General features: G+C 38.9%; 2 protein-coding genes and 3 pseudogenes across 3 annotated transcripts in view; 1 reads left to right on the top strand and 4 right to left on the bottom strand.

Moving 5' to 3' along the window:
• Positions 1-1,661, bottom strand: part of IFI44L (interferon induced protein 44 like) — a 20,290-nt gene extending 18,629 nt beyond the window's left edge. Inside the window, exons 1-2 of the mRNA XM_069566599.1 lie at positions 1,534-1,661; positions 483-671 (exon numbers count right to left, since the gene is read on the bottom strand). The gene's annotated coding sequence lies outside the window, so the exon portion shown is untranslated. The remainder of the gene's footprint in view (positions 1-482; positions 672-1,533) is intronic.
• Positions 1,662-43,940: 42,279 nt separating this feature from the next.
• On the bottom strand, positions 43,941-45,400 carry LOC138434093 (poly(A) polymerase alpha pseudogene; annotated as a pseudogene).
• Positions 45,401-45,709: 309 nt separating this feature from the next.
• LOC138429257 (developmental pluripotency-associated protein 4 pseudogene) lies at positions 45,710-46,604 on the bottom strand (annotated as a pseudogene).
• Positions 46,605-62,645: 16,041 nt separating this feature from the next.
• On the top strand, positions 62,646-63,306 carry LOC138434040 (sentrin-specific protease 8-like; annotated as a pseudogene).
• Positions 63,307-65,505: 2,199 nt separating this feature from the next.
• On the bottom strand, positions 65,506-129,588 carry PTGFR (prostaglandin F receptor). Of its 2 annotated transcripts, none has more exons than XM_069566412.1 (3): positions 129,123-129,588; positions 126,828-127,695; positions 65,506-69,599 (listed from the first exon to the last, which is right to left on the bottom strand). In XM_069566412.1, exons 2-3 carry the CDS (start codon positions 127,623-127,625, stop codon positions 69,309-69,311), a joined length of 1,089 nt encoding a protein of 362 aa, XP_069422513.1. In that variant the 5' UTR covers positions 127,626-127,695; positions 129,123-129,588; the 3' UTR covers positions 65,506-69,308. The 2 variants fall into 2 exon arrangements, with proteins under 2 accessions (XP_069422513.1, XP_069422593.1); XM_069566492.1 differs by having other exon boundaries at positions 129,076-129,564.
• Positions 129,589-144,179: the final 14,591 nt, after the last annotated feature.

The raw sequence follows: 144,179 nt of genomic DNA, 5'->3' as shown, positions 1-144,179 counted from the left end.
GTGGAGAATGAGAATCTTAGTATGATACCATAAATAAACTGTTAATTTACAAAGCAATACTGGAGGTCATTTAAATATACTCATATATACAGTAAAAGAGCATAAAAACAAGCATGACAATAATTTATGACAAAGTCTGGGTATTTCTCTCTAGGAAGTAAGGGAAGTGAAGAAAATATAAGAGAGATTCATCAATAATTTCAGTGAGATCTGTAATGCCTTGAAGTTTTCAAGAAAAAAAAAAACTATTCTTATTAATAAAGCAAATCATTTAAAAAACCAGAACTGTATAAGATTACAGTAAAGTTTATGTATTCTCTGTATTCCCTGTATTTGAAATATTCATTAAAAAGCAAAACCAACAAAAGCAAAAAGCATGATCTTAGTAGCGATTTCACTTGAAACTCTTCTTCAAAGAAAGAAAAACAAGCAAATTTCTTTGCCCACAGCTAGGAAACATTGGATGGCAACAAGTCACTTACCAGCTTTTCAGAATGGGACAAGGCTTAATGGAGTGTTAACTGCTCCGTCACACTTATGGGCTAGCCAGAGTTTGGAGACTGAAGGTTCTGTTGAGATCCCTGGCTTCCTGTTTCTGAGAAAGGAAAGTGAAACTCAAGCAGCAAATGAGCAGGAAACAGCAAGCCAACTGCTGTTAAGTTTCTCTTTCCCTAAAGGAAAAAGAGACAGAGAACAAGAAAAAAGAGAGATCTGCTCAGCACAAGAAAAAGGTGCAAAGATGTTTGGTCCCCTCAGTAGCCCACATCTAAGCATGCATGAAATGCAATTATTAATAAGAAATTACAATAAAACTAATAGTTTAAATTTTTTTGTTCATTTAACTTATCTATTTAACTGATCTATGGGACTACATACATTTTCCTAGTTTCTTCAATCTTATACAGTAAACTTTACTAGCATCCATATTTCTCAAAGTATGAAAATGAAACTTAATGACATTCAGAGACTTCGCCCAAAGTAATTGAACTCTTAGAGTGGTGCAGTCAGCCGGTATTCAAAACCCAGACTCTCTGCACTGGAACAAACAGATTATGATTTGGCTTTTCCTGAATGAATATGTAAGGCAGTGAGCAGCCTCTTTTCCCATTTACAAGTTCATTCATTCAACATGGACTTAGACCCTGCAAAGCAAAATGCAGAGTAAGATAAAACCTCCACCCTCAGAGACCATGCCTTGTACTCAGGGAGGCAGGCACGTAAACCGAGTTTTGTCAGTGTGCCAAGGGCTACAGGAGGTGTCAGGCAAGTGTATGTTCCTCGGTTTTTGTCTTGTCCCAACAAAGATTTGGAGTGATGGACATTAAAGCCCCCTCAGCATGTCACAGCTACTGGGGCTTAGCAGATAGTGCCTTTGGGACATGCTGAGGAGTAGCCTCTCCAGAGTCCTTCAGTTGTGCCCACTGCCACCCGCCTGTTCTCAGGAGGCTCAAGGAAACAAGAAACGAGAGATTGTAGAAGAATTAAGATTTTGTTAGGCATGTCCCTCCAGCCATAGGAGCAAGGACCTCCTACCTTAACCGGAGGTCTTCTGGAATCTGAGACTGAGCCGCGTGAGCTTTCTGCTGAGTTCGTTTTTCACTGTCCTTGTTTCCAGCACGATGGGCCTTCCCCTGCACTGGGTTTCTTCACGTTCTGCTTCTGCTTCTACCGCGGGAGCTTCGCTGAGTTGGGCTCCTGCTGTGCTTGGCCTCTGCGTGTAGGTTGTTTCGGCCAGGTTAGACCCAAGTCACAGCACCATAGATGTCACGCTAGTGCATGCTCCTCGGTTCTTTGTCTCTTCACAACAAAGATTTGGAGTGACGGGCATTAAAGCCCCCTTAGTGTGTCATAGCTCTCGGGTCTTGGACAGACCGTGTTATAGCTCTCAGGTCTCGAATGGACTGTGTTATAGCTCTTAGACAAATCAGTGTTACAGCTCAGTGTTACAGCTCTGTTTTATTTAGAAGATAGCAGGAAAATCCATCTTCGAGGCATGAGGGCACATCGGTCCAGAGACGCGAAGAGAAGAGTGCCCCAGCACGTGGGAGAGAGAGAGAGCTAGATTTGGCTCCTCTTTTTATATGTTTTTCTCTCCTTGGGCCTGTCCTATGTAAATTGGGCCAGCCAGGAGTGTTGTTTGTTTTACCTGAGGTCCTCACTCCGGTCCTCGTACCTTCCTTTGTCCTATTTTTGTGGGCTTTTCCCTTCCTGGTCTTTTAGCCACCGCCATTTTGGATTCCTTTCCCCTATTCTACCTACCTAACAGGAGGAATAAGAACAGGATTGTCTGGGGACCAGGATAATGGTGGCCTCACAATACTAGTCTTAAGTGAAGTGAAGAGAAGTCGCTCAGTCACGTCCGACTCTTTGCGACCCTGTGGACTGTAGCCTACCAGGCTCCTCCATCCGTGGGACTCTTCAGGCAAGAATACTGGAGTGGGTAGCCATTTCCTTCTCCAGGGGATCCTCCAGACCCAGGGATTGAACCCTGGTCTCCTGCACTGCAGACAGACGCTTTACCCTCTGAGCCACCAGGAAAGCCCTACTAGTCTTAGGGCACTAGTAAAACACTTGCTAAAAGATCGACGTTTCGATTGAGACAGGAATCACAAGGAAGAAGTGAAGCAGGAGAGAGCGCAGTGTTATGAGACCTCCAATTATTTTAGTCTGACTGGAATGGAGTGACATCAGATTGGCAGGCAACAAGGCTAGAGAGATGATCAGGGTTTTAAAGTGTTAGTCACTCAGTAGGATCTAACTCTTTGCAACCCCATGGACTGTAGCCAACCAGGTTCCTCTGTCCACTGAATTCTCCAGGCAAGAATACTGGAGTGGGTAGCCATTCCCTTCTCCAGGGGATCTTCCCAACCCAGGGACTGAACCCAGGTCTCCTGCATTGTAAGCAAACTGTTTACTATCTGAGCCACCAGGGAAGCATGAGGTTCTAAAAAGTCTTATTTAACTTGAATTTTTATCAGAAAGACAACATTCACACTCTGAAAGCAAGGGGTGGCACAATCAAAACTGAATATCTTAGAAACAAGAGTTCTTCTGTTGTTTCTTGCTTTGTAACAAATAGCATAAACTTAGAGGCTTTGAAAAAACTCGCATTTATTATCATACAGTTTCCATGGATCAGGAAACCAGCATGGCTCAATTGGATTCTCTCCTCAGGGTCTCTGACTAAGGTGTTGGCCAGTGTTGGTCTTCTCTCTCTCTGGGAAAGCTCTTTCAGGTAATGCCAGAATTCAGTTCCGAGAAAGTGTAACACTCAAGTCCCCTCTTCTTTGCCAGTCTGAGGCCACTCTCAGCTCCAAAAGGTTGCTCCCAGTTTCTTGCCAATGGTCTTCTCACCCATCGGGGGCTTACATGACATGGTGGCAACAGAATCCTCCAGGCCAGCAGTAGAATCTCCCTCACGTCAAATCTTCTTCAGAGAGAGCCCCTTTCTTTTAAGGGTTTACCTGATTGTATGGAGCTCACCCAGTGAAGATAATCTCTGTTTTAAAGCCAACAAATTAATCATGGAAGTGACAGTCCATCATTTTCAGATCTCTCTTGCACTCAAAAGGAGTCAGTAACACAATGATATAGGTCAGAGGGGGCCAGCATAGATTTCTATCACAAAGAGGAAAACTGAGATAAAACTGACCACTTTTTTGCCTTTCCTTTTTTTTTATTTAATATTTATTTGGCTATACTAGGGTTTCATTGCACCACACAGGATCTTCTGTCTTTGTTGTGGGATTTAGGATCTGTAGTTACAACACATGATCTCTTCAGTTCAGTTCAGTTCAGTCCCTCAGTCGTGTCCGACTCTGTGTGACCCCATGAATTGCAGCACGCCAGGCCTCCCTGTCCACCACCATCTCCTGGAATTCACTCAGACTCGCGTGCATCGAGTCAGTGATGCCATCCAGCCAACTCATCCTCTGTCATCCCCTTCTCCTCCTACCCCCAATCCCTCCCAGCATCAGAGTCTTTTCCAATGAGTCAACTCTTTTCATGAGGTGGCCAAAGTACTGGAGTTTCAGCTTTAGCATCATTCCCTCCAAAGAAATCCCAGGGTTGATCTCCTTCAGAATGGACTGGTTGGATCTCCTTGCAGTCCAAGGGACTCTCAAGAGTCTTCTCCAGCACCACACTTCAAACGCATCAATTCTTCGGTGCTCAGCCTTCTTCACAGTCCAACTCTCACATCCATACATGATCACAGGAAAAACCATAGCCTTGACTAGATGGACCTTACTCAGCAAAGTAATGTCTCTGCTTTTGAATATGCTGTCTAGGTTGCTCATAACTTTTCTTCCAAGGAGTCAGTGTCTTTTAATTTCATGGCTGCAGTCACCATCTGCAGTGATTTTGGAGCCCCCCAAAATAAAGTCTGACACTGTTTCCACTGTTTCCCCATCTATTTCCCATGAAGTGATGGGACCAGATGCCATGATCTTCGTTTTCTGAATGTTGAGCTTTAAGCCAACTTTTTCACTCTCATCTTTTACTTTCATCAAGAGGCTTTTTAGCTCCTCTTCACTTTCTGCCATAAGGGTGGTGTCATCTGCATATCTGAGGTTATTGATACTTCTCCCGGCAATCTTGATTCCAGCTTGTGTTTCTTCCAGTCCACTGTTTTTCATGATGTACTCTGCATAGAAGTTACAGGATCTAGTTGACTGATCAGGGATCGAACCCAAACATCCTGCATTGAGAGTAGGGAGTCTTAGCCACTGGACCACCAGGGAAGTCCCTCCATTTATTTATTTATTTATTCAATCATCTATCCATTCATTGGTTTTTTTAAGTATAGCTTACTTACAATATTGTGTTAGTTCACACATAGAGATTCATATTTTTGCAGACTATATTTCATTATAGATTATTACAAGATAATGGGTATAATTCCTTGTGCTATACAGTAAATCCTTGTTGTGTATCTATTTTATGTATAGTAGTTTGTATCCATCAATCCTTAACTCTACTTTGTCCACCTTCCCTTTCCTCTCCTCTTTGGTACCACAAGCTTGTTTTCTATGTCTGTGAGTCTGTTTCTCTTTTGTATATAGTTTTATTTTTAGGTTCCACTTATATAAGTGTTGGACTCTCCTGATAGCTCTGTAGGTAAAAAATCTGCCTGCAATGCAGGAAATACAGGAGATATGAGTTTGAGCCCTGGGTTGGGAAGATCCCTTGGAGAAGGAAATGACAAACTACTCCAATATTCTTGCCTGGTAAAACCCATGGACAGAGAAGACTGGCGGGCTACAGTCCATACAGTCACAAAAGGGTCAGACATGACTTAGGTACTAAACAACACCACCTGAAACTATTATAATGTAAGTCAATTACACTTTTTAAAAAATTAATCAAACAGGGATTAAAAACACAATTTCCAGTTCTGCCTAGAGTAAGACTCTAAATTTTAGACTCAGGCCTTAAAGACTTACATGGACAAAGATTTTTGTCAATTGAGTTATTTCTGTAGCTGAATAGTGGACCACCTCTAAAAGCAATGGGCATCCCCAACACTGAGTGTAGTCAGGAAAACCAGAGAGCCACCGCTGTTCTTGAGGAACAGAAAGGTATGGCCATGCCTTCCTTCTCCTTCTTTGTTCTTCGCAGCCTCCTTTTGGTACAGACTCGGGGTAGAGTCAGACATGACTGCAGCAACTGAGCATGCTCACATGCGCATGAGACAGTACTGGGAAGTACTGTCTTGCCTTGAACACTTTGGTTTCCCTCCACTCTACTTAATTTGCTTCCTCATCTAATAGTTTCTTTCTTCTCTATTTTCTGCCTCCTCGGCATTTTTCCTTCCTTGATTTTCTTTCTGCTCCTCTGTGGTTTGTATCCAATTCTGCTTATTTTTCCTTAGCTGCTTAATGTACATTTGAAGAATGAATTAAATGAAATAGATGTGTGACAATTTAGAAACTCCTAAGATTAAAGAACCCAGTCATGATCGCTGTGACCTGTTTTCTAAAAGGAAAATAGAACATATTTAAAGAAAAATATCTTTTTGAGAAAATAAAAATAAATATTTTTCTATGATTTAAGAATTTCCTTTCCTTGTGATTAAATATACAACTACATATTGATTGATTTCTCATTATTCTGCATTGTAGATGAATAGTGAATGGATTTAAACATGACAGTCAAACTCAGGAAGAACTCTGCAAAGTTTATGTAATTTCAGATTTGGGGCTACCACAAATTATGGTACGATAAATGTCAATTTTATAAAATTTACTATAAGTACATTTAACTTTTATTATTAAATGGAAAAGAATGTTCTATAATAAAATTTTCACAATAATCATGAGCATAAAATAGAGATATATTTAAAAGAAGCATAAGTTTTCATTCTTTCAACTCACGTGTAAATCATCATTTTCTTTAAATCAACTTGTTCATTTCTGAATCCCACTGCCAGAGTGTCAGGGATTTATGCTCTGGCATTAGGGGGAATGCTCCATTTTTAGAATTGGACCAAGGACTTCGAATCCAGAAGAAGGACACTGTGTATCCTAAAGCAGTTAGGGCATGTGCCTTAAGCAAACTATTCCAGTAACAGGAGCTTGACTGGGCCCCTTCTCCCTTGACTCCTGGACAAGTTTAATTCCAGTTTCCCTCTTGATATCCATGTAACACATTGCTGTTCTTTAAGTCAATGAGAGCTGACTGCTGTTGCTTATAAAAAAGGAACCGTAACAAATCTGCATTCACTTCTCTATCAACACTCACATCCTGGGTGATTTGATTCATCTCATACTTTATTTTTCTTTTTTAAAAGTATATACTACAATTAGTGTTTTTAATTGCAATATGGTTAATTTACAATGTTATGTTAGTATCAAGTGTACAGAATCAAGTGATTCAACTATACAAATACATATAATATATTCTTTTTCAGATTTTTGTCCATTATAGGTTACTATAAGATACTGAGTATAGTTCCCTATGCTATACAGATCTTTGTTGTTTAGCTATTTTGTATACAGTAGTTTGTATCTGTTAATCCCAAACTTCTCATTTATCCCTCCCCTCCCTCCCCCTTTGGCAACAATAAGATTGTTTTCTATGTCTGTGAGTCTGTGTTTCTGCACAAGATGATCCCATCCTTCAGAGCCTCCTGGAAGTTGGGCGGATGGACAAGCCGATGAGTCCCTCGATCCAGCTTCTGAGCTCCACCTCCTCCTGAGGGTCGTGTTCCTACAGGAGCCAGTTCTTGACCTCTGCCAGAGAGCCTGCAGGAGGGACCCTTGTTGAACAGCATGGAGCTCAGGGCTGGTGGAGGGGCACTGCAAGACAGCGTGGACAGAGACCCACTGCCAGGTTGCCAGAAATGCTGGCTAAAGTGGACCAGGTGCTCCACCCCCACTGCTGATTCGATGGAACCACTTTGAAGAAGAGGGAGGGGAGAAAAGAACTAACCTAAGTAACTGCAAAAAACAGTACTTTGGCTAATACTCTAATACTAAAGATGAAAACAACTGTAATGTTCCATTGTATATATGTACCACAACTTCTTTATGCGTTTATCTGTGGATGAATATCTAGGTTGCTTCCATGTGCTAGCTATGTAAATAATGCTACTATCTGTGAAGACGTGGAGGGGTGGGATGTGGAGAGTGAGGCTCCAGAAGGAGGGTTAAAAAAAGTAAAACTTTCACTGTTTGCAGATGACATGATACTATACATAGAAAACCCTAAAGATGCCAGCAGACGATAAATTACTAGAGCTAACCATTGAATATAGCGAAGTTGCAGGATATCTAATTAATACACAGAAATCCTTTGCATTCTTACACACTAGTAATGAAAAACCAGAAAGAGAAATTGAGGAAATAATCCCATTCACCCCTGAAACAAGAACAAACTATCTAGGAATAAACCTACCTAAAGAGACAAAAGACCTGCATGCCGAAAACTATAAGACACTGATCCATCCATGCTAGTGCTCAGTCATGTCTGACTCCTTGTGACCCCATGGACTCAGCCTGCCAGGCTCCTTTGTCCATGGGATTTCTAAGGCAAGAATATTGGAGTGGGTTGCCATTTCCTCCTCCAGGCCATCTTCCCAACCCAGGGGTCAAACCCACATCTCCTGTGTTTCCTGCATTGCAGGTAGATTCTTTACCTGCTGAGCCATCAGGGAAGCCCCGACTGATGAAAGAAATCAAACATGACACAAACAGATGGAGAGATACACCATGTTCCTGAACTGGAAGACTCAATGTTGTGAAAATGATTATACTACCCTAAGCAGTTCACAGATTCAGTGCAATCCCTATCGAACCACCAATGGTATTTCTCACAGAACTAGAACAAAAAATTTCACAGTTTGTATGGAAACACAAAAGACCCCGAATAACCAAAGCAATCTTGAAAAAGAAGAATGAGCTCGAAGAGTCAACTTGCCTGACTTCAGACTATACTATAAAGCTATGGTCATCAAGACAGTATGTTTACTGGCACAAAAACAGAAATATAGACCAATGAAATAAGATAGAAAGCCCAGAGATAAACCCACACACCTATGGGCACTTTGTCTTTAATAAAGTAGGCAAGAGTATACAATAGAGGAAAAATAGTCTCTTCAATAAGTGGTGATAGGAAAACTGGACAGCTATGTGTAAAATAATGACATTAGAGCAATCCCTAACACCATACACAAAAATAAACTCAAAATGGATTAAAGACATAAATTTAAGACCAGAAACTATAAAACTATTAGAGGAAAACATGGATAGAACACACTTTGACATAAATCACAGCAATATCCTCTGTGACTCACCTCCTAGAGGAACAGAAATTTAAAAAATAAACAAATGGGACCTAATTAAACTTAAAAGCTTTTACACAATGAAGGAGACTATAAACAAGGTAAAACGATAACCCTCAGAATGAGAGAAAATTAATAGCAAATGAAACAACTGACAAAGGCTTAATCTCCAAAACATATAAGCAGCTCATTCAGCTCAGTGTCAGAAAAGCAGCCTAATCAGAAAGTGGGCAGAAGACCTAAACAGACATTTCTCCAAAGAAGACATACAGATGGCTAATGAACTCATGAAAAGATGTTCAACATTGCTCGTTATTAGAGAAATTCAAATCAAAACCATTATGAGGTAACACCTCACACCATTCATAATGGCCACAGAAAAAAGTTCTACAAACAATAACTGCTGGAGAGGGTGTGGAGAAAAGGGAACCCTCCTGTACTGTTGGTGGGAATACAAATTGATACTGCCAGTATGGAGAACAGTATGGAGATTCCTTTAAAACTACCACAGGACCCAACAACCCCACTACTGGGCATGTACCCTGAAGAAACCATATATGAAAAAGACACACATGCACCCTAATGTTCATCACAGCATTATTTACAAGCTAGGACATGGAAGCAACCTAGAAGTCATCAACAGATGAATGGGTAAAGAAATTTGGTTACATATATACAATGGAATATAACTCAGTCATAAAAATGAATGTATTTGAGTTAGTGCTAATGAGGTGGATGAACCTAGACCCTACTCTACAGAGTGAAGTAAGTCAGAAAGAGAAAGACAAATATCATATATTAATGCATATATATGGAATCTAGAAAAACAGTATTGATGAACTTATTTTCAGGACAGAAATGAAGATGCAGACATAGAACAGACTTGTGGACACAGCAGGGGAAGGAGAAGCTGGGGTGAATTGAAAGATTAGCATTGAAACATATGCATTACCACCTGTAATATTAGATAGCCAGTGGGAATTTGCTTTATGACACAGGGAGCTCAAATCTGATGCTCTGTGACATCCTAGAAGGGTGGGATGGGGTGGGAGGTGAGAGGGAGGTTCAAGAGGAAGGGGACGTACTTATACCTTTGGCTGATTCATGTTGCTATATGGCAGAAATGCAGAAACCAACATAATATTGTAAAGTAATTATCCTTCAATTAAAAATAAACATATAAATAGAGTGAGGGGATATACATATACACACACTTATAGCTGATTTGCCTTTTTGCACAGCAGAAACAACAACAAAAAAAAACTTTGTAAACTAATGATCTTCAATTTTAAAAATGTTTAATTAAAAATTATTTTTAAAAATCTGTAAAACATGGTATTCCAGTTACTAAACGTGTTAGCAATAGGGGTTTGGATACTTGAAGATCAATTCTAAATGGATTACAAATCTGAAATGTGAAAGGTAAAGCAATCATACTTTTAGAAAAAAAAATTATATAGAACATTGCCCGACTTTGGAGTAGATGAAGAATTCTTAAATAGAATGCAAGAAGAAAAAAAAAGCTAACTATAAAATCTGATAAAGTGAAAAATATTAAAAACTAAAGGTTTCGTATCAAAAGACACACCAATAAAAATGAAAATACATCCCACAAATTTCGATGGGAGAGTTCCAATTCATATATTTGACAGAGAACTCATATCCAGGATATTTCAAGAACACCCAAAACTCAGGAGAGAAAAACCAATAGAAAAATTAGTGCTTCATAAATGGTGAATAGACATATACAAAATATTCACTGTCATCAATCATCAAGAAAATCAACATTAAAACCACAATGAGATATCACTATTCACCTACCAGATTGACTAAAATGAAAAAGACCAACCAACTGTTGGTTAAAATGTGGCACAATAGCAATTCTGGTTATAAAAGTATAAACTGGTACAACCACTTTGCAAATTAGTGGTCAATAGGCAATGGCACCCCACTCCAGTACTCTTGCCTGGAAAATTTCATGGACGGAGGAGCCTGGTGGGCTGCAGTCCATGGGGTCGCTAAGAGTCGGACACGACTGAGTGGCTTCACTTTCACTTTTCACTTTCATGCATTGGAGAAGGAAATGGCAACCCACTCCAGTGTTCTTGTCTGGAGAATCCCAGGGAAGGGGGAGCCTGGTGGGCTGCTGTCTATGGGGTCGCACAGAGTTGGACATGACTGAAGCGACTTAGAAGCATCAGTGAAAGCAGAACATAGCAGTTCTACCACCTATGCATTCTCCTATGCATTATTCGTCACAGGAAATGCGCAAGAATGTTCACAGCAGCACCGTTTGTAATAATCCCAGGCTGAAAACTCATCAAATGCCCATTGGCTGTAGAACAAATAAATATGCTATGGTATATTCACAAAATGAAATACTGTATAGCAGTGAGAACAAAAGAATGATACCTTCACACGATATACCTGGAAGGGTCCCACAAACATCATGTTAAGAGAAAGAAGCTAGGTGGGGAAAGAATGATCTATCAATGTTCAAGTATAGTCAAAACCTACCTATAGTGTTAAAAATCAGAATAGTGGCCCCCCCGGCAGGAGTAGTGACTAGAAGCAGAAACAAGGGGAATGTTGTAGGTGTTAATATAATAATATTCTTGATCTGGGTGCTGGTTACACAGATATGTTCAATTTATAATAAATTTATCAGCATGTAACTTGTATACTTTTCTATATGTGTTATATTTTTTACCTTGCTTAAATGAGAGAAAAGGAAATAAAAGTAAACATAATGACATGAAATTAATGAATTTGGTACAATTAACACCTAATTCAAATATATTGGGTATGACTGTGCTAAGTTGCTTCAGTCATGTCCAGCTCTCTGCGACCCCATGAACTGTAGTCCACCAGGCTCCTCTGTTGCTGGGATGTTCCAGGCAAGAATACTGGAGCTGGTTGCCATTTCCTTCTCCAGGGGATCTTCCCGACCATGCAGGGATCCAAGCTGGACCTCCTAGGTCTCCTGTATTGGCAGGCAGTTCTTTACCACTAGCGCCACCTGGGTTTAAGATAGGAAAGATTTAAAAATTTTAGTTACAGTCTTCGTTTAGAATACATATTCTCCTGCCACAAGGGGGTACCCTTGCTATAGTCCTTTATTTATGACACTGACTATTTTCTAGATTCTCTTGGTGTTCTGAAGCATTTTATCTATTTATCTTTGAAGGATTCAGCAAGGCACTCTCTTTACAGAATAGAATATAACATGAAGCCTCTCCACAATTACTTTGAAAGTGGTCATCCAGTGGTAGGACATGTTTCTGCAAACTCTTAATCTAATTACTAGAAAATGAATCTTAATCTAGTATTTAAAGCCATCCTTTGCTCTTTCTAGCCTTTATTCTTGCTCTGTCTCTCAGGTCTGAGTTTCTCTGTTTTGGACAGAGTACAAGCTCCTTTTAAGGCAACTGAGGTGTTTTTATCCACTACATTCTGTCTCTAACTTCTTAAACTGACTTTTGGGTAAACACTCACAGATTTTTTTTTTTTTTTTTTGGAGAGCAGGTGTTATCCTGTTTAAATATTTTGTACGAATATTTAAACAATATATGTACAATCCCCATGGAGGGTAGCCCATCCTGCTCCATTGTCCATGAGACTTCCCATACAAGAATACTGGAGTGGGTTGCCATTTCCTCCCCCTAGGATATCTTCCCAGACCAGGGATCGTACCTACATCTCCTGCACTGCAGGAGGACTTCCTTTTATAGTTTTGTCCACTCATGAGTTCAATCATTCATTCACTGAGTATAAATGGAATGCTAGTAAGGTGCTCAGCACTTTCTAGAAGCTGAGATGTGACAAGTTCCTGCCTTCAAGCTTTGTTTTCAGTGGGAGAAAAATGGAAAACAAGTAATTGAACAAATGAATAAGCAAGCTAAAGTCGGAATAGCAAAAATTCTGGCAAGCTGACGAAAGCAAACTTAGGTAGTAGTAAGTTACAGGGAGTTACTTTACATAAGCCTTCCTTTAGACAGGCAAGACCTCTTTAAAGAAGTACCATTTGAGTTAAGACCTGAATTGTGAGGAACCAGCCACAAAAATGACCCAGAAAAGAGTTGCAGGAACAGAAAATAGCAATCAAAAAAAGATCTGAGGCAGTAACAAGCATGATGAGAAAGAGAGGAAGATCAGAGTAATGTACAGAAAGCAACAGCAGAAATGTGAGATGAGGCCAGTAATGTTGGCAAGGATCAGAGCTGGTGTGGATCAATCAACCACATCAGGGAGTTTCTGTTTCATTCCAAGTGTAATACGGAGCCAGTGAAGGTTTTCAGTGGAAGAAAGATATGATGCAAGGATAATCTGAAAGCATCACTATGAATGCTGAGAAGACAGATGGCAAGGGAAGGTAGCAAAAGTAGGTGACGCATCCAAGTGAGTTCTAATGGATGGACCCAGGGTGGTGATGATCAAGATGGCAGTAAATGAAGAGGGAGGAAGAATATTTTGGAGGTAAAGCCAGAAGACCTTGCTGATGGATTCAATATGGGACTGGCAGAAAGAGAGAAACAAAGAACAATTTCTAAATTTTTGGCTTAAGCAATTGACCATATGAAGGTGTCATTTTCTGAGCCAAAGGGAAATAGGAAAAATCAGATTTGGCTCATGAATCCAAAAGTTCCGCTTGGAGTGTACCAATTTAGATGTTAAACAGATATGTGGGTTTTGGGTTTTTTTTTTTTTTTTCAGTTGCCTGTTAGACATACGAGTGTAAAGGAGCTTCTTGGGAATGCCTGTCACTTTGTGGTTTGTTCCTCCCTTTATTCTATCTTCTCTCACTCTGTGAGCTGATTTTTAGAAATCCAGTAGAATGCATTTCCCAGGCTGAATTTAGATAATGTTCAGTGATTCATTCCTCTGCCCCACAATGAACCATGCCCCTAAGGAGCTATTACTGAAAACAGAGAATGTAGTTTAACTTCTGCCTTACATACTGTGGGCTTTCCTGATGGCTCAGCTGGTAAAGTATCTACCCACAGTGCGGGAGATCTGGGTTTGATCCTTGGGTTGGGAAGATCGCCTGGAGAAGGGAACCGCTACCCATTTCAGTATTCTGGCCTGGAGAATTCCATGAACTGTATAGTCAGTCCATGGGGTAGCAAAGTCAGACACGATTGAAAGACTTTCACTTTGACTTGCGTATTGTAGAAAGTTGCTGGGAATCAGGAAACATTTCCCGTTGTCAGGAATCAGAACTGTTTTTTGCCTATTTTTGTATTACCTGAAACAGTGCTAGTATTTATAGAAAATAGATTAATTCAATAGCAGTTATGTAAAACAAATGTTATCACTTAAAGACGCTTTTTAAGCCAGCTCAAAGATCAAAACTTTGACAATTTTTAATAAGGCAAATATCCAACATTTGCCTGACTTAGAAGTTTGTTTTCTCCACTAACCTGATGGGTCAACGCACATCCTAGCAGCCAAACCAGTTTGGCAAAATAGAAGGAGAAGATTTATCTAAAGTGAAATTGGACCCTACCTACATGTCATTCTCACTGGATGACTTCACTTTTTGATGTAAAGAAAACTGCTTCTAAATATCCACATTTTAATTTTAGTCAGAATGTAACATAATGAGAAGACTAGGAGAGAGAGGAAGGGAGGGAGAAAGAAACAGACAGAGTGGCAGAGAGAGAAGAGGAAAGAAACGGATTATAGAGAAATATACTGATTCCTTTTGCAAACATTTAGGACTTTGGGGGATTAAGTTTTATCTTAAAGGTGTTATAAATAAAATCTTTGGGTTTAAAGTTTGTTCAGTGAAACATAGAAACAATATTCAGTCAAAATAACAAAAGTATATTAATAATGACAGTTCTGTATTTTCTATTCATGAAGACTATCTACAAAATAAAAAATGTTAAAAGAATTATAAGTAAAACTCTCTTTTCTTTCTATAAAATAGTCATTAATTCATTTAGTTCTTGAAATAAAATAAAATCATTTTGGATTCCACCAAATCAGCAAACAGCCCTTTGCAACTATTCAAAAATTAAAAGATAAAGAATGATAATAGAAAATATATATATATAAATAAAAGTTTTTCATATTACTTGAAGTCTGATTTTCAATTCAGTGGTAAATATTATGTTATAGAAAACATCAGTGTATTAAAAACAATTCTTTGCAACTAATAGGATTTGCACTGGAATCTTTAGTTCCATTTAGTTTCAATCAACAATTTTTTTCAAATATTAATCCTCTCTCATACTGCTACTTCAGCAAATCATCAAAACTCTACCTACTAAATCTCCTGAACGACTTCCAAGACATTTGAGTGTTGTGAGAATTATATTGATTAAATTGTACATTTCAGTGTTCTAGAAAGCCAAATTGTAAAGTATCTCTTCATCTCTATTATTCACATCATCCTTCCTATCGTGCATCATATTCCAGTAAGTCTAAACCGTGCCATTAAGGGTCAAGAAACAAAGAATGAACAGCTGATTAAAAATGGCAGGGTTGGAGAACTGGGCAGAGAAATTTTAAAACTATTTTCACGTATTATTAATGTACCAAATCTTTATGGACCATCTTTTATGTGCCTGGTTACTGAGCTAAGCACTGAGGGGAGAAATGTGCACAGCAGAGGGTCCTTGTCCTCATAGAGGTTTTCCAAGCAATGCAGACCCAGATTTTGAGAATATATCCACACAAATATATATATATATATATATATATATATATACATATATATTAAAATTACAGATTATAATTATAACTATTTAAATCAACAATCCTTTTCCTCACTCAATAGAAGCATTTTTTAAATGTATCAAGATAGTCCAAGAAAAGTAGAGTTGAATCCAGTTGGATGGGAAATTTGCAAGCTGGGATATGATGGGATTAACTCACAGACTGGAGAACAGAAAGAGGAAGAACTTCAGACTCTTTGAACTGCAGTGACTTCAGACCATATACTAGCCGGCGGTTCTGAGATATAACTCATAAATCTGTTTCCTGGTGTCTTCTCTAATCTTTGGCACTTGAAAGTTATGTGCAGTGATAACACTGCATCTGAGTATCTTTTGCTTTCAATCTCTTTAAATTTCTCAAGTCCTAGTCACTAAGATTATTTCTGACTCAACATACAATTCTGTGTCTATGACTGATGAAGAATAGTCTAACAAAGTTTTTCTGGAAAATTCAGTTTTGTGTATAGGCCATATAGTCAATACTGGGTAAGCATTGTTTATTCTTTTTACCACACAACAGATAACTTATGAAAGCTTAAAGTCTTTATAATTTCATTCTAAAGACAGCTATACTCCCCAGCTTCCTTATATATTTTCTAATATAATATTAAATGTGCTTGATTTTATTTGACATGGCTTCAGTTAAAATTTCAAGATATCTACAAATTAACTTATATATACTCCATAGTTCTATTATTTTTAAAAATATAACTATTATATTTTTCCATTCTATATAAAGTAATTCACATTGATGAGAATTCACTAACTTTCACATGTACACTCAGTCCTGTCCAATTTTTTGTGACCTCATGGATTAGCCAGCCAAGCTCCTCTGTCCATGGGATTTTCTAGGCAAGAATACTGGAGTGGATTACCATTTCCTTCTCCAGAAGATCTTCCCAACCCAGGGATCTAACCTGCATATCCTGAGGCTTCCACTCAGCAAGTGGATTCTTTTCCACTGAGCCACCTGAGAAGCCCTTCCTTACTCGTCTTAATTTAGAGGTATTGCTCTCGTGATTTCATGAGTGCTTGATTTCACTTTACTGGCTATTTCCTTAAAATCTTGATTAGAATATAGCAAAAAATGTTTGAGAATAGTAAATAAAGTACATGTGTGTGTGGTTGTGTGTGTGCATCATTCTCTGTGCAAAATACAGAATGTTTATTTTAATTAATAAGAATCTAATTGATAGTATGTACAGGCAAATTAAGAAAGTAAGAATCTTAGGCCCATGATTAATCGTCAAAGAAATTCACAAAAAGTCAAGTTCCCAGTCCACAGCACTCCTGGTCCTCAAGGCACCAAACCATCTTTCAGCCACCAGGACAGCTCTAAAAATCTGGTCAACTTTTAATCCTCCCCCTATGACAGTCCTCACATCACTCTAGTTTTCTGCTACCAACACAGCTCAGTTACTACGTCTATTTCCCCTCTAGCTATCAATTAATTAATTTTCTCCATATTTCCATATTCAAATTCTTGATAATGAATGAATCTAGTGGGACCTACTAATTACCATTAACCCCTTCCAGGCCATCATAAAAGTGTTAATCCTGATATAGTCATACATGGCTGATAAGGTTATGTGGCATGGAACATGGGCACCCTGATACTGTGCTGTGTTGTGCTTAGTCACTTAGCCACGTCCAACACTTTCTGACCCCATGGACTATAGCCCACCAGGCTCCTCTGTCCATGGGAACTCTCTGGCAAGAATCCTGGAGTGGGTAGCCATGTCCTCCTCCATGGACCCTGATACTACTCAGCTGTAAAAAAAAAAAAGAATGGAATAATATCATTTGCAGCAACTTGAATGGTCCTAGACATTATAATAGTAAATGAAGCAAGTCAGAAAGAGAAAGGCAAATGCCGTATGATTTCACTTATATATGGAATCTAAAATATGATACAAATGAACTTAGCTGTGAAACAGAAACAGACCCACAGACGTACAGAACAGACTTGTGGTTAACAAAGGAGAGGAGAGGTGGGGGAGGGATGGATTGGGACTTTGGGATTAGCACATGTAAACTATTTTATATATATATATATATGTTGCTGCTGTTTAGTCACTCAGTAGTGTCTGATTCTTTGTGACCCCATCCTCTGTCCATAGGATTTCCCAGGCAAGAATACTGGAGTGAGTTGCCATTTCCTTCTCCAGAAGATCTTCTCAACCCAGAGACTGAAGCCAGGTCTCCTGCATTGGCGGGCAGATTCTTTACTGCTGACCTGGGAAGTCCAGTGATTCATTATAACTGAATCACTTTGCTATATACCAGAAACTAACAACCAACTATATTTTGATAAAGTATTTTTTAAAAAGAAACTAAGGACAAATTATTTTATGCTTAAAACTAGCAGGTGTTCTTTTTTTTTTTATTTTTTAAATTTTAAAATCTTTAATTCTTACATGCATTCCCAAACATGAACCCCCCTCCCACCTCCCTCCCCATAACATCTTTCTGGGTCATCCCCATGCACCAGCCCCAAGCATGCTGCATCCTGCGTCAGACATAGACTGGCGATTCAATTCACATGATAGTATACATGTTAGAATGTCATTCTCCCAAATCATCCCACCCTCTCCCTCTCCCTCTGAGTCCAAAAGTCCGTTATACACATCTGTGTCTCTTTCCCTGTCTTGCATACAGGGTCGTCATTGCCATCTTCCTAAATTCCATATATATGTGTTAGTATACTGTATTGGTGTTTTTCTTTCTGGCTTACTTCACTCTGTATAATCGGCTCCAGTTTCATCCATCTCATCAGAACTGATTCAAATGAATTCTTTTTAACGGCTGAGTAATATTCCATTGTGTATATGTACCACAGCTTTCTTATCCATTCATCTGCTGATGGACATCTAGGTTGTTTCCATGTCCTGGCTATTATAAACAGTGCTGCGATGAACATTGGGGTACATGTGTCTCTTTCAATTCTGGTTTCCTCGGTGTGTATGCCCAGCAGTGGGATTGCTGGGTCATAAGGTAGTTCTATTTGCAATTTTTTAAGGAATCTCCACACTGTTCTCCATAGTGGCTGTACTAGTCTACCAGGTGTTCTTATATTGATAAAACCCAATATAGACTTCAAATTCCCATTGTGTTTTCTATTCTTATGAAGTGAACATTGACCACTCAGTTCCCATGAGCTTAATGATTAATACATAGTTTTAAATATTTGTTAAGAGGAAAGGAAGGATTAGTATTTCCCATGAAGATGATATAATGTTACAATTTACACAGTTATTAGCACAGGAAAATTAAGCACCTGTTTTGAAGAGCACAAAGTACAGAGATCAAGATCCAACAGATGTTGCTTCTATTAATGCACAAATTGCTTGATTATTTCCTAATTCCCTGTTCCACTGCCATGCCTTTTGGCCTGATGACTTCATTGGAAATACTAGGAAGGCACAATTTGTCTTTCATTATTTATGACCTTGGGAAAGATGAGCTATAGTGAAGCATGAGCTTCTCACCAAGATTCTTTATTTTGACCCAGATATCCAGCTGAGACCACTAAAACATAACGCATTTGGAGGAAGATGTGAGACCACACAAATTTATGCTGATGCTTTGGTACCCACAGAATAAGATTATATTGTGGTGTTTACAATGAGACTCCAATTTATCTTCACCTTAGGAGCTAGCAACCTGCTTTCAGAAGCTTTGAAAGAGTTTTGCAAATATTGGCAGGCTTATATGTATAACATTGTATGAAAGAAGAGATTAAAGAAAGGGTGGGGTGAATTGAAAGAGCAGCATGGAAACATATAAGTTACCGTATGTAAAACAGTGAGAATTTGCTGTGTGATACAGGGAGCTCAACTAGAATGGTGGGATGGGCTGGGAGGTGGGAGGGAGGTTTCTGAGTGAGGGGACATATGTATACCTGTGGCTGATTCATGTTGATATATGGCAGAAACTGGCACACACAAAGCAATTATCCTCCAATAAAACTTGTTTTAAAAGATGGATAATAAATAAATTATCTAATAGACAGGTGGAGAGATAGAGATGTAGTATACAAAAGTATTATTAGACAAAGGGACCAGAGACAAAACAAATCAAACAATGTTTCAAAAAAAGTAAAACAATGAGTCTATATTCTGAAGTTAATTCAGCCTGTGCCATTATAAGAAATTAGTTGAATACTGTTCATTTTTAGCTTTACTGAGGTATAATTTATGCACAAAAGAACTGTACACACTTCATGTATGCAACTCTTGAGTTTGGATATATGTATATTTTCGGTTTTCCAAGATAAATAAGTTGTAGAGATCTGCTATACAACACAGTATCTATGGTTAATAAACCAGTATTGAACACTGCAAAATACTATTCACTTGTACGTTGTATGTTGAGACAGGAGAAACTAGGATGAATAGAAACAATCAATTTATCCAGATTTTTTTATATCATAAGCCTGGAACTGTGTGCAGCACTTCTTAACTTTTTAAAGTGTGTTACTCTAATTACTTACTACTGGTTTTAGTAGTTTCTTCTTTATTTCAATTTTGCTTGCTAGGCTTTTCAAGAATATTAGATTATTGGGTTCTCGACTCTTAGACAAGTAACAGACTTTTAGATTTTTATCGGTTGCCATTTTCTATTTCCTGCGTCATTAATCTCTTATTTGTTCTGTATTCTTTATCATTTTTGGTGCTGTGCTCATCCTCTGAGTTTGGGGAATGACATTAATTTTTGATTTCCTACACATTTTCCTTTAGTTTATGGTGCTTTCAATACTTTTGTTGCTGTTGTTCATCTTCAAATACATTGGATAAATGTTTAATTCAATTGGTTTAAATTTCATCTGCTTCAATAATAAAATATTTAAAGTTTTGAATTTTCTCTTGAATGGGCTTTTAGATGTATTTCATATTTAGTATGAAAATTACATCTTCACTTTCTCTAAATAGTATGAAATTGAGTTTGAATTTTATTTTACATCCAATAGTAATTCAAATGATTGTGCATAATAATTTATTTTAAATGTGTTATTGAAATATCTAGCTTTTGGGTATAATTTGTTTAGTTCGTTGGGTGCTCCAAAATTATTGAACAAAATAGAAAATTATTGAACAAAATAGAAAGCCCAGAGATTAATCCACACACCTATGGACACCTTATCTTCGACAAAGGAGGCAAGAATATACAAATGGATTAAACACAATCTCTTTAACAAGTGGTGCTGGGAAAACTGGTCTACCACTTGTAAAAGAATGAAACTAGATCACTTTCTAACACCATACACAAAAATGAACTCAAAATGGATTAAAGATCTAAATGTAAGACCAGAAACTATAAAACTCCTAGAGGAGAACATAGGCAAAACACTCTCCGACATAAATCACAGCAGGATCCTCTATGATCCACCTCCCAGAATACTAGAAATAAAAGCAAAAATAAACAAATGGGACCTATTTAAAATTAAAAGCTTCTGAATAACAAAGGAAACTATAAGCAAGGTGAAAGGACAGCCTTAGGAATGGGAGAAAATAATAGCAAATGAAGCAACTGACAAACAGCTAATCTCAAAAATATACAAGCAACTTATGCAGCTCAATTCCAGAAAAATAAATGACTCAATCAAAAAATGGGCCACAGAACTAAATAGACATTTCTCCAAAGAAGACATACAGATGGCTAACAAACACATGAAAAGATGCTCAACATCACTCATTATCAGAGAAATGCAAATCAAAACCACAATGGTAGCAATCGCACTGCTGGGCATACACACCGAGGAAACCAGAACTGAAAGAGACATGTGTACCCCAATGTTCATAGCCAGGACATGGAAGCAACCTAGATGTCCATCAGCAGATGAATGGATAAGAAAGCTGTGGTACATATACACAATGGAGTGTTACTCAGCCATTAAAAAGAATACATTTGAATCAGTTCTAATGAGATGGATGAAACTGGAGCTTATTATACAGAGTGAAGTAAGCCAGAAAAAAAAAAAAAAACCACCAATACAGTATACTAACACATATATATGGAATTTAGAAAGATGGTAATGATAACCCTGTATGCGAGACAGCAAAAGAGACACAGATGTATAGAATGGACTTTTGGACTCTGTGGGAGAGGGAGAGGGTGGGATGATTTGGGAGAGTGGCAGTGAAACATGTATACTATCAGGTAAGAAATGAATCGCCAGTCTATGTTCGATACAGGATACAGGATACTTGGGGCTGGTCCACAGGGATGACCCAGAGAGATGATATGGAGTGGGAGGTGGGAAGGGGGTTCAGAATTGGAAACTCATGTATGCTCGTGGCTGATTCATGTCAATGTATGGCAAAACCAATACAGTATTGTAAAGCAAAATAAAGTAAAAATAAAAATTAAAAAAAAGAAAATTACATCTTCACTTTTTCTAAATAGTATAAAATTGAGTTTGAATTTTATTTTACATCCAATAGTAATTTAAGTGATTGTGCATAATAATTTGTTTTAAATGTGTTATTGAAATATCTAGCTTTTGGGTATAATTTGTTTAGTTAATTGGGTGCTCCAAAATTATTGTTTCTATCAAGTTATCTATGTATTTCTAACACATTTTTACATGAAATACTGTGAGGAAATGGTTTATGACCATGATATTGTTCTTGTAAACCATGCTTATTCATATAAAATTATCTTGTCTTGAATTATTGTTGTTATTTCATAGCTAAGTCATTTCTGACTCTTTTCCACTCTGTGGACTACAGCATGCCAGGTTTCCCTGTCCTTCACCATCTCCTGGAGTTTGCTCAAATTCATTTCCATTGAGTCAGTGATGCTATCTAATCATCTCATCCTCTGCCACCCTCTTCTCCTTTTGCCTTCAATCCTTCCCAGCATCAGGGTCTTTTACAATTAGTCAGCTCTTCGTATGACCAAAGTACTGAGGCTTCAGCATCAGTCCTTCCAATGAATACTCAGAGTTGATTTCCTTTAGGGTTGACTGGTTTGATCTCCTTGCTGTCCAAGGAACTCTCAAGAGTCTTCTCCAGCATCACAGTTCTAAAGCATCAGTTCTTCAGTATGCAGCCTTCTTTATGGTCCAGCTCTCATATCCCTACATAACTCCTGGAAAAATAACTTTGACTAGATGGACCTTTGTCAGTGATGCTTCTTTTTGTTAATACACTGTCTAGGTTGATCATAACTTTTCTTCCAAGGAGGAAACGCATCTTTTACTTTCATGGCTGTAGTCACCATTCACAGTGACTTTGGAGCCCAAGAAAATAAAATCTGCCACTGTTTCCACTTTTTCCCCATCTATTTGCCATGAAATGATGGGACCAAAGGCCATGATCTTAGTTATTTTAATGTTGAGTTTTAAGTCAGCTTTTTTTACTCTCCTTTTTCAACCTCAAGAGGCTCTTTAGTTCTTCACTCCCTGTCATTAGAATGGTATCATCTGTGTATCTGAGGTTGCTGATATTTCTCCCTGCAATCTTGATTCCAGCTTGTAATTCACTTTAGTGAGTGTGAAATGATGTCTTATTGTGGTTTCACAATGTTTTAATTACACTTACATAATAAATTTAATGATTTCTGCTTCAGCAAGTATCTCTTCCTATTTTTTGAAGCAATCAAGCTAATTTATTTATTTTTAAATGATGTTTATATTAATATTTTCAGGTTGAAAACAATTGTAATTTTCACTGGTACTGTGCTATTTTTAGTGATTAATTTAAGGAAGTTTTATATACTTACAGTTTTTGAAGATTCTTTTGTGTATCTTAATAAGATTTTGTATTTTTCATTTAGATTCTGAACATTTTTATTATGCTTATCCCTAGAAATATGACACCCACTGGTTTGGCTACCACATAGGAAAGCTATTACAGACATGTAATTTTATTTTGTTAACTGGTAATCCAAAGGCTGAATCCAGACTAAAAGCAAGATGTTTTATTTTGAATTTTTTGTTTCAGAAACTTTAATTATTCCAGGTCCTTTTGAAAAATTAAAAGATCTAGCCTCTTCCCAGAAGTTACCAGTTGGCTGGAGTTTAGGTGCAACGTTCCCTTTACATGGGAAATGCTCTTTCCAGTTTACTTTCATCCCCACCACTACTTGTTTTATTCCAAATCTAAGGCTGAGTAAGAAGGATAAACATGTGTTCTTAAGCTGTTGGTGATATAATTTTTCCAATAAAGAGCTAGCAAAATAGAACATTTCCTATAAATGTGTCTTGGTTGAGTTTCTCAGAAAGCATAGCCTGTGACAAGGACTTGAAGGTGGAGAGTTTACTCGGGAAGGAATGCAGGAAGCCAGAATGAGGGAGCAGGAAGATTGAGCAAGGGAGAGAGAGAAACAAGGGAATATCCTGTACTGAACTGGTTAGTGCAGTAAACAATGGAGGCACAATCCCCCCAAGGACCTCTGAGAACTGTGTAGATGTCACCTCAGAAAAAGAAAAAAGAAAGTGAAAATGTTAGTCTCTCAGTCGTGTCTGACTCTTTGTGGCCCCATGGACTGTAGCCCAGCAGTCTCCTCTGTCCATGGGACTCTCCAGGCAAGAATACTGGAATGTGTTGCCATTTCCTTCTCCTGGGGATCTTTCTGACTTAGGGATTGAACCCCAGTATCCCACATTGCAGGCAGATTCTTTACCATCTGAATCATTCCTTCAAATAATGAGAGGCTGTTGTACTCATCTGCTGCTTTCCCCATTCTACATTAGTAGAGAGCTACTGCAGGGACACTTCATCCCACCCCCACTAGGGGAAGAATCAGCTCCCTTGGCTTTGGGGAAAGCCCTGAGGCAGAAAAATTGAGCAATACTGCTGGTGCTCAAGGCACAAAGTAAGAGAGTATCTATCACAGTCACATCCAAAATCAAAGCTTGAAGAAGATGTGCCTGGGGAAACCCAGTAGCATCCACAAAATCATTTTCCTGTCAAAAGTAGGAAAACCAAGATAAAACCAAATAAATGTATGTCTGAATAAAGTATCTCAGTGTCAAAAAAGATACAAGACTCCACTGTGAAATAAACCATAGTGACAACTACAGCTGTGGTGCAAAAATATGCACATTACGAAAGTTCGTGTGTGAGAAAAAAGACTGGAATTTGCACTGAGCTTTTTTTAATGCAAATAAAATACATGACATTGCCATATTTTTTTTTTAATGATGAATTAAGTGAAAAGTTGCCCAGGCAACAGAATCTTTACAGAGCGCAAATTTATAAAAGAGTGGCCATGAAGTACAGAAGAAATTGGGTATCCTGAATTAATTCACAAATTTAGTCCCAATGGAAACATGAGATCAGATTGTAGAAAGTAAGGTGGATAAACCACAAAACATCTTTCATTTCATGTTTTTTAAAAGGTAGTAAATCATTTGTTTCTTCCAACACAGTTAATGTGTACCTAGTTACACATCAAAATACCTGAGGATCTGTAGTTATTTGCAGTGTCAATGTGTATTTTGGCGAGACTGAAGGTATTTAGGGCATATTGCTCAAGATAGATATAATACACAAAGAAGGCTTATATCTGTGTTGAGAAAATTCTGAATACCTCAGTACAACCTGCTCAGAAATAGTATAGGCGCTATGTGCTTAGTCGCTCAGCTGTGTTCCACTCTGCAGCCCCATGGACTGTAGCTGCCAGGCTCCTCTGTCCACAGGATTTTTCAGGCAAGAATACTGGAGTGAGTTGCCATTTCCTCCTCCAGGGGATCTTCCCAACCCAGAGATCAAACTCACGTCTCCTGCATTGCAGGCGGATTTTTTACCTGCTGAGCCAAAGTAATATACATAATTAAAAGTGATATCCCTTTAATAATTAAGGTTAACATTAGGCTTCTTAGAATATAAAACAGATAACAGTTATCTACTAGGCAGTGCTAGACACTGTAATGAGTTATGTGTGTGCATACATATACTTTCAGTTCAGTTCAGATCAGTTCAATCGCTCAGTCATGTCCGGCTCTTTTTGACCCCATGAACTGCAGCATGCCAGGCCTCCCTGCCCATCACCAACTCCCAGAGTTCACTCAAACTCACATCCATCGAGTCCATGATGCCATCCAGCCATCTCATTCTCTGTCGTCCCCTTATCCTCCTGCCCCCAATCCCTTCCAGCATCACAGTCTTTTCCAATGAGTCAACTCTTCGCATGAGGTGGCCAAAGTACTGGAGCTTCAGCTTTAGCATCATTCCTTCCAAAGAACACCCAGGGCTGATCTCCTTCAGAATGGACTAGTTGGATCTCCTTGTAGTCCAAGGGAATCTCAAGAGTCTTCAACACCACAGTTCAAAAGCATCAATTCTTCGGCGCTCAGCTTTCTTCACAGTCCAACTCTCACATCCATACATGACCACTGGAAAAACCATAGCCTTGACTAGACGGGCCTTAGTCAGCAAAGTAATGTCTCTGCTTTTAAATATGCTATCTAGATTGGTCATAGGTAACTACCCCCATTGAGTTTTCTACATTAAAAAGTATAAATTAAATAAATATAAATATATACTTTTTAATGTAGAAAACCCAGTGGGGGTAGGTACCATTACTACACCGATTTTATAGATGAGGAAAATGAGGAAAAAGGAAATTAAGTTAGTTGCCCAAAGTTACACAGTATGTCAGTGAGGGTTCTCCAGAAGAACACAACAAATAAGATTTATTTTAGGAAACCATCTCAAACAATTGCAGAGCCTGACAACTCCAAAATATATACAGCAGGCTGGCAGACTGGAACCTCAGGCAAGAGTTGCTTCTGCAGTTTTGAATTTAAAATCTGTAGGGAGGGTCATCAGGCTGGAAACTCAGGCAAGATTTTTATATTACAGTCTTGAGGTAGAACTTTTTCTTTCCCAAGGAAACTTCAGTCTTTTGCTCTTCAATTAGATGTGGTTCAACCACCTTATCAAGAGTAATATCCTTTAACTCAACTGATTTTAGATATTAATCATATTTATAAAATACCTTCATTGTCATTTTAATGTCAGTATTGTATTATGCTAATGGTTGATGACTGGAATCAGAGACAGAAATGAAAAATAACTACCTTTACTTTTTACATCCATGAATTGTTTCCTCAATCAATTGTAATTCTCTCCACAATTCAGGAGAAGGAAATGGCAACCCACTGCAGTATTCTTGCCTGGAATATTCCATGGACAAAGGAGCCTGATGGGCTACAGTCTATGGGGTCGCAAAGAGTCGGACATGACTGAGTGACTAACACACACACTACAATTCAACTGAGAGGTACTTGGAATAATGGGAACAGAGTGGGCAGAGCATCTAAAGGAATATTCTCATTATAGTACATATATATATCATTCAGCTTTTAGTGAAAGACATGCCAGTACATTAGACCTTTAAGAGTTGTTATTGTTCAGTCACTAAGTCATGTCTGGCTATTTGCCATTCCATGGCTTCAGGACACCAGACTTCCCTGTCCTTCACTATCTCCCTGAGTTTGCTCAAATTCATATCCATTGAGTCAGTGATGCTAATCATCTCATCCTCTGCTCCCCTCTTCTCTTGCCCTCAAACTTTCCCAGCATCAGGATCTTTTCCAGTGAGTCAGCTCTTCACATCAGGTGACCAAAGTATTAGAGCTTTAGCTTTAGCATCAGTCTTTAAAATGAATATTCAGGGTTGATTGCCTTTAAGACTGACTGGTTTGATCTCCTTGCAGTCCAAAGAACTATCAAGAGTCTTCTCCAGAACTACAGTTTGAAAAGATCACTCCGCCTTCTTTATGGTCCAACTCTCATATCTATACATGACTACTGGAAAAACCATACCTTTGACTAGATGGACCTTTATCAGCAAAGTGATGTCTCTGCTTTCTAATGCACTGTCTAGTTTTGACACAGCTTTTCTTCCAAGGAGCAAGAACCTTTTAATTCCATGGCTGCAGTCACTGTCTACAGTGATTTTGGAGACCCAAAAAATAACCTGTCACTGTTTCCAATTTTTCCCAGTCTATAGGCCATGAAGTGATGGGACTGGATGCCATGATCTCAGGGTTTTGAATGCTGAGTTTTACGTCAACTTTTTCACTTAAGAGTGCTCACTGCCAAATGCCTTATATGCATTATATTAAAACATTTCAAATATGTCTCCTTCTTCAGATCTATAATTACTTCATTCTCTCTCATGTTTCTGCTGTTGAAGCTCAATGTTCAATGGAATTTAAAACCTGTCATTAGCTGTATCCTAAAGGGTCTAAATAAAATAGAAAGTGAAAGTGAAGTAGCTCAGTCATGTCCGACTCTTTGCGACCCCATGGACTTAAGCCTACCAGGCTTGTCCATCCACGGGATTTTCCAGGCAAGAGTACTGGAGTGGGTTGCCATTTCCTTCTCCAGGGGATCTTCCTGACTCAGGGATCAAACCCTGGTCTCCTGCATTGTAGGCAGACGCTTTACCCTCTGAGCCACCAGGGAAATTAAATAGAGTAATATGCTATTAGATTCATTAAGGGACTGAAAGGGCTTCCCTTGTGGCCTATCTGGTAAAGAATCTGCCTGCAATGGGGGAGACCTGGGTTCCATCCCTGGGTTGGGAAGATCTCCTGGAGAAGGGAAAGGCTACACACTGGAGAATTCCATGGACTAACAGTCCATGGAGTGGCAAAGATTCAGACATGACTGAACAACTTTCACTTCACTTCACTTCTTAGCCAATTGCTTCAAAATTGATGGGCAGTGCTTACTAAAAGAGTATACTGACCCAAATTCCTTCCAGCTGGTGAGAGACCTGTAACTAAGTTCTGGTCCTAAATATCAGCAGAAGTGTTTTGTAGGACTTGAGAACAATTGGTTGAAAGATGTTACTAAAGTTAGTTGGACTTCATTATTTTTCCTTACACTATTCTTCCTTCTGCAACTCAGACAAGATGACTGAAGCTCTTCCTGCCATTTTGGATTGTGTGGTGACCTGAAGAAGGAAACCACACCCTTACGTGGTAGATAATAGAATCAGACTTTGGCTGCCTAATGAGGGTCTGTGACTGGCATACTAACCTCTGGATTTCATAGTTCTTTCTTTCTTTTCATGCCCTCCAGTCTTCTGCTATTGCCACATGATAGGCTACAGTAGTAGAGAAATCCATGAATCCAGTCCATTGATGTCAACCTAGTGAAGCATAGATTAGGGTAGAGAAAGAGAGAAAAGTACCCATCATTCCAAGGTGTAAAATTATGTTACAAATGTGAAACACTGATCTCAGAGAAGTTAAGGAGCCTCCCAAATTACAAAGATTATAAACGGTAAGGTCTTGTCTTAAACTCATACTTTTATCCTTTCTATGCTAGCATTAGGATTAATTAACACAGGATGAGAAAGAATAGGTCTAGACAAGCATGCAGTCAACATGGACAAGAGTGGATAAATTATATAGAGTGACGAAAAGAAAAGGAGGGCTGGAGGTGAGTTCCAGGAGACACAAGGTAAATAAAAGATCGTCTCTTAGACAAATCAAGAGTCATTATATCACATTGAAATAATTCCCCTCTGATTGAAAGAACAGTAAGCAGAATTTACAAGCAACTGTCATCGTGTAATACAGCTAAGGTGGAGTGTACAGAGTCTGAAGATTACCTTTACTTAGAAATTCTTAAGACAGTTTCTCACTAACTGTGGTCAGCATAGTCTTTTAGAATGTCTGTTGCTTCTGTCAGACTTTGGATGACATGAACAACACTATGCCTTCACTTTTGTATCCTCGTTATCCAACGCAGGTCCAGACACATGGTTCAGTTCAGTTCAGTCGCTCAGTCGTGTCCAACTCTTTGCGACCCCATGAATCGCAGCACGCCAGGCCTCCCTGTCCATCACCAACTCCCAGAGTTCACTCAGACTCACATCCATCGAGTTGGTGATGCCATCTAGCCATGTCATCCTCTGTCATCCCCTTCTCCTCCTGCCCCCAGTCCCTCCCAGCATCAGAGTCTTTTCCAATGAGTCAACTCTTCACATGAGGTGGCCAAAGTAATGGAGTTTCAGCTTTAGCATCACTCCTTCCAATGAACCCCCAGGACTGATCTCCTTTAGAAAATGGACTGGTTGGATCTCCTTGCAGTCCAAGGGAATCTCAAGAGTCTTCTCCAACACCACAGTTCAAAAGCATCAATTCTTTGGCACTCAGCTTTCTTCACAGTCCAATTCTCACATCCATACATGACCACTGGAAAAACCATAGCCTTGACTAGATGGACCTCTGTTGGCAAAGTAATGTCTCTGCTTTTCAGTATGCTATCTAGGTTGGTCATAACTTTCCTTCACACGGCAGGTACTCAATAAAGCTTGAAGACTAAATTAACACAGATACATTGGTGGTTAGTGTCATGCCCTCTGTAGGAAAAAAAAAATGGCTAGATTGAACCCAAATTCTACAATTTAAGTTACCTGGAACAACTTTCTTAACTTTTACATTTATTAATCAGTAAATTGAGGAAAATGACATCTTCCTCAGATAGTTGTTTGGAATAACAAATGAACACAAGTAAAACAATGCCTGGAATGTAATAAACATTCAGTGTGTATTAACTTTAATTCTTACATGTTTTAAAATATCTTTTCTTTATTATGTTCCTTCGATTAAAATAATTTTTAGCCTAGTTGAATATGAGTATTTGGGAAAAATAAGAGAATGAGAGAAAACATTTATGTGAGAGAGGAAAATTTGAAAGAGAGTCATTGGAGAGAAGGCGTTAGGACTCAACATCAGAGAAACTGTGAGCTCATGGTGTTGAATACTTGGTTGATGTTGGTGATCAGCAGTCTGTGGCCCCAGTAAGCTGTGCAAATGTGGTGTTCCTCCAGCAACACTCCACTGCTTAAGAACAGATACAAAGGCAGTATGCAATTTGGTTTATTCAATTTTGCCAGTCAGATGAGTTAAATAAAAGAAAGGAGTAAGGGACTGGGAGAACCTGAACAAATGAAAAAGCATGACAACTAGCAAGGTTATGACCAGAATTCCTAAGATTTCAGAGGTGATTCTGTTTTCTCATGATCTATATATCTCAGAGGTATTGGACAGTGAAGTACAATGGTGGAAAAAACATTAAAGAAATGGAGAGCAATATCTGAGAGACCAAGATATTGGTTAAACCATGGAAAATATCATGGTCAAGGTGGTAATGTTTCCACTACGTAATAATAATGTTTCCACCGAAAGATCTACATTGATTGCAAGAGTGGGTGAAGGTGGCATAACAGGATGTTATAGGCCCTAAAAAGCTGTGGACTTTATAAGAGAAAGGGCTAAGAAACACAGACATCCTTACATCAGCTTCTATATCTAACCTTCTGTATTTAAAATAAGAAGCTCACACAGTTACCTCCAATTCAAACCCATTAACTTAGGGATTATTTTACCCTTGTCCCTTTTCACATTTATAAATCCCTTCTCTGACAGTGAAAAACCTGACTCGCGTGATCCATGACCTTCTTACTTATTTACCTAATCCCCATTGTATGTACGAACTCCAAGTCATGCGAGGTGAAGTCTTAGTCCAGGACTCCCAGATGTCCCTCACTTCCTGATGGGGCAGGGGGGTAGCTTCTGATTAAGACAGTTGGAGGGATAGGGAAGAAGGTAGAAGAATAATATCCAGTTACAAAGCATGGCTTCAAGGAGTGCACTACAACTACTGAGCCCATGCTCTAAAGCCCTCGAACCATAACTACTGAAGCCTGCACACTCTGGGGCCACAACCAATGAGCCCCTGTGCCACAACTACTGAAGCCCATGCACGCTAGAACCAGCAGGCTACAACTACTGAACCTGCGTGCTGCAAATACTGAAGCCCCTGTGCCTAAAGCCTGTGCCCCACAGCAAGAGGAGCCACCACAGTGAGAAGCCCTTGTCCCACTACTAGAGAGTAGCTCCCACTCTCCACAGCTAGAGAAAAGCACATGCAGCAACAAATGCCCAGTGCAACCAAAATAAGTAAATTTTTTAAATTAAGTGAATTTAAAACAAAGTGCGGCTTGGCACTCACTGCTCCCCTGCTCTTGTGCAGAAAGTACTATCTGAGAATTTTGTCTAGAACCAAAATCTCTGCCTCCCCTCAACCCCATCCCAACATGAAGGGCTTGATCTCCATGGCAAGGGAAGAAAATATTTTCTGTTAGGTAAAGTTGGCCCCTTGAAGTCCTTCAAGTGTACTGCACTGACCTCTCCATGTCTTAATTATTAATACTACTCAGTTAGAGATCTTCAACTTAGTAATTAGCACCACTGTTGTTGACTGAGACTAAATTAACTTTCAAAACTATAAATGAGGGTTTGCAAAACTAATATATTTCTTCTTCTCTTCCTATTTCTTCCCCATCCTCCCCAGCTGCTCTGCTTTAGTGCTATGAAGTTCAAGCAGTGGCTAAGTGTCTCTGACGAATAGCTCCTGCCAAGTACCCCCTCCTGCATGGCTCCAGGCTCTTGAACTCAGGTGACATTCATTCCCCTTTTTCCTTCAAGCCTCCATGAGTCATAACCTTTTGCCACTGTTGCTGGGCTCCAGGTACTTCAGTATCATGTGCTGGCTCTCTTAACCCTGTCCTCACCTGTGTTAAAGTCTTTTCAGTAGATTCACTAAGTGGAATTCTATTTTCCACCAAGATTCTCACTGATAAAAGATTTAAAAATGAGTGCAAATTTCTTCCTAGAGTACCTTAACACATACCATGTAACTATTAACAGCTCTTATAACTGGGTTATCATATCACTTCTCCAAAGCTTTCAACAGAGCCAAATATGTATCCAGAGACAGGCTTTGAAACATCATTTCCTTCTTATATATTTGAAATACACTTGATATCTTAAAAGTATTTAGGTACAACACTAGTATTTCATGGGCATCAGCAGCTTTTAATGCACACTTTTAAACATACATCTAGGCCATCATAAAAAGACTATTTTTATATATCACTTTAGCATGGGTATACATCTTATTTATAAAAGCTTTTAGGATAAGAATAAGGATTAGATAGCATTTATTCTATTGGAATATAAAAAGTTGAGTGACATTTATTGGAACATTAGTTATGAACCTTACAAAATAAAACACATCCTCCCAAATATTTACAACTTCCCAATAACCAAGTGTCCTAATTTGCGTAAATCCACAAGCCTTAAGAATATGAGTTAGTAGAAAAAGCCACTGCATGACTTCTAGCCAATAATAATCCCACATATCCATCCAGTACTTCTAACATACAAACTGAAAGTCAGTTCCCATGTACTTTAACTGATCATGGTATATTTTATTTTTCTCTCATTCTACTCCATACTCTTAAGAGTCCCTTGGACAGCAAGGAGATCAAACCAGTCAATCCTAAAGAAAATCAACCCTGACAATTCACTGGAAGAACTGATGCTGAAGCTGAAGCTCCAATACTTTGGCCACCTGAGCCGAACAGTTGACTCACTGGAAAAGACCCCGATGCTGGGAAAGATTGAAGGCAGGAGGAGAAGGGGACGACAGATGACATGGTTGAATGGCCTCACTGACTCAATGGACATGAGTTTGAGCACGCTCTGGGAGATAATGAAAGATGTGCAAGCGTGGCATGCTGCAGTCCACGGGGTCGCAAAGAGCTGGGCATGACTGAATGTCTGAACAACAACAACCCTACACCATACTCCTCACTCATCCCTAGCAAATGTGTGTGCACGATCATATGCGCATGCAGACAGTAACTGCTTAGGGGAGGCTACCCAAAGTATTATAGATGAAAACTAAGAATTAATAAATTCGTTAAGTTCCACAGTGGATAAGTAGCTCAGTAGCTTTTGTGAGTTACGCCTTATACACTATCATCCCACCCTTCCCTTTGGAATGGTCTCTGGATTTTCAGACAACCCAAAGGGTGAATATGATCTAAACACAAAGTTCCTCTTGACTTTCCTTCTGTTGTGTTTCATTGTTCAGCTGCTATTTATTCCCATTGCTGCAGTATGCCAGAGAGTTTTCACAGTCACAGGAGTGCAGTGGTTGATTTATCAATAGCTGTAAGATTTTCCCAACTGCTGATCTGTGCCCTCTAGCAAAAAGGAATTGTTCAACATGGGGGACACAGCTACCACCTATACAGCCACCCTATCTCCTTATTAGCCATATAAACTTGTATGAGCCTCTCTGTGCCTCAGTTTCCTCTTCTCTAAAGTTTAAGATTGTCATTATCTTATTGCTGTTGTTCACTCGCTAAGTTATGTCCGACTCTGCCACCCCATGGACTGCAGCACACCAGGTTCCCTGTCCTTCACTCTCTCAATTTACATAATCCTTTCTGTTCTTAAATTTAGATTAAAACAATTCACAAAATCATCTAAACGTTTAGAGACTTGAAGTAATTTCTTCCTTTGCCGATGAAATAAAAATGCTTCGTTTGTTGGCAATTTGTTCATTAAAAGCCTCATTAAATCTGAATTGTTAATTCTGATAAATAACTTCTACCAAAAATTCCTCCCAAATCTCAGTGGTTAATTCAGAGGAAGTTTATTCTTCACTCGTGAAACAGTCCAATACAAGGTGGTAGGGGAGTGGATGGAGGGTGTTCCTCTGTGCACACAGTCAGTCAGGAACCCAAGCTGAGGAAGGCTCCACCATCTTCAACACAAACTTCCTAAGGTTGCTGCAGGCAATGATATCCCCAGCACTGGAAGAAGAAACACAAATAGGATCAGGCAGGAGGCTTTAGGAGCCAGTCCTGGATGCAAGATTGCCGGGAAAAATATCAATAACTTCAGATATGCAGATGACACCACGCTTATGGCAGAAAGCAAAGAAGAACTAAAGAGCCTCTTGATGAAAGTGAAAGAGGAGAGTGAAAAACTTGACTTAAACCACCATTCAGAAAGCTAAGATTATGGCATCTGGTCCCATCACTTCATGGCAAATAGATGGGGAAAAATGGAAAGAGTGAGAGACTATTCTGGGGGGGGTGCTCCAAAATCACTGCAGATGGTGACTACACACATGAAATAAAAAGACGCTTGCTCCTTGGAAGGAAAGCTATGACCAGAGTACACAGCATATTAAAAAGCAGAGACACTACTTTGCCAGTAAAGGTCCATCTAGTCAAAGTTATGGTTTTTCCAGTAGTGTATGGACGTGAGTGTCAGACTATAAAGAAAGCTGAATGCCAAAGAATTGATGCTTTCGAACTGTGGTTTTGGAGAAGACTCTTGAGAGTCCCTTGGACTGCAAGGAGATCCAACCAGTCCATCCTAAAGAAAATCAGTTCTGAATATTCATTGGAAGGACTGATGCTGAAGTAGAAACTCCCACATTTTGGCCACCTGATGCGAAGAACTGACTCATTTGAAAAGACCCTGATGCTGGGAAAGATTGAAGGCAGGAGGAGAAGGGGATGACAGAGGATGAGATGGTTGGATGGCATCACCGACTCAATGGACGTGAGTTTGAGTAAGCTCCAGGAGTTGGTGATGGATAGGGAAGCCTGGCACACTGCAGTCCATGAGATTGCAAAGAATCAGACATGACTGAGCAACTGAAATGAACTGAACTGAACTGAACTAAACTGGTAGGTAGAGTTTGAGTTGGAGACAAATGGTCAGCATATGATTTTTAATAATCATTTTATTTGGAATAATTTTAGATTTTTTAAAATTTCAGCTAGTACAGAGTTCCCATATTTCCTCACCCAGTTTCCCCTAATATCTAATATAACCTTGATAAATTTGTCAAAACTATGAAACCAGCATTGGTACATTACTGTTAACAAATGCCAGACTGTATTAGGGTTTCACTAATTTGTCCACTAGTCTTGTTTTGTTATCATTGTTCCAGAATACAGTCCAGGACTTCACATTTCATGTAGTTTCTTCTGGCCTGTGGCAATTTCTCAGTCTCTCCTTGTTTTTCATAACCTTGATAGTTTTAAGGAGCATTGATCCGTGATTTTATAGAAAGTCCCACAAATTGAATTCATCTGATGGTTTGCTTATGATTATACTGGGGCTATAATGTCAGGAAAAAGTGCCACAGAGGTAAAACTGAAGTGCCCTTCATATCACAACATATTAATGAATGCATGCTATCAACGCTCATCACTGGTAAAGTTTATCAAGATCACTTGGCTAAGGCAGTACTTGCAAAGTCATTATTTTCTCATATTCCATCCTTCAGAAGCAAGCCATTAAGCCCAGATCACATTTGGAGGATATTTTAGGTTAAAACTGAGCAGAGTAAAAAGTCATTGAAAAACACAATTCTTGTTCCATGTTATTCTTATCTCCATTAACAGACAATAGATACTAATGTCTACATTACAGTAAATAATAAAAGGCTATCTGTAGTTACTGTCTAAAAAGCACTTTGAACCAGATGAATTTAGTGTTGCTTATTCATTGTTAAATTTTAAGCTAGCTCATTTAGTAGCAGCTGGGAGGGATTGGGGGCAGGAGGAGAAGGGGACAACAGGGAATGAGATGGCTGGATGGCATCACTGACTCAATGGATGTGAGTCTGAGTGAACTCCGGGAGTTGGTGATGGACAGGGAGGCCTGGTGTGCTGTGATTCATGGGGTCGCAAAGAGTTGGACATGACTGAGCGGCTGAACTGAACTGAACTGAATACAATCTTAATTGATGCAAAAGTCCACTCACAAAGAATTAGTCTAAGTTAGTTTCTCTTATGAATCAGATGGAATCAATAATGCATAAAGTAGAAAGTGTTAGTCGCTCAGTCACATCAGACTTTTTGTGACCCCATGGACTGTAGCCCACATGACTCGTCTGTCCATGGAATTCTCCAGCAAGAATGCTGAGGTAGGTAGCCATTCCCTTCTCCAGGGGATCTTCCCAACCCAGGGACTGAACCTGGGTCTCCCACATTGTGGTCAGATTCTATACCATCTGAGCCACCAGGTCACTCCTAAAATTACATTTTTTAAATCATTCACATTGGCCTTCAAACAATGTTCTTCTAAATTATGTGGAATTATTTCAAAGTACAAACCTTAGTTTAAAATACATTTATATTTATTGCTTAATATTTGCCTTTAAAAGCTTAAGATTTTATTTTGGCAAAATAAACATTTTAAAAGCTGTTTCACATGTGAAATTCTCTTTGATGTATAATTTAATAAAATGATCAACATACATGTGCTTCTACATTTTTTTAAATAACAAGCTCTAAAAACCTGGCAAATTGTATTTAATTTTGTTTGTTTTGTTCTGAAAATTTTTTTATTCTCAAGTAGCCAACAAAGGAATGCAGAAATGTCTCCAATGGATGAAACTCAGGATTCTTTCTATTCTTTACAAAATATATGATATATGTGGTAAATCTATCATTCTTGGTATGACAACCACTATGCTAGGATATCTCAACATTTCACTAGCTGAATGATTTGTTTATTTAACTAATATGTGGGGGTGGGGGGAATACTACAAAAATGTAGTATTGAAATCTCTAAACTCTTCCTCTTCCCCAGATTTGGAATGCTTATTAAGATTCTTCAAAGAAAGTGAATTATTTCATTAAAATATGATGTACAGCAGGCCTTTCCTGAGGTTTACAAAGGTTTGCAAGGCTGTGTATAGCCTATTACTATTTTATAAGTGGCTGGATGTTCTCTAAAATCAAAACAGAGGGAGACAAGACAGTAGTTGGTCTTGTCATCAAACAGTAAAACAAATTAGCTTTTTGTTGGCTTTTTCTCCCCCTTAAAGTTTCCTTAAATTTCAAAGTCAAAGAAAATAAAATCTCTCTGGCCATCAAACAAGCAGCCTGTTAAGAAAAACAACTTCTGATGACAGCAAAATGCCAAATAAAGCTCTTTTGATTTGGAGAAGCCTGTCCTCTGTCTCAGGGTAGGACTTCACCAAAACCATTCCCGATCAGAGGATATCAGTTATGTTTTTAAAGATATTCACAGAAGTAAATTTCATCACTGCTCTTAGGAAAACATCTCTGTTAACAAAATACCAATGCAACAAACACTACTGCCTCCAGCCACTGAGGTATGCTTTGTGATTCTATCTTCAGTTTCTGGAGTTACTGAAATTTTATCCTGGAAAGCCGGCAGTAGGAAAAAAATCAGAGAACAACAATATGCAAGTAGCAAAGGATAAAATTGAAACTTGTTCCAAATCTGGAAAAATCTAACAAATTACAAATATTTTTCAGACAATTTAATTGATAACACAGATACAGCTCTAATAACTACTCGTATAGTATTTATGAAATAAATAAATGCCATAAAATATTTACAGCATCACCATGATATAGATCTCCCCTATCAGCATGATTCTTCCTGTGAGAAATTTATATGTAGCAATAAGTCAGGATAGGAATTTTAAAGAGGAATTTATTTTATTTCACCTTATAAAGATAATGCCACATAATATCTGAAATAACTGACATTTTTCATATTTTAAGCTTTTAGAACAGATGCATTAAAACAGCATAGTTATTTAAAGTGATTTTGCTCTTGCCTTTGAAGTCTTCCTTCCATTTTTATCTCATTAAGTATTTATTCCAAATAACAATGTGGCAGGCAACAAAGATGTTGATAACATGGTGACAGGGGCAGAGGAGCTGATAAATGTTGCTTTCTATTTCTTTACATTTTGTGGCAAAAATTACATAAGAATTAATAATGTGTTATAATCAGTATTTAAGTTCTATTTCTAACTCTCAATAAACTTAGTATCATTTGGCCTCCATTTGCAGAAATCAACAACAGTAATAACCTACCACAGAACTATTATGATGATAAAAGGAGACCATGTATGAAAAATAATTAGTGGCAGTCAGACATGAATTGAGTGTGTTATATATGTTAGGCCCTATGCTGAATTCTTTTCATGTGTTACCTCATTTTCAGTGTTTAAAGAACTCTACAAAAAGAAATTTTTTTCTTTCATGTGTTGCTGTGATTAGTCACTCAGTCGTGTCCAACTCTGCGACCCCATGTTCTATAGCTAGCCAGACTCCTCTGTCCCTGGGGACTCTCCAGGCAAGAATACTGGACTTGGTTGCCATGCCCTCATCCAGGGGATCTTCCCAATCCAATAACCAGGTCTCCCACATTGCAGGCAGATTCTTTACTGTCTGAGCCACCAGGGAAGCCCAAGAATACTGGAATGGGTAACCTATCGCTTCTCCAGGGGAACTTCCCCACCCAGGAATTGAACTGGGGTCCCCTGCACTGCAGTCGGCTTCTTTACCAGCTGAATTACCGGGGAAGCCCCTCTCCTGCGTTAATATGCACATTTTGCATTATAGTAGCTATACAGTAGGAGAAGGCAATGGCAACCCACTCCAGTACTCTTGCCTGGAAAATACCATGGACAGAGGAGCCTCCTAGGCTGCAGTCCATGGGGTTGCGAAGAATCAGACACGACTGAGAGACTTTACTTTCACTTTTCACTTTCGTGCATTGGAGAAGGAAATGGCAACCCACTCCAGTGTTCTTGCCTTGAGAATCCCAGGGACGGGGGAGCCGCGTGGGCTGTGTCTATGGGGTCGCGCAGAGTCGGACACGACTGAAGCGACTTAGCAGCAGCAGCAGCAGCATACAGTATAGATGGGGAAAAAATGGAAACTGAGAGACTTTATTTTCTTGGGCTCCAAAATCACTGCAGATGGTGACTGTTGCTGCCGCTGCTGCTAAGTCGCTTCAGTCATGTCCGACTCTGCGCGACCCCACAGACGGCAGCCCACCAGACTCTGCCATCCATGGGATTCTCCAGACAAGAACACTGGAGTGGGTTGCCATTTTCTACAGACATGAAATTAAAAGACTTGCTCCTTGGAAGAAAAGCTATGACCAACCTAAACAGCGTATTAAAAAGAAGAGACATTACTTTGCCACCAAAGTCCGTCTAATAAAAGCTATGGTTTTTTCAGTAGTTATGTATGAATGTGAAAATTGGACTGTAAAGAAACCTGAGTGCAGAAGATTTGATGCTTTTGAACTACGGTGCTGGAGAAGATTCTTGAGAGTCCCTTGGACTGTAAGAGATCAAACCAGTCAATCCTAAAGTAAATCAGTCCTGAATATTCACTGGAAAGACATACTGAAGCTGGCCACCTGATCAGGTGGCCACCTGATCCAAAGAACTGACTCATTAGAAAAGACTCTGATGCTGGGAAAGATGGAAGGCAGGAGAAGAAGGGGACAACCCAGGATGAGATGGTTGGATGGCATCACTGACTCGATGGACATGAGTTTGAGCAAGCTGCAGGAGTTGGTGATGGACAGGGAAGCCTGGCATGCTGCAGTACATGGGGTCACAGAGTTTGACATGACTTAGTGACTGAACTGAACTGAACTGAGTTTAAGTCCTTCAACTAAATTTTTCTTTTTCAAGATTATGTTGCCAATTCTATAGATCTTTTACATTTCCATATAAATTTTAGAATTCATTCAGCAGTTTTTTAAAAATCTGCCTTCTTATAGCTTATTCTAACATAATGTTTATCACAATATATCATCATGATTTGTTTAAATACCTGTTTCTCTTCTACTGTGAGATCTCTCAAAGAAGTGAATGTTGTCTTATTTATTGTATTCTTAGAATCTAGCCTCTTATTATAGAGAGTGCACTTTTGAGATTTCTAGTTATTTGTTAACTCACTAATACAATTAAGTCAGCCTTGAGTTGGTTCTCATGGTTTCTATGAAACAGAGTACAATCTTTCTCATAGGTTTTCCCCTAGGAAGCAATAATTTAAAAAAAAAAAATTGTCCTTTGTATTTTAGCTATTTGAGACTATTGAGCTTGTCTCCCTACTTCTTACCTATGATAGAATTCATTTTCCTAAATTGATCCATTTTCTCTAAAGATTCAAATTACTGATTGATCTACTAAGGTTAGAACATATTGCCATTTACCCAATAGGTCAAAAATGGCCAAGATACACAACACTGTTGAGAAAAATTAAAGAAGACATATTATAAACATGCTGTGTTCATCGGTTAAAAGACTCACTGTTATTAAAAATGTCTATTCTTCCAAATTGATCACAGAGTCAACATAATCATTACCAAATTTGATTTGGCAGTGAGAAATTGATGAACTAATTCTAAAATTTATTTGGAAGCATAAAGGATCCAGAATTACCAACATAATCTTGAAAAAGGGAACGTTGAAGTACTAATCTCAGATTTACTGTGAGATTCATTGTGAAGTTACTTTGATACCAAAAAAAAATGCTATTGATATGGGGATCTGTTCTGTTCATTCGCTCACTTGTGTCCAACTCTTTGTGACTTCATGGACTGCAGCACGCCAGGCTTCCCTGTCTATCACCAAATCCCAAGGCTTACTCAAACTCATGTCCATCGAGTCAGTGATGCCATCCAACCATCTCATCCTCTGTCCTCCTCTTCTCCTCCTGCCTTCAATCTTTCCCAGCATCAAAGTCTTTCCCTATAAGTCAGTTCTTTGTATCAGATGGCCAAAGTATTGGAGTTTCAGCTTCAGCATCAGCCCTTCATTGAATATTCAGGACTGATTTCATTTAGGATGGACTGGTTGGATCTCCTTGCAATCCAAGGGACTCTCAAGAGTCTTCTCCAATACCACAGTTCAAAAATATGAGGATAAACCAATGGAAAAAATAATAGAATCTAGGGATAGACCCACATATACACATTCAAATGATTTTCAACTAAGGTGCTAAGACAATTCAATAGCATCAGTGTTTCTAATAAATGACATTGGAACAACTGAATATTCATATGGAAATAAACCTAAGGTATCCCATATACAAAAATTAATTTAATAAAATCCATGTACCTCACATAAAACCCACAACCAAAAGTTCTTAGAATAAAATGTAAAGAAATATCTTCTTTTTCTTTTATTAGGCAAGAATTTTTTGGATAACACACAAAAAAGAAAAAAAATAATAAATTGGACTTCATCAAAATTTTAAAGTTTTTTTCCATCCAAAGACACTACTAAAGTGACAATAAAAAGATGAATGACGCAATTAGAAAACAGTCAAAACGCTTGAACAGACACTTTACAGAACAAGATATATAATTGGTCAACAAACTCATAAAGATGCTTAATGTTTTACTTCAACTCCTTTTTACCTAAGAGAAATTAAAACATAGATGTCTATCAACAGAAAAGCTTAGCTTTGAATACTCACAGCAGCTTTATTTTAATAAGCCCCTAACATGGAACAGACCAAATATCCACCAATAGGAAAATAGATGAGCAAATTGTGGTAAGTTCAATCAAAGAAATACTACTCAGTTAAAAGATAGAAGGTGAGGCGAACAAATTACTAATCCATGAGTTAATCTCAAAAACGTTTTGCTGAGTGAAAGAAGGCAGACACGAGAATATACATATATAATTCCCTTCGTGTTCCTTGTGAGACTAGGCAAATTGATATCCAGTGATACAAGTACACGGAGGATTCCACAAATGAGACAGCCTTCTTGGGGCTCCATTAGCAGAAATGTGATAATAGCAATACTTGCCTCAGAACAGTCATGATGATAAAATAGGACCTTGCATGAAAAAATAATTAGTAGCTGTCAGTAACATGACTCGAGTGTGTAATACATGCCAGGCACTATGCTCTCCCATTTGTGGATTCTTCCTTATACTTGAATTTGATTGGTTTCCACGCTGATTTCTTCAGATCAAACATGGCTTCACTCCTAACTTCATGAACTCAGGATTCTAAGCCAACACTTAGGATTTAATAAGCATTTATGCTCATCAAAACACCTTGAGTTATCCCAAGTACAATAGCACCCCTGACCTAATCTGTTAAATAATTATTACTCCTAAGTTCTCACTCATTTTATCCTGCACAAGATTCCAGATGTATTAAAACACACACACACACACACACACACACACACACACACACACTTCAAGTAGATTTGCTGCCTTCATTTCTACTTTTAAGGTTTCCAGACTGATTTCTAAAGTGCTCGGTACAATATTCTTCACCAGTGAGTTCTGTAATGCATAGTGATGATTAACTGACATTGAAAAGGTACATACCAACAAGATTAGGTTGATTCTATTAATGATTAATGTATTCTATTACCCTATAAAGGATAGGCCTTTTGGGACTCTGGTATTTTTAAAACATCTTTAAAACATCATATGCCTATTCAATATCTTGAAAATATCAAACACTTAGATTCCAGAAATACATTACTGAAGCATTCAAGAGATGAACGCCCAATGATTAAAAATCTTTAGCAAAAGAGTTCCTATCATGGATTTTATTTTGCTAGTTCCAGGATGGGATGGGCAAGGGCTGGAGGAGGGGGCTTGGTAATCCTTTATTTGCCAAAAGCATTTAATAAAACCAATTGCTTTACAAACTAATGAGAAAAACTGTAAGAACAAAGCAGATATTCTTGGAATATTACTTGTAGGATAAATAAGCCTTAGAGTAGGAGAAAATAACATATTCAGACACACAATTCACTTTTTTTGTTTCCAGCAACATACATTATCTGAAAATTGAACTAGTATCGAAGAAAGGCATTCTAGGAAAATGAAGCAGAGAAAGGAGGAAAGACATGGAGAAAGAATAGCAAAGCATTTCTGGTTTTCTTCTTAAAAGAAAGGAGGAGGTGGATGCCAAAGTTTGAAACCTGCAAATCAGTAAAGGACAGACAGACAAATTCTCTTTCTGCTTCAGCCTCATGGAGGGGAATCAAAAGATGTCAGAAAGAGAGGCAGCTGTTTCTGAAAAACAGAGCAGAATGTTGTTTCTTCAAACACCTCCAGCACGATAGTCTGAAGTCATTCTATTTCTCCAAGTGATTGGCAATAATAGCAAGGTACCAAAACTATGATATTACAACCAAGATGAAGGTTTTATTTTAGATGGCCTAGATTATTTTCTTGTGTGTCTGACTTTCTGTAAAATTTAATCTTCAAAATTTCCAGAGATTCATATCCTGAAAGAAATCAAATAGGCAATTATAAGAAATAAACTAGGGAACAATATTGGATATCTTGTAATAACCTATAAGAGAAAAGAATCTGGAAAAGAGTATATACATATATATATATATGAATCATTTTGCTGCATACCTGAAACTAACACAACATTGTAAATTAACTAGACTTCAGTAATAAAAAACATTAAAATTAAAAAAAGAGAAACCACTTCATTAGCTTGAAAGAAACATACTACACCTAAATTACTTTCTTCGCTTCTTTTGCTCTATTTTATATCTTATTAGTAGAAGATACAGTCAACACATTGTGCATTTCAACTGAGGTATGGTTGAATAGAGCTAATCCTGGGAACCTGGTTTCATGGACTAGTCATATATGTTTTCACTGTTAACTAAGTCTTGTATTTACTTAATTTGCTGTAGAAAAAAGCAGTTGGAAGAACTGGGACTAGCTGAGAGAGAAGCAAGGACAGTACAAACTTTGTGTTTTGTTTTTTTTTTTTCAGTGTCTATAATCAACTTTATTTTAATATAATCTAAACACATATCATTTAGAAAGTACCAAGAAAAATTTATGTACAAGAGTTGATGCTATTGCATTTGAAAAGAGCTGGCAAGTTCCTGCTACAAGCATATCCCAGGAGATACCACTGAGGAAACCTGATATATTGGAGCAGATGTTGTGGCATTTGGCCCAGTTTGATAGCCCTCAGGGTTAACCTGAAGTTGTCAATGTTTGATACTAGATGTAGAACATCTCGTAAAACCACTTCATTGATTTGCAACAAAATCAAAACCCTGCAATCATTAAGACTTCTTATACATATCTAAATTTTTAAGCAGACTGTCATATTTTAAGTCCAAGTTTCCTGGAATAGTCTGCAGTGCTAATCTTGCAAACAAAATATCAATCTCTATCCCATCAAACAGTTTGATAACAGGTACAAATAAATGCCTCTTCAACAGTTCTTAAATCTTTTACTTCTCCCTGTAATTTCAACTTATCATAGAATGAGGTGAAAAAGTCACTTCAATCAACATGTCTTGCTACAACACACAATGCATCAATATTGGCAGTTTTTTGTATATGCTCCTAATCTGTAAGATCCAGGTATAAACATTTTCCCATCAGCATGTTCAATTACAGCTTGTGGAAGATTCTTGCTTTCACTGATTTCTCATATCCAGTCTTTCACCAGGTTAATTTTCCCAAAATTAAAATCTTGCACTGAAGTTCCTCTTTCTCTTCAAAAACCCCAAAGGGCTTCAGAGTCTCCACTAGTTTCTATGTAAGCAGGCAGTTAGTCTCCTTGGGGGCTGCTAAGCGGAAGGGAGAGGTAATGCCATACTGCTTCTGCGGCGGGTGTGTTTGCTGTGATCCCTGCTTTGTACTGGAAAGAGCTTTGTCTCGGGCCAGTCATACTCCGCCCCCCTCGCCTGCAACAGCAGCCAGCCATACTCTGGGCAGGATCCGCTGATATGGGAACGAGGGGCCTTGGCTGCCTCAGCCCTGGTCCAACCTCACTCCTGCTCTGGCCTAGAGAATTTTATTTTAAAATAAAAGTTTTAAGTTTAAAATTTTCTAGCTGCCTTTTTACTAGAGGCACTATAATGTATCATTTAATTCGGAACACTTAAAAAATTACACATAAAATACACATAAAATAGAGACATCTTAAGTGCATAGGTTGTGAATATTTACATATGGATGGGTGCATCTAAGTAACTGACACCCAGATGAAGGTAAGCTCACCTAATTACGCTGAGACAAGAGGCATAATCAGGACTGATTGCTTCCCTGTGAATAGATTCTTTGGGGCAAGAATATTGTCAGTGATACATTGTATCACTTCAGGAAACACATGTCTGTTTGTACCATGCCTGGTGATGATAAGGTTGAATATCTGGCTAAGGTGTACATGACCAAATTTCAACTGTTGCCTATTAAGATCCATCTTCTCCAATGTAGAGATTTACTTGAGGCATTTTCAAAGCAAATTAATTCCATTCAGTGACTTAGGATTTTTAAAATGTCCCAATCTCATTTGTCTTCTGCTCCCTTAGGGCTGGGCATCTTTGGACAGACAGTCACTTCTGCTTCTGTTTCCCATCAGTTCACAGGCTTTCTATTTTCATGTAACCTTGTAAGCAGGCTGTGCACCCTGGAAGCAGGAAGCATGGAGAGAGTCGAGCGGCCCAGAGTTCAGCTGTCTAAATTCACCGTGGAGTTGACTGTAGTCACTTCTCTATCATTAATTATAATCAGAGCTGTACCCTTTTACTGGTATTATGATCTCACTGCAGGCTTTTTGTTAATACTTTATTCCTGTGTACAGACTCAGGGCACAGCATATTGTCCTCCAGGTGTGGGGGAGGAAAATCACCAGAAGGTATCAGGAAGAATGCGGACACCTTCCTTCGTTTTCCAGGCACCCATGCCTGCCCAGCATGAAACTGTAAACGAACCCAGCCTTCTGTGTTAGCTGGGAGACTTCTCCCGTGGACCACGCACCAGCGGACCTCATAGGTCTCTTGTGATCCTACTGACTCCGTCTTCACGGCCCTGGCTGTCATCTGCACCAGGAGGCAAACACAGCTTCTGAGTCGGGGGCAGAAGTGGATACAACTGCCTCAAGAGGCGGAGGAGCTCCCTCAAGGGCAGGTGGCCCCCGTGCAAGAGGAGCAGCCCCATCAGAAGATGTTTTCTCAACAGAGCATTCCAGCGGTAGTTCCCCCTTTTCTATCTTTATCCTTTTCGATAGTGACAGGATCCTGGCCTCCTGTGCTGTGGTAGGAATGTTTTTTTGATGAGGGTAAGCATATTCACAGAGTCGTTTATATCCATCTAGTTTCGGGCCTTTGGTGCTCAGTTTTAACTGCTGGCACCAAGCACGAATGACATCCCTGTGGACCAGGTTGACAGGCGGCAGGACTTCAGGTAGAGGGGGGATGGGGATGCGCGTCGGTGTCTTCGGAGGTTTCACACCGGCACAGACAGATGTGTCTCCTGGACCGCAAGCTGTGCTATTTTTTGTATCTCTTTTTCTTTTGGTCCCTGTGCTGAGTTTTTTGCTTTCTCTGTTTCACCAGAAGTTCCCTGTCCCTCTTCAGCTTCTACTGATGTGAGTTTGCAACTCATATGTTCTTCAGATTTCTCTTTGGAGTTGTTCTCCTTGTTTGTGCTCTCCATGCTCAGAAAGGTCAAGGTTGATAAAATGAAGACTCCCCTTCCAAACTTTGTATTAATAATTTTCTATAGGCCAGAAGAAATTTCTTAAATCCGTGTCAAGAATGGTAGTTTTACTTCTCAACAAGTTTCAACTTAACACCTTTTCACTGAATTAACAGCTGTCTCAGACATTCAAGGATGAAACCACATCCAAGCACTTCTTTGGAATGTGAGAGTAACAAATATATTTCTCTTAAGGAACAAACAAGTAAACACTGGAAAATAGAGCACCAGATTTATGTGTTACTTCATCTAGTCCCCTAGACAATTTTATTTGATCCTTCCTGGTTATCCTCCTTTTTGATGAATATGAATTTAAGAAGTCAGTAAGCCACTTTGATTTATTCTCTCAAAGACCGAAGGATACAAAATAGCATTGATGATTGTTAGAATTTGCATTGTTTTATGGCTTACATATCTAGAATTTTCCTTATGTAAATAGTATCTAAAATAGTAACGCTCAGAAAAGTGTCACAAATTATAAGAACAACGAGAAACTATGTTCTGCTTATCAACATCCTAGCTTCCTAAAAAGATATTAAATGATTTCAGTAAGTACAATATGCAAGAAGTTTTGTCTCTAGCTAAGACAATTTGCAAACCATTAAATAGGTTTTTATCCCACTGTAGATCTAAACATGCTGTGGAAACAATTCAGAATGAGTTTCTCAAATGTATTTGACCAAGGACCTTTGTTTATATATGAATTAACAATCTTTGATGTGTTAACTTTTGAAGAAGTTCGTATATTCACCTAGAAATCCTAAAGGCACAGAATGTCAAAGTCAGAAAGAAAACATGGATATTGTACCACAGATTTTCCCACAGCTTTTCCCAGTGTACAAGACAGTTTCCAGATCTCTAGGACTGATTCCTCTAACAGCATCTTGCTCTCCTGCCCCAAGTGCTGACATGGTCAATTCTTTGTGATTTTTCTTTAGATAACCATCATCTGCCCCAGTGAAAGAAAGTGGTAAAAAAATTTTTTAACACTGGTGATTTATAAGCTTCTAGCATCTTGTTGTTTGCCACAGTTTGGTAATTCTCAGAATAAAGTCTTTTAACGTTCCCATTGCTTTGCCAACAGAGGTCTGTAGAGTCAAATTTATGGTTTTTCCAGTAGTCTTGTACAGATGTGAGAGTTGGACTATAAAGAAGGTTGAGTGCTGAAAAAGTGATGCTTTTGAACTGTGGTGTTGGAGAAGACTCTTGAAAGTCCCTTGGACTCCAAAGAGAGCAAACCAATCAATCCTAAAGGAAATCAACCCTGAATATTCATTGGAAGGACTGATGATAAGCTGAAGCTCCAATACTCTGGCTACCTGATGTGAAGAGCCAGCTCAGTAGAAAAGACCCTGATGCTGGGAAACAATGAGATCAGGAGGAAAAGGGAACAACAGAGGATGAGATGGTTGACTGGCATCACTGACTCAATGGACATGAGTTTGAGCAAGCTCCAGGAGATGGTGAAGGACAGGGAACTATGGCGTGCTGCAGTCCATGGGGTTGCAGAGTCAGACACAACGGAGCAACTGAACAAAGTTCCCATGACAAAAATTAACTTAGATCTCATGGGGAGACTGACTATCTTTAGATTTCTCTTACCTGCCAAATATGACTTTGTTAGTGCAGTTATCCTAATAGTTTTGGGAGGTTTTGGAGGGAGGGGTACTAACATAATTCCCCACTATATTAATATTTAATAGTAATGTTATGGTATGATAAATACATAAAGCCCCTTGGAGATTTACAAAGCACTTTTTGTTTACTTCAGTTTCATTGTAAAATAGTGACAGTAATATATGTCTCATGGGGTTTTCTTATTTATTTTCGTTTGCACTGGTGCACACTAACTTTCTCTAGTTGCGAGTGGGGGTACTCTTTGTTATAGAGCATGGGCTCTAGATTGCCGGCTCAGCGGTTGTGGAGCAGGGCTTAGTTGCTCCACGGTAGGTGGGATCTTCCTGGACCAGGGATTGAACCTGTGTCCCCTGCACTGGCAGGCAAATTCTTAACCACTCTACAACCAGGGAAGTCCTCAAGGGGTTTCTTTTGAGGGCTAAAAACTGTCCATCAAGTTCAACTATTGGAGTGAAGAACACTCCAAAAGTGTGTTTCCCACCCCTCTGTACACACACACATCTATCCCCCTTTATCCAACTGCCCACTTGCAATTAGTGTAGAAGTATATCAACATCAGTAATGTCAAAGGATGTTATTAACCCTAAATTTCTAAGAGCCAATTATCAACTGGAAATGAATATTTCTTTTTTAAAAGGTACATTCATCCTGTACATAAATAGAAAGTATTTATTGTTTTTTTCTAGAAACCATAAATAAAATTTGTTTATTAAATGTAGTTACAATGCAGAGTTTCAGTTTAGGAAGGTGAAGAATTTGGGAGATGGATGCTGGTGAGAGTACAACAATGTGAATGTACTTAGTGCCACTGGACTGTATGGTTAAATATGATTAAAATGTTAATATTATGCTTCATATTATGTGACTACTGTAATTAAGAAAAACATTTAAAACATAGGCATAGCAGAAAAAAATGATGGTTGAATATATTTCTAGAAGAAAACAAAGAAAGTGGCAAAATAATGAACTGAATGGATCAAATTCAGATAACTGATAAGCTTATAAATCTAAAATTTCAGGCAAGAGAATTTGATTTTCAGAACTTGATACAGAGGCCTCAGTTCAGTTCAGTTCAGTCTCTCAGTCGTGTCCAACTCTTTGCGACCTCATGAACCACAGCACACCAGGCCTCCCTATCCATCACCAACTCCCAGAGTTCACTCAGACTCAAGTCCATCAAGTCGGTGATGCCATCCAGCCATCTCATCCTCTGTCATCCCCTTCTCCTCCTGCCCCCAATCCCTCCCAGCATCAAAGTCTTTTCCAATGAGTCAGCTCTTCGCATGCGGGGGCCAAAGTACTGGAGTTTCAGCTTTAGCATCACTCCTTCCAAAGAAATCCCAGGGCTGATCTCCTTCAGAATGGACTGGTTGGATCTCCAAGGGCCTCTCAAGAGTCTTCTCCAACACCACAGTTCAAAAGCATCAATTCTTCGGTGCTCAGCCTTCTTCACAGTCCAACTGTCACGTCCATACATGACCACTGGAAAAACCATAGCCTTGACTAGACGGACCTTTGTTGGCAAAGTCATGTCTCTGCTTTTCAATATGCTATCTAGGTTGGTCATAACTTTTCTTCCAAAGAGTAAGCGTCTTTTAATTTCATGGCTGCAATCACCATCTGCAGTGATTTTGGAGTCCCAAAAAATAAAGTCTGACACTGCTTCCACTGTTTCCCCATCTTTTTCCCATGAAGTGATGAGACCAGATGCCACGATCTTTGTTTTCTGTATGTTGAGCTTTAAGCCAACTTTTTCACTCTCCATTTTCACTTTCATCAAGAGGCTTTTTAGTTCCTCTTCACTTTCTACCATAAGGGTGGTGTTATCTGCATATCTGAGGTGATTGATATTTCTCCCGGCAATCTTGATTCCAGCTTGTGCTTCTTCCAGCCCAGCGTTTCTCATGATAAAGAGGCCTGCTGCTGCTACTGCTAAGTTGCTTCAGTCGTGTCTGACTCTGTGCAACCCCATAAGACGGCAGCCCACCAGGCAAGAACACTGGAATGGGTTGCCATTTCCTTCTCCAATGCATGAAAGTGAAAAGTGAAAGTGAAGTCACTCAGTTGTGTCCGACTCTTAGCAACCCCATGGACTGCAGCCTACCATGCTCCTCCGCCCATGGGGTTTTCCAGGCAAGAGTACTGGAGTGGGGTGCCATCGCTGCGGTCAAATTCAATTAGTCTCAGAGTACAAGCATAATTAGGGGCTTCCCTGGTGGCTCAGAGGTAAAGAATATGCCTGCAGGAGATGTGGGTTCAATCCCTGGGTTGGGAAGATCCCCTGGAGAAGGAACTGGCAATACATTCCAGTAGTCTTGCCTGAAAAATCCTATGAACAGAGGAGCCTGTAGGGCTATAATCCATGGGGTCACAAAGAGTTGGACACGACTGAGTATGCAGGTATTCACAAGCGTAGTTATTGGTAAATACATCTGAAAAATAGAAGGGGACTCAGAAATCTCAGAGAAGGTTAAATGGTTTATTGGATTACCCAGACTCTCCAGAAAGGACCCACTAAAGACAAGATAATGAAGAACTTTGTTTGTCATGTTAAGTAATTTGGACAAATTTTATAGTAATGAAGACTGGAAATAATTTAAAATCAGTTTGTAACTGTTGTTCAGTCACTCAGTTGTATACAACTCTTTGCAACCCCATGGCCTGCAGCATGCCAGGTTTCCCTGTCTTTCACTATCTCCTGGAATTGGCTCAAACTCATGTCCATTGAGTTAGTGATGTCATCCATCCTGTTGTCCCCTTTTCCTCCTGCTCAAAGTGTTTCCCAGCATTAGGGTCTAGTCTAATGAGTCAGCCCTTCACATCACGCGGCCAAAGTATTAGAGCTTCAGTTTTGGCATCAGTCCTTCCAGTGTATATTCAGGGTTGGTTTCCTCTAGGATTAGCTGGCTTGATCCCCTTGCTGTCCAACGGACTCTCAAGTCTTCTCTACCACCACAGTTTAAAAGCATCAATTCTTTGGTGCTCAGCCTTCTTCGTGGTCCAACTCTCACATCATACATGACTACTGGAAAAACCGTAGCTTTGTCTAGACAGACCTTTGTTGGCAAGGCGATATCTCTGTTTTTAATACACTGCCTAGGTTTCTCATGGCTTTTCTTCCAAGGTGCAAGCGTCTGTAAATTTCATGGCTATAGTCACCATTTGCAGTGATTTTGGAGCCCCAGAAAATAAAGTCTGTCACTGTTTCCATTTTTTCCCATCTATTTGCCATGAAGTGATGGGACCAGATGCCATGATCTTCGTTTTTTGAATGTTGAGTTTCAACCCAGCTTTTTCACTCTCCTCTTTATCAAGAGGCTCTTTAGTTCCTCTTCACTTTCTGCCATAAGGGTGGTGTCATCTGTATATCTGAGGTTACTGATATTTCTCCCACCAATCTTGATTCCAGCTTGCGCTTCATCCAGTCTGGCATTTTGCATGATGTACTCTGCATATAAGTTAAATAAGCAAGGTGACAATATACAGCCTTGACGTACTTCTTTCCCAATTTTTAACCAGTCTGTTTTTCCATGTCCAGTTCTAACTGTTGCCTCTTGACCTACATACAGGTTTCTCAGGACGCAAGTAAGGTGGCCTGGTATTCCCATCTTTTTCAGAATTTTCCAGGTTTTTTTTGTGTGTGATCCATACAGTCAAATGCTTTAGCATTGTTAATGAAGCAGAAGTATATGTTTTTCTGAAATTCTCTTGCTTTTTGCATGATTCAGTGGATACTGGCAACTTGGTCTCTGGTTCCTCTGCCTTTTCTAAATCGTTTGTACATCTGGATGTTCTTGGTTCACGTACAGTTGAATCCTATAGCTTGAAGGATTTTGAGCTTTACCTGGTAGAGATTTTCCCTAGTAGTCCAGTAGTTAAGATTTTGCCTTCCAACACAGGGAGTATAGGTTCCATCACTGGTCAGGAGATAAGATCCCACATGCCTAGCAGCCAAAAGAAACAAAACATAAAACAGAAACAATGTCATAAAAACTTCAACAAATAAAGACCTTAAATATGGCCCACATCAAAAAAAAACAAAGGTAACTAAAATAGAAATATTTTTAGGAGGAAAATTCCACATTCAATGTAAATGGTCAAAGTGGTTATTCTTTGTGAACAAAGTGGTTATAAAAAAAAGTTAGGCAGACACAGATCAGGTGAAACGTGATACTTGATTGCAGTGGGAATTATAATGAAGAGCAAAATTTTAAAACTTACATGTTGGGACTCAACAGCCAACTACGCTCTCTTAATCATCAGAGCAAAGAATGACTTGTATTCATAAAGAAATGTGTCAATGCACAAGTGAAGGTCAAACCACACAGGCTCAGATGGTATTAATAGTTACAAATTTAATAATGAGACTCTCACTGACTTGCAAAACTTTTCAGAATTACAACTGAAATGCTGAATTTCAGGGGGTCATCATCTTATAAAGAATTACTGGCATTGCTTATGAGAGTTGAATTATTTCCAAGGGCAGTGTTGTAATATGATGGTGTATCATCATCCATTTCTCTTTTTTAAATTAATTTTTTGGATTATAGTTGCTGTACAATGTTTCTACTATACAGTCTCTACTATATATAGTATATATTCTACTATAGTCTCTACTATATATATATAGATATATATATCCTCCCTTTTGGACGTCTTCCCATTCAGTTCACCACAGTGCATTAAAAGTAGAATTCCCAGTAACCCACCAGGCTCCTCTGTCCATGGAAGTTTCTAGGCAATGATACTGGAGTGGGTTGCCATTCCCTTAGGGGATCTTCCTAACTCAAGGATTTGACCCGTGTCTCTTATGTCTCCTGCACTGGCAGGCAGTTTCTTTACCATTAGCGCCTTCTGGAAAGCCCAGTAGTATATATATATATGTCAATCCCAATCTCCCTATTCCTCCCACCACTCCACTTTCCTTCTTGGTATCCATACATTTGTTCTCTATGTCTGTGTCTCTGTTTCTGCTTTGTTATTCTTCAGAAAACAGAAGTTTTCTTCTGAGGCTAGAGACAATAAGATAATTCTTTTCCCCTGATGCTTACTTCTCACAAATTAAAATTCCAAAAACATTCTAAATACCTACAAGTGAATGACCGCGATGCCAGAGTATAAACTAAGAGATTGATGCAGCTTCATTAGGTCAGAATGAATTGCTGTCTCACTTCTGAACTGAATCACAACCCATGATAGGGTCTCTTGACAGGTAAAGGCAAGCTGGTCCATAATGTATTTCTATTTTAGTCAGACATAAACTGTAATGGGTTTAAATCAATAGAGGGCCAACAATTTATCATCAAAGGCAAGGAGGATGGACTAGCATGTTTAGGAAAAAAAAGCCAATTGATACCTGTTAGCAATAGCACAAAACCACAACCACCACACAGATCCAAGCTGCTCTTCACCTCGAGGCCTTGGCACGCAGAGTTCTTGGAACACCCTTCCCGATCACAAGTTTTTGATTAATGCAATTAATACAGGCTGGGAGATGAGTGCCGCACACCAGAAAGAGGGTAAGACCCACAGGAGCCACAGTGAGATCATCTGGAGCATGCTCCTTCATGGGAAATGCCACTGTTTCTTAAGCATCACTGAAAGCATCACCCAATGACAATTTTAACATCTGCTTAACCACAACTTGGAAAGCAAATAGCTATGTAGTGCTTCTAATTTTAGCTTCTTTAATTCTCAGGACCTGTTTTACTCTGTGTAGCATTTTCTTTTGAGCGTTGCTGTGAGGAAATCACTAATCTTATAAAATAAAATCATAGAGTGATGACAAATGTCACAATCTTCAGGAAACTGAACCCAGTTGCTGTTTTCGCTCTGTAAATAGTGCCATGTTTTACAGATTAGTCTATTTGGCACTGAGATTTCAGAATGATATATTTATTTAAAGAAGTGGCTACTTAAAACATGTTTATCTGTGTTTATGTTACTTTGTAAGTCTCCCAGTAACCAATGATATATTGTTCTTCAGAGGAAGGGGATCTTCCCTGGTAGAGCCTTGCCTGAAAAGGCACAGCCTAGGCCTTTGCTTCTGCAGTTTTTTCCCTTTACCTTAGAAATACCATTTATTTGGTCTTGCATAAAAGACCTTGTATTTTAATGCCTTTAGAATGAGATTTTGTGTTCAAGTATTTTTATTTAGTTTTGGTCTGTTTATTGTCTACGGTTAATCTAATTTAATTAACTTGACCCCAAAGCATTAGGATTATATTTTATTTGGAAACTGAAACATTTCAGTACCCGCTGGGAAGCCAAAAACTGACTAAAGATTTATTTTACCAAAGCAGCAAATTATTTTAAGATCAACGGATCTCAAGCAAGAGTGGAAAATGTGAGGATCAAAGAAGACTGTAAACATTGAAAGTGTAGGCAGGAAAATACAAAATTTATCCAAATAGCCTTGTACAAGGTTTCTGGTTAGGGTTATAAAGGGTAAGCCATATTTTTGGACTACTATGGGAATTTTGCCAGTGTATAACACAAAACTTCCTCTGACACCGGTAAGAAATTTATAACCAGCTAACTGTGGCCTCTCTTATGTCTGCTTTGTCTTTTTGAATATGATTTTTACTGTCAATCTATATCATCCCATATTCTCTTAGCCTCTTTCTGCTAAGTCTGCTAAGTCACTTCAGTTGTGTCTGACTCTGTGCGACCCCATAGACGGCAGCCCACCAGGCTCCCCCGTCCCTGGGATTCTCCAGGCAAGAACACTGGAGTGGGTTGCCATTTCCTTCTCCAATGCATGAAAGTGAAAAGTGAAAGTGAAGTCGCTCAGTTGTGTCCGACTCTTGGTGACCCCATGGACTGCAGCCCACCAGGCTCCTCCGTCCATGGGATTTTCCAGGCAAGAGTACTGGAGTGGGGTGCCATTGCCTTTTCCAGCCTTTTTCTAGATAGCTCTTAAATTTTTCAAGGCAAATTTTCTGGGATTGGGGCAAAAACACTGTTTATGAAAGGAATTAAACTATCTGTACTAAAACAGTGATACCATTTTGCCCTGTCAAAAAGTTGTTTCTTGGTTTATTGTGAGTAGTTGATAGACCAGTGTGGTTCTCAAAGTGTGGTCCCCAGACCAGCGTTGCCTAGGGACCTTCCCCTGGATCTTGTTGCTACTGCTGCTAAGTGACTTCAGTCATGTCTGACTCTTTGTGACCCATGGACTATAGGCCAACAGTCTCCTCTGTCCATGAGTCTCTCCACGCAAAAATACTGGAGTGAGTAGGCATTCACTTTTCCAGAGGACCTTCCCAATGCAGGGATCAAACCCTTGTCTCTTACATCTCCTGCATTGGTAGGCAGGTTCTTGTTCAGTTCAGCTTAGTTGCTCAGTCATGTTCGACTCTGTGACTCCATGCACTGCAGCACACCAGGCTTCCCTGTCCATCGTCAACTCCTGGAGCTTACTCGGACTCATGTCCATCAAGTCTGTGATGCCATCCAACCATCTCATCCTCAGTCATCCCCTTCTCCTCCTGCCTTCAATATTTCCCAGCATCAGGGTCTTTTCCAAATGAGTCAGTTCTTCACATCAGGTGGCCAACTTATTGGAGTTTCAGCTTTAGCATCAGTCCTTCCAATGAATATTCAGGACTGATTTCCTTTAGAAGGACTGGTTGGATCTCCTTGCAGTCTAAGGGACTCTCAAGAGTCTTCTCCAACATCACAGTTCAAAAGCATCAATTCTTTGGCACTCAGCTTTCTTTATAGTCTAACACTCACATCCATACATGACTACTGGAAAAACCATAACTTTGACTAGATGGACCTTTGCTGGCAAAGTAATGCCTCTGCTTTTTAATATGCTGTCTAGTCTGGTCATAGTTTTTCTTCCAAGGAGCAAGCATCTTTTTATTTAATGGCTGCAATCACCATTTGCAGTGATTTTGGAGCCCCCAAAAATAGTCTTTCACTGTTTGCATTGTTTCCCCATCTATTTGCCGTGGAGTGATGGAACCAGATGCCATGATCTTCATTTTCTGAATGTTGAGCTTTAAGCTAACTTTTTCACTCTCCTCTTTCACTTTCATCAAGAGGCTCTTTAGTTCTTCTTTACTTTCTCCATAAAGGTGGTGTCGTCTGTATATTTGAGGTTATTGATATTTCTCCCTGCAATCTTGATTCCAGCTGTGCTTCTTCCAGCCCAGCATTTCTCATGATGTACTCAGCATAGAAGTTAAATAAGCAGGGTGACGATATAAAGTCTTGACTTATTCCTTTGCTGATTTGGAACCAGTCTGTTGTTCCAGTTCTAACTGTTGCTTCTTGACCTGCATACAGATTTTTCAGGAGGCAGGTCAGGTGGTCTGGTACTCCCATCTCTTTAAGAATTTTTCACATTTTGGTGTGATCCACACAGTAAAAGGCTTTGGCGCAGTCAATAAAGCAGATTTTTTTTTTTTTATTCTCTTGCTTTTTTGATGATCAAACAGATGTTGACAATTTGATCTCTGTTCCTCTGGCTTTTCTAAATCCAGCTTGAACATCTTGAAGTTCACAGTTCACATACTGATGAAGCCTGACTTGGAGAATTTTGAGTATTACTTTGCTAACATGTGAGATGAGTACAATTGTGCGTAGTTTGAGCATTCTTTGGCATTGCCTTTCTTTGGGATTGGAATGAAAACTACCTTTTCCAGTCTGTGGCCACTGCTGAGTTTTCCAAAGTTGCTGGCATATTGAGTGCAGCACTTTCACACCATCATCTTTTAGGATTTGAAATAGCTCAACTGGAATTCCATCACCTCCACTAGCTTTGTTCGTAGTAATGCTTCCTAAGGTCCACTTGACTGCATTCTAGGATGTCTGGCTCTAGACCAGTGTTCACACCATTGTGGTTATCTGGGTCATGAAGATTTTTTTGTATACTTCTTCTGTGTATTCTTGCCACCTCTTTTAATATCTTCTGCTTCTGTTAGGTCCATACCATTTCTGTCCTTTTTTGTGCCCATCTTTGCATGAAATGTTCACTTGGTATCTCTAATTTTCTTGAAAAGATCTCTAACCATTCCCATTCTATTGTTTTCCTCTATTTCATTGTATTGATTTCATTGCATTGATCACTGAAGAAGGCTTTCTTATCTCTTCTTGCTATTCTTTGGAACTCTGCATTCACATGGGTATATCTTTCCTTTTCTCCTTTGCCTTTTGCTTCTCTTCTTTTCTCAGCTCTTTGTAAGGCCTCCTCAGACAACCCTTTTGCCTTTTTGCATTTCTTTTTCTTGGGGACAGTCTTGATCCCTGCCTCCTGTACAATATCATTAACCTCTATCCATAGTTCTCCAGGCACTCTATCAGATCTAATCTCTTGAATCTATGTGTCACTTCCACTGTATAATCATAAGGGATCTGATTTAGGTCATACCAGAATGGTCTAGTGGTTTTCCCTACTTTCTTCCATTTAAGTCTGTATTTGGCAATAAGAAGTTCATGATCTGAGCCACTGTCAGCTCCTGGTCTTGTTTTTGCTGACTGTATAGAGGTCCTCCATCTTTGGCTGCAAAGAATAGAATCAATCTGATTTTGATATTGACCATCTGGTGTCCTTGTGTATATGTTGTGGAAGATGGTGTTTGCTATGACCAGTGCATTCTCTTGGCAAAACTCTGTTAGCCTTTGACCTGTTTAATTTTATACTCCAAGGCCAAATTTGCCTGTTACTCCAGGTATCTCTTGACTTTCTACTTTTGCAATCCAGTCCCCTATAATGAAAAGGACATCTTTTGGGGGTGATAGTTCTAGAAGGTCTTATAGGTTTTCATAAAACCATTCAAGTTCAGCTTCTTCAGCATTACTGGTTGGGGCATAGACTTGATTACTGTGATATTGAATGGTTTGCCTTGGAAATGAACAGAGATCATTCTGTCGTTTTTGAGATTGCATCCAAGTACTGCATTTTGGACTCTTCTGTTGACTATAAGGACTACTCCATTTCTTCTAAGTGATTCTTGCCTGCATTAGTAGATATAATGGTCATCTGAGTTAAATTCACCCATTCCAGTCTATTTTAGTTCACTGATTCCTAAAATGTCATGTTCACTCTTGCCATATCCTGTTTGACCACTTTCAATTTGCCTTGATTCATGGACCTAACATTCCAGGTTCCTATGCAATATTGCTCTTTACAGCGTTGGACTTTACTTCCATCACCAGTCACATCCACAGCTATGTGTTGGTTTTGCTTTGGATCCATCTCTTCATTCTTTCTGGAGTTATTTTTCCACTGATCTCCAGTAACATATTGGGCACCTCCTGACTTGGGGAATTTATCTTTCAGTGTCCTATCCTTTTGTCTTTTCATACTGTTCATGGGGTTCTCAAGGCAAGAATACTGAAGTGGTTTGTCATTCCCTTCTCCAGTGGACCACATTTTGTCAGAACTCTCCACTATGACCTGTCTGTCTTGAGTGGCCCTACACGGCATGGCTCATAGTTTCATTAAGTTAGAACAGGCTGTGTTCCATGTGATCAGATTGGTTAGTTTTCTGTAATTGTGGTTTTCATTCTGTCTGCCCTCTGATGGAGAAGGATAAGAAGCTTATGGAAGCTTCCTGATGGAAGAGACTGACTGAGGGGGAAACTGGGTCTTGTTCTGATGGGCAAGGCCATGCCCAGTAAATCTTTAATCCAATTTTCTGTTGATGGTTGGGGCTGTGTTCCCTCCCTGTTGTTTGACCTGAGGCCAAACTGTGGTGGAAGTAATGAAGATAATGGTGACCTCCTTCAAAAGGTCCCATGCAGCACTACTGCACTCAGTGCCCCCAGCCTGCAGCAGGCCACCACCAACGCACGCCTCCACTGGACACTGCTGGACACCCACTGGCAAGTCTGGGTCAGTCTCTTCTGGGGTCACTGCTCCTTTCTCCTGGGTCCTGGTACACACAAGCTTTTGTTTGTGCCCCCCAAGAATCTGTTTCCCCAGTCCTGTGTAAGTTCTGGCAGCTCTCTGGTGGGGTTAATGGTGTCCTCCTCCAAGAGGGCTTATGCCACACCCAGGTCTACTGCACCCAGAGCCCCTCCCCTGAAGCAGTCCACTGCTGACCCGAGCCTCCACAGGAGACACTCAAACACCGTGCTGGCTCAGTCTCTGTGGGGCCTCTGGGTCCTGGTGTGCACAACGTTTTCTCTGAGCATCTCTGGCAGGTATGGGGTTTGATTCTAAATGTGATTTTGCCCCTCCTACCATCTTGCTGGGACTTCTCCTTTGCGCTTGGATGTGGGATATCGTTCCTTGGTGGGATCCAACATCTCCTAGCTATGGCTGTTCAGCAGCCAGTTGTAGTTTTGGAATTCTCACAGGAGAAGATGAGTGCTCATCCTTCTACTCCACCATCTTGTCACATCTTGTTAGAAATGTAAATTTGGTGGTTCCTCCCAAGACCTACTGAATCAGTCAGTGGAAGAGAGTCCAGCAATCTGATTCAGCAAGATGTTCAGGTACAAAGGGCTTTCCAGGTGGCATAGTGGTAAAGAATCCACCTGCAGTGCAGGAGGCCTGAATGCAGCCTCCATCCCTGGGTTAGAAAGATCCCTTGGAAAAGGAAATGGCAGCCCACACTAGTATTCTTGCCAGCCCACACTAGTATTCTTGCCCGGGAAATCCCACGGGCAGAGGAGCCTGGAGGTCATGGGGTCTCAAAAAAGTCAGACATAACATATCAATTAAACAACAGCAAGGTCAGTGAGATCCCCAGGATGGGCCCTAATCCAATATTACAATATTATCTTCATCAGAAGAATATATTAGACACGGACAAAAGACCATGTGAAGATAAAGGAAAGAGGGAGACAGGCTTCATTAGAAATCAACTCTACTGACACCTTGGTCTCAAACATCTAGCCTCCAGAAATGTGAGGAAATACATTTCTGTTGTTTAAGCCACCTAGTCTGTGGTGCTTTATTACAGCCCCAGCAAAATAATATACCTCCTAATTAACCCACTTAACCACCTGGAAACTATTGATGGTCATGGAAGACATATGGCAAATAGGAAAAATGGCATTACATAAATATCTTTACTCAAAAAACAACTCAAAGGCTGAGTCCCACTAGTGGTAGTGACATTGTTGAATACTAAGGGTAATATTACTTTTATTATTGTGTGGTCTAGACCACTGTTTCCCATTCTGAGTTAATAATAGAGGCCAGGTGAGGTAAGTGCAATATTTCAAAAAGCCTAGTGGAAATCTAAGATAAGAGGTCAAAAATATAACTTAGAAACAAAATTCTGAAATTACTCTCATGATGTGGGATCTATTAGTTATATATCTGGGATTTAAAAAGAAAAGTTAGAGGCCCATTTCACATGACACACAAACATACATTCCATGAAAACTACACAGTTTAAAGATTAAAAACAAAACTCAAATTGTAGACAATGACATAAGGGGATATATTTACAATCTTTGAGGACAGAAAGTCTTTCTAAACAAGAAACAAAAAAGGAATCCATTAAAGGTTAGTTCTAAGTGAAAATGTAAAATTCTTATTTGCTGAAAGACACCTTCAATGCAGAAGAAAGTAGCAGCCTGGTAGAAAAGCATTTGTAGCAAACATAGAAAAGTATCAATACCTTTTATGGACACAGTTGTGTCTCCCTCCCACCAAATTCCTATGTTTAAGTCCTATCTCCCAATGTAACGGTATTTAGAGATGGGGCATTTGGGAGGTAATTCAGTTTCTATTTTTTAATTAATTTTTATTGGAGTATAGTTGCTTTAAAATGTTGTGTTAGTTTCTACTGTACAGCAAAGTGAATCACCTATAATATACATATATCCCCTCTTTTCTGGATTTCCTTCCCATTTAGGTCACACAGACCACTGAGTTTCCTGTGCTATAACAATAGGTTCTCATTTGATGAGGTCCTGAGGGCAAGGTCTTCATAAGGGAATTAGTGCCCTTAGAAAAAGAGCCTGGACAATTAGCTTCCTCTCTCTGCCATGTGAGGACATAACATATAGGGTATAGCAAGAAGATACCTAGAAGGAGAGCCCTTGCCAGTTAATTGTCTAACACCTTAATCTTGGGCTTTCCTGCCTCCAGAACAGGGAGAAATAAATTTCAATTGTTTAAGCCATCTAGGCTATGGTACTTTGTTAGAGAAGCCCAAGCTGACAAAGATAATATCCTTAATATACACAATCTTCCTGCAAGTCAAGAAGAAAAAATGAGCATATTAAAAATGGATAAAGGTCAGGAACAGGAAATTTACAGAGGAAGCGCAAATGACTCATAAACGTATAAAAAGTTGCTCGTCTTCATTAGCAACGGAAAATGCAAGTAACCTCAAGGATGACTTAAATATAATTTATTTTTTGCCAATCAGATTGGTGCCAATAAAAAGATTACTGGAATACAAAGTAGCTAATGTCACGGATAGGGCATCTTCTCTTAAAAGAGGATGGGGGTACACATTGCACAATTTAGCAATGCATATGAACATTGAAAATGAGCAGGCCCTAAGCTAGCAATTCCACAAAACACACATACACAAAAATATAAAGTTGTGCATATCAAAATAACATCATTTTAAAAAGGGAAATAACTGAAAACAAAACCAACTTTCCCTCAATGGGAAAATTGTTAATTTAAATTATAGCATATTTATATTAAGTAATACTATTTAGCTGTTAACAGTATTCTGAATATATTGACATGGACTACAGGAGATCAAACCAGTGAAGGAAAATCAATCCTGAATATTCACTGGATGGACTGACCCTGAAGCTGAAGCTCCAATACTTTGGCCACTTAATGTGAAGAGCTGACTCATTCAAAAAGAACCTGATGCTGGCAAAGATTAAGGCAGGAGAAAAGGATGACAGAGAATGAGATGGTTGGATGGCATCACTGACTCAAAGGACATGAGTTTGAGCAAGCTCCAGAAGATAGTGAAGGACAGGGAAGCCTAGCATCCTGCAGTCCATGGGGTTGCAAAGAGTTGGACACGACTGAGCAACTAAACGACAAATTGAAATTAAAAAGTGCAGAACACAACAGCATGTCTTGTATGATCTCATTTGTTAAAACTAAAATGATGTAGGTGTGTATTAGTGTAAAATTGTCTCCTTTAACATGGGAAAGGTAGCAACATAACAACAGGTGCAGTTTGCTAATTTGGAGTTTTACCAATCAGACATTAAAAATAATTCAGATGAAATTAAATATGAAACTCTAAGATTGAGTTTACATTCAAATCCAAAGTACAGTTCCTTCAGATTTCATTAACTCTACGTCTCTTTATGACTAAGATGCATATAAAACCAATGCGTAGTTTTCCTTTTCCAGCCAGGACAGAGCTGCTTGGAGGCTGGTAGGGGTGGTGAGGCCTGAAGCAGCTTCTGGAATTTCTGAGCAGCCCTGGTCAGTACAAAATGGACCCAGTAGTTTTGAGTTACATGAACAGTCTCCTGCGGCAGTCATCTCACTACTGGATCCTCCAAAGTGGCTCAATGACCATTTTATTGGGTTTTCCTTGGAATACTTTGCCAACAGTCAATTTCATGACTGCTCTGACGACATATGCTTCATCAGCCCCAAAGTTACTCAGGTCATCAAGTGGCTGTCAACCCAGCAGAGATCACCATGTTCCTTGAACCCTCGGATCTCCCCAACAAGAGAGTTGTATTTTTCAGCCATCAATGATAATTCCAACCTTACAGTTGGGGGAACCCACTGGAGGTTGTTGGTTTATCTGCAAGGTAAAAATGGCTTTTTTCAAAATTATGATTCTTATGGTAGCAACTCATTCCATGCAGAGCAGGTAGCAGGAAAAACTAGAGGCTTTCTCAGGTAGAAAAGGAAACAAACTGGCCTTTGTGGAAGAGAAACCCCCTGCTCAACAAAAACAGCTGGGACTGTATGTGATAAGTAACACTGAGGCCTTATGTCAGAGCTCCTTTAGACAACAACCAGAATCACTACTGCAGCTAAATCTCTCCTACATATATCACAAAGAAGAGAGAAGAATGGAAAGATCTCATTGCCAGACTTGCTAAAAATTAGCTGTTGAAAATATATTTGACTTTTGAAGTCTCTTTTGCCTGTCCCCATGTATTGGATGGCTGCAGTCTCAGTGCCTGAGAGAAGATGCCCAGGAAAGGAAAGCTTAGAATGTTTACTTTCCCCTGAGAGAATGTTGTCCTCTGCACTATCCTAATGGAAAGTTTCACTTTAACCCTAACTTCAGAGCAATATGTTCTGTGAAGGTGTCTTCAAAATATTCACCAAAACTGATTAATTCCCTTTTGGGCTCCCTCATCCACACTGGTTTATTCCAAAGAAAAAAGATTGATCTGTAAAACAAATGAAGAATACGTTACATCTAGAAGCAAGAAGAAAATCATAGAGCAACCAAAAACCAAAAAGCACAGCCCACATATTTTGAGATCAACTGGCTAGAAGCAGATTAAGACCTAAACTAATCCAAGATCAAAGTATTATCAGTTACTCAGTTCTATGATAACTCTTCCATTCAACAAGCAAAGGCTTTCCCAGCTATAACCTTTGCCAACACTTGATAAAGATGATGTTAGCCCACAGTTGCCCATCTGATTCCTGAAGCACTTTAAGTGTATTGAAATAAATGTCTGTGGTGGACCTCTAGTTTTACTTCTGAAACTTTGTTGATTTAATTTTGAGATATAAAAGAGAAAAAGTGACCTTTCTCAACTCTTTCACTTAATTCAAAATGCAGACAATGCAATTTTTGAAATGTGGAACCAAGAATAAAGAAGAAATGCTATTCCTTCTAAATTAAAAAAAATAAAAAAGATGTTTAATTTCACTATTCTTTCATAATCTAGATGAGTAACTAAAAAGTATACTTTAGCAAACATGAGATTTTTGATAATGTAAAAACCTTCCAACTATTAATAGTTTTTCATAATTGCATATCATATCTTTATTATATTTTCAGTTGATATTTTTGCAGGGCAAAAAGACAGCTCTGCCAGAAATTCTTTACAATAACTTCCTACAGAATCTTTGAACAAAACATTCGGTATACATCAAGATTCCTAAGATTTCAATTTTGCCAAGTTTCTGATTCATTTCATATACTGTCATGTTTCAGTTCAAAATGAAGCGACTTGGTGAAAAAGAAAAGAAACATAGTTTAATCTTGTTCTAGTGCTATTATCCTACTTTGGATTTTCTAATAGTTCGATAACATTCGACAGCAAAGAGTATATTAAGGTATCAAGATATTTTAAAGAGACTGAAAATGCAAAGGTAAAAGTAAATTTCAAACATCTTCATTTATTAGAAAAACAACTATTTCAGACAATGCTGCAACTAGGCTATTCTTGGCATTGTACAGAATGTTTTACTCCCTGCATTTTTAAAAACCAATCTTTTCACTTTTTATTCTGTGGTGTCATCTAAAATTTATATTAATTGCGAAAAGCTTGTGGAATATATACGGCATTCATTCTGCTTTATCTTTGTAGATTACAAGGTTCTTAAATAAATGAGACCTAAATATTTGTATCCCATGATGTTTCTAAATATATATATATTTTAAAACATTTAAACCTGGTTCCAGTTTGAATGCTCCTAGGAAGTCAATAACGGAAAAAAAAAAAAAAAAACAATTACCTAATATGGAAATCACTACTGCTATCTACCAATTTTTTTCAGCCCTCCTTTGTGATATTTCATAGTATTGCACTTACCTGCCCTGCCTGAAGTTAGTGCAGCTGTTTTACGTGCTTTGGCCAGAGACGTGTGAGCAAAATTAACATGTGTCACCTCTAGGTGGAAGCTCTTAGAGCCAGTGTGTGATTCATCAGGTTGTTTTTCCCTTTAGCACCACAAAAAGCAACATCTAAGATTACTGCTGCTTTGTCCCAAGGTCTCTGAGTGCTCACAGTGAGCAGAGCTCCCCTTCTGAGTGGACAGTATCCATGGCTGAGATACAAACCTTTCCAGATTTATGGCACTGAGATTTGGGGGTTGTTATTACAGGTATACTTGTGCCCCTGTGTTTTGAATGATCAAATTCTGATCAGAATTATACCCTACCTATGTAAGATGAGGCACAGGAAAAAAAAAACAAGGCAGATGTCACAGAAAAGTAGATAGGAAAGGGATAGCAAAAGGAAAATAAGCTGAAATCCTTCATTTAGGTTTCAGGAACCTAAACCTGAAAGTTTAGGTTCCAGAGTTCCAAATTTTATATGATCTTCTTAAAAATAACCAGTCTTGATAAACACCAAAAGTTTATTTTTTAGAAATCATTTGTTTGAAGTTTTAAACTAGTCAAAGCACTAAAATGACATGAGTTGCATACTGATAGAAGACAAAAAAATATACATATCACTATTTACTCTCTTATACAACTCAACAAGTATGAAGAGCATAAAATACATTTATTCACATAACACATTTCATCAACTGTTAAAATATGTCAATGACAAGTTGAAGTCCAACAATATTATTTACCAGGCAGTAGAATAGTCTGACCCCCAGTGAAGCAGGAAAATGTACACTCCCATCCTTTATAGTCTCACTTTAGACAATTAGTTTTGAACAATAATGATAATATATATGTGAAGCCTGCACTAAGTTTCACAAAAAGTTCACTTCATTTACTAAATGACCTTACTTGGACTCTGAACTCAGGTTAGGCACAAAACTAAAGCAGGTTTATCGTTTTCATACTGAAAATAATCAAACAAGATCATTTGTTTTACAAGACAGATATTTCTATGTATATGTGTGTATGTATTAACAGTATTTTTCACTTCAGCAACAACAGATAATTAGAAGCAACTTTCTGCTTTTATTTAAAAAAATGTTTAAAGAACATATTTCTATCACCTAGTTAAACCCATCAGTAAAAAGTCCGATATTTTTGGATATACTTAAAGCTAATTATTAAACAGCGCTATCTCTCTGTACCCCTAAACACATCTGCTGGGGTTTTTTAGTCTAGTTTTTTTAAAGTTCACTAACATTAGAAAAATCCTGCTATTTTCAAGTAATCTGCCTTGAAACATATAATCCCCCAGAAATAATGTAATCAAATTGTATATGAAGTTGCTTGAAAGTGAAAGTGAAGTCGCTCAGTCGTGTCTGACTCTACCGTGGACGGTAGCCCACCAGGCTCTTCCATCCATGGGATTCTCCAGGCAAGAATACTGGAGTGTGTTGCCATTTCCTTCTCCAGGGGATCTTCCCGACCCAGGGATCGAATCGGGGTCTCCCACATTGCAGGCAGACGCTTTAACCTCTGAGCCAGGGAGTTGCTTAGATACTATTTTATCCAATGAGAAGGGAAATTCAGTTACTCTGATGGTCTAATGATAAATTTTAAAGTAGACTGTAAAACTTCAAAAGTGGTAAGCTTGCCGAACACTATTTCCAGTCATTTGAACAAATATCCTTCCCCTTTGAACAAATATATGAAAGTTATTGGCAGATGCTCTACTTTATTACTCATTATATAATAAATTGTCAAACCACAAGGAAATACATATAATAACAGAAATAAAATTCTGAAGTCAGATATGCATATTGTTATGCTCATTTCATTTCATTTTCTGTGGACAAAAAAGCCTAACACAATGTAAGCACACATATTCTTTGACTATTTTTTTTTCCCCAATTTTTGGTGTTTATTTCTTGAGTTTAACAGCATCATGAAACCGATTTAGTTGCCCTAAACCTAAGCTCAGATAATAGAGATAACCCTTCCAGGATATGCAGAGAATGACTGCCCTGCCACTCCCCAAAATTTTGCATGCTAAGCTCATGCCCTCCCATCCACGGCCATGCCACAATATCTCCTCAACACAGACACACATGGCCAGAGTGACATCATAGCAAGAGAGAAACATTTATCATTTGTCTTCTCAAGGAGAAAAGGCCTAAAACTGAGGTTTTTCTCCTCTACAGATCTCCTAGATCAGGCTCTATGGGACTGTTCACTGCAGCATCCCAACCAGCCTGAGGAGAAAGGATGGAACTTTGATGCCTTCTACCTCAGCTCACAGAACACCAACACTCTCTCAAGGAACTGTAGGAAATATATATCTCCTCTAAACCATCTATAAATTCTTTTAGTCTTTAAGTGCTCCTAAAACATGTGAGAACATTTATGTAATATAACAGCAATCACAAATTGCAATGGCTTTTTAAAAAGTATATACACTGGAGATAGATAGATAGATAGATCTTAAAATAACCAACATGTAGTTGTCAGCTTAAACTAAAAGTACACGAAACCTTTGCACTTCCATGCTCCTTTGCACCAAGGTATCCTTTCCAGTAGTTCAATTTGGCAAGTATCAAGCATCTACTATGTGCTCTATATATGTGAATGACCTAACTTGGTGTGATTCATCATTTACTGGTCATAAACTAAGAATATCATATACCAGTGTGTATATGCATGTTGCCCTACTTCAAATTCATCGGGGAAAAAAACAGTTGTCTTTAAATCTTCACTGAGGCTGTTTGCTTGAGCAAACATTCTTCCAGTGTATTCATTACATTAAGCATACATTCTTTTAATGTATTCATTAGAATTTACCAACATTCACCAAAGTAAACAAGAACAAGAACTTTTAAAGTACCAGTCAAAAGCAAAAATTTGTAAAAATAGTAATTTAAGTCTAATTGATCTGTACAGATTTCCTAGAGAATCTGGTCAGTTTCACAAGGAAGATTAATATGAAAACAGACCCCAACCAATAAAAAAATGAGTTTTTGTTTTTTTTTTTATAGAAATGCATTTCCTGACTATAAAGCAGAACTAGCTACCCTCTGCTCTGACAAACTCAGGACATTTTGAATGATTACTAAAATTCTTCGAGTTCAATTACACAAACAAGCAAAGAAAAAATTTAAAGTATTATTAGGAAATTTGGAGACAGATTTTTATCTTTTGGTTAATCATTATGAGGGTCTCAAAATGCTTGGCTAATTGCCAAACTTCCCCTTGACACTGGTAGTACAGGCTTTGGAAGATGCCATCTTACAGATTTAAGGAATTCTTTTCAACTGAAATTTCTGATGTCTTTGGTGTGTGTGACAGTATGTGTGTGTGTATAAGTGAAAAGAAACACACTAGCTGCAGATGGTCTTTGAATATTTTTCTCTAGAGGCTGTGTTTCTTTTGTTCCCTGACACTGTGTCAATGATGCTCAGGTAGAGCACCTTTACCAATGTTCTTTGCACCCATCACTTGGGATTGAACTTCTGCTTGTTTGCATTATCCATGGCTGAGTTCCTTAGGAACTGCTACAGTGCAAGTCACCTCTACACCTGCTCACACAGACTTTGTTTCTCTACAAACTATTGACTATACATGAGAATTTTCAGAGGAAATGGTGATTACTTGAAAACCGTGCAAATCTATGATGTAACAAGAATATCTTCAAATAAAAACTGACCTTCGTATCAATAAATGCAAGCGGTCGTATCTGTCAAATATGACAAAGAAAGGTTCATTCTAAACAAGCTCACAAGATCAGGCAACCTGACAGCCAACCACGTATGTGGAAGTCATTATAAGAAGCCACAATCCACCCCTGTGACATGATAACGCATGTATTAACTGAGGCTATGTAATAAGGAGTAAAACAGACCAGATCAAAAGAGGGTCCCCCATTTCACTGTGCCTGGTCTACATAGAGCAGTGACCCCCTAAATAGCCATTTCACTGTGCAGGTAGTAGACCAAATACACGCTTCAGGCTTCAAGAGAGTCACTCATTTCAAAAGCATCAATAGCACAGATAAGGCCCATATTGCTTTCAGTTTGACTCCTATAGCATTATTTTATCACATTTACCTCCAGTTGACAAAAGCATGTTAAAATATGTAATTATACAGCTAATTTAACAAATTTAAAAGCCAAGTCTGACAAAAGTGCCCCCATACTATCTGAGTGAGGGCTGATTTTTCCAGTTACACTTTCTCTATTTATACAATTAACTGAAGTATTGCCAATATTTTTTTAAATTTTTTCCTAGACCTACACTGATTTACCATCCTATTCACTTAGGTGCTTGTTTGCTGAGTTACTTTCTCTGTAACTGGTAAATCAGAAATAGCAGCAACCTTTAAAGAATTTTTAATGGAGCTAAGCTCCCAAACATGTAAGCTGATGACATGTACTCCACAACAGCGTCTGGTACACACATAGAGATTCCTAAGGACAGCCTTCCGTAGAAGAATATACACCCAAGGATCTAAGATTTGATTCCATGTTGCCATTCGAAGAGTAAAAAGGGTTCTTTCACAGGAATCCTTAAAATCTTGTATATTCATTCCAATGCTGGCCATTGTCACCTGCAAAATAAACAAAATAGAGAAATCACTTGGTAGACATTTCCTCGGTCCTACAGTTTTTTAACTTAACAAACTGCTATATGGTATTTATTTCACTTTCCACAAAGTGATGTTATTTTGCAAATCACCAAGAAAAAGAAATGATAGCAAAATAGCAGAAATAGCAGAAACATTGACATAGACATCTGAATCCTTTGAATTCAAACTGACACCAGACCTATGAAAATGACAACTTATACGGCAAGTCAAATGTGCACAAACAGAATGATCGAAGAGCAGACAAACACTGATCCTAGTAACAGACCTTTTCTTACTTCTGGGAATAGAAAATTCAAAGCCAACATATTTGTAAAGTTCAATGAAAAAACTAAAGTTTATGCAAATAGATTAAAGTATAGATAAGCTAAAGTTTATATAAACTATAGATAAGAGTTTTTAAATTTTTATTTAGAACAGCTATACACTGTCACTAAGTCATGTCTGACTCTTTGTGACCCCGTGAACTGTAGCCCTCAAGGCTTCTCTATCCATGGGATTTCCCAGGCAAGAAAACCAAAGTGAGTTGCCATTTCCTTCTCCAGGGGAATCTTCCCAACCCAGGGATGCTATCCATGTCTGTTGCATTGGCAGGCGAAATCTTTACCACTGAGGCACCAGGGAAGCCCAAGCAATAGATTAGAACTGGTCTAAGCACTGAGCCTAGCTTTAACTTCTCAATGAACATTTGCAGAACAAACAAAATGTCTTTGAAAACACCTTGGATATAAAAACAAGTAACAAATAAATGAACAAAAGGTAAAACTGAAAATTTAAGGGGGATTACACTATTATGTCAGCAGGATTAAGAGAGAGTGTAATTTTCCCAAAGGAAAATTAAAAAAAAAAATCAAGTCTTGGTCTTCTTGATGGGTCATTATCAAGAATAAAATGTTTCAATTTGGCTGGTGATACTTATGGTTGAAGGAGAAATGTTCCTTACCAAAAGCCTCATTGTCTACACAACAAAATACAAACTCCTTGTCTTCTTGATGACGCATCTGAAATCCATCTCTATAACCTCATCTCTCCTGCCAACACCCTACGCTCCAACTACAGCAAAGGCCTCAACTGTCCCACATCCACCATGCCCTTCTGAGCTTTGGCTTGTATGGCTCTCATTTGAACCTCTACTCGCCATTTCTCTGCCTGACAAACCCCTATGCATCCTTCAAGCCCCAAGTCATAATGGGCTCTTCTCCATGAAACTTTTCCCAACTTCACTGACATGAATTAGTAAGTTGTGCTGCCCCAGCACCCTGTCCCTACTCAGCTGTGTCATGTGCCACACTGCATGATAATGATGTATTATTTACTTACAAATCTATGATCATCTCTTCTTCTTATTTTTATTTCTAATGTCTGGTACAAAGTTGGTACCTAAGATGTTCTCAGTAAATGGTAAAATGAGCAAAATTATATTACTTTTTATTCATTGAGGCTGCTTCTAGAAGAACAGCATCTAATCATCAGAGAAACATCTGCTCATCCATCACAGTGGTCTGATATTTTGAGGCCTAGAATGTTTCTAAAAGTAAAGGATTCCAAGGCGGTGTGTTGCCACTAAAAGGAACAAGATCTTGCAGTCCATGCAGATCTTTTGGGAAATGATTCTTTCCTTTATCGTTCCTCTTGTAGGGGAAAAAATGATCAAAGTGCAGGTCTAAAGATTCTCGAATAAAATTGACCAAGTTTCACTGCACAGATAAATTAGTCCTCAGACAACAGTATCTGGGTTAAGTCCAGATTATTCTATCACTTCTCCCCAAGTTAGCTAACAGGATTGAAGAAATAAGCCTATATGAGCCCTGTTTCTCTTAAAAGAAAGAAGGGCCAAGGCCCAATTGGCAATTGACTTGAGATACTTTCATTTTATATTTTTTCTTTACTTATCAAGTATTTGTTGACTTGCTATGTGCCAGGCAATGTGCTAGGCTCTGAGGACACAGTGGCAAACTAAGCAGGTATTGCCTGTCCTTATGAAACTTACAATCTATTTGCTTCACCTTCTTTTTTGACATGGGGTGAGGAGGAGTGGGTTCAAGAATGAAAGAAGCAATAGTTCTCTTGCCTGATAAATATTAAGTGAATGCATTTCCTGTTAACGACCACATGTGTTCCTAGAGATCTCAGAGCCCAGCCAAGACATTGCTCTCTGTAGCTGGGAACAAAGATGCTTGGTGCACTTGGATGGAACAGCTGGGCCTAGTTTAGAAACATGCAAGCTTGAAATGCTTGAGTTACATGACATTTACTTCTCTGACTTTTCTCCCTCCCTTGCAAACACCAATGTGGTCACCAGCCATGAAAAAACATTGAGTCCTCTGCTGAAGGCAGCCAGTACCCAGGGTTTTTCCAGAATACCAGGGTAGTGGCCAGACACTCCTCACTCTCCCCTTCCTATGATCCCAGCCCCAGCCTGGAAGCGAGGTTGCTCTAGAACCTAGCTTGGGAGAAGCACCAAACAGTTACCCACCAAGTGGGTGGAATATTTATGTAAAAGAAAGATCATTAGTATATTTTTGACAATAGTATATTATTGAAAATTTAGGATAACCCAAGTATGCAACAAATCATAAATTATGGTAATTTTATGTAGTGAAAGATATGCAAGCATTTATGTTTGTGATTCAGTCTTATTTTAATATTTATTTTTATTTATTTATTTGGCTGCACTGGGTCTTAGTTGCAGCATACAGGACCTTTTCTTTTTAGTTGTGGCATGAAGGATCCTCTTTAGTTGCTAACCCATGGACTGTAGCTGTGGCATGTAGGATCTAGTTTTCCAATCAAGGATCTAACCCAGGACCCCTGTATTAGGAACTCAGAGTCCTAGTCACTGAGCCCCCAGGTAAGATCTCAGTTTTAATTTTTTAAGGCAAGTTACCAAATATATTGACTGTATGATCCCAATTTTGAAAAACTTTATGTAATTTTGTGCACACATAGAAAAAAAACTAGTGTATCTCAATGATTTTCTTGGTTAACTCTAGATAGTAAAATTGCAGAGGACTTAGATTTTCTCCTGTGCTTTGTATCTAATTTAATACTTTGTTAGATTATGAATTGCTTTATAATCTGTACTTTTTTCCTCAAGTAATTTGTTGAAATACACAGGCATACCTTGTTGTATTGTGCATAGCTTTATTGTGCTTTGCAGATACTGTATTTTCTTTTTTTTCTACAAATTGAAGGTTTATGGAACCTTGTGTTGTCAGATGATGGTCAACATATTTTAGTAATAAAGTATTTTTAATTAAGGTATATATATACCTTTTTTTTTTAACATAATGCTATTGCAAAGTTAAGAGCTTACAGTATAGTGTAAAACATAACTGTGTTTGCCCTGGGAACCTAAAATTTCATGATTTGCTCTATTGTGATATTTACTTTACTGTGGTGGTCTAAAACCAAACTCATGATATCTCCAAGGTTGTTGTTGTTATGGTTTTAGTTGCTAAGTCATGTCCAACTCTTGGCAACCCATGGACTGTAGACCACCAAGGTAGGAGTCCGTGAGATTTCAGGCAAGAATACTAGAGTGGGTTGCCATTTCCTTCTCCAGGGGATCTTCCCAACCCAAGGACTGAATCTGTGTCTTTTGCACTGGCAGGTGGATTCTATACCACTGAGCCATCAGGCGAGCCCTTGATCCCCAAAGTAGGCCTGTACTATTCCACTAAAGACTCAGAACTAATGTTGATTGTTTATGAATGTCTATGTTTAAGTGAGTGGGGTTCTACAGAATTGCTGGGGAATTTCAGCCCTGATAAGCCTGATAGAAGGCTGGGAGTTGGGGTAAGAGCAGGAATGTCTACCATTTTCCCCAGGCTCCATCAACAGTCACCTCACAAACCTTGAAAGCATTCTTCTCTGGCTGGCTCATTGGAACTTGGATTCCAGAGAGTTGTGCATAGATTCTCATCACTCATGCAGTCTTTCATCTAGTTTCCAAGAGCTACTTGACACATAACGATGCTGTGTTATTTTCTAAAACATCTTCCTTTAGAGCTTGGTAGGTTATAGTCAGTCATCTTTGTTAATGATTAGAATTCTAACTGAGAGGTGGAAAGGCCAAGTGTTTGGATATTCTATGGAAAAACAAATTAATTAACTTGATACTTCTCAAGACATTCAACATTAAGACAATAGAGAAATAAAGAAATCAAATAAGTATGTGGGCCAGAATGTTTGTGTTCATTGCTAATTGCAAAGAGCAAAATAGACAGATGATACAATAAGATCTCCACTTATTTGGGCCACATAGTACAATTAACTGTTAAGGTAATGGCATATTTCCTAGAACTAACACCAAAAAAGATGACTTTTTCATCTTAGGGGGTGGGAATACAAAGATAGGACATCAAGAGACACCTGGAGTAACAGGCAAGTTCGGACTTCAAATACAAAATGAAGCAGGGCAAAGGTTAACAGAGCTTTGCCAAGAAAACACACTAGTCATAGCAAACACCTTCTTCCAAAAACACAAGAGACAAATTTAGATATAGACATCACCAAATGATCAATACCAAAATCAGACTGATTATATTCTTTACAGTCAAAGATGGAAAAGATCTATACAGTCAGCAAAAACAAGACCAGGGTCTAACTGTGGCTTAGATCATCAGCTCTTTATTGCAAAATTCAGACTCATATTGAAAAAAGTAGGGAAAACCCTAGACCATTCAGGTATGACCTAAATCAAATCTCTTATGATTATACAGAAGTGACAAATAGATTCAAGGGATTAGATCTGATAGAAAGCCTGAAGAACTATGAATAACTATTCATAACATTGTACAGGAGGTGGTGACCAAAACCATTCCCAAGAAAAAGAAATGCAAAAAGGCAAAATGGTTGTCTGAGGAGGCCTTACAAATAGCTAAGAAAAGAATAGCAGCAAAAGGCAATGGAGAAATGGAAAGATACACCCATCTGAATGCAGAGTTCTAAAGAATAGCAAGGAGAGATAAGAAAGCCATCTTAAGAGCACAATGCAAAGAAACAGAGGAAAACAATACAATGGGAAAAACTAGAGATATCTTCAAGAAAAACAGAGATAACAAGGGAACATTTCATGCAAAGATGGGCTCGATAAAGGACAGAAATGGTATGGACCTAACAGAAGCAGAAGATATTAAGAAGAGGTAGCAGGAATACACAGAAGAACTGTACAAAAAAGATCTTCACGAACCGGATACTCATGATGGTGTGATCACTCATCTAGAGCCAGACATCCTAGAGTGTGAAGTCAAGTGGACCTTAGGAAGCATCACTACAAACAAAGCTAGTGGAGGTGATGGAATTCCAGCTGAGCTATTTCAAATCTTAAAAGACCATGCTGTTAAAGTATTGCACTCAATATGCCAACAAATTTGGAAAACTTAGCAGCGGCCACAGGACTGGAAAAGGTCAATTTTCATTTTAATCCCAAAGAAAGGCAATGCCATAGAAAATTCAAACTACTGTACAATTGCATGCATTTCACATGCTAGCAAGATGATGCTCAATATCCTTCAAGTTAGGCTTGAAGTACATGAACCAAGAACTTTCAAATATTCAAGCTGGATTTAGAAAAGGCAGAGGAACCAGAGATCAAATTGCCAACATCTATTGGATCATAGAAAAAGAAATAGATTTTCAGAAAAACATCTACTTCTGCTTCATTGACTACACTAAAGCCTTTGACTGTGTGGATCACAACAAACTGTGGAAAATTCTTAACGAGATGAGAATACCAGATCACCTTACCTGCCTCCTGAGAAACCTGTACACAGGTCAAGAAGCAACAATTAAAATCAGACAGGAACAATGGACTGGTTAAAAATTGGGAAAGGAGTATGTCAAGGCTGTATATTATCATCATGCCTATTTAACTTATAAGCACAGTACATCATGCAAAATGCCAGACTGGATGAATCACAAGCTGGAATCAAGATTTCTGGGAGAAATTTCATCAACATCAGATATGCAGATGATACTACCCTAATTACAGGGTACAAAGAGGAAATAAAGAGTCTTTTGATGAAGATGAAAGAGAGTAAAAAAGCTTGCTTGAAACTCAACATTCAAAAAATTAAGATCACGGCATCCAGTCCCATCACTTCATGGCAAATAGATAGGGAAAAAAATGAAAACAGTGTCAGATCTTATTTTCTTGGCCCCCAAAATCACTGTGGACAGTGACAGCAGTCATGAAATTAAAAGACACTTGCTCCTTAGAAGAAAAGCTATGACAAATCTAGACAGCATATTAAAAAGCAGAGACATGACTTCGCAGACAAAGCTATGATTTTTCCAGTTTTCATGTACAGATGTGAGAGTTGGACCATAAAGAAGGCTGAACACTGAAGAATTGATGCTTTTGAACTGTGGTGCTGGAGAAGACTCTTGAGAGCCCCTTGGACTGCAAAGAGATCAAACCAGTCAATCCTAAAGAAAATCAACCCTGACTACCCATTTCAAGGACTAATGCTAAAGGTGACGCTCCAATACTTTGGTCTCCTGTTGTGAAGAGACAACTTACTTGGAAAAGACCCTGATGCTGGGCAAGATTGAAGGCAGGAGGAGTAAGGGGCAATGGAGGCTAAGATGGTTGGATGGCATCACCAACTCGGTGGTGTTCTGTAGTCCCTGGAATCACAAAGAGTCAGACACGACTTAGTGGCTGAACGACGACAACAACTGCCTATCCCGGCTTCCCTGGTGGCTCAGTGCTAAAGAATCCACCTGCCAATGCTGGAGATGTAGGTTCAATCCCTAGCTTGGGAAGATCCCTTGGAGATGGAAATGACAACCCACTCCAGCATTCTTGCCTGGAAAATCCCATGGACAAAGGAGCCTGGCAGGCTACAGTCCATGGGATTGCAAATGAGTTGGACATGACAGAGACTAAACAACAATTCTGTATCAAACATTAAGGTCACCAAATTAATCAATCTTCCAGGCCACTCTACTCATACTCATAGAGTTCACATTCATTAAAGTTTTATTCTGGAAGTTACTCCATCATCCCCTACCCTGTCTGTTTTTCTGTTGACTGATATCAGCACTCCAGTGGCTGCTGCTGCCGCTGCTAAGTTGTTTCAGTCGTGTCCGACTCTGTGCAACCCCATAGACAGCAGCCCACCAGGCTCCCCCGTCCCTGGGATTCTCCAGGCAAGAATACTGGAGTGGGTTGCCATTTCCTTCTCCAATGCATGAAAGTGAAAAGTGAAAGTGAAGTCGCTCAGTCGTGTCCGACTCTTAGCAACCCCATGGACTGTAGCCTACCAGGCTCCTCTGTCCATGGGACTTTCCAGGCAAAAGTACTGGAGTGGGTTGCCATTGCCTTCTCCGACTCCAGTGGCTATTAACAATTATAAGCAACGTTAAATAAAGAATTATGCTTTTGTTCCTCTGAGTAATCATGAAAGTAATCAATCCATTAGTGAACAGTTTCTTAGTATATACTCTGTCCAGTCCTTACAGCAGATGCTAGTGATGCAAAGAACAATAGTTAGAGAAATCTCAATATAAGATATATTTTGCTTCTTTATTTGGATTTTCTGTCTCTGCAACTAAAATATCATCTTCAAGGCACATATTTTTATCTGGTTGTCTGTTGTATACCCAGCACCTGGCATACATAGGACAGGTCAATATTAGTTGAATGAATTAAATGAATGAAATTCCTATAAGTAAAGACTGATAAGAAAGCAAACAGTTATATTATTGTAAGTAATATAATAGAGACATATAAAAGGTGCCACAGGCCGAGTTATTTGCTAGTACATGATCACAGATGCAGTCATTAAAATGGTGTGTTTTGTAATTTTTCTAGTACATAAAAACCTCATTTATGGGAGGGGGGTTCAGGATTGGGAACTCATGTACACCTGTGGTGGATTCATGTCAATGTATGGCAAAACCAATACAGTATTGTAAAGTAAAATAAAGTAAAAATAAAAATTAAAATAAATAAACAAATAAATCATTGGTAATGGAGAAGAGAAAAAAAAAACCTCATTTAGTCAGACTTGAATAATTTTGCATTTATTTGTATTTCTCCTTGGCACCATTTTTTAAGGAAATTTAAATGAATATGTAATTAAGAACCCATTTCTGATGGAATGTTCAGCTTCTTTAGATACCAAGCCATTTTTTAGAATTTTATCAACATCTATCTTCAAATGAACAATGTCTATGATGACTATAGACAGTCTCATATAGTCACCACAGCAGGTAGTTTGATACATAGTTACCTCATTCCAAGAAGCACACCATCCCTTCCTCCTTGCCATCATCAGAAAAGACTCAGTTCAGGGACACTTTTTTAGGGAATAAAAGCATATAGAGAGGTACAGTCCACTGATTTTCAAGTTATTGTCCCTCATAACATTGTTATCCAAAGACTGATCTTTAGGTTTGGCACTTAAATAATCACAGAGATGAGGGCTAATTCTGATTATGCAACTACAATCCAGTCTTACCAGATGATGATAAAGGTCCATTTGGAAGTTTTTACCAAAGAACCACTTCCTTATACTTCCATGTTTAAGAAGTTCAATCAATGTGTTAATTTGGACAACTAATGATAAAGAATGATGTATAGATGAGTGATTTTTAAATGTCATAGTACCTACAAAATTTCAAAAATTAAAAACTTAATTTTCATTTTATTTCATTTATATTACCATATGGCAATTTTTATTTTTTTATTTTTTTTAGCTGATGTAATTTTTTTTCTTTTTTAATATAAATTTATTTATTTTAACTGGAGGTTAATTACTTTACAATATTGTATTGGTTTTGCCATACATCAACATGAATCCGCCACAGCTATACACACGTGTTCCCCATCCTGAACCTCCTCCCCCTCCCTCCCCGTACCATCCCTCTGGGTCATCCCAGTGTACCAGCCCCAAGCATCCAGTATCATGCATCGAACCTGGACTGGCGATTTTTAAAAGGTATATAATCACTGAGTATAATCACTGAATCTATCTCACTAGAACAGGTAACTTTTAAAGTTAAATATACTTATCGTGATTTAACTATAGCATTTATGCTTAAAAGAGAACATTTTATCTCTGCAACAGTGACTACAAGAACCTTGAGAAAAAAAACAACCCTAGTTAGAAAAAACTTAACTCCTACATAATATTTCTTAAAAGTAACAAATTGAAATGTAGAAGATCTAGCAGGATATATCTTTAAATTATGAACTTTTTCCATATCTAAATTTTATAAATTTCTACATTGTTGAATATAGAAGGTAATATTTCAATAATTTCCTATTTATTGAATACTCATTAAAATTAAGACAATATTTGTACTTGGTGAATGATGCAGAGATAAGTAAAACAGAAATATTACAGTGTTGGGTACAAAAACATATATTATTTCTTACAACAAAACTCTAGAACAGCTGTGAAATGTTGCCTACCTCCTAAGTAAACATTATGCTGCATAATACAAACACTTCTACAAATAATTTTTTTTTCTGTTTGACTTGTTGATAGATTAATCAATGGTCCAATCAACAGTGCATTTTTGTCTCTGTCTACAGACTCTGACAGTTTCAAAGAAATGAGAAAATAGGGCATACTGCATTAAGACAGCTCCCCTCTGGAATGGGACTGTCCTAAATTATATTTTAAATGCATCTTTGCTCCTTCCTGACAGCTGAGGAAATGAGGTACAAAGCAAAGAGCAGGAAAAAGTTTCAACTGAGCAGTACACAGAGTAGAAAAAAAGTATAATACTTGAAAACCAAAACTATTAATCTTTCCAGACAAGGGTAATTTGTAGAATACATGTATTATCATTTTGTATTCCAGTACTTTCTGCCAGACCTGTACTTTTTTTGAGTCTATTTAGAAGGAAAATTTATGCCAGAATTTCTAGGAATAATTGTCCACATAGGCCCCTGCTGCTAGTCTTTACCCCTGCAAACATTGTAATTTTCTGACACTTTTCGAAGGAATAAAATATAGTCATCCTAGAATACCAAACATAAAAAAATTATTCAATAAAATGTTTATATATATATACACACACATACATATACATGCATGCTAAGTTGTTTTCAGTTCAGTTCAGTTCAGTCCCTCAGTCGTGTCCGACTCTTTGCGACCCCATGAATTGCAGCACGCCAGGCCTCCCTGTCCATTACCAACTCCCGGAGTTCACTCAGACTCACGTCCATCGAGTCAGTGATGCCATCCAGCCATCTCATCCTCTGTCGTCCCCTTCTCCTCCTGCCCCCAATCCCTCCCAGCATCAGAGTCTTTTCCAATGAGTCAACTCTTCGCATGAGGTGGCCAAAGTACTGGAGCTTCAGCTTTAGCATCATTCCTTCCAAAGAAATCCCAGGGCTGATCTCCTTCAGAATGGACTGGTTGGATATCCTTGTCATGTCCAATTCTTTGCAACCCCATGGACCCACAGCTTGCTAGGCTCCTCTTCCATTGGATTTTCCAGGCAAGACTACTGGAGTGGGTTGCCATGCCCTCCTCCAGGGGATCTTCCTGACCCAGGGATCAAACCTGTGTCTCCGGCACCTCCTGCATTAGCAGGTGGGTTCTTTACCACTAGTGCCACTTGGGAAGCCCATATATATATATATATGTACACATATATACATAGATATATATCACATGTGATCATTTCTCTAAGGAAGGCTATTGTTGTTCAGTTGCTCAGTCATGTCTGACTCTGTGACCCATGGACTGCAGCACACTAGGCTTTCCTGTCCTTCACCATCTCCTGGAGCTTGCTCAAACTCACGTCCATTGAGTCAGTGATGCCATCCAACTATCTCATCCTCTGTCATCCCCCTCTCTTCCTGCCTTCATTCTTTCCTAGCATCAGGGTCTTTTCTAATGAATTGGCTCTTCACATCAGGTGCCCAAAGTAATGATGCTTCAGCTTCAGCATCAGTCCTTTCAATGAATATTCAGGGCTGATCTCCTTTAGGATGAACTGGTTGGATCTCCTTGCAGTCCAAGGGACTCTCAAGAGTCTCCTCCAGCACCACAGTTCAAAAGCATCAATTCATCCACACATGACTACTAGAAAAACCACAGCTTTGACTACATGGACATTTTTCACAAAGTAATGTCTCTGCTTTTTAATACACTGTCTAGGCTTGTTATAGTTTTTCTTCCAAAGAGTGAGCATCTTTTAATTTCATGGCTGCAGCCACCATCTGTAGTGATTTTGGAGCCCCAAAAAACTAGAGTCTGTCACTGTTTCCATTGTTTCCCCATCTTTATGCCATGAAGTGATGAGCTTCCCTGGTAGTTCAGCTGGTAAAGAATCCGCCTGCAATGCAGCAGACCCCAGTTCAATTCCTGGGTCAGAAAGATCCCTTGGAGGAGGGCATGGCAACCCACTCCAGTATTCTTGCCTGGAGAATCCCCATGGACAGAGAAGCCTGGCACACTACAGTCTGTGGGGTCCCAAAAGAGTCTGACACGACTAAGCAACTAAGCACAGTACATCTTAGGAGAAGCAAGGCTATGGATATGTGCTATGCTTAGTTGCTGATTTATGTCTGACTCTGTGACCCCATAGACTGTAGCCTGCCAGGTTCCTCTGTCCATCAGATTTTTCAGGCAAGAATACTGGAGTGGGCTGCCCTTTCCTTTTCCGGGGGATCTTCCCAACCCAGGAATCAAACCAGTGTCTTCTGTGTCTCCTGCATTGCAAGCAGATTCTTCACTTACTGAGCCATCCAGGAAAAAAAAAAAAAAACATAAGAAGTGTGAAATAAAATAAATCAAAAGATATGTTCCATGAATTAAATTGAGATTGTACTGAATTACAATGAAAGCAACTTACTCATAACTGAATGAGAACAAACTCTACAGTTAAAAGAAAATTTATTACCAACTGCAGACTCTACCACAGAACTGGACCAGCATCAAAACACATGCCAAGATTCAGTCATAGGAACTGGTCATACTGGTAGTTACAGGATCCTAATTCTCAGGAAAGACAGAAAGCCTGCTGTAAACTAGCGCAACATGCTATAGAACCTAAAGCAAGAGAAACGGCCATGAATAATAACAACTAGGAAAGCTCTTTTATATAGTTGATCAAATAATCTTCATAATGACCCTATGACTACGTACTGTTGGCATCTACGCTTTACAGGTAAGAGAACTGAGGTTCAATGAGATACGGGATCAGTCCATGTGAAGTGTTGGGCTTGAATGAAAGCATACTCAGGGCCTGTCCTTCTAATGACTACACTAGACTGCCTAGGGGGCCTGCAATTGACTTGCTCAATACTCTTGCCAAACTTCAGGAGAGTAAAGAAAGCTTCTTGGGGAGAGGGAGACACTGAGAGAGACTCTTACCTGAGGGAACAGAGCTCGCACCACAACCAGGCCTAGGGAAGGAGGCCCCTGAAATCTATTGCTCCAGCCAATGTTTCCATCCACCTTGAGGAAGTGGTGGGGATGGAAGGAGAAAGAGGTTCAACATTGAAGTCCTGCTCGAGTTGTAAACATGCCTGAAGAAGCCCTTCTCTTTTTCCCTTCAGATTAACACAAATATATCCAACTTGCCACTGAAAGAGGTCAAGAATAAGGCAGAAGCTACAAAATAAGGTTTAGGATTGATCTCTCTGAGTCAGAGGGGTCTGAAGAACTATGTTAATGTTTTTGTGACCCAAATCCACTCATGCGTAAATGATTATGTGTTTCTGTGATCCATGTTAGCTTAGCCACTACAGCTAAGATCCATGTTCATGTTTCAAAGATAGAATTTAATTGATCCCGAGAGTAGAAAAAACAAAATGTGCTCTATTTATTATATACACGTGGAACTGTCTCCATCACTTCACCTGAAAAGAAAAAAATCACAAAATCTTAGACAACACAGGAAAGTCTTTATCTAGTCCAGTCTTCTCCACAAAGCAGAAATTCCTTAATTAATTGTGAGAAGACTCAGCGTATTACTCATGAAAGAACCTTCTCCACTTCAACTGTGTGGATTGTTGAACATTCCCTATTATCCAAGTTAAAATTTACTCTACGTATCTTATTTTTTTGCCCTCCAAAGCATCATGGATTAAGTCCACTTACTAAATGTCAGCCTCTCACATACTTTAAAAACAACACTGGTCTACCCTAATATAAAAAAGAAATACAAAATACGAAATCTGAAAAAAAAGAAAAATAACACTGGTCTTACATTTTCATCAGTTCTTCAACTACTCCTCATACAACATGGTTTGCAAACTCCTGGCTGTCTTCCTCTTATACCCTAGTCTGAATCTTCCTTTTAAAAAACTCACTAGTCAGAAATAATAGTAATGCTCTATGTATGATCTAATAAGTACAAAATTCAGTGGAACAATTATTTCCTGGGATCTGAATAAACTGCCCACCTGTGCCTCCAGTATTATGTCAGCTAGTTTCTCCTTTGCATGCATGAATTGACTTTAACTCCTAGTATATCACAGGAAATTTAATTCCTCCCTGGGAATGACCTATCCTGCCACACTTCCTACTCCATCCTCACTAAGAAGCCTTACCTAAGCTGTCTATAGCTTGGTAATCTCTCATTCTAGAGTCCCATCTTGCTTGGCACCACTTCATAAGCACTGACAGACATAATATCAGTATAATATGAAAAGATATATTACAAAGAGATAATGACTATATGTATACTAGTCCTTCCCTATATTGTAAAAGCTTTCAGTAGGAATTATCCTTTCTCAAATCCTTCTCTCTAGGATACACAGGAGAACAGGGGAAAGACTCTCATAGCTTAGGTAAGAAAGATAAGAGGAAACAGGCAATTTCGAGAACAGAAATTCAGAGATTCAAGCAGAAAGCAGGCCTGGCAACCCCAGATCCAAGTCAGGGACACAAGGTGAAAAACAACAGATATAAAAGAAAGCTTATGTGGACTTGTGTTTCAAGGATTACCTCAGATCTTTGAGACCATTAATTTCTAGTCTGCCCAAAAGTGTCTATTTACTTAAAGAGACTTGGTTAAAGTGAATTCTAAATACTTAAACTTTTTCAGGTTAGAAACCAAACATCTTCTCAGACACGTTTCCTGTCCTTAGGGAAGGGTCATAATCTCAGGTCAAAACTGAGAATGATTTGGGAGGGTGAAGAGGAGAGAAATGGATCAGAGATTTCCAACTGGCCAGATTCCAGAAGGACTAAGGAGCTTGGAAATGGGAGGAGGGGACCTTGATGTGTTAACACAGACCTTGATGTGTTAACACGTTGATGCTATAACACAGACCTCTCTGTCTTACAGGTTAAAAAGCTTATGCTGATTATCATAGTAAGTGAAATAAGTCAGACAGAGAAAGAAATATCTCATATGATATCACATGTGGAATCTAAAATAATGATACAAATGAACTTATTTACAAAACAGAAATAGAATCAGACCTAGAAAACAAACTTAGTTATTAAAGGGGAAAGGGGGAGAGTTAAATTGAGAATTTGGGATTAACAGATACATAACACTATACATAAAATAGATAAACAGGGACCTACTGAATAGCACAGAGAACTAAATTCAAAACCTCACAATAAACTTATACACACATATATAATGAATATCTGAATCACTTTTCTGCACCCTTAAAATACTGTAAATCACTATATGTCAATTTAAATAAATAAAAGCCAAAAAACAAATAACAAGCAACAAAAAAGAAACACTGCATATCTATACAAGTACTATTAAAAAAAAAAAAAGATGTAGGACCCTTGACATATCCTAATGGGGCAGTCTTCATGGTACAGTGTTAAGGATAAAAGCAAGGTGCAGGACAGGGCGTTCAGCTTGGTGCTCTGTGATGACCTAGAGGGGTGGGATGGGGGTGGTGGGAGGGAGGCTCAAGAGGAAACAGATATATGTATACATATAGCTGTTTCACACTGTGTACAGCAGAAACTAACACAACATTGTACAGCAATTACATTCCAGTTAAAAAAAAATTAAGAATCAAGGTTGCAGAAAAGCATTACATTTTGTATGAAGGAGAAAAAAGTTTATACATATAAATTTACTTTTGCATGCATATTCATAAAATGTCTTTGGAAAAACAAATAAGAAACCAATATCAGTGGTTGCCTGTCAGGGATAGGACAAGAGTGAAACAGACTTACCTTTTTAAAGCTTTTGAACTTTGAACCAAATCAAAACATAATGCAAACAGTAATTCCAAAGAGGCAAATAAAACTGAACCCCCCCCCAAAAAAAAACTTTTTAAAAACCCTCATAAAATCATTCTTACTTCATTAAGATTAAAAAAAATTGCATAATCTTTAAAAATTGGGAATCACTATACTGTATACCTGTAATATATAATATTGAACATCAACAACTTTGAAAAGATTTTTTTTTTAATTTTTATTTTTACTTTATTTTACTTTACAATACTGTATTGGTTTTGCCATACATTGACCTGACTCCACCACATGCATTCCCAAACATGAACCCCCCTCCCACCTCCCTCCCCATAACATCTCTCTGGGTCATCCCCATGCACCAGCCCCAAGCATGCTGTATCCTGCATCGGACATAGACTGGCAATTCGATTCTTACATGATAGTATACATGTTACAATGTCATTCTCCCAAATCATCCCACCCTCTGCCTCTCCCTCTGAGTCCAAAAGTCTGTTATACACATCTGTGTGTTTTTCACTGTCTTGCATACAGGGTCGTCATTGCCATCTTTCTAAATTCCGTATATATGTGTTAGTATACTGTATTGGTGTTTTTCTTTCTGGCTTACTTTACTCTGTATAATCGGCTCCAGTTTCATCCATCTCATCAGAACTGATTCAAATGTATTCTTTTTAACGGCTGAGTACTACTCCATTGTGTATATGTACCACAGCTTTCTTATCCATTCATCTGCTGATGGACATCTAGGTTGTTTCCATGTCCTGGCTATTATAAACAGTGCTGCGATGAACATTGGGGTACATGTGTCTCTTTCAATTCTGGTTTCCTCAGTGTGTATGCCTAGCAGTGGGATTGCTGGGTCATAAGGTAGTTCTATTTGCAATTTTTTAAGGAATCTCCACACTGTTCTCCATAGTGGCTGTACTAGTTTGCATTCCCACCAACAGTGTAGGAGGGTTCCCTTTTCTCCACACCCTCTCCAGCATTTATTGCTTACAGATTAATAGATGGAGAAATATACCATGTTCATCGAAAAGACTTTTAATGTCTAAAAATTATATCATTCCTTGAACAAGACTGTAGTGTTTACTACCATTAAAAAAAAAGAGCTTGTACTATGCACCTTCTACATAATATATTGTTAGATTCAACCACTGTTAAATCAAATTCATGAGAATCACTTAGCTTGATTTAATTTTAGAGAAGCCACCTAGCACCGCTGGATTGGTACTAAGCCATGGGATATTCCTTTCTTCCACTGTCTGACACTTCCAGTCACAGGAGTGGAACAGGAAGATGAGATCTGCTGGGGTGGCTTGGGCATAGTAGGAATAATGGAATCCTTTTACTCCACTCTGTCTTCAATGAAGGCCAGAAAGAGAAAGGAAAAATCATATTGGCACTTGATATATATTGACAAAACTCCCAAGGAGTTTTGAAACTATTTTTATAGTCTCAAATAGTCAATAGTCTCAAAGAGTCAATAGGGACTATTTTTCTGATACTACAGATAAGAAAACCAAATCACAAAGACATTAATTTGCCTAAGTTTACTCTGCTGGTAAACAGCAGAGGCAGGATTTAAATCCAAGTCTACCTGGCTTCAAAGCCCATGACCTTTCACTATACCATTTCCGTTAATGAGAGCAGTAGTGATATATTATGTTCACAAACAAGATGATAAATAGAAAATAAATAACAGTGAGTGAATATTTATTATGTTCCAGGCATTGTTTTAATAATTTATATCTATTATCATCTATAAGCCTGCTAACAATCCTTTGAGGAAAGCAGTATTATTCTTATATCAAGATAAAGAAACTGAGGCACTGAGAAGTTAGGTAACTTGCCTCAAGTAATGCAACTAAAGCATGGTTGAGTCAGATTTGAGAAACTAGAGATGATGAGGAAGGATTTATCTACTATTCTCCCTGGCATTGGTATGTCTCATTTTTAAATCTCTAGGTTTCTATTTCTATCTGCCTATGTCTAGTTGTCTTTCTAGCTGATTCTAGCACTCTCTCATCCAGTATTTCTATTAATATACTTTTACTAGTATCATTTATTTAAATCAGGAACATATGCTAATAAATGCATTGCTCCAAATCTCTTGTGCCTGAAATAACACATGGAACTGACAGGTAAGTCATATGAGTTGAGTACCACACAACTGAGGTGTTCTTCAGCAGGACGGTTGTCAAAAAGATGCAAGAGCAGAGGAGAGCTATCTATTCAGAAAAGAAAGGTATATTTTTAGTATTAACTAAGCGAAGAAAGCTGAGTGCCGAAGAATTGATGCTTTTGAACTGTGGTGTTGAAGAAGACTCTTGAGAGTCCCTTGGACTGCAAGGAGATCCAACCAGTCCATTCTGAAGGAGATCAGCCCTGGGTGTTCTTTGGAAGGAATGATGCTGAAGCTGAAACTCTAGTACTTTGGCCACCTCATGCAAAGAGCTGACTCATTGGAAAAGACTCTGATGCTGGGAGGGATTGTGGGCAGGAGGAGAAGGGGACGACAGAGAATGAGATGGCTGGATGGCATCACTGACTCGATGGACGTTGAGTCTGAGTGAACTCTGGGAGTTGGTGATGGACAGGGAGGCCTGGCATGCTGCGATTCATGGGGTTGCAAAGAATTGGACATGACTGGGTAACTGAACTGAACTGAACTAAAGAGGTGTAAAGTGACAGAATAGACAAAGCTCTGCTGTGTGCTGTGCTTAGTTGCTCATTCACGTCTGACTCTTTGCAACCCTATGGACTGTAGCCCACCAGGTTCCTCTGTCCATGGGGATTCTCCAGGCAATAATACTGGTGTAGGTTGCCATGGCCTTCTCCAGGGGATCTTTCCAACTCAGGAATCAAAGCTCAGAATCTTTTTTTTTCCTTTTTCATATCTACTCCATGATGAATGGCATGATTATTATTTTATTAGTCTCTTTCCTCTCATCCTTTGGATCTTTTTTCTTTCAATTTACTTTCTTAAAATCCACACTCCTAAATTGTTACCCTTAGTTGATTAGTTTTGTTCTTTGGCAATGATGAAAATTAAAAATTAGTAGGCAAAAATTTCAGGCCTTAGAAAAAGAAAACATCTGTATGAAAATACATATGTTTCTTTATATGTCCTACCAGTTATAAAAGTGATATAATGCATTTTACTTTGAACTATGCTATAGCAGTACTGTAAACTCTGGCTTTTTCTAGCAATGATCATCTATCTCAAACCCATAATTAGACTTAAAAAAAAGGTTATGTTCTAAACATTAGCAGTGATAGATACATAAGGTATTTTCATCCTAAGAAATGTTTATCTTAAATGTCATGACTAAAGTAATTATTAGCAAGTCACCTATGACTTAAAGGGAAAACAACTAGTCACAAATCAATTGCAGTATTGGAGGAACAAAGACTACTTTGTTTGACTGCTGGCAATGTTTTAATAGCAAAAGCAGACTGTAGCAGTAAGGTGTTTCAGAGTGGGTTAGGGTGTTTCAGTACTCTTGCCTGGAAAATCCCATGGACGGAGGAACCTGGTAGGCTGCAGCCCATCAGGTCCCTAGGAATCAGACAGGACTGAGCGACTTCACTTTCACTTTCATGCATTGGAGAAGGAAATGGCAACCCACTCTAGTATTCTTGCCTGGAGAATCCCAGGGACGGAGGAGCCTGGTGGGCTGCCGTCTATGGGGTCGCACAGAGTCGGACACGACTGAAGCGACTTAGCAGCAGCAGGAGCAGGGTGTTTCAGTAAAACATCCACCCTGAAACACAATGTTTTTCCAAAAGGAAATTTACAACAGGCAAAGTTGGTTTATTAAGGCAGAAGTTTGGAAAGATTTTCTAAAGCCTCTTTTAGGCTCTAGCATAATAATTCATTATGAAGCAGGAATTTTTAATTTAATGAATGTACCTTTAAAGAGAAAAGATATCCACCATTTTTAAGAGAAAATTGGTCATTGAAAAAGCCAATCTAAACCCACAAACCAACTGCAAAGGCTCTTAACAACTTTATGGGTATGTTTGTCACATACTCTTTACAGATGAACAAATTGAGACACATAACACATAACTAGGTAGTCTGGGGCAGGATTATAACCAATGTCTATTTAACTAGAAAGCATAATATAAGTACAGTTCAAAATGAAATCAACATATGCATCTGCTCAGGAGAAAGAAAACAGACCTTGCAGATTATCCAGTCAATTTAGTGAAAAAATAATTCTGTTTCATGACAGCACTTGAGTCATGTGTCTGTCTTGGGTCTGGTTGTTTAGTCACAAAGATAAGATAAAAATGAATTATCAGTCATTTACTGATAAATATTAACAATAATGTTAATCATTGAGATTTTTTTTACTTTCTGACCTTAATTTTCTGGAGTTATATAATTACACTTTTAATTTTTCTTCAGGATATCTAAGGAGCAAACTGAAATTCATCTTCCTTAGCTGTAAGTCAGTGTATACGATAGCATTCTTTTGACAACAGGCTACTGGCCTAAATCCAATAAAATTCACTCTCTTCTATGTGATTTTCCACACTTAGCCACAAAGCTCTGTTCCAAATCCATTTCCTCTACGAAACAATCTAGTGTAATCATTATACCCCACGTGGTTCTTTCCCTTGATACTTTATTTTGTATTACCCAATCATCAACCATTTCAGAAGCATATACCATGGCTCCACTAAGCCATAAACTCTGCAGAGAAAAAGACTGTCTGTCTTGTAAATCTTTATCCTTATTGTCCTGCTCAGTGTGAAATACATAATAGTGAAAGTCACTCAGTTGTATCCGACTCTTTGCGACCTCATGGACTACACAGTCCATGGAATTCTCCAGGCTAGAATACTGGAGTAGGTAGCCTTTCCCTTCTCCAGGGGATCTTCCCAACCCAGGAATCAAACCCAGGTCTCCTGCATTGCAGGCAGATGCTTTACCAGCTGAGCCACAAGGGAAGCCCAGTAAATACCAAATGGAAGAATGAATGAGAAGAAATTTCATGATCCATGGAAGCCACACAAACCATGACTCTTACTTTACACTGCACTGGGCACGTAGTACTCACTAATTGTTAACTGGCACACAAACTTCTCATTAATGCTGAGAACTATCCCAGTTGGCTTCAGTAGTTGCATCAGCATCATAAATAAATGAGTAGCCAGCATTCATCAACTTTATGACACTGTTATGTTCAACATCCAATAGAAGGCAGAGTTAATGAGTTATAGTGCTTGGGAAGAAGGGATCTTTTAAAATTTATTTTCTTTTATTGATTTTGGGCAAGAGACTAAGTTACTTGAAGTGGTAAACTTGGACCTTGAAAGTCTAGCATAAGTATGTCACTGATGTGTCTCTTTGGCATGATTTTAGGGAATGCAATTACAATGACATTTTGCATTGCATTAATCATTATTTCCCTAAGACTTCAGAAAGGCTGTCATTTACTGGTGTATTAGCATCACCATCATCAAAAATTAAAATAAAATATTTTGTTAGTTTAAAATACAGTTAAGATTCAGAGGCCAGCAACCATTGTCTAAAAATTAAACCGTTTTACAACAATATGAAAAATTATTGCTTTATGCCAGTAAAAAGGTTTAACCTTTTATCCCATGGCTTTCTCAAAAGTCATAAAAAAATCTAACTTTAAATAAAAATAAAAACTTTACAATGCAGTAAATACAGTTTTTAGGTTCAGTTGATACTCTTTCTGAAAATAAAGTAAATAAAGTACTGACTGCAAGAGCTCTGTCTTTTATACAGCATTTTATCTTACCTAAAAATTCATAGCTGATATGAATTGTATGGCTTGTGGGAAAGTATAAGAAGACTTTGAGAATTTGCCAAAGCGGTCTACTAGAAAGGAAACATCAATCATGCTATTTGCTATTTGATGAACTCTTGTTCATCCTTAACAAGAGTTTCACAGCCTTGTGAGATTTACCTTTTATGAAGCAGATTGAATCCTCTACCTATTTTATGGATAAGTTATGGTTGTCTCTACAAATCACACAAATGCATTCTATTCCTTTTAATGAGTGACTGAAACCCATCCATTAAAAACCTCCTTGACTCACTACTGACCCCATACTTTTGCTCTTCCAGACACTTCACGCCTACTACTATCACAAATCACAGTGTCTGTCGTGACTATTTCTTGCTACACAGTGACACAGGTGGTGATCTCATTCTTTTCATTTGTCCCAAATGAGAATCCATGTTTTAAAGAGTATGCAGAAATGCCGGTGTCCCAACTTCATTCTGATAAAATTACTGGTGTTCTTGTCCTGCCCCTCTATTAAAACTGTTGGTAAAACTGCTTGGGACCTTGGATGTCTATGGCAAACTGGATATTAGCGCTACTCACTCACACCACACATTTTGATCATTCCTCACTGACAAATGATGCCAAACAAAGCAAAAGGCAAGAGCACTAGGACACATCCAGCAGGATTCAGTCCTCTCACTTAAGATGTGTGGAAATGTATCATGCCTACAGTGGAGGTGCAGGAATGTTCCTGCCTTATCTACTCTCAGTGTGGTGTTACACTTGATGCTACACCAACGCTGCACTTCAGCAGCCTCTCAGAGAAATGTATTGGTTGTCTTCAATTTTTTATCACCACATAGGACACCACTTTGAAATAAAGATCTAGCAATAAATTTTTAGTTTTGGTGAATAACATATTGTGTATAGTTCTTGCAGTACTGGGCAGGACCTGGAATTTTTGTTTGTGTTTTGCTCTTAAAGGCATATTGCCAATCTAATATAAATAAATCTCAGTAATAGATTAAAATCAACTAGAGTACTCCTTGGTGCAAGCATTATGTAAACATTTATTGATATTATACAAGCCTGTCACTAATTTTAGAAGATTGCTTATAATTTATAACTAGTGAATTAAAACAGTTTCAAAGATTTCTAAGCAGCAAACAAAATACTGTGATACCAACCTTGGTCCTATACTATAATAAAGAATTTGGGTGGCCATTGTCCTCTGGTTCCTGGGCAGGAGCCTCTAAGCCCTTGAAATTTCCCCAATGATAGATGTGTCTATTATTCATGGTGGGCCCCTGGAATCAGGCCTGAGTTTATGCTAATGAGGTGACCCATGGTGGTCCCTTAAATAATTTCATGATGGGGATAGGCCAGGCTGGAAAGACCATTCATGTAATTAGTGGGCTGGAGCTTTGAACCACGTGAGATCAGCCTGACCTCCTAGGTCAGTAATTCAATCAATCATGACTAGGTAATGAAATCTAAAAACTCTGAACACTGAAAGCTGAGGTGAGCTTTCCTGGTTGATGCTGCCCATTGATGTTTTGGGAGGGTGAAACATCTTGGAGACATGTAAACTTGATATTGTGGGACCCTCCCAGATCTTGCCCAATGGGTCTCTTCCTTTGGCTAGGCTGATATGTATACCCACCCTACAGCAAACTAAAGAAAATGCTTTCCTGAGTTCTATGAGTCACTCTAGAGAATTATCAAACCTGAGAAGGTAGGAGGAATGTCTGAATTTATTTCCAGTTGGTCAGAAATGCAGGTGGCCTAAGAATCTCCAAACTTGCAGTTAGTGTTTAAAGTGAGGGCAGTCTTACAGGAGACTGTGCCCTTAATCTGTAAAATCTGAAATAACTGTGACCAGTTAGCATCAGAATTGTATTACAGGTCCCTTGTTACATCTTTGCACACGTACGTGTGATAAAGGTTAAGTAAGACTGGAAATATTATAATAGTCCTGAACTGCTTCAGTTTAGGCATCCTGATATCGACCTTACACACTTTGGAACTGGTGATCAAGATACCATTTTCATACCTTTAAAAGGCAGTCGGAGGATATATGTGAACTAAGTCATGGTGGATACCATAGGCATCGTGCTCGTTCAGGTTCAGTCACTCAGTCATGTCCAACTCTGTGGCCCCATGGACTGTAGCCTGCCAGACTCCTCTATCCATGGGATTTTTCAGGCAAGAATACTGGAGCAGGTTGCCATTTCCTACTCCAGGGGATCTTCTTGTCCTGGGATTGAACCAGCGTCTCCTGCATCAGCTGGTAGAGTCTTTACCACTGACCACCTGGGAAGCCCACCCTAGGCATAATCACTAGCAAAAAAAATTCTTGCATTTGTTCAAAGCATACAGTTTTAGATAAAGTTATTATGATTCCCTTCTGATTGACATAAGATAAATACTTTATTAGAAAAGTATAAAGGATGGAATCAGAAAGAACCTTAAAATCATATACCTTAGCTGTTTGTTTCACAGGGAATAAAATAACTAAGGAAAAGGACATTACGTGATTTGCCCAATAGCTATTTAACATCAGAGCTGGGACTAGATCTGTAATATCTCAAATCACACTGTGATATTCAAACTCCTTGTGGTGAAACATGTTCAGTTACCAAGGCAGATAAATTGTATTCTAGTTGTTTGCCAGTGAGAGAGCAAAAAATAGCTATGTGGGATACAATCACATGCTTTGTCTTTCTTCTGTTGATCATTAAAGTATCACTTTTCATAGCTTCTTTACATTTCTGCTGACTTACCTAACAAAAGAGGTAGCCAATGCAGAAACCCACTCATTCCATAAGCATTTATAAAGCATCTATTATAAATTATATATTATAAATCTGTACTAGGAACTTAGAGATGTCAAGATTAATTATTAAGCCCCTCTTTTCTAGTGAGGAGAACTTGATCCTTCATTAAAAAATAAACACAGCTGTGTAAGTCCTGTGGTGAAGGCCATGAGGAAGCACAGAGAAGAAAGTTGGGGATATCATGGGTGGGTCTTCTCTGGCCAAGTAAGGAATTTGGCCATTATTCTGTAAGCCTGACAAGCCATTAAAGGGTTTTAAGCAAAACAAAACAAACAAACAAATTTTAAGAAAAAAAAGGAGGAAAAAGAAAAAACCTTCCCTATCGCACACTCCCCTATTTCATACACGGGATATGACTGCCAACTTGCTTGAAGCTCTCATTAGAAATGTTTTCTTATCTTGTTGCTTTTCTTTCCACATAGCTCAACAACACAGTGGTTTTGCTAAAACGATGAAGAAAGTCAGGTATACTCTAACTTAGTATTGTTCAATCTCTATCATAGAAGTCTTATAATTAAGAAGGTAGAACCAATTCCTTGTCTGAACAGTTAAAACTCAGTTCTGTAATTCCTGGCTCAAGTGAGAATCATGATGGAATCTAAACCAGGCAGACAGTAAGGGAATCAGGTACCCCCCTGAGTATGTAAGCACATTCTAGAGCCCCTACACACCTGTGGCCCACAGAGCCTCCAAGGCACTGTCCGGGGGGAAACCAAGTAAGAGATTTTCTGGTTGCAGAAGACCTTCCAACACATAGCTCTCCAGTTCCATACGGAAAAGTGGGAGGCATGCTGCTGTTTGCAGAAACCTTGGGTAGCTCCTCAGGGTTCCAGGGACGAAGAATGATACAGTCCATCAAAACAAACACACAAGTATAAATTATTTACATGAAAAATTAATTAATTGGTTTAGAGGCCTAGCAGTTAAGACTATCAGTTTATGATCCAGAGCTAAAGCCAAACTGAGAGACATCCTACAAACTAATGACAAGAACTCTTCAAAAGTGTCAAAGCCATAAAAGACAAGGAAAGACTACGAAATTGTCATAAAGACCAAGGAGACATGACTAAGGAGTCACATCAGTGTAATACTGGATCTCAGATTGGACCTGGAACAGAAAACGGTCTCAAGTAGACTCCAAATAGAGTCTATACTTAAATTAATTATATCATACCAATGTGATTTTCTTAGTTTTGATAGTTGTTCTATGGTAAAGCAAGAGGTTAACATTAGGGGAAGCAAGGTGAAGGATATCTTTGCAACTATTAGTAAATCTATATTTTTTCAAAAAAAAGAAAAGCTTGTATGGTTTTTTGGGTTTCTTTGTGGTTGTTCTGTTTGGGGAGGTTTTAGCTTGTTGTTGTTGTTGTTGTTGTGTTTTGTTTTTAAAGGAATATAGGTTTTAGAGTCAAAGTCTTGGGTTTAAAACTTAGTTCTATTTCTTACTAGCAATGTAGCCTTGGGCAACTTCCTTAATCTCCTTTAATCTCTGCCCATGGGAATGGGCTTCCCCAATGGTTCAGAAGGTAAAGAATCTGCCTGTAATGCAGGAGACCAAGAGAGGTGAGTTTCATCTTTGGGTTGGGAAGATCTGCTGGGGAAGAAAATGGCAACCCATTCCAGTATTCTTGCCAAGGAAATCCCATGGACAGAGGAACCTGATGGGCTACAATACATAGGGTTGCAAAGGGTTGGACATAACCAAGAACACAATCTGACATTTGAAAATGGGAATAATAAAAGCATATTTGTAAGTGAATAAGGTTAAATAAAATAAACACAGTATTGTGTTAGGTACATAAATTCCTACAAAGTTATATCTAGTATTTGCTAATGAACATTACCATAATTATTAAATTTACCATTATTATTGTTGTTATTATTAGGATTTTCTGGTTTTGGAGTCACTTCAAGAACTGATAAAAGGGCAGTGGTACTATAGATAGCATATATTTACTCTCTTGCTCATTCTGTAGGAGTCTGAAGGAGTAAACGGGCTCCAGTATCTTCTGGGGTAAATTAATTAATCAAGCCTAGGGTATGTACCTGGAGAAGGCAATGGCAACCCACTCCAGGACTCCTGCCTGGAAAATCCCATGGAAGAAGGAGCCTGGTAGGCTGCAGTCCATGGGGTCTCGAAGAGTCGGACACGACTGAGGGACTTCACTTTCACTTTTCACTTTCATGCATTGGAGAAGGAAATGGCAACCCACTCCAGTATTCTTGCCTGGAGAATCCCCGGGACGGGGGAGCCTGGTGGGCTGCCGTCTCTGGGGTCACACAGAGTCAGACATGACTGAAGCGACTTAGCAGCAGCAGCAGCAGGGTATATACTGTTGCTGAGTGTGGTGTGAAAGGGGTGGAGGTTGAAGTGGACAAGTACATGGACAGAGGTGGCTTCACCAGCCTATAACAAATGCCCTCATCAATTTATATAATTCTCTTTTAATGAACAGATTATTAACCTCAATAAGCTACTACACCAGCTGCCTGAAAGGTACCATCAAGATTAAGAAATCCATGAATTGTTGTAAACTGTCAGTTACAACCAGATCTTTGTGTTCCAAAGAGCTGATGAGATTTTGTCTTCAGAAATCTGGTATTGATATTTTTGCTGAATTGGAGGCCACTTTTAGACATACTAGGAGTACAGTTCCCAAGAGTTAAGAGTGTATCAGGACAGCATTTGAACATATGAGTGACTGAGTACTTTAAAAACCTTCTGGACCCATTCTTTAAATAACGAAACATAGATAGTCCCTGATTAACAAACTTTTGAAATATCACTCATTTATCAGTTACTTTTTAGAGCACAGAATACAGCTCACATAACAATGCAGAACCGAATTTAAAATATTTTGCACTGACACAAAATATTAACTAAAATAAAATTCAGTTGCAATGTTAGTAATCCATACACACACACAAAATTATTTTATAAATTGAACTTTATATCATATCTGAGGGCTTCCCTGATTGCTCAGTTGGTAAAGAATCCACCTGCAATGCAGGAGGCCCCGGTTCAACTCCTGGGTCGGGAGGATCCACTGGAGAAGGGACAGACTACCCACTCCTGTATTCTTGGGCTTCCCCTGTGGCTCAGCTGGTAAAGATTCCACCCGCAATGTGGGAGACCTGGGTTCCATCCCTGGGTTCTGACCCTTAGAGTCCTGATATTCTAGTTAATCCAAAGACACTTATACTTGTCCTTCACATTCTCCTTTTCCCCAGATGCCATTCTCCAAAGCAGAATTTTTATTCCTGACCACCTCCCCATGAGCTCTGAATTGAACTATTTCTCCTCCTTCGACTGCCTCAAGGTACTGGCCACCTTGGACTCAGTCTCTAAAGATATTAATCCCTAATTTTACAACTTTTTAAAGATGTAAGTGAGACTTCTTAGAGAAAGAGGGAAGTCTACAAACTAGTTTAATCTGTCTGTAGGACAATTTGGCAAAATACATCATATGTCTTTATAAGATATTTTCCCTTGAAATTATCAATTTTATGTCTATGAATTTATTCTAAGGGAGTAAATAGGAAGAGTGTGCAAAAATTCACAGGATTCTCACCTCAGTGGTGTTTGTAAACAGAAAGCAGCCTCTAGAAAAACAGAAGCAACCTCTAATAAGCAGTAATTTGTAAAATAGGTTATAGGATAGCTACAAAATGGGACAGTGTGCAGCCATTAAAATGATGTTGCCTAAGAATGCTTACAGAAAAGACAAAATATTTACATTGTAGTTAAGAAAATAAAGAAGATTACAAAATAGTAGCATTTTAGTTTGATTACGATAGTAATGACAATAGCTAAAATTTACAGCATAATTACTACATGCCTTCTGAAACAGGTACTACTAATAATCCCATTTTAATTACAAGGAAAAAGAGACAAATAAAATTAACTAACTTGCCAAGGTCAAACGGTTAGTAAAGACAATCTGGCTCCCAAAATCACACCCATAATACAGCCTCTCTAATACCGGGAGAAATATCAATAACCTCAGATATGCAGATGATACCACCCTTATGGCAGAAAGTGAAGAGGAGCTAAAAAGCCTCTTGATGAAAGTGAAAGAGGAGAGTGAAAAAGTTGGCTTAAAGCTCAACATTCAGAAAACGAAGATCATGGCATCCAATCCCATCACTTCATGGGAAATAGACGGGGAAACAGTGGAAACAGTGTCAGACTTTATTTTTTGGGGCTCCAAAATCACCGCAGATGGTGACTGCAGCCATGAAATTAAAAGACGCTTACTCCTTGGAAGAAAAGTTATGACCAACCTAGATAGCATATTCAAAAGCAGGGACATTACTTTGCCAACTAAGGTCTGTCTAGTCAAAGCTATGGTTTTTCCTGTGGTCATGTATGGATGTGAGAGTTGGACTGTGAAGAAGGCTGAGTGCTGAAGAATTGATGCTTTTGAACTGTGGTATTGAAGAAGACTCTTGAGAATCCCTTGGACTGCAAGGAGATCCAACCAGTCCATTCTGAAGGAGATCAGCCCTGGGATTTCTTTGGAGGGAATGATGCTGAAGCTGAAACTCCAGTACTTTGGCCACCTCATGCGAAGAGTTGACTCATTGGAAAAGACTCTGACGCTGGGAAGGATTGGGGGCAGTAGGAGAAGGGGACGACCGAGGATGGGATGGCTGGATGGCATTATGGACTCGATGGACGTGAGTCTGAGTGAACTCCAGGAGTTGGTGATGGACAGGGAGGCCTGGCGTGCTGCGATTCATGGGGTCGCAAAGAGTCGGACACGACTGAGCGACTGAACTGAACTGAACTGAATACATGTTTATATGCTTTGAGAAAAGCATGGAAGAATTTAACAGAAAGATAACAGTACTTAACAGAGGTTGGGTATGTACCTGCCATAAGCAGAATTTCTAGACTGACACCTAAAGATATCCCAACCCAATCCAATGTAATGAGATGTACCTCCCATGATTATGCTATATTATAAGGTAGATGGACCATATTAACACAGTGAGATTGTCCAGGTGGACCTAATAAAGCCACAAGAGGTCCAATAAAAGTGTAGAACTTTCTTCAGCAGGTAGGAAAGAGTAAGCGAGACCCCAAGGATTCAGTGCACAATTTCTACTTTATTGTCAGAGGGGACCACATGAGAAGGGAGGTCAGCCGCCTCTAAGACCAGAGAGCAGCCCCCAGCTGACAGCCAGGAAATAGGAACCTCAAATCTATGGCTGTAAGGAACTGGGCTCACAACAACCGGAACCACCTTGGCAGAGGATTCTTTCCCCAGGCCTCTAGGCTGGAGCCCAACCTCACTCTTACTTTGATGTCATTCTCAGGGTAGAGAACCCAGGTGAACCCAGACTTCTGATCTCCAGAATTGCAAGGTAATAATGTTGGCAATTTCACACTGCTAGGAAGGACTGATGTTGAAGCTGAAACTCCAATACTTTGGCCACCTGATGTGAAGACCTGACATATCTGAAAAGACCCTGATGCTGGGAAAGATTGAAGGCAGGAGGAGAAGGGGACGACAGAGGATGAGATGGTTGGAAGGCATCACCAACTCGATGGACATGAGTTTGGGTAAACTCCGGGAGCTGGTGACGGACAGGGAGGCCTGGCGTGCTATTGTCCATGGGGTCACAAAGAGTCAGACACGACTGAGTGACTGAACTGAAACTGAGTTCATTTCAGTTCAGTCACTCAGTCCTGTCTGATTCAGTCCATGGACTGCAGCAAATGAGTCAGTTCTTCACATCAGGTGGCCAAAGTATTGGCGCTTCAGATTCAGCATCAGTCCTTCCAATGAATATTCAGGACTGATCTCCTTCAGAATGGACTGGTTGGATATCCTTGCAGTCCAAGGGACTCTCAAGAGTCTTCTCCAACACCACAGTTCAAAAGCATCAGTTCTTTGGCGCTCAGCTTTCTTTATAGTCCAACTCTCACATCCACACATGACTACTGGAAAAACCATAGCTTTGACTAGATGGACATTTGTTGGCAAAGTAATGTCTCTGCTTTTTAGGTCACTCAGCTAAGTTTGTGTAAACTTGTTATCTAGCAATAGAAAACTAAGAGTACTCACAAGGGACTTAGATTAGGAAACAATAAAATTTATATATTAAAAACCTACAACAGCATTATACTTGAAGGAGAAAATCAAGTACAGACACTTTTTAAGATCTGGAACAAGATAAAGACATCTGTTATCACTACCATTGCCTAACTAAGTATTGTAATTCCTGGCCAATGCTATTTTTTAAATGAGGTATATAAGAATTAGAAAAAAAGAGATCAAACTTTGTCATCTTGAAATGATTAGAATCAATAAGTGACTGGAAGCAATAAGTTTATCAAAGTTGCTGAATACACAACCAAGTCAGAAAGACAGAAAACATTTCTCTACACTGACATTACCAACCACAAAATATAAAAGAAAACTCATTCAAAACAGCATAGAAATTATAAACTATCTAGGAATTTATTTAAACAAGAAATAAACAGACCAAATAAGGGCCCTTACATTTTTCACCTCTCCTTTTCTGTATTTTCCAAAATTTATTTAATGAACACACATGGCTTTGCTAATAAAAATACACCATGCCAATGGTGATACTCAAAATATTTAGAACATTGGTACCAATCAGAATTGCATGGGCAATAAAGAAGTCGCTCAGTCATTCAGGTATATGCCAGGTGAAGAAGAGCCTCACAACCTCTAATTGTTAATTATTATATTTCTCTCCCTGAATTGGTTGGGAAGAACAAACTTCAGCCTTACACTTTATTTGAAACTTTTCTCTCAATTAATTTTTTTTTCCTGTACTCACAAAGAAAGAGAGGACAATTAAATCAATAAGGCAAGCTGGCTTACTTTAAAAACACACGAAACAAAAAAACACAGCTGGCAAAGAAGGGAAAAGGATATGTTTACATGGTTTTACATGGGATGGACCATGAAAGAGTAAGAAAGCAAAACCAGGGAATTCCCTGGCGGTCCAGTGATCAGAACTCGGTGCTTTCACTGTAGTGGCCTGGGTTCAAGCCCTGGTCAGGGAATTAAGATCCCACAGGCTTCACGGCTCAACCAAAAAAATTAAAAAAGTAAATCAGCCCATGTGGCCTGCAAGTGATCAGCAAGCTGAGCATCTTATCCTGCCTGAGGGAACAGAGTCAAAACATATGGCTCAGATTACATGTCCCCACATGAATTCAGTCATTCAGAAATGCAAACAAGAGAACCTTGCCATTACTTGCCTTCAAATTATGAAATGACCAGGTTAAAAATCCTTGGAGCTTGATTTTCAGACCCCGGAGAAAGCAAAAGAGAGTAATTAAAGCATGTGAGCATATTAAGTAAGTATTTTTATCAAATCCACCAGAGTGATAAGTGTAATAAAAAGTAGCTTAAGAGGTCAAATTTTTTTTTTTTAATCACAATGCTGGTATCCCCAACAGATAGCTTGTTTGTCCTAATTCAGAATTATTTTAGAATGCCAACACATGACTTCTAAAAACATGCCATTTTAGAATTTTGCACTTACTCCTTTCCATCTTTGGATAGTTTTCAAAAATGGATATTATTCATGGATATTATTCATGCAACTAGTTCACAATCAAACATCAATGGTGCCTAACAATAGTTGGCCTTGCACAAAGCCATAAAATATTTAAAACTGAGAAAATGCACATATCTACTTTACAAAACAGAAACAGACTCACAAACTTAGAGAATGAATTTACAGTTACCAGAGGGGAAGGGATAGATTGGGAGTCTGGGGTTGACATGTACACACTGCTATATTTAAAACAGATAAGCAATGAGGTCAAATTGTTTTCATTTTACAAAAACATTCAAAGAGCAAAGAAACACCGTCTGTATACTTTAACAATTAATCACAAAGTGAAGGCAGTTTGTTGCCAAACTGCACTAATTCATATCACTCAGAAAGGTCTGGCAAGTCTGAAAATGACCACCAAACCTATCAAGACCGTTCTTCCTGTAGGAGACTATCAGCAAATGCTCCAGAAATTTCGTCCTTGCACTACTATAAAATGGTGGTTCCATGCCACTCCCTTCTTTCCAGTATATAAATTCCCTGTTATTTTTTCCATCAAGCTACCAAGTTTTCTGGTATTATTTGTGAAACCAGAAAGCCAAGACCTTCCTCTGTGGCTATATAGTAGATATCTTATTCCTAAGAGGTTTTGCAAATAGTACCACAAAAATGGTCTTGCTCAAAAGAAAATATTTCCGAGAAATAAACAAGAGGAGATAAACATATGTAATCAACAAGAAATAAGGCTTTGCATTCAGGTAAGTGTTTAGATAAAGGACTGAACTAGCCTTCAGATTCCTCTGCTTGGGTTAACCAGTGAAAGATTCAAGATCCAAAATCCTGACTTGCAAAGGTCCAAAATCCCAAAAGGTAAAATGGTGTCAGGTTGGCATCTTCGAGAAGAACTGACCTTATTAAATGCATTCATATTAAGAAACACATCATGAAAAGAAAGGAGGCAGTACAAACTGAAAATGACATTTACAACATTTACAACAAGTTTATGGAAAAGAAATCAGTGTGGGGAAAAGATGAGATCATTTAACCCAAGGAAGAAAAGAAAACAAAAAGTTTATAAATCAGTGATTGAATCAAAAAACAAGAATTGCAATTCTAGACGGGAACTCAGTCTCATGATTGGTAGTTAAGAGCCTACTTCACTAAACCTATAGACCACCAGAGACCACATAAGCCTGAACTCAAGGGAGCTTTAGTCAAGAACTCTCTACCCTCCACTGCTAAGTGTAGATTAAATACAGATGAAGGTTCCAGCAAAGCTGCTCCTTGGAAGGTCATGGGCACTTGTTCACAGGGTGCTTCTGAAATACAGTCAGTTCTGCTCATGCCTCCCCAAATAAACCACAAATTCCTTTGAAGTTAGGATCCCATTTTATTCATGTTTATATACCCATGAAGCACACATGCAAATGCCCATAGCAGACACTTAGTGACTGTTCTTCAAATCACTACTTTACTAGAGCATCATATGGAATAATGGTTATCATAATAATCAAAACAATCACACGGCACCTCTCACTGGATGCTTACCAGGTGTCATGTGAAGATTTACAGGTTACTTAATCAGTGATATAGTCAGTACCATTATCCATATTTTACAGAAACTAAAATTGAAGCCCACAAAGATCCTCAATAATTTGCCAAAGGAGATGTGGCTAGTCATAGGTTGGGAATGAATGCTGATCCTTTCTTCCCAGCGACTGAAGCTGAAGAATAGTTAAGCACTTTGACTTAGAAGGCATAGTCTCTACACAAGTCAGAATTTGCTGAGGCTTTTTATGGAGGGCTTGTTCTTCTCCTCTGTCTTTAAATACTTTAAGCCCCTGTAGAAAAAGTCTATAAAATAAAATGATATGCCCCGTTGATGTTTCACACAATTTAAATAGTGGGAACTATAGTAATAAAATAGATAGTAAAATAAAAAAATGTTTCTCATTCCAGAATCAAAGGCTGAAAACACCAAACAAGGGATCTGTTAATGCCTGTGGCTCATGGTTCATCTGACATGGAATATACACTCTCCTAGAAATACATGTACATACTCATTCTTCACACTGTAGTCACAGACACAGTAATGGTTGAATGTTTCTCTTTTGTAGTCAAATAATTAGTAGGGTGTTACAAAACTGATGTCTCTAGAGTCAAGAAACAGAAAATCACTTGTAACTAAAGCATGGGGTTATGTAATTTGTGTGTATGTGTGTAGCTCTGTAAAACTAAAACCAAAAAAATAAACCATAATAAAGGGAATCAAAAAAAGAGTCAAACAACCTCATCTCAAAAGCAAAACAAGATGGATAATTGCATATTTTCAGCCAAACAAATGATCATCAAAATGCCTTTTTGTAGGTCAGTAGAGAAGACATACTGAGATCACTGACCAAGTGGAACAGATAAGATACAACTAACTTTTTTCTTTAAAATTTTTGCCACACAATATAACTGCACATTAAGCCTTAGAGAGAATTGTTTTCAAAATATTTCCTTTGTTACTCACAAGCTAAATAGTGATTTCTTATTTGCCTTATCTCCCAACATAAGTTCTAGAAAAGTATTCATTACACATATTTCAAATGAAATTTTTCAGACAATTTTCTGCTATATTCCTGCTCTGTTGTAATCTATCTTCTACGTTGCAGCCAAAGTTATCTTTTAAAATCATACATCAGATCATATCTTTATCTTGTTAAGAAAGCATTTCAACCAAATTTAATCCAAACTCACAGTGACCGAAAACATCCTCGACAATCAAAGGTCCCCGACAATCTGACCCTTGCCTTCCTCTCCATCCTCAAATCCTGCCACCCTCATCTGTGCACCCCTTGTTTCAGTTAACGGCCTTTGCTCTGTTTCTCATTACAAGAAGCTCATCCTCACTGTTAACTTTTTTGTGCTGGTTGTTCCCACTACCCGACCACCCTGCCAGTATATCTTCTTGTGGTGGGCTCCTTTTTGTCATCCAGGGTTAACCTCATCATGAGGCCTTCCCTGACCACCCAACACAAAAGAGCCCCAGACCCACTCTGAGCAACAGCTATAACTTCTATACGAAGTTATTCTGTTAATTTCCTTGGTTACTTTTCTCTTTCTCTCTGTTTCTCTCTCTCTATCTCTCTGTCTCTGTATCTCTCTGTCCAAACAGTCCCTACCCCTGGCAACCACCACCGTTAGAAAAATGGAACCTCCGTGAAAAAGGGAATATTGCCTGTCTTGTCCAGCACCATGGGCTTCCCTGGTAGCTCAGCTGGTAAAGAATCCTCCTTCAATGTGGGAGATCTGGGTTCAATCCCTGGGTTGAGAAGATCCCTGGAAAAGAGAAAGTCTATCCACTCCATTATCCTAGCCTGGAGAATCCCATGGACCGTATAGTTCATGGAGTCGTAAAGAGCAGGACATGACTGAGCGACTTTCACTTCACTGTCCAGCACCATAGTCCTAGAAGACAAAACAATGCCTGACACATGGAAAGCTCTAAGAAAAATATTTACTGAATAAATGAACATTTCTAAACATATTATATTTATTGATGCACTTTAATTGTTTTTAATAGTGAATTTTCACTAAGGCCCTATCTTCAACTGTCTAAAAATCAAGGACGATGGCTTCCTCCAACTGCAAATATGCCTGGCTATGACTGACTGCAAAACATTTGGAATAAACAGGCTGTTCAGTGAGAGATGAACACATTTTCAAGATAAAAGTTTGTTTTGTAGTAATCGAAATTCTGAAACTGGCTCCTCATGGAACCCTCTGGTTTTAATCAAGCCTCACTGGTCCCTCCAAACATTCAGCAAGGACAGTCTCCTCTGGTTTCCACTTTCAATAGTGGAAGAGGAAAGAAAAACACTTCTCAATAGGAAAAAAAAAAACTGTACATTATCCAGGGTACTTTGATATTTAATACCAACTAACAGAGCTGCCATTATTTTTTAAAATTTATCCAGATAAATTAGGACCATTTAGGTTGAGGACAGCAGAGAAAGCTAAGGACATCATCAGTGCTCTGGAAGGGAGAAGAGAAGCAATTGTTTTTCCAATTATTGAAGGCAGACTTGTTAGCATATTTGTTCAAAGATTTACTCCCAGTCAGGCCTATGTCAGGACAACAGTGGAGTACCAAAATAATCCTCCTTTTTGTCCTGTTCACCTTTTTCTACAAATCACAACCGGATCAGTGTCTTTCAGCTGTCTTCATATCAGAGCTCTTATCTGTGAATCTTGACTTAATCTGAAGATATTTTAACTAAACTTTGCATTGTAACATATGTCCAATGATGTTACAACTGCTCATGATGCTAAATGCAAGTAACATCCAGTCTTATGATTGGATTCTTTGGGGAAACCTTCTGAACATAGAGAATTATATTTTCCTTGTATGAGGAAATATTTAACTGAAAAGGCAATAGGGATTCAGTGCACTAACATCTGTAATGGCTGCCACCATGAAATTAAAAGACAATCTTGCTCCTTGGAAGGAAAGTGATGACAAACCTAGATAGCATATTAAAAAATAGAGACACCACTTTGCCGACAAAGGTCCATATAGTCAAAGCTATGGTTTTTTTCTCAGTGGTCATGTATGGATGTGAGAGTTGGACCATAAAAAAGGTTGAGCGCTGAAGAATTGATGCTTTCGAATTGTGATGCTGAAGAAAACTCTTGAGAGTCCTTTGGACTACAAGGAGATCAAACCAGTCAATCCTAAAAGAAATTAACCCTGAATATTCATTGGAAGGACTGAAGCTGAAGCCCCAATACTTTGGCCACCTGATGCAAAGAATCAACTGCTGGAAAAGACCCTGATTCTGGGAAACACTGAAAGCAAAAGGAGAAGGGGGCAGCAAAGGATGAAATGGTTAGATAGCTTCACCAACTGAATGATCACAAATCTGAGCAAACTCTAGGAGATAGTGGAGGACAGAGGAGCCTGGCCTGCTGCAGTCCACGGGGTTGCAAAGAGTCAGGCAGGACTTACTGACTGCACAACAGCAACAATAAACATTTGTAAAGTGCTAAGAGTGTAGTCTGGCATATGTCAGGAGCTAGAGATGAGGAGTTTTAATTAATTAATTTTTACACTACAAAACAAAATCTCTAGGCAAAAACTTTACATTTAAAATGATCACAGCAATTACTGTTTCCAGTTATATTTCATGGAGAAGGAAATGGCAACCTACTCCAGTATTCTTGCCTAGAAAATCACACAGAGGAGCCTGGCTGTCGAAAGTCCATGGGGTCACAAAGAGTCAGACACGACTGAGCGACTAACACTTTCACTTCAAAACTAACATTTAAAAATAAAATCCTTAGGTGACATCATATGAATTTAACAACCATCATTACAAGGATGCTGTTTCATTCACTAATTTCATTTGTGATGAAAAGATTCTAAGAGATGAGCTGCATTTTCCTTGAACCTCTGCAAGTAGTGTACCAGGCACTGCAGGATAAATAGAGTAGAAAAATACGGCCTTGACTGTGTCATCAGGGGCTCCTTGTTTGTTTGCGAGATTAGACAGTCACAAGACAAGTAGTACAAATTTACAACTATATAGAAATTTGATGCTATACTTTCCCCATGGAAAGAGAGATAAATATGGGCTATAATAATCAGAATAGGTCATGAATAAAATTATTACAGATATAAAAAACAAATCAAGACTTCCAGAACTGTAATTCTCTAATAAAAAGAAAATCAGATTTGCATCAGTGTAACATGTTATAACAACATATTCTCCTAGAAAGATGATCTTTAGCCAACAGCCACATATACATTTGATTATACTTCATGCTAAACCATGCAATTTGGACATTTTAGTTATGAAATTTAGATTTTCTTTAATAAATTTTGGAAGGAAAATTACATTACTTAATCAACATTTGTATATGAGCATTCTGATTTGGGGCTTCCCTGCCAAAGCCTTTGACTGTGTGGATCACAATAAACTGTGGAAAATTCTGAGAGAGATGGGAATACCAGAGCACCTTACCTGCCTCTTGAGAAATCTGTATGCTGGTCAGGAAGCAACAGTTAGAACTGGACATGGAACAACAGACTGGTTCCAAATAGGAAAAGGAGTGCGTCAAGGTTGTATATTGTCACCCTGCGTATTTAACTTATATGCAAAGTACATCATAAGAAATGCTGGACTGGAAGAAACACAAGCTGGAATCAAGATTGACAGGAGAAATATCAATAACCTCAGACATGCAGATAACACCACCCTTATGGCAGAAAGTGAAGAGGAACTAAAAAGCCTTTTGATGAAAGTGAAAGAGGAGAGTGAAAAAGTTGGCTTAAAGCTCAACATTCAGAAAACGAAGATCATGGCATCCGGTCTCATCACTTCATGGGAAATCGATGGGAAAACAGTGGAAACAGTGTCAGACTTTATTTTCTTGGGCTCCAGAATCACTGCATATGGTGACTGCAGCCATGAAATTAAAAGACGCTTACTCCTTGGAAGGAAAGTTATGACCTACCTAGATAGCATATTCAAAAGCAGAGACATTACTTTGCCAACAAAGGTCCATCTAGTCAAGGCTATGGTTTTTCCTGTGGTCATGTATGGATGTGAGAGTTGGACTGTGAAGAAAGCTGAGCGCCAAAGAATTGATGCTTTTGAACTGTGGTGTTGGGGAAGACTCTTGAGAGTCCCTTGGACTGCAAGGAGATCCAACCAGTCCATTCTGAAGGAGATCAGCCCTGGGATTTCTTTGGAGAGAATGATGCTAAAGCTGAAACTCCAGTACTTTGGCCACCTGATGCGAAGAGCTGACTCATTAGAAAAGACTTTGATGCTGGGAGGGATTGGGGGCAGGAGGAGAAGGGGATGACAGAGGATGAGATGGCTGGATGGCATCACTGACTCAATGGACGTGAGTCTGAGTGAACTACAGGAGTTGGTGATGGACAGGGAGGCCTGGCGTGCTGCGATTCATGGGGTCGCAAAGAGTCAGACACGACTGAGCAACTGAACTGAACTGAACTGATAGCTCAGTTGGTATACAACCTGCTTGCAATGCAGGAGACCTGGTTCGATTCCTCAGTCAGGAAGATCTGCTGAAGAAGGGATAGGCTACCCACTCCAGTATTGTTGGGCTTCCCTTGTGGCTCAGCTATTAAAGAACCCATCTATAATGTGGGAGACCTGGGTTTGATCCCTGGGTAGGGAAGATCCCCTGGAAAAAGGTCCTGATTTTAATTATAGAAGCATTATTTAATGATACATATTCACCTGTTCTTAAAGTCATGCTAGCACATTAATTTCTCCCTCCCCTCCTCAAGCTGGGGGTAGGTCTGTCTCTGAACAAGGAGGCCTAAGACCAAACTTCTCCCTCTACCCACTGCAAAGAAGGCTCTTGTTTCCCACAGATCCCAGTGGCCTTCATGGACAGGAAAAATGAGGCTAATTCCAAAATACAGACCTTTATCCTTCAAACTGAAATATTTTTGTTTTGGCTGTGGGGGAGGGGTGAGGGGCATTGGACCAAGAAACCCCTCTGGACTCATTAGGTTCTATTACCTTGCTTAAGACATGAATATACAGGGCATCCTTCAGAAATCACTTTGATGCATGAATTTTAATTGCTTGTTTGCTTGTCTCATTATCCTGTTTAGCATATAAATAATCTCTGGACGATTTGAACTGATGTGTATTTGAGTTTTCAGCAGCTATGTAAAACAAAGCAAGAAGTCCAAGAGAAAGGTGACACCAATACCATGGTTAAGCTTACATCATTTCATACTCAAAGCAGATATTCAAGACAAGGGCACTGACACAGGTAAACCAGGTTATTCATTCATCTTAACAGCCAAATATAAAATGGCTTGCTAAATCAACCATGAAATCCACATCAATATAAAACCATAGAAAAAAGCAGAGTAGCTTTTGCATTCCTACCATTTATCTTAGACAGACCTAAAGCAGGCAATCAGAAGGTCAACAGCACACAATGGAAATTACACCTAGACAGACTGCTGTCTTCTCTACCATTCAGGAGAGCTTTTAGTTCTGGCATCCATAATCACAGGTCAGCCTGCTATGAGCCAAGAGAGATGTACTAAAAAGGCGAAGATCTCCTCCAAATGCCATGCATTTTAAACTGCCTAGTTTTTTGTTTGTTTTTGACTGAAAATAGCAATTTTTTTTTTAATTGGAGGCTAATTACTTTACAGTATTGTATTGGTTTTGCCATACATTGACATGAATCTGCCATGGGTGTACATGTGTTTCCCATCCTGAACCCCCCTCCCAACTCCCTCCCCATCCCATCCCTCTGGGTCATCCCAGTGCACCAGCCCTGAGCACTCTGTCTCATGCATCGAACCTGGACTGGCAATTCATTACACATATGATAATACACACGTTTTAATGCCATTCTCCCAAATCAGCCCACCCTCACCCTCTCCCACATAGTCCAAAAGACTGTTCTATACATCTGTGTCTCTTTTGCTGTCTCACATACAGGGTTATCGCTCAGTTCAGTTCAGTTCAGTTCAGTTGAGTCACTCAGTCGTGTCTGACTCTTTGCGACCCCATGAATTGCAGCACACCAGGCCTCCCTGTTCATCACCAACTCCCAGAGTTCACTCAAACTCATGTCTGTCGAGTCGGTGATGCCAGCCATCTCATCCTCTGTCATCCCCTTCTCCTCCTGCCCCCAATCCCTCCCAGCATCAGAGTCTTTTCCAATGAGTCAACTCTTCGCATCAGGTAGCCAAAGTATTGGAGTTTCAGATTTAGCATCAGTTCTTCCAATGAACACCCAGGACTGATCTCCTTTAGAATGGACTGGTTGGATCTCCTTGCAGTCCAAGGGACTCTCAAGAGTCTTCCCCAACACCACAGTTCAAAAGCATCAATTCTTTGGCGCTCAGCTTTCTTCACAGTCCAACTCTCACATCCATACATGACCACAGGAAAAACCATAGCCTTGACTAGACAGACCTTTGTTGGCAAAGTGCTTTTGCATATGCTATCTAGGTTGGTCATAACTTTCCTTCCAAGGAATAAGCGTCCTTTAATTTCATGGCTGCAATCACCATCTGATTTTGGAGCCCCCCAAAATAAAGTCTGACACTGTTTCCACTGTTTCCCCACCTATTTCCCATGAAGTGATGGGACCAGATGCCATGATCTTAGTTTTCTGAATGTTGAGATCATTACCATCTTTCTAAATTCCATATATATGCGTTAGTATACTGTATTGGTATTTTTCTTTCTGGCTTACTTCACTCTATATAAACAGCTCCAGTTTCATCCACCTCATTAGAACTGATTCAAATGTATTCTTTTTAATGGCTGAGTAATAATCCATTGTGTATATGTACCACCGCTTTCTTATCTATTCATCTGCTGATGGACATCTAGGTTGTTTCCATGTCCTGGCTATTATAAACAGTGCTGCGATGAACACTGGGGTACACGTGTCTCTTTCAATTCTGGTTTCCTCTGTGTGTATGCCCAGCAGTGCGATTGCTGGGTCATAAGGCAGTTCTATTTCCAGATTTTTAAGGAATCTCCACACTGTTCTCCATAGTGGCTGTACTAGTTTGCATTCCCACCAACAGTGTTAACAGGGTTCCCTTTTCTCCACACCCTCTCCAGCATTTATTGCTTATAGACTTTTGGATCGCAGCCATTCTGACTGGTATGAAATGGTACCTCATCATGGTTTTGATTTGCATTTCTCTGATGAGTGCTGCTGAGCATCTTTTCATGTGTTTGTTAGCCTTCTTTGGAGAAATGTCTGTTTAGTTCTTTGGCCCACTGTTTGATTGGTCATTTATTTTTCTGGAATTGAGCTGCATAAGTTTCATGTGTTTGTTAGTCTTCTTTGGAGAAATGTCTTTAGTTCTTTGGCCCACTGTTTGATTGGTCATTTATTTTTCTGGAATTGAGCTGCATAAGTTGCTTGTATATTTTTGAGATTAGTTGTTTGTCAGTTGCTTCATTTGCTATTACTTTCTCCCATTCTGAATGCTGTCTTTTCACTTTGCTTATAGTTTCCTTTGTTGTGCAGAAGTTTTTAATTTTAATTAGGTCCCATTTGTTTATTTTTGCTTTTATTTCCAATATTATGGGAGGTGGGTCATAGAGGATCCTGCTGTGATTTATGTTGGAGAGTGTTTTGCCTATGTTTTCCTCTAGGAGTTTTATAGTTTCTGGTCTTACATTTAGATCTTTAATCCATTTTGAGTTTGTTTTTGTGTATGGTATTAGCAAGTGTTCTAGTTTCATTGTTTTACAAGTGGTTGACTAGTTTTCCCAGCACCACTTGTTAAAGAGACGGTCTTTTCTCCATTGTATACTCTTGCCTCCTTTGTCAAAGATAAGTTGTCCATAGGTGCATGGATTTATCTCTGGGCTTTCTACTTTGTTCCATTGATCTATATTTATGTCTTTGTGTCAGTACCATACTGTCTTGTCATTGTTGAGTGTTAAGTCATGTCCAACTCTTTGCAACTCCATGGACTGTAGCTCGCTAGGTTCCTCTGTACATGGAATTCTCCAGGCAAGAATACCAGAGTAGGTAGCTATTCCATTCTCCAGCGGACCGTCCCAACCTAGGGATCAAATCTGGGTGTCCCACGTTGACAGGTTGACTCTATACCATCTGAGCCTCCAAGAAAGACCCAAGGTCCACTGTAGTCTGCAGCAAATTTGTGGGATGAGGCAAAACTGACCTACTTTCTACACTGGAAATTAGCCATGCTCTTCCCTTCACTGCCCTGCTCCCCTTCTGATTTAACTTCATACTCCTCAAATTATCAGAACTAAAGCATCCACCAGAATACGGACCACAGAAAACACAAAAATTTACTCCCCATGTTGTATTTTTTTTCAATATCAGAATTCTAGCACCCAACCAAGAGTTATTGGAGGCATGACAGGAAGAGAAAGAAAACTTCTTATTCTGTTTGAATGTTATGATGATGCTATATTCCATTATTAAGAATGGCATGAAAAGATTCTTAGACTATTCCAATAGCAAATGCACAAACGAAATCCAAAACAGTCAAAAAGTCTATTGCTATCATTGCACTAATAAAGCTCATCTTCAGTATAAGATAAGTAATTTAAAGCAGAATGTTTTTAAAGGGAGAGGGAAGATTGCTTTATATTTATAAAAGGAATAATTTAAACAAAGATATAAAGACATGAATTAACCCCTGATGACATTACACTGAAATATAAATCTTTGAAATCCAGTGAAAACCATTAGAAATACAAACTAACAAAACATAAATATAATGAAATTCTAAGTTCTCATACATATTATTTGACAGAGCAACTAGAAAGAGAAATAAGAAAATGAGATTCTACAATAATTTGATATAATAGCTGTATATTGAAATTTGTAACTTAAAAAATAGTATAAATTCTTTTCAAATGCCCATGGATATTTATAAAATCTGATAATAAAAGCTTAAGTAACTTGAAAACAGTAAGCTTTATAAATTGATATAAGACACTTTTAAACTATTCAACAATCCTTTGGGAAGACTAACTTAAAAAGAAAAATTTCAAATTTCAAAAAAAATTCATAAAATAAACACATATATAAATGCATATATCCAATCCATATTTTTATGTATATAATATATATATTAGTAGGGAAGAATCTTAATAAGCAAATTCTCAGTATAAAAATTTGCTACTAAATTTATACTCTCAAAAATTGATTAAATTATACTAAAATGTACCAATATTGGATCAAAAAAAGTATGAACCTCAAACCAATAGACAGAAAAAACTAAAACTTTATGAAAATAATACTGAAATGATTCCATATCATCACAAAACAGCTAACATCCAAGTTATTTCAATTATTCCAGAACACAGAAAAAATTTTTCCTACTCTTGTTGAAAACTAACATAATTCTAGTATTAAAAGCAAAAGAATAAAACAAATGAAAATTATGGACCAATAAAACTTTTATAAACACAAAAACATGCATGAAAGACCTCTCCAAAAATATATACAAATACCACTATGCACATGAATAAAGTGTTCAACATTATTAGTCTTTGTGTGTGTTAGTCGCTTAGTTGTGTCCAACTCTTTGTGACCCCATGGACTGCAGCCCGCCAGACTCCTCTGTCCATGGAATTCTCCAGCAAGAATGCTGAGGCGGGTAGCCATTCCCTTCTCCAGGGGATCTTCCCATGAGACTGAACCCATGTCTCCTGCATAGCGCTACCCAGGAAGCCCTTCATTAGCCTTTAAGGAAACGCAAATCAAAACTAGAAATGACTTACCATATCAACTAGACAGCCATAATACAAAATGTTTTAATAACATAAGTGTTGGCAAAAATGTGGAGGTACTGGAACCCTCATACGTTGTTGACAGGAAAGTAAAATGGTGCACCATGTGGAAACGAGTTTACTGTTTCCTCAAAAACTTAAACATAGAATTACCATATGACCTAGCAATTCCACTCCTAAGTATAAACTCTAAAGAACTGAAAATAAATGTTCAAACAAAAATTTGTTCACAAATGTTCATAGCAGCTCTATTCCCAACAACCGTAAAATGGAAACAATCCAAACGTCCATCAACTAATGAACGGATAAACAAAATGTGATCCATTTATCTGAATGAAAATTATTCAGCCAAAAATGGAATAATGTATTGATACATACCATTATATGGAAGAACTGTGAAAAAGTTATGGTAAGTGAAATAAGCCAGATACTAAAGGTATAAGCTTCCATTTACATAAACTATCAAGAATAGGCAAATTCATAAAGACAGAAGAGAGAGTAGTGGTTGCCAGGGATCACAAAGAATGGGAAACGGGAAAATGATTGCTTAATGGGTATTGGGTCTTTTTTAAGGGGGAAATTAAAATTTTCTGGACAAGACAGGGATAATGGTTGCAGAGTACTGTGAATGTACTAAATGTCACTGAATTGCATCTTTTAAAGTCAAAATAGTGAATTTTATACTATATGAATACTGTCACAGTAAAAATGAAAAATAAATGTATCAAGATCGGTGCTTTCTTATATAATGATATGAAAAATAAAATAAAATAATAAAACAAAAAATTGTATTATTATGATAGGAAAACATTTTAAAATCTTAGGGTAAAAATGATGTGAAGCACTGTTACGAAGAAACTACAGAATTATTATTCAAAACATGACTATGATCATGAAAGAAAATACTCTTATACTGTAATTGATAAACTGAACAGAAGTGTAAATAAAATGTGAAGAAAAGTAAAAGTTAGGTCAGTAAGATGAAATAAGGGTATAGAATGATTCAAACACATTTAAGAATTGCATATATAATAAAGGTAAAAATTTAAAACAGTTGCAGAAAAATGATTTAATAAATGATTTGGGATAACAAGCTAACCATTCAAAATGAAAAAAAAAATGTCATGCTATTAACTTGCAAATTAAACCAACATAAATTTTAAATGTATTAAAAAAAGAAAAAAAAATGAAAATGCGAAAGTGCTAGGAGAAATGAATACCAATATCATCTTAGCCCGAGAAAGTACTTCTTAACATGAAACAGAAAGCAGTAACTATAAAAAACTTATTGACTCATTCACTACTTATAATGAAAATACTAAATTTAAAAGCTAGCAATGAACATGGAAAAACAACTGCTTTTGTAACAACTGATTTTATAAATATTTTTACATATCAGCATTATCTAATCTTTGTCATCCAAAGACTTCTTGAAAATCATTTACAGATAACCATACCTTCACAAAAGAAAGGAGATAATGCCCAATAACCTAAGAAAAAAGCTCACTCTGTTAATCAAGGAACTTAACTAGTATGTATTCTGTTTCTGATGAGTAAAAGGATGCATCCAGTATGCTAACGGTGTTTATCTCTGGGTAATGAGATTTGAACGATGTTTTTAAATTTTAATTTGTACTTTACTTTCTTACAATCAAATTTTATGGTTGAGGAAAACCTTGCCTTTTTTAGAATAGCTTGAGGGAATATAACACATATAAGTCAATATTCCTCAATAAGGAGAAGATGCCCATGGAAATAAAGGGAGGTCTTTTCTTTCCCGCAGAGTTCCTAGGACAGGAGAGCATCTCTCCACCCTCACACCCATATAAGCCAGTTTTCTGCTGCCTTCACTGCCTCTTCCCTGCTCCTCTCCCCATCCCGTATTCTGTCTCTCTGTCATTCATGTGGTTTTTATTTTCCTTGTTTTCTGGTCCTCCGTCATGAACATAAATGCAGGAAGCAAAATAAGGAAAGACGCAACCAGAGTAATAACAATAACAATTACTGTTGCTGCTGCTTGAAGTGAAAGTCACTCAGTCATGTCCGACTCTTGTGACCCCATGGACTCTACAGTCCATGGAAGTCTCCAGGCCAGAATACTCGAGTGGGTAACCTTTCCCTTCTCCAGGGGATTTTCCCAACCCAGGGGTCAAACCCAGGTCTCCCTCATTGCAGGAGGATTCTTTACCAGCTGCTGCTTTTAATACTAATGCACCTTTGGGCCCAGAGGCTCCTCCACTATTGCTAAAGCAATTAACCCTCTGCCGTGCTCCCAGGCAGGGCCAGAAAAATACAAATAGTTATTTTTATGTCTATTAAACAAAGAAAAAGAAGGAAAAGGAGGATGTACATAAGAGAGATTGGAGGAGCAAGTACAAAGCTCATAGATAAACTGAAGAAGCTAGAAAGTATGATTTCTAGAATTTGGCTCAGGAATATTTTCCCAGGTCATGTCTTTATCTCCATGCTTTACTCTTCACCTACAGAGATACCCAGCCTTTTGCTTAACAAAAAGCTGCTGAAAGAATAAATCAGTGAATAAGTTAACAAGTAGATTGAAGCATAAATGATTTAATTTCCTTCATTTATATTTATTAATGTTCACAGCAATTTGTTTTTCTTTAAGTCCCTGCTAACACTTTCTTAACCTAACTTCTTAGAAAGAGTTAATTGCTTTTGTAATGCTTTCACCAACATTTATTTCTCTTCTATAACCTGAGTCACTTTCCTTATCAAAAGATAATCTAAAAATACTAATTTGAATTATTAAATTTTTATTATCTGATTCAATTTTTCTGCTAGACATATTTTACTTGAAAAATCATCTAGCTTTTAATATTAATTTATTACTGCTGTACTCTAATCTGTACTCTAATCTTGTTCAGTACAGTAAACTGCTGTACTCTAATCTTGTTTAAGCCTGTTCCAAATACTAAAGAGTTTCTTATTTGTACACTTTTATATCTCTAGTAATTATATACATTATTATCTCTTTCCTGTTGTACATTACAATTTACATCACTTGACTTTGGATCACATTTTTTCCAGTAATTTTCTTTGTAAATGATATGCTATAGGTATAAGTTACCAAAACAGTCTCATCCACTACATTCATAACAGAATACCTGCTATTCTTTTCACCATAGTCTTTTTTTTTTTTCCAAGCAAAAGCATTTATTTGGTTATCCATTTTAAATACAGCAGAGGGATACTTAGGGGGTCCAAACTTGACTGCACCTGCTATTGTATCTGCTATTTTATTCTAACATAAAGTATAATCAAATATCTCCATATCTCAATTTCTATATATGTCCTCCATTTTCCTTTTCCATAAATACTATTAATTACGGCCATAGATATCATTACCAATTAGATCACAGAGATTGTTATTCTGCATTTAGAATACTGCCTGGCACCTGGTAGTGCTCAATAAACATTTGTCAAATAAGTAAACAAATAATTCCTTGTGGACCACCAATTTGAGGGTAACAGTTTCCTGCTATAGCACCCTTATTCATTTAACAACTAATTAAAAAGTGCCTTTGATCATCTTGTTGACAAATGATCTTTTGTTGGCTTTTACTGGTCGGCAGCATTAATATTTCACAGTAACAGCAACAATAACGATAACAGCATAGTAACTGAAGCAAATGGTATTTACTCTGCCAGGCACTATATTAACTTGGGGGTGGTTTAGTCGATAAGCCGTGTCCAACTCTTGTGACCCCATGGACTGTAACCCAACAGGCTCTTCTATCCATGGTATTTACCAGGGAAGCACAGTGGAGTGGGTTGCCATTTCCTTCTCCAGAGGATCTTCCCGACCCAGGTTCTGAACCCACGGACCCATGTCACTTGCTTTGCAGGAGGATTATTTTACCGTGGAGTCCCCAGGAAAGCCCAATTATTTTAATTCACATATATTAATTTATTTAGTCCTCAAAAACAACTCAATGAAGTGATACTATTACTGTACCTATTTTACATATGAAGAAACTGAGGCACAGAGTGGTTAAGGACACATAGAAAGTGGAAGAAATAGGACCTGAACCCAGACTCTTAACCATTACATGATAATGACTCTCCAAGACCTAGTATTTTAATTTTTAGGGTGTATCTTTTACTCCAACTAAGTTATAAGTTCTTCAAGTAAAGAGCTTAATCTTTTACCTCCTGGAATCAGTCACAGCCCCAAGAGTAGTGCCTTGTATGTAACAGGCTCAATTTTTTTCCTAATTTTAGCACTGATCAATAATGTATAAGTTAATATCTAATAAGTTATACTATAATAATAAAAATTTGAATTCAAATAAGATGGGAAAGATTAGCACAAAACATCTTTACTTCTGGTACGGCAGTGAAATGAGGCAGAATAATCTGGCTAAATCATCCAGGAACATTCTCTGTAACTATGAACTCCCTCTGTTCCTTTCTAATGTAACCAAATCTCAACAGAGGAAAAACGTAAAACATCTGAACTAAACACAGATGATTATTTCTAATTGAGATGGGGGGTGGTAATGACAAAAAGATTTTTGAGGATTTGGGGATTGTGTTGAGCATACTATGCGCCAATCACCATGTTATGAGATTGTAAATAGGGCAGATCAAACCTACTGACAGTACTTGTCAATAAGTACTATTATCATAATCAGTTCACAAATGTACAAAATTGTCTTAGAGTAACTACAGGTCACAGCTAAGAGGTGGTAGGGTTGGGACCTGGCCTATGCTTAAGTAACTAGAGTATTCTAAAAGGAAGGTTCGACTGGGGATTATGCATCAAAATCTAAAATCATGGAACAACAGACTGTTTCCAAATTGGGAAAGGAGTACATCAAGGCTGTATATCATCACCTTGCTCATTTAACTTATATTCAGAGTACATCATGTGAAATGCCAGGCTGGACAAAGCACAAGCTGGAATCAAGGTTGCCGAGAGACATATCAATAACCTCAGATATGCAGATGACACCACCCTTATGGCAGAAAGTGAAGAACAACTAAAAAGCCTCCTGATGAAAGTGAAAGAGGAGAGTGAAAAAGCTAGCTTAAAACTCCACATTCAGAAAACTAAGATCATGGCATCTGGTCCCATCACTTCATGGCAAATAGATGGGAAAACAATGGAAACAATGAGAGACTTTATTTTGGGGGCTCCAAAATCACTGCAGATGGTGACTGCAGCCATGAACTTAAAAGATGCTAGTTACTTAGAAGAAAAGCTATAACCACTTAGATAGCATATTGAAAAGCAGAGACATCACTTTGCCAACAAAGGTCTGTCTTGTCAAAGCTATGGTTTTTCCAGTAGTCAGGCATGCACGGATGTGAGAGTTGGACTATAAAGAAAGCTGAGCACTGAAGAATTGATGCTTTTGAACTGTGGTGTAGGAGAAGACTCTTGAGAGTCCCTTGGACTGCAAGGAGATCCAACCATTCAATCCTAAAGGAAATCAGTCCTGAATAATCATTGGAAGGACTGATGCTGAAGCTGAATTTCCAATACTTCGGCCACCTGATGGGAAGAACTGACTCATTGGAAAAGACCCTGATACTGGGAAAGATTGAGGGCAGGAGGAGAAAGGGATGACAGAAGATGAGATGGTTGGATGGCATCACCAACTTGATGGTTTGTGCAAGTTCTGGGAGATGGGAATGGACAGGGAAGCCTGGCGTGCTGCAGTCCATGGGGTCACAAAGAGTCAGATACAACTGAGCAACCGAACTGAACTGACTAACTAAAATCTAAAATCATTCCTTTTACATAATCCAATTGTCTCTGTCTCCCCTGCCATCACACCAAGCCACATTTCACTTTGGCATTTCACTGTCTGAATTTAATTTGGGGATTCAATAGCTTAGCAGGAGTGAGAAAAACCACCTCCCTGTCTGGATAAAGCCACAACTGTACCAACTCCTCTGTGGCATCACCATCCTGACACCTAGCACTAACAAATTTACCTAAACTTTGAAAGGTAATATTTGCAAATATCAAAAGGCAAATTTCTCCTATTGAATGAAATTCTCTCTGAATACAGTTAAATGGCATTGATAGACCAGGTAAAGTCTGATGTGGCTATGAATGCCTTCCAAAGCAAATATAAATGGAATGCATTTTATACACCTCCTGTGAGGATAAGACTAAGCAAATAAAGTTAGAACTGGCAACCCAAAGAGATTCAGGGCACATCAACATCTTGAACAGTGCTTCAAATGTTTTTGGGCTTAACTTAAAACTCCAAAGCACATTAAGGCAGAAGACTTTCAGATCCATGATGGTATAAATTTAATCCACATGTGTCTGATTCATTTACACTTGAAGCATTCAAGTAATGTTTTGTAAGTGCTGTCTCAACATCTATGAGATCTCTGGGCACTGTGTCTTTCTCCTTAAAAAACAGGAAATCATACTTTGGCAAAAGTAAATAAACTTAAAATACCAAAGTATTACAGACCACCATGCACAACTAAATCAACAGGCTTTTGTGTAAATTCTCAATCCAGCAGTGTCTTTTTTAAATTAGATTGACTTTTGCTGGTCCAATTTTATACCATTCATTTCCATGAAGGGAGATGTTATACTCAAATATGAGTTCAATTCCGAAGGCCTATAGACAGCTCAATAGATTTACCAAATCATACTATAAACCTATGTGTAATATACTTTATATTGAGATAACATGTAAATAAACAGACTTCTAGAAGAAGGTCCTAAGCCAGATTCTGTGGGAAACAGACTTTGAGACAGTGATCTGCATGCAGAAATTCTTCTGAAGGGTGTGAGGCAATGAGGAAAGTAGGATTTGGCAAAAGGAGGCGCAGAGCTGGGACGCAATTACAAGCTCTAAAGTGCATAGGACCCTTCAGAAATGTCCCTCAGGAGGCAAGGGTGTGCTTTAGGTCCCCACACCCACCTGTCACTGTACACAGAATGACCAAAGAGAGGGGGGCACAACCACGGGGCAAGGCAGCTCGCTTTGCCTGAGGGTAATTTCCCTGAGGGGAAAACTCACCCCATAGGGGATCCAAGTGGGACACCAGTGTCTACTGAACAAGGCTGTTGGAGTTTTCTGAGAATTAATCCTCTGTGAATATAAGACCTACTCAGTGTTTCATTCTGATTAGCAATACAAATTGAGCCATATATTCACTCAATCGGCTAGCAAAGGCTTGAGGTAAGCAAACTCATTTTACAGAGAAATTTCAACATTTACTATGGAGCTTTTATTTACAACAATGTACAACCAGTGTCTGTAGGTCTTACTCAAAGACATTTTCTCCTCCTGTGTCCTGAAATAATCCCCTCAAAGATAAAACACCAATAAAAAATACATTTTGGAGGAAAAAAAATTGTGCACATAGAGAAAAAGGCAGTGTTAAAGATAATAACGGGGCAAAAATAACTTTGAAGACGTTGTATCACCCAGCTTTTTCCCTTTGCCTTTGATAATTCACATTTGATACCTGGTTCCTTTTCATTCATTCACTCAATAAACATTGGTTATGACCTACTTCTTGTAGAAACTAAAATATAAACCAGCAAATAGCTCTTAAACACCAAGAACCATTGAGACTAACAGAGGAAACTAACATGTAAACAATGTAATAAGATAATATCAATCCCAGTTTATCTATGAACTTCTTCCAGATTGCTGATGAAATTCCTAAATCCTAGCATCAGACTCAAATTGTAGAATGTTCAGGATTCTCCAGGATGCCAATTCTAATACTCCTGGGAAACCTCTGAACACACTTTCATCGCTCGGACCTCTCCAATCCAAATCTTAATCCACAGTTTTGAAGTATTCTCAAGGCCGACCAATCAAGTCCTGACCCCATCAGCAGACTGAGTCCAAAGTGGAAATGAGAACCACTATCCACTGAGCCCTCGTTTACATTAAATTCATTTAGAAAATACTTATTGGGCCCAACTCTGTGCCAGCCATTGGTTTTAGAATTGAGGACACAGCGATAAACAAGGTTCCTTCCTTCAGGGAGCTTACATGCTATAGGGAGAAGCCAAACAACAACCAAATAAGCAGATAAGTGTATCCCATGTTATCTGATACTGCTAAATGCTATGAAAGAAAATAAAGCGGAGGAATGGAATAGAGAAGAGAAGGGTTACTTTCTAAGACAGCCAGGTTAGACAACATGATATTTAAGAGAGAAGTCAGGGAAAGAGCCACATGGATGTCAGGAGGAGAGTACTCCAGGCAAGAGAACACCAAGGCTTCAGGCTCAGGATGTGTTCCCAAATCTCTTGGAACTGCTCCTCTGCCAGCTCCTATCACTGACCTCACACCACATACCTCATGTCCACCCAAACACAAGAGCAGCCTGAATACCAGTCATAGAAACTATATTTAACTAACTCTAAAATGTGCCTTATCTTCTGGATATGAATTTTGAGCTGCATGTGTCTGAGTTGTTAAAGAATTTCATAAAAGTGGGGTTTCCTTGGTGGTCCAGTGGTTAAGAATCCACCTGCCAGTGCAAGGGATGTGGGTTAGATCCCTGGTCCTGGAAGATTCCACATGCTGAGAGGCAGCTAAGCCTGTGAATGACAAGAACTGAGCCTGCACTCTGGAGCCCATGCTCTGCAACAAGAGAAGCACCATGAGAAGTCCACACACTGCAACTACAGAGTAGCTCCTGTCCACCACCTCTAGAGAAAGCTTGCGTGTGGCAACAAAGATCAATGCAGTCAAAAATAATAAATGAATAATTTTAAAAGAATTTCATAAAAGTAGAACCCAAGTATTATCAGTCCTTTCTCCAAACATCATCATTGCAGCTTCCACCTTCCAAACCAGGGAGCACTCCCACTTCACAAGGGAAACCAGCTAAAACAATTATCAACAATATCACCTCTAAATTAGTAGCAATGCAAGAATAGCCAAAAAGATCTGACCTAAAGCTATAAAACAATCCAGTTTGTTTTTAATTTTAAAATGAAACTCATTCAAAGTCCTTTATTTGGTACAGTGAGATCCAATGATGGATTGGTTAATTATTTTTTTTAGTTTGGGAAATAATTCAAACAGGTACATATTATATATACATATATTTATACATTTCCACATTTCATTTGAAATATGTAAATGTACATCCATTCACCATCCTTTTGGTGTAGAGCCAGGTGGACAGGACACATACACAGATTGTCATTATACAGTTTTTACACATGATAATGAGGACCAGCCTCTCTAAGAAAGCAATCTTTACTAATAGTCAAAATGTTCTATTCTGTTGTGTTGTTCCACCATTTGCCACTGGCCCTGTAAGAGTTGGTCTTTATGACGCCAATACCTTTAGCAATTCAGTAGAATTCAATTAACCATTCAGTTATTTGATTTCTATCTGACAAACATCTTAGTGACCAAATGTTTAACTACATGACTAGAAATACTAGCACAAGAGTAAAAACCTTAGAAAAATTAAAATCAAACTCTATGTATGAAGGAAAACACACTTCTTGGGTAAACTCACCTATATAAGTTATCATTTTGCTCTTCATATACTTCCCAATTCAAAATGATCCTTCCAGTAAAAGACCACTAAAGTTGAACTATGTCATAACTCGACAGTTGCTGACTTACGGAACAGATTAAAAATTCCATTTGGTTTCAATATCTGCTAATTAACTTACCTACAGAACTCAGAACCCACATTCTGGTAAATCATTTCCCATCTCTTGACTTCATACTACTTAAGTTACAGTCAACCAGTCAACAAGTATTTATTGCTCTGCCAAACTAGTGAAATAAGTATAGGAATAATAATAAATTCTTTTTAGGATTACATAGTCTAGAAATGGAATGTTAAAAAGACTCACTATGTGAAGAAAGACAAAAGTAAAGAATATTAAGGAAATGTTACTTAGAAGTGCTGGTGAGTGTCTTCTTTTTCCATATCACTCTAGAAACATCAGAAAAATATCTTCAAGGTTTATTTATTAGGAAAAAGTGGTTCACCTAAGATGCATGCAAGACAATTTTATAATGGCCATTTGACTCTCAAAGATTTTTGTATTAACTTGTTGCTAAATGGAATTGTAAGTCAGTCAGTACCTATTGCATTTCCCTGCATTTTTCAGTTGGGATCGTAATTAAATGAATTTATATGAATTAACAATGTTTAAAACTATAAAATTCAGATATTGAAAATTTTTACAGACATTAACAAGTTATACTTGAAGTTAACATTATGATTATGTTTCTAAGTAACAATTTCTGAAAATAAACATATACAGACACACACATACACATATATCCCTCCTTTTGTGGGGGAAAAAATAGGGGAATTTTAGGGCAGTGAAACTATTCTGTATGATACTATGATGGTGGATACATATCAATATACATTTGTTAAAACCCACACACTGTACAGCACGCGGAGAACCCTGATATAAACTACAGACTTTAGTCAATCATAATGTACCCATATTGGCTCATCAATTGTAACAAATGAACTACATCAACGCAAGATGTTTATAATAAGGATTACTGGGTGTGAATGGATGGAGACATGAGGAGGTATGCAAATTCTGTGCTTTCTACTCATTTTTCTGTAAACCTACAACTACTCAAGAAAAAGAAAATCTATTAAAAGAGATTTCTAACAAACATCATGATCATCTTACCTTTGTATTAAACTCAATCATCAAAATTAATAAAGTATCCCCTTTTTCATCAGCCACAAGTTTTAAAAGTTTTAGAAATTATGCCAAAACTATTGATAAGTTTTGATGCAGTAAATCCTGCCAATCCCAGACATCAACACCTGCATTACTCACTTCCTCCTTTCAGTTTATGCATGCACCTGTACCCTTATTCCAGTTTGAGGCTTGAAAAATGACAGTGAACACAGGTCAAAGATTGTCTGCAGATGTTCATTCAAATGACAAATTCAACATTTCATCCTTATCAGGATGAGAGAAGACAGTGTAGAGTAGGGCATTGACCTGGAAGATGTCACAATTATAGTGCATCTGTGATAATTCAGAAGCTCAGTTTCAGAGATATGTTTTAAACATTCAGAAGCTTCTAACATGTAGGATGCAGAATGATGGCTCGGTCATTAACACCTATGCTGTTTCTCCTGGGCATTCAGAGGATAAAGGGAAAATGGTTCAATAGGGAAATCAGTGTTGGGTATTACTTTGGCATTCCCAAGCCTGGATTTTTCACTCAGGTTCCATTTAGAACTGTCTGAGGGCCTTAACAAAACACGTAAGGCACTTGTTGTAAGTCACAAGTTATAAATCCTTTAGCCAAAACTTGCCATGAAGACCCAAGACTTCACAAGAGAAAGAAACTAGGAATGCAAAGAATGCTTGAAACAACTTAAAACATCAATTCAGCCTGGGGTATCTGTGATAGCCCTACCACCCATCTAATGCAGAAACAATTTTCCACACTAAAAAGCATTTTAGAAGTATTGATGCATTGGGGTCATAAGTGTAGCAATAATTCACAGTTAAATAAAACACAGACCTCAGAAAATGTTTCATAAAAATAAAATTATATTTCCACTAGAATATATATGCAAGATATTAACTAAATTGTAATATCTATTTTAGCAGTAAAAAAACCAAAACTTCAGGAAAAGAAATTAGAGAAAAACATAAATTCAAAATATTCCTGGTGAGGATGAAACTTTGTTACCTTCTACTGCCTGACAGTAGTTAACCTAAAACTCCTATTTTTCAAAGTCAAAAGCCAAAACTAAGTAGAATTTTAAAGGTGACTTGAAAAAAAAAGCAAGAACCAAAACACCAGTGATTAGCCCAGTTGTCCAGGGTTACCTGTGTCTCCTTAAGTTCACTACTTCATGGTTTTCAGTCTTTCTCCAGAGCTTCACTTTTATATTTTCTTTAAATATTTTCAGCTACCTCTTTTCTCCTTTTCTTAGCATTCCCTTTCCAACTCTCAAATTAGTCATTTTTACTCAGACTCACTTTTTATTTTAAAAAGCTACTCTATTTCAAAGTTTAAAAGAAAAGGAGAATTATTCTAAGGGAATTCCCTTTGTCAAGTAGCATAAATTAAACTCTCCAAGAATGAACACTGAAGTGATTCCAAATGTTGACAGACTTTTCTCAGCTATTCACGTTCAAACAACTAAACTATGAGCTCAGATGAGACCCTAAGTTGGGTTCACCTAAGGCCTCCTAAGTTGACAATAAGCAAGCTTCAACATGTTGACTTGCCATTGACAGATGTAGTCTATCCTCCACTAGACTGGGCACCTCAGATCAACTCTGGAATACTGTGTAAAAAATACTTAAATGATACAATTCCAGTAGCTAAATTCAAATTGTAAGGAAATAAGAGGTATAGAAATAAAGAAATATTTTAAAAGCAAGAAATCCTTTTGCAGAATACAATTGACTACCATAGGATCTATCTGCAGCAGCAACTCTCAAGACTTCTGTTCACCAGAACCATCAGGATTGTTTATTAAAGCTCTACTGGCCACAATTCTTAGACAATGAACCCACAGGGGCGTAAGAAGAACTGCATTAAAACAAACAAGAACAAGCACTTGCATATCACTATGCAAGGTTTGACTATGACCTTTGTGTTATGGCTGCCTTTGTCTTAACTCTTTTGCCTTACCTCTACCTGAGTATCACCTGTATTACTACCTTTGAATACTAATCTGTTTCCCACTTGGTAAACAGAAAAAGGAATGGAAATAATCTTCACTGCCATCAGTAGCTACATACACAAGGATGTTTTCTCTTTCATTGTATGTTATCACCTTTTCTATCACAAACTGCTGGACAAAGTTATGGCCATACTTATCAATCACAAGTATTTTTTGTCTTCTATTTAGAAAGTCATATAAATGATTTATGTTTGTTGCTAATTCTTTACCCTTAGCCTTCATTTCCAAATAAAAATACCAAGATGTTAAATATAGACGCTGGAAAAAGAGGAAATGAAATGATGAGAGAAGATTCCTTGGCTCTCATATCCCTCCCAGCATTACTAACATCCTGGGTTAATGAACTAGAGATTTCTTTACCTGATCTACCCTTCCTTGCCTGATCTACCCATTGAGGTCACCTGCACTGTCCAACTATCTCAACTCATCACTTCCCTTTGCAAACTGAAACCTGGTCATTGTGTGTTGAGAAGAAGCCAGTCTATAAATTACAAGCCCACGTGGTTTTCTATCAAGACTTACTGGAGTTCATTCCAATATTGCTTATAGTCATTTTTTCACATTTTAGAAACTAATCATATTCAGTATATGAAGACTGTCATTTCTGTGAAAATTACTTTATACCACACTGCAATATTTAACACTATGGTTAGAATTGTTTAGTGAGATATTTCTTTTCTTTCCAGGCTTCTGGGAAAATAACCATCTGTGTCATAGTTAGCTTAATCCTAAACCAGAGCTGAGAACTAAAGCAAATTCTGAATAGGAGTAAATTCCAGCACTCAAAAGATGAAACAGCATTGCCCATCAAGACTAACATCTTTGAAAAAGACAACAAACCTTGTATTGAATATGGATTAACTGAAAAAAGCAACAACAACAAAAAATTGTCAAAACCATAGATCCTTACCAGAAATGGACTCCAACAAATGCAGGAAACACACATTATACCCAGAAGCTGGATGACCATTTCAAAGTGATGAGACCTGCCTTGTCTGTGCTGCTGACTTCTAAATTTAACTTTCAAAAGTGAAATTCCTGTGATGGCATTGCAAACAAATGAAACACCCAGGGCTAGGAGCCCCAGAAAAGCAAAAAGTAAAAGATAAAACCTATCTTCCCAGTCTTTGATTTGATCTGTTTTGTAGAAACACCAGGTCCTTGAAGCTTGAATTTTATAGTCACGATGCCCAAGGATGGGCAGCAAAGCTACAAAAACAGCAAAGAAGCACACCCCACTCAACATCATTTTAACATGCTTGGTTGTAATTTTTGTAGAGTGAAATATTGGTTTGGTGACTCCAATGCATCGCTCAATGGCCATCAAACTGCCTAGAAAAAGTGGGCACAGACCAGAGAACACCATGCAGATACCAAAAATACTGCAAAGGATATTTGACTTGTCAAAGTAGATCCAGTCTTTATCAGAAGCATACACAAAGACCGCTATAGTTCCATTGATGAGGTGCCCAAAGAAATCTGTGATTACTAGAGCACTAGCCAAAAGCAAAAACGATGACTTGTACTTCTGTCTAAATCTCTGGTATGCCTTCATGAGAATAGCAATGGCAAGGCTGTTCGATAAGATTCCCACTGTCATGAAGATTATTGAAAAAGATATTGAAAGGTCTTCTTCCAGTTGGCAAGTTGTATTTGAAAGGAGCTCAGATGCAGGAGACACTGGCTGTACAGAATTGTTCGTGGACATTGTTGTGGAGATAAGAGCCGGCCACTCAAGTCATCTCCGTCTCAAGAGTTTAGGCTTGCAGTCCAGAGATCTGTAGCATAAAGACAGAGAAATCATGAGCCTTGGAAAACTGCTCATCTGGCATCCCAGCACCCTATGGTGGGAATCAGATTTATCCAACCTATCAGGAGCCAGGTTGCATCATGCTGAAAACAGCACACATCTGCCTTGGGTTCCATATCTCATTTTCAAGGTAAAGAAGCTACCAGAACTGAGACCTCTTGGTTAACTTCTGCGTCTACTCTGCCAATGAGCATCTCCTAAATCTCCTCCTGACACTTCACTGACACCCTTAAACTTCAGATTTACCAAGTCACTTAACGAGCCTAGATTTAAACCCAAATGAGTTTTTAAAAGTATGACAGTCTATTCTAATAACTATGTGACCTTCTAAACTTTTTGCTTTTTCCTCTGATGAACTTTGCCCCAAACGTGTAGATTATTCCTTTGGGAGCTATGTCTGTTTGTCAGGCAGACAAAAATCATCTTCCCCAAATTTTGGAAGGGTGCAGGGTGGAGCCGCAAGCACAGTGACGCCCCATGGGCTTCTCTGAATAAGTTCTGAATTCGAGCTAAAACCATGTGATTTAGCTCAACTAACAGCAAACCACACATATCAGTGACCCATGGAAGGCTACCACCTGTGCAGAAATGCAGGTGGGTGACAGCAAGGGAGATGGACCACCCTCACTGTGTGTACTTCTGCCTAGATGCTGCTGATCTTAAGTTACAGCTTCAGGGCAGCAATATCAAAGGCGAATTATTCATTTGTAGCTCTTTCCCTAAGGCTTCCTTGGTAGCTCAGACGGTAAAGAGTCTGCCTGCAATGCAGGAGATCTGGGTTTGAACCCTGGGTCAGGAAGATCCCCTGGAGAAGGACATGGCAATCCATTCCAGTATTCTTGCCTGGAAAATCACATGGACGGAGGAGCCTGGTGGACAACACCCCACAGGGTCGCAGAGTTGGACACGACTGACACACAGCTCTTTCCCTAATGAGCTGAGGCCTGAGTCACAGACCCTCTATGCCCACCGCCGCCGCCACCCCGCCCCGAGCTCTTTCGGCCGGCGTTTCCCCAACAGCTTTCCCGGAGGCTAGGAATTCCGAAGCCAGCCTTTCCTGGGACCGGCCCAAGCGGGGCCGCCCCGGTCTGCCCGCTGGGCGGCCGCCTCCTCCGAGTCTTACTCACAGCGCTACTTCTGCCCGCTGCTACCCGACGCCCCCAGGCCTCTGCTTGCAACATCCTTCCCAAACCTCTTAACTGGCTGAAACTTTCTGCGATTGCTCAAACGCCAGAGGGCCGGTCTCCCTCCCACCCCGGGGGCGCAAAAGACCTGCCCTGATCCGGATGTGGGAGTCGAAGTGTCGCGGGCAGGGAAGCGAGGGGCGAAAGAGGATCTTTTCCTTTACCCGTTTCCCTCCTCTGAGACCCGTTCTCCCGGGTCCCAGCCGCGCACCTCAGAATCCGGACGGGTCGGTCTTTTCTCGGAGGCTGTATCCCGAGCTGGGGGCATCTGTTCCAAACTTGGCCAGCGCAGGCTCAGGTGCCCTCGGGTGCGGCTGCCTGCCGCCGCCCCGGGCGTCCGAGAGTGGGGTGGCTAAACCTCAATCAGCTTGAGCATCCGGAGACCGACGCGTGGGAATCGAGCCGCTAGAGGGGTGGTGACCTTGGCATCCCCGGCTGCGGGCAGTGCTCTAGGCGGAGCAGAAGGGCGCGCCGGCCCGTGGGCCATCCCGCGCCCTGCTCTGCTTCGCCGCCGCCGCGGATGCCTCTGGAGCGCAGCGCCGCGCCCGCGCCACGGCTCCCGCCAGGACTCGCTCTCGCCGCGCGTCCTTCCGCGCGCTCGCTCAGCGCGGAACCTGCCTGGTGCGCTCGGCTGCTTGGATCCTTTAGCACCTAGCAGCGCTCGCCGCCTGGGCGGGGAGGAGGGCGCGGTTGACCTCCGCCCCTTCCTCTCCGCCCCTTTCGCCTTGAGCCGGACCCGGAGAAACTTCAGCACTGTACTCAGATGCTACAGCCCCCCTCCTCAGCATCACTAAGGCCCTCTTAGCTGCCCGACCACTTAGGGAAAAGTTTTGTTTCAAACTCACTCTCCAGCTAAAGGCGCCATCTCTGCGGCTGTAAAATAGGAATCAGGAGAGCAGAGGAAAGCCCGCAGACAGCAGTCGTGACAGCTTATTGGAACTGTCAGATTGTAGTTTGCCGACAATTCATCCCAAATCCAGCTGAAAAAGAACAAACCAGGTACAAAGAAAGAGATGGTGCATTTGAGATGGTGGGCTTAGGGGCCGATACCCTCAAGAAGTGAAAAATATTCGGGCCACGTGTTTTCAATGGGAAGTCGCTGCCTTAGGATTCTCTGTCACTTATAGGACTGGACTGTTTCTAGCTTTCTAAAGAAGGTGAGAAGGGAAAGGGTGAGGCGTATTCTCGAAGGACGCATGCAGATAAAGCAATAACATTTTAATGATATTAAAAACCCAGTGGTGAGAGAATTTCTAGTGGTGTATTTACTCAAAGAAACTCTAATAAATTTTGCTGAAATCGTTTTATAATCAAGTAAAGAAATATCCACTATTTCATTAGGAATTGTAATTCAAGTCATTTTAATATTGTAACCACTTTTTGCTTATATTGTTTTGATCCGTACCTGTTAATGTCATTTTCATAGCTTATGGAAATGTATTACTGACTTTTGCTCTTTTTGTCAGTAAAATATTGCCACAACTTATGTGAAAAACCAATGCCTCATGGAAATAAACCCTCTTTTCTCTGTTCTAAAATCAGAAGGGGCCTCTAACCTCCTAGAAATTAAAAAGGATCATAAAATGCTACAGTGAGATAAATAAATTAGCCATTAACTATAGAAAAGAATGATTGCAGTTTTTCTCTGTGGTAGACACAGATTTTTTTTAATGATATGATCATAACTTGTAAAATAAACTATTACTCAGGTAGAGTCACTTGAAAATTCTAGTTAACCAAATATTCTAGTTAGTAGAGAAAGAGTATGTCTGAATGACCAGTGTCCAAAAAACAACTATGTAATAAACCGCATGGAAAATATGAATCACACAGAGTACTATTCTATCTTTTAGTGATTAATATCACTTGATCACATTGGATACAATTATCTAGTTATTTATGCCTCTCCCACTGAACTGCATTTCTGCAAAGGTCTTAATTATCTCTCCATCCTCACCTAGGACTATCCTCCTGGTCACTTATTAACATTGTTTGAATTCATCAGTGGTACAACCAACATTTCCAGGATCACACTTCAAGATCTTAAAAAGTCCCCATCTCTCACTGGCACATCTCACAAACAACAGCTACTTAATCTACTGGGTAAAAAAAAGAAAATTCTCATAAAAGCAATTTTAAGTCATAATGTTTATTATGTATATTCAAAACATTATTAATTTATTTTTAAAGTGCTAGATAAATCCTATTATTTTTAAAGTATCTGCTTTGAAATAAAAGTGTCTACTTTGCATGTATTCTTGGAGTTCCATTTTTAGAATCCACTCCTAATCAAGGGGTTCATGTTTGGGAATGCATGTAAGAATTAAAGATTTTAAAATTTAAAAAATAAAAAACTAAAATTAAAAAAAAAAAGATACATTTCACCTGAATCTCAATAAAAGATTCTAAAGAACCTACATCTCTTCTCAAGATAGAATATATTAGTATCAGTAGAGAAGGTACTAACTAATATGGAAGAGTAAATAATTAACTAACTACTCTTAAAAGAAAAAAATACATATCTGGCCTTATCACACCCAAATCTGGCCCCTATTCAAAGTTCCCAATGGCAGCCTCTGACTGCTTATATAAGGAAGTACTAAGTCATTTCAGACGTGTCCAACTCTTTGTGACTCTATGGACTATAGCCCACCAGGCTCCTCTGTCGGGATTCTCCAGGGAAGAATACTGGAGTGGGTTGCCACGCCCTTCTCCAGGGCATCTTCCAGACCAAGGGATGGAACCCGAGTCTTCTGCGGCTCCTGCATGGCAGGCAAATTCTTTACTGCTGAGCCACCGGGGGAGCTCCAGTATAAGGAAGAGCTGGCAAACCAGCAGATGGAAACAAACAGATCAAAAATTAGTTGGTGGGTGGAGGGGGTGAGAGATGATGAGGGGAGGAGATGGGAAGGAGGGTAGCTGATAAAATTCTTCTGAAAAACAGTAGTTGGTATCATTACTGCTGAGAAGCGGACGCACAGAAAACTCTTAACTTACACATTCATTCAGCAAATTTCTTGAGCGTCTACTTTGTGTTTCTAAGAGGCAGAAATACAGTTATGCGGACAAAACCTCTGAGCCCCTGCTCTGGTGTGGCTTTGAGGTGAGGGAGGGCACTTACTTTTGTGGAGCCTATGTCTAAAACCTTGATGTGATTTGGTGGCTTCCCTTTAATGGCGCCAAAGCTGATGTCAGCCTGTCGACAGGAGATAACATGACAGGTGTATGCTTGGCAATCACCTTCGTTCAGGATTAGACGCAGAACCCTGTGCTCAGAGAAGTGTGCACAATATAATTAAAGTCAGAGAAACCGGGACTCAACGACACTGAGGATGAAGCAAAAACTCCATAAAAATTAACAGGCGTGTTGAAGTTGATTTTTATAGTTTTAATAAAACTGTCTAGGAAAACTTTTCTGGAATTTACCATTGACATTCATGCTAGAAACTATGTCCCAGTGTGGCAGTAATTAAAACAATAACTTCTTTTTTTTTTAAATTTATTATGTAACTCTTTGAAACACCAAAAGTAACATATGTAATGCATTTGTAAGTTGTGAATTAAAATATAAAATAAACACCCATGCACCTACTATCTAATTTAAGGACTGTGTGGATTTCTTAGGGCTGCTGTTACAAAGTACTACAGACTGGGCAGCTTAAAATACTGAAACATATCTTGCAGTCTGGAGTTTAGAAATCCATATTCAAGGTGTTGGCAGGGTTAGGTCCTCCTAGGGGCTGGCACCCCACTCCAGTACTCTTGCCTGGCAAATCCCATGGATGTCGGAGCCTGGTGGGCTGCAGTCCATGGGGTCTCCAAGAGTCCAACACAACTGAGCGACTTCACTTTCACGTTTCACTTTCATGCATTGGAGAAGGAAATGGCAACCCACTCCAGTATTCTTGCCTGGAGAGTCCCAGGGGCGGTAGAGCCTGGTGGGCTGCCATCTCTGGGGTCGCACAGAGTCAGACACGACTAAAGCAACTTAGCAGCAGCAGCAGCAGCAGCAGCAGGGGCTGTGAGGGAGAATCTGTTTCGTATCCCTGGTGTGCCTTCTGATGACTTGCTGGCAGTCTTTATCATTCCCGGCTTTTAGACGCATCGCCCCTGCTTTCATCTTCACGTGCCATTCTCTCTCTTGGTCCTCACATGGTCATCTTCTTATAAGGAGACCAGTCATATTGGATTTGGGATCCACCCTACTCCAGTATGACCTGATCTTAATCGGTTACATCTGCAACAACCCTATTTCCTAATACAGTCACATTCTAAGACACTGGGAGTTTGGATTTCAGCATATTTGGGAGTGTGGGGGGAAAGTCATTCAATCCACTGCAAAGGCTATACAGGAACATTACTAATATTGTTATATCTATCTTCATGTTTCCATCTCCATTTCACTCTTCTGTATCCTCCCCCAGAGATAACAGAGACAACCACGATCCTGAATTGTATGTTTGTCATCATTCTCTTGCATTGTACTGTTTTATTACATAAATATGCATATGAGCCAATGTATTATTTAATTTTCCTTGTTTTGTAACTTAACCTCCTGTAACTTGTTTTTTTTAACACAAGATTTATAAGATTCACAGATATTGTTGTGTGCAGTAAGAGTTTACAAAATTCTACAGTCACAAAAATTTGGATATCCAAATTTTCCAAATATCATCCTGTTAATGGTTATCAGGATTATTTCCAGTTTTCTGTTCTTAGGAAATAATCTACTCTGAATAATCCTGTATTTATCACTTTGTGTAGGAGTTTCTCTAGACCATATACCTAGAGTGAAATCACTGGGTCACAGAGTTTGAGAATGTCCAACTTTCCAATATAAGGCTGCGCCTAGGATTTTCTTTCATATTTGTGACAACACTTGGAATTGTCTATCTCTTTAATTATTACTAACCAGATGGTTGTAAAATAATATCACATTGGGACCTAAATTATATTTCTCTTTGCATTCCTGTCTCTTTTTCTGTGAAATATCTGTTTATCTCTTTTGTCCAAATTTTTATTGTATTCGTTGTCTTTTTACTAATTCTTTATGTGTTCTAGATACTAATTCTCTATCAGTTGTAGAGAAAACATCTTTTTCTAAATCACAGCTTGCCTCTTCATTTTCCTTACTCTCCTTGCTTTGCTGTCATTGTTTTACACGGCGCTTAATTTAATGTGATCAAATTTCAAGATCTCAAATCTCATCTTTTATGCTGTACTTTAGCATTTTTTCTGTCACCTTTTAAAAGCCTTTCCAGGACCTGGATTATAAGATATTCTACTACATATTTTCTAAACATTTTAACATTTGTGCCTTCCACATTTAACTCTTTAATCCTACAGATAATTATTTTTGAGTGTTTGTGAAGTAGGAATCCAGGGAGTTCCTCTATATAGATAACCAATATTTGTGGTGCCATTGATAAGTAATCCCACTATTATCGTTTGCACTGTCCTTTAAAATTCATATATTGAAGTCGTAAACCCCAACAACTCAAAAAGTGACCTTATTTGGAGATAAGGCCTTTACAGAGGTAACCAGGTTAAAATGAGGCCATCAGGGTGAGTCCCATTCAATCTGAGTGGTGTCCTTATAAAAGAGGGAGATTCAGAGACAGAGACACATACAGAGAGAACACCACGTGAACGTGAAGATGGCACAGTCACAATACCTGCCCTGGAAAGAGGCCTAGAACAGGGTCTTCCCTCACGGCCCTCAGAACAAATCAATGCTGCCAACAGCTTCATCTTGGACTTCCAGCCTCCAGAGCTGTGAGACATTTCAGTTATTTAAGTCACCCCATTTGTGATACTTTGTAATGGCAGCCCTAACAGATTTGTACATCCTCCCTTCCTCATGAATCTAACATTTATATATCTCATAGACCAATATCCAATTCATGGGAAAATAATTATTCCTTGACAGACCTACCATACTCACTGGGTTCCACTGGACTCCAGTTCCCCTGGAAAGTACTATTTGGGGAGTGCGATTGTTATCCTTAGGATAAACTCTGAATTCTTTAAGGTGGTTTTCAAGACTCTTCTTAATCTATGTTCCTACTTCTGCCATGAGGCTTAACTCTCCTTCCTCAGCCCTAAAACTCTTTGCCCCAGTCACACTGACATCCTCAGCTCCTATAACCTGTCGCTTGGCCTTCTGCCACTGCTATCTTTAGTAACCTTCCTTCAATCCCTCACACATTGCCTGATCCCTATTCAGACTCCAATGTTCAAAAATTAGTGTGCTTTCTGTACCTCACGCTAACTGCACGTCCATCATTGCCATTGTATGTCCAGCACTTTGCACATGCTGTGGAGGTGCTCAGGAAAGAAAGAATGGAGTGGACATACTTCAGAAGCAGAAATCCAAGCACAAAGAAGTGACTTGCCTGGTTAGAGTGGCAAATGCATGTGATAAAACCACATCTATCTGACCAAAAACCCATACTCTTACCAACACTTCGTATTGCCTCCGGGTTCAATAAGACATAAAGTGCTGTCCTTTATGTAGTTTGTTGCTGCTAAGCCTACCACCAGAAGGGCAGATGCCTGCATTGTTTTTCTTTTGGTACAAGGAGTTTTGCAATAATCCATCTACACTCTTTCACAAGATCCAAGACCCACAACGCCACTATTCTAGCACTGATGCTTTTGTTAATGCTTCAAGACAGGCAAAATGGAAAATCTAGGTGGTCGAAAAGAAGGAAAAAGTTGGAAGGAAACAGAAGAGAAAGATAATATGTACTGATTTTCTGCCCTTGGCCCAGCACTGTGATGAGTTCTTAAGTGTACACATCAATATTACCAGGTGGTTTTTCTATCCTCATTGCATAGAGGAGAGATGAGGAAACTGAAGCCCAGACAAAAATAAATTCTTTGCCCAAGATCACACACCTGTGCTGAAAGTGACATGCAAACCAAACCATAAAATACTCAGCAATTTCTGCTTCATTCAGGGATAGGGGGCCAGTGCAGATCCTCCTAAATCTCCTATCCATCCCCACATCTCCCCATTAGCCTGCACCCTGCTATTGGCTACTCCCACTGGAGCTCTGGGTGCCTATCACCATTCACTATTTATTCTGCACATTTACTAGACTCAAAGTGAGCAATGTGTTATGCTAACAAATTTTTAAATGTAGGGATCAGGTAGCCCCTGTTTCTGCCCTCAAGGAGCTTAAAAATCTAGACTGTCACGCTAGTTCTTGTTAATGACCCCCTGTTTTTTTCCCTCTTCTTTCCATTTCATCTTCATCCTTTTCCAAGATTCCATTAGCCATCTTCACATCTTTCTTCCTGTCTTATCTGACTTCAATATTTCATATAGATATCTAGGATCCAACTAAGAAGCAAATTTAATCCACCCAGTAACTTATTATTTTTAAGTGGCCCCTGAGCAGGTGAGACACAAGACATACAGTGTTTGACAAAAGTGAAGTGACAAGGACAATTTTGCACCAGGAGACAGAATGGGCCAGACACAGCATCACAGAAATTCCTGAAGGCACTGGGGTTCACAGACAGGGGCCACAAAGGAAGATTGTTTTGCAAAGAAACCGCCACCTTCACTTTTTTCTGCATGCTTACATATGAAAAGACATAGAATTTACAGCTATTGAGGACTGACTGTGTCTCAATGCTAAACGCTTTACATATATATTAAATTAACTTTTCCAAGAACTCTATTTAAAAAAGGCAAAACCATGACCCTCACTTTGCACAGAGGTAATTGAGGCACAGAAAGATTAAGGAGTTAAACTGCTTAACACAGAGAATGAATTCAGTACCAGGTCTGCTCAACTCCTTGATCCTAACTCCTGGCCCAACTGCCTCACTGGCAGCTAAGACACCCCTGCACACTGTGGTTTGACATGCAAGGTTTCCCAATATTGGCAGCTGTCACAGAACGTCCTTTTGTGGCTAAGTGGTTATCAGGGGTCATCATGACTCTTTATCTGCATTCAATACTTGTCTACGATTTTCTCATGGATTTTACTTCAGTGAAGTTTCAAAACACCGACATCCAAACCCAGAGCAAATCTGAAACCACCACAAAGATCATAAGACCATCCTTGCCAAAGTAAAGAAAATCCCCCTTTAAAAAAAACATTAAAAATGAGTCCCTTGCTGGAAGAAGAAAATATTGATAGATTCACTATTCCCCCAACTTGGCACAAAGGAGAAATTGCCTTCTCTGAAAGATGGAGCCATCTCAGGGGTGTAAAAAAAAATATCCAAAAGCTGAACTCGAATAGGACTGCCTGCTTCAGCATGCAGCCAGTGCCATCTCGAAATTTCTCAATCATTTTAGCTTTGAATTGTGTATTTAAGTGAAGTCCAATGAGACAATGGAGCGTGCACCCCCAGCTGAGACCTCCAAATCCTGTACACATTCACCTCCCCAGGATGGGCCTCCCTGGGATGGGTTCTTGGCCACCCAGTCCCCTGTCCCAGACCTCAGCCAGCCTCCATCGACACCCTCACATAGTAACTGCTGCCATTCTTCACCAAGGAAGGGGCTAGCCACAAGATTGGGTAGGGTGGGCATAAGGGCCACTCTTCACCAAGGAAGAGGCCTGGCCATGAGCTTGGATAGGTAGGGTGGGGATAAGGCATCTTGGGGCCAAGCATGGCTGCTGTACTCCCACTCCAGGTGAGCTTATCTGGGCTGGGGCAGGGCAGGCTTCTCACCCCCTCATCCAGGTACTGAGCACATCTGGGCACAGAGGTTTAAGATCTTCACATGCTCAGTGGCTCAATCGTGTCCAACCCTTGTGACCCCATGAACTGCAACACACCAGGCTCCTCTGTACATGAGATTTCCCAGGTAAGAATCCTGGAGTGGGTTGCCATTTCTTTCCTCAGGGGTCTCCCATCTACTATGACCTGAGGCAGTAGGCCCATGGAAATAGGGAGCCACCTGGCTTGATCCCTCTGGCCCAAGCCCCATACAGACAGTGCACATGGGTCCCTAGGTTGATGGGAGAAGGAACCCAGTAGCCATCAGGCTCAAGCAAATTCACACACACCTCAAAGACCCTTGGGTACCTGTGAGGGTTTTGTATTGACCCCTGTTCCCTGAGGGCCCCTCAGAAAGTTCCACTCTGGGGAATTTTCTCTCCAAGTCTTTCTCATTCTGTCTTGAGTTTGTCTCTTACCAGCTAGAGGCAGCCTTGAAAGACAAGCCACAAAACAGAAATTGTGTAATTTTGGTGACTCTGCACCCAAGTGAAATGTGATATTTGCATTTGAATTGGCATTGCACAATATAGAAAGGAACAAGAAAATTCATCCTAGTAATCTAACATTTTAATTTCTATTTTTTTAGAACATCAAGTAGCAAGTAAACAACACCATGACAACTCCAGAGAGAGAGATCAAAAAAGGGAAAAAATTTATATTGTAGTATTTTTAAGTGTACTTTTCCCCTACTTTTTATATTTCTTTCTCAGCTTCCACACATCAAACACTGGATCCAAGTTTTCTGGGTTCCTCTAGGCTACAACATACAATCAATAAACATTTGGTAAGTGAATGAATAAATTTCTATAACAATTTTCCCTTATGGCATTAAAAACTCTCTACCTGCTAAAGTGACAGTGAGGCTGTGTCCTTTGTATTTTTGTATTTCCCTAAAACTCAGCATAATTCCTTTGTTGATGATCATTACAGTGTATTGAATCACCACATATACTTTTATTTTCCCTTGTCTCAGTAACTGTATCTCTGTAGACATTGTGAAGTGGAGATCAAAATTATAGGCTGAATAAATAAAAACAAAAAATACTCTCGAATTATCCAACACACAAGACAGAAAAAAAATTGAGAGGAAAAAGTCGTTCTCAGATGGAATTGTGCAACTCATTAGCCATCTTTTCCACAACTTGCTCCCAACCCAGGCAAAGCTGAGGCATCAATCTCATTTTCTAAACACCAGTTAGAACTTATGCTAACATGGTTAAAGTTGTTTCTCCTCCTATCATAAAAATTTTTTAAATCAAATTGAAAGTTGAAAACTCTGCGTGGCCATAAATTTTTTTTTAGTTCAAAAAATCTTGGCTCTCAGATGTGACTTCTCTGACAATAAGATGCTCTCATCTTGTGAAAGTGTCTGCCAGAACCAGTTATCACTAACCAGAGGGAACAATGTTGCTGTCAGAACGCTGTGTCCTTGACAAACAGAAACTTAGCTTTTCCACACATGTTGGGAGTTTGTCCTTGCACATCATCCTAATTGAGAATAAATCTTTATTCTCAACAGGACAATCATCAGACAGAAATGTCTCCCTTTCCAGAGGGGAAACATTTCTCTTACACATTGAATACCTTCTGCATCTCTGCCACAGCTGATGGTCTAAGCACAACTGAATTAGGCTGGGACTTTGTCTCAAAATGTGAACATTCTCCTGATATCGCTGTTCTTTTAAATAATCCCAAGTACCCAGTGGGTCAACATTTTAGCCATTTGTGATGCCCCCTCTCTCCCTACTCCAACAATGGCTCAACATGCCAACTTAGTCATCAATTTGCTGATTATCTTGAAAAAGTCACTGGACCCTTCTGATCTTCAGATGTTTCATCTACACACTGGAGAGCAAGAGGCAAGGGAGAGAGAAAGAGACATGGCAGGGCTAGTCTTTAGGATTCTATGTTGTTGTTTAGTTACTCAGTCATGTTCAACTCTTTTGCGACCCCATGGACTGTAGCCTGCCAGGCTCCTCTGTCCGTGGGATTTCCCAGGCAAAAATCCTGGAGTGAGTTGCCATTTCCTTCTCAAGGGGATCTTCTTGACTCAGGGATCAAACCCACATCTCCTGCATTACAGGTGGATTCTTTACCACTGAGCCACCTGGAAAGCCCTAGGATTCTGGATTAGTTCTCCAGAAAAACAGAATAAATAAGGTATGTGTGTGCTTGTGTGACATTTGTGTATGTGCATATATACATTACAAATATACACAACACTCATATTCATATATACATCATGTATAAAATATATATTACATATGTATACTTAATATACTACATGAGTATTCAGCCCACAGGCAGACTCAGCAGAACCATGCTCCAGTTCGAGTCCAAAGGTAGACAGTTGGAAAATTCCCTCTCTCTTGGGGAGGCCTGCCTTTTTGTCCTATTCAGGTGTTCAGTGTATATACACATACACATACAGCCTAGTGGTTCTCTTTCTCTGTGGAACCTAATACAAAATCCTAATCCTACTCTTTGACCTCTACATGAGAACAACCATTCCATATACCAGGTGGGTGGTCAGGGCAAGAGCACCTGGATAGCACTCCACACAGAATATGAATCACCCAGGGAACTAGAGGACAGAATTAAAAAACTAACGGGAAAGCCATTTGTAAAGACTAGGTGAATGTAGTGGGATTAGTGGAAATGAGCTCACTGGACATGCAAGTGCCTCGGACTCATCCCACAGAGTCCATGGGAAAGTGTATGCCGGGAGCCAGCATGAGGAATCCCACCTGTGACAAGGTCATGAGGAAGGAAGCTTGACAAAACACAAGGACGTGATTAGGCTTCAGGGGTTCCCCCTGGAATTTCCTGAGCATCCACCCCCCCAAAAATAAGAATCTGCCTGCTCTTCCACTCTTCTGATATTCTCTGGGAAAAGTCAAATCAGGGCTTTAGTCTTCTGCATTTGAAAGGGATGTTTCAGCTCAAACCCCCTCTGATAACTCTCTAGCTTGCCTAACAGATTCCCCTGGACCTCTTACAGCTTGTGAATTGCTTGCAGCCCCCAACCGCGAGAGGCACAAAGCTTAAAAGCATCTTGAAGATACAAAGCCTTTTCTAAAGAGCTAAAAATCATATTGGTGACAGGATTTCACTGTTAACTAAATGATTGCTGCCAGGCCTCCATATTCTTTATCTTTTAGGCACCTGGGAGGATGTTAATCAATGTAAACGGGATATGGAAAAAGATATATAGTAGTTTTGATGTTAGCAACATTAGAATTTTGAGTTAATTACTTTTCTTTTGTTGTAAATCACTGTACTCCTTTTACTTGTTATAAATTGCTGTATCTTTGCTATGTAAGAATGTAACTTTATTTAGTGCTTTCTGAGAGTGTCACCAGACTTCGGGAAGATCAACACAAACAAGTCTTCTGGTTGACAAACCCTTATCAGAAAAAAGGCTGTAAAATGTTAATTGGCCCTTTTGGGCGAAAGATGATGTAAATTACCTAAGACTTGCTTATACAACTAGGTATGCAGAGAGAAAAGCCTGGTTTTGATAAGCATCTAGGCTGCTAGTGCTGCATAACTATGTGTTACCCATTGATCTCTATGTATAATCAAAAAGTATAAAAGACCTTCTGAACAATAGAGGATGGGCAAGTCACTGGACTGGTTTCCCCCGTGTCTCCTCTCTAATTTCTGGCTGAATTCCCATCTGGGGCGTGGAGGCTCACCATGTATACTTACTTTTCCTAGCTTTTAAGATCCACGTGAGGGGGAGCCCAAGGTGGGGCACCCCCCAATATTCAAGAGGACGCTGGCGGCCTAATGTAGATGGTGCAAGCTCCTTGTCTGGAACTTTATTGGCTTCCCATGTAAACCTAGTTATTCAGCCTTCTTTCTCCACTTAATTTTCCTACTACACTATTTCTTCATAATCTAATCTCATATTAATAAATAAATAAGTTTTACTCTCTGACTCCGTCCACCCTTCAAATTCCCTGGATCCACCAGGGCTGGACCCCAGCAAGTGTACTCCAGTTCCCCTTGGCTTGTGATCTGAGTCCACTGATAGCTCCATCAGAACAGGCCCATCAGAACAGGAATCTGCTAGAGAAGATTCTAGCAAGGACAGACACATCCTGCTAATTCTACCACTGGCTTACTCATTTATTCAACAAACATTTATTTGTTTAGCTTGAACAAAGTTCTGGATGCAATGATTTTAGGCTTTCTGGAGTGAGTTTGCCATCACGTTATACAGCTAAAACTTAAGTGGACAAGAGACCTTTGATAGAACTGGCATGATAATCACCACCCAAATATAATACATCAAGAAGAAAGAGAAGTTGAGCTCATAATTCACACCACATCTGCAGGTTATCTTAGAATTTAACCACATCAGGGTGTGGTATAGAAAACACACTGGGTAAGCCATGCTGCCACTGAAAGCCTGAAGGTGCTTGGAATGTGAAATGAAACACTGGTCTAGGATTAGACTGGCCATCACTGTGTCATTGTGCCTTCAACTTGCAAAGAAATCTCCTCAAGTGGTCAGTCTAGCTGTTTGGTCAGGAAGGCCTGAGGCTGACCCATCTAACTAAAACTTAATTACCTCTCCCTCATATGTAGATTCTACTAGTTTCAGATACATTAAATTCAGATACCAGTTCAGTTCAGTTCAGTCACTCAGTCATGTCCAGCTCTTTGCGACCTTATGAACTGCAGCACGCCAGGCTTCCCTGTCCATCACCAACTCCTGGAGCTTACTCAAACTCATGTCCATTGAGTCAGTGATGCCATCCAACCATCTCATCCTCTTTCTTCCCCTTCCACCTTTAATCTTTCCCAGCATCAGGGTCTTTTCTAATGAGTCGGTTCTTCACATCAGCTGGCCAAAGTACTGGAGTTTCAGCTTCAACATCAGTCCTTCCAAAGATTATTCAGGACTGATCTCCTTTATGATGGACTGGTTTGATCTCCTTGCAGTCTAAGGGACTCTCAAAAGTCTTCTCCGACACCACAGTTCAAAAGCATCAATTCTTCAGCACTCAGTTTTCTTTATAGTCCAACTCTCACATCCATACTGGAAAAACCATAGCTTTGACTAGACGGACATTTGTTGGCAAAGTAATGTCTCTGCTGTCTAGGTTGGTCATAACTTTTCTTCCAAGGAGCAAGCATCTTTTAATTTCATGGCTGCAGTCACTATCTGCAGTGATTTTGGAGCCCAAAAAATAAAGTTGCTCACTGTTTCCATTGTTTTCCCATCTATTTGCCATGAAGTGATGGGACCAGTGCCATGATCTTAGTTTTCTGAATGTTGAGTTTTAAGGCAGCCTTTTCACTCTCCTCTTTCACTTTCATCAAGAGGCTCTTTAGTTCTTCGCTTTCTGCCATGAGTGTGGCATCATCTGCAAATCTGAGGTCATTGATATTTCTCCTGGCAATCTTGATTCCAGCTTGTGCTTCATCCAGTCCAGCATTTCTCATGATATACTCTGCATATAAGTTAAATAAACAGGGTGACAATATACAGCCTTAACAATATAAATGTAGACATAGACTATACCAAAAGTGCATGATGTAATCCAAGACTATGGGCCAGAAGAAGGAAAAAAAAACTGAGAAGAAATTACTTCATCAGAATTAAAAGCTTGACCTTAAAATAAGCAAATATTTATAAAATAAAAAGAGGCAATGATATCTGTTAAAATTAGTTGATTTCAAGTACAGTCATTATATATTTATAGTCAAAAGCAATGGAAAACTTTTGTCTCACACACATCATTGGTTGATTGATTTCATTCTCCCAAACTGGTATTTTGAAACTAATTTAGAAGATGTATGTGTGTCTATGGTTATCCCCTATTTAACTTAATAGACCAGACATTAATGACTTCTTCTTCCTAACAGTAGACTCTACAAAGGCTTACATAAATAGCCTGAAAACTACTTCTCTAATCATCCTCTGCCTCTCACCTTAATCACCCTGGCTATTTTTCCTGCCTTAGGGTGTGTGTACTCTTGTTCTCTCCATCCAGAATAATTTTCCCACAGGTAACCACTTAGCTAACTCCTTTTCAAACATCATGTCTTTGTTCAAATCTCACCATCTCAATGAGGTCTGTTCCCTAGTTATGCCATAGAGTGAAGCACCACCCCACCATACCTCACCAGCACCCTGCATGGATCAGGCCCTCTCCCTCCCTCTTACTCTGTGCTCCTTTTTCTCTTTTCCATAGTGTTTTCTACCTGCTAACAAAATATATGATTTCCTTATTTCTTATAACATTTGTGCTATCTCCTCTTCTAGAATGACATCTCCATGAATGCCTTAGTGTCCCATGGCGGCAGTAACAAACTACCACAGACTTGGTGGCTTAAGCAACACAAATGTGCTCTCTTACGGTTCTGGAGGTCAGAAGCCCAAAGTCAGTTTCCACAGGCTTCCATTAAGGTGTCAGCAGGGAGGCTCTGATGGAAGGATCCATCTCTTTCTCTTTTTCACCTTTTAGAAGCCATCCTCATTTCTTGACTTGTGGGCCCTTCCTAT

This window comes from Ovis canadensis, chromosome 1 (genome assembly GCF_042477335.2).
Source record: "Ovis canadensis isolate MfBH-ARS-UI-01 breed Bighorn chromosome 1, ARS-UI_OviCan_v2, whole genome shotgun sequence".
In the NCBI taxonomy this organism is placed as follows: Eukaryota; Metazoa; Chordata; class Mammalia; order Artiodactyla; family Bovidae; genus Ovis; species Ovis canadensis.
This window is presented reverse-complemented; position numbering and strand designations above follow the sequence as displayed.

Coding starts and splice junctions, on each gene's coding strand:
- PTGFR (XM_069566412.1), bottom strand. CDS start 127,625: ATGTCCACGAACAATTCTGTACAGCCAGTGTCTCCTGCATCTGAGCTC. Junction 69,600..126,827: donor TTTGTTGGAGTCCATTTCTG/GTAAGGATCTAT, acceptor TTTATTTTGCAG/GTGACAATGGCCAGCATTGG.